This window comes from Crocodylus siamensis, chromosome 6 (assembly GCF_052110815.1).
Source record: "Crocodylus siamensis isolate JL-2025a chromosome 6, ASM5211081v1, whole genome shotgun sequence".
NCBI lineage: Eukaryota > Metazoa > Chordata > Crocodylia > Crocodylidae > Crocodylus > Crocodylus siamensis.
Window position 1 is genome coordinate 93,090,068 of NC_143400.1, and position 122,719 is coordinate 93,212,786.

Here is a 122,719-nt window from a genome sequence, read left to right on the forward strand (position 1 = left end):
TGACAGACAAGTAAACGTTTCCACCTGAACCAACTTCATCATGATCTCCTCATGGGAGTATCTGAAAACACATACCTTCAAGTAATCTGTGGTTTATTAGCCAAGCTGGATACACAAGAGTTGGTTGGACATCCACCTGTTTTCCATGCAAAGGAAATTTATGGTCAGTGCTTTGATTGCAAAAATCTGTAAGCCATAGTATGTAATGTGTCCTCCTTGCATGGTACCTGATGGTCATAGGAATTTAATAATATTAGGGATGATGTTTCTGACTTGTGAAGAAGTAAAAGACCTATGTGCGTGTGTATGTGTGTGTGTGTGTTTATACATATATCGATATATGTGTGTGTGTGTGTGTGTGTGTGTGTGTGTATAAAATATGTCTTTTTTAAGAAGACCTGTTCTACAGTTGCAACTTCCAGATACATCTGTCTTTGTCCCTTATGACAGGCGTTTTCTAGCTTGGTCTCCAAACTGGTTCTTTGGAAGGATGTACTGGATGTATGTGGGTGTCTGTATGATCAGAAGGGCTGGAGGGGAAAAAACCCTGACACTAAAGTCACAATTCGAGTCAAGAGATGTCACTCAATTTGAGGGCAGGGAGGAGGAGGAGGATGATTGGCTGGCTATCATTGTCTCTCCTTGTGCTGAGTCCATAGTGCTCAATATGTGAAATATTCAGTGCCATGGCCATCAGCTGGGATTAAACGTACAAATCATGCTCTCACTAAATCAGAATGATGTTATTTAATGGCGACTATCCAAAAGCTTTGCAACAGGAAAAGTAGAAAGCGACCAATCCTGACAGTGGGATTTAATTACGGTGCTAATAACCACAAGCTTCTTGCATAATGTTGTGTTCTCTGGTCATAAATGTGGTAGTAGAGGCACCTACTTGGGACCAGGCCTTGTTTGGATGATTAATTGAATTGGTTGGGCAGGAGCCAATCAGACAGCAATAAGACACAGTCATGTCTGTGCTGGCTCAGTCCCTTTCGTGGTACAAGACATGGGGTGGTTGGTGGCACTAAGGACCACTGGAGTTCCCAGCAGGTACAGATATCTGCCAGTCTGCTCTTTGCTGATACCTGACCTGTTATACATGCATGTCAAGAGGATGAAAACTACAGGCTTTATTCAGTTTGACTCAGGCTGCAAAAGTCACTTGGGACTTAATGGAAAGGGCCCATTTGACCCAGTTGGGACAAGCAGAAGAAAAGGCAGAGAAATCAAGGGTAGCATCTCAAATTGATATGGCTTCTTCTGCAACAGCTCACCTGTCCCCAGGCAGTTAGGGTGCTCACCTTGACACTGGCAGACTTTGGTTCAGATCCCTGCCCAGAGCCTGGCAGAGCGTAGGTTTGAACTTGGATCTCCCACCTCTTGGGTGAGTATCTTAACCAGGGTTATGGCATATTTGGGAGCAGGGTTCTCACAGTTTCTTCTGTTGGGGCTCTTTTGCTTTGTATAAAACACTGCACAGAGCCAGGAAATGAATCTAGCCCAGTGGTTTGGACACTTCCCCGGGAGATGGGATGTCTACGTATCAGTCCCTGCCTCACTGGATATTCGGGGTCTTGTGCAAAGTGGATGAAATGTCAGAAACAATGGCCTGGTGTGACTGCAAAGGTACGGTCCTTTAGTCAGGAAGAGCAATGTGCTCACATCCTAATCTGTAGATTTTCAGGTATATTGAGAAATGCTTGATTGCACTTGCCCACGCCTCCCCCCTCAACCCCAATTCTTCTGTTACACAAAGGCAAGTTTAAAGTGAAGGCTCTGATGATGGGAATGGCCTGTTGGTACCTTCTCCCCCTGTGCACTGGGCTGGACGTGTGCAAGGAGTGGGTTCCTGACACTTCCAAGCTCTCCAGTCTAGACCTCCCCATCCTTGTCCTCTTCTGAACAGCCCTGCGTTTGATTCCTCCTCCACAGCCCCATTGCCATTATCTCATGTCCATCCAGCTCCTCCCCATTGAGCCTTCTGTGATTTCACCTCCTGGCTCTCAGGTCCTCCTCTCGGTCTCCTATAGTCATCCACAGTAATTTCAGCCTCCAGGTACAGGACCTGGCCAGCATGTTTCCTTGCCTTCTCTTCATTCAATTTGCAGACCTGGTGCTCAAGTCTCCCTGTCACTACTTAGAGTCTTCCCAAGCACTTTTCTCTCTCAGGTCTCTCATACTGAGCTCCTTCTGTTTGAACAGCTAGGCTCTTTCAGTGTCATCTGTTAGCCAGGACGTTGTTGCCTTCCCATGATTTCCAGCCCATTCTCACTAATGGCTTCTCATCTGCTGCCAGCCCTCCCATCCCTTCCTTTTCTTCCCTTCCCCCCATTGATGTAGTTGTTGCTCATCTCATGCTTTGCCCACTTCCATCCTTCTCTTATTGCAGGCCCCACCCTACCAGCCCCAGCCCTGGTTTTTCTTCAGCATCTGCCTTCTCCCTTCTTTTCTAGTGCAGTCTCTAGGAGAAACCCCCTACGTCTGCAATCCCACTGTAAAATTGCAGTTACCTTATTCCAAAAAGCACTGTGCCCTGAGCCATTATTTGCACCATCCTCCATGCCAGAAGAACTTGTCTCAAGTAGTTGAAATGAGGTACCTGAGCACTCTTGTCAGGCTATTCCCTGCAAGTCTCCTAGCTGTCCAAGCTGAGCAGTGTCCTGAGCCTAAACTAATGCAGAAGAGCCTGAAAATTTACTTTTCACGGAGGGGTGCAAATCTTCCCTGGGCAAAGACTGCAGTTCACTGTGGCTGCATGTCACTGCTCTTTCCTGTGAGCATTTGTCTGGAGAAGTAGCTGAAAGGAGTGGGTTTTTGGTTGCCTTTTCCACACTGTCTATTGTCTACAGAGCCTGACAGGTGAAAACAGACAAGTGTTTTTGGAGCTGAATGGAAATGTGGCAGCTCCATCCATGTCGGATTTGTTCTGTTCAACAGCCTTGGTCATTTCCATGCAAAGCTGCCGTAAGGACTGATTACTGCAGAACTTTGTCAGCCCAGCCAGGACCAGGGTCTCTTTGGGTTAGGCTTTTTTGCATTAAAATGCTCTATGTCTGTATACACACAATTAAAAGTTGTTCCCTGCCCCAAGCAGCTTAAACTTTAGAGCTGAGAGACAAAAACAGGCGTGGCAGGGAAGGAGGTGAATAGAGCTGTCCAATGACACTGCATACCAGTGGGGCATAACCCACAGCTGGATCTGGCTTCTGCAGTTACTGGATCTGCCTTGCAGCACAGGGAATCAGTGATGAACAGCTGGGGCCAGTGTGTCCCCTTCCCTTCCCTGTAATGCACTGGGCCACCGGTACCCTCTGCTGATTTCTCCCCTCCCTCTGGCATTGGCAGCCACCTCCCTCTTTCTCTTCCTTACCCTCCCTTACCAGAGGGGAGTGATGGCCACGGCGCAGCCAGGTCGCAAGCACCCAGCCCACTGCTCTGCAAGGTGGAGCTCTGCTTCCATGTACCGTAAGCAATAGGATCCTCACTGCCCCATTTAGTGCCAGATTTACACGTCCAAACGTGTGTCTGGATTTTCCTGAAATCTCACCGACAGTCTAGTACTTTGGATTGATCTGGTACAAGTGGCGAACTGTGGGGCTGTGAGGCTCACACCAGTGAGGGAACGAGGTCATTTCTGGTATAATATGTAGTGTGTTTCTTGGCATAGAAGGTCTGTTTAATATACTTCGACATGCAAAAATAGTTTCCCCTTGGCTTAAAGGGCTAGCCAGTATTTGGGACTTTGCCAGGTTGTTTCCACTACCATGTGAAATAGGTGCTGTCAGGCATTTGTGTGGCCCCAACCTGCTTGCTTACCAAGAGTGTGCCCGGTGCTCTGTTTCCCAATGCCTGGGAGAAACAAACCAAAGGAGACATTGTCCTTTCTCACAGGGTGTTCATAGATATGCTCTGGGAGGCAGATGGAGGGTGAGTTTTAATTAGCACAGCTCCGAGAGCCGCACTAATTAAAGTGCCCTCAGCGTCATGTGTATCAGCATCCCCACACTGAAAAATGGCAGCGAAGTGCTTGGAACTAAAGATCATTGAGCGAGCTTTAGTTTAAAGCACCCCACCACCATTTTTCAGCACAGGACAGTGATACATGCTGCAGCGTGGTAATTACCACATTGCAGGGATTAATTGAGTCTGCTCCCACACACTGTAATGACGGTGTTGGTGCAGCCTCGCTCCACACGTGTACAGGAGCCCAGGTATTCCAAGCCTGCTCTTCCAGACAATTCCTGCTCCAGGTGTATCTACCTCTCTTTGATCTCTACCAAGTAAACCATTGCCACTGAGAAGCATTTAATTGCCCTCCCTGCTCCCTCCTTAATTTAGTCTAAATGATAGGTTGATACCTTTGGCTTCAAATAGGTCTGTGATTGATGACAGTGGAGACATTGCTACATTGCAGTGTATTACATTTCTCAGGAATGCGTGCACGTTCTCTTCCTGCTGGGAGTCGGACTATAAAAACATCTTTATGGGAAACAAAGAAAGAAAGATCCAGTCCATGCATTTACAGCAGAGACCCAGCTGCCTTGTAAAGCTGAATTAAAATTTTTTCAGTAAGAGAGGTCCATGTCACCCTGTTTGTATCTCTTGTGTCTGTGTAGTTTCTGAAGATGCTGTGGGTTCGCAGATGACTTTCTCTGAGACCAGTCCCATTCCCAGTCTTTGGAAACCTCTTGCAGCTCAACTTTAAATTTGATCATGAGGGCCTCAAAAAGGTATGTATTTTCAGATTACTATGAATGGACTATTAAGATGACCGAGAAAACACATGTAATTTTTGGCAGCCTTAGGTGCCTCTCCATGCCAAGGAAAATTTTATTCTAAATGTTGTAGATGTGAAAGTCAAACAGGGTCATGACATCTGTTATTTCAAATGTAGAATGCATCAAATTATTTAATATCAAATGGCTTGATAACACCCAAGAGGATTAAGAGTGAAACAATACCAAAGGGGGCATTTGTATCCCCTGATGTGGAGAAAGAAATAAGTTTTTAAAGGGCAACTTTCATATTATGGAGTTCTTCATGTATATTGGATTTCACCTTGACATACTGCCAGTGTGTAGGTTTCCCACTAAAGGAGCTCTTGGGACTGTACGTGTATGTGTTTGCAATACAGAAAGGTCGATGCATCTGATCTGTTCATCTGCCACCAATCGTTCCATAATTTAAATCAAGTTCCTGTGTAAGGTCTGCAGAGGAGGGAGCCTACCTCCATCAGCATTCTTTTGCAGACGTCACAAAGTCTGAGGATGAAGAAAGTGACTCTTGGTTAAAATGAGGACTGTGGACGATGCAGGAGAATGGAGGGGGAGCTACAAGTTGTGTCCATACTTAGCACATGGGCCATGTTTTCAAAGCTCTTTAGGCCAGATTTTTTTGGACGTGCACAGATGAGTCCAGGTTGGCAAAAGAGCAGGCAGGGTGCTGAGCTCCCTTGAAGGATCAGCCACCTATTTAGGTGCCTGAACAAGAAGTAGTCTCCTGTGAAATCTGGGTTACTGAGCACTTCTGACAATTTAGAAGTGCTTCAGCGAAAACATATTCATTTACATAATGTTTTTTGGTCTACACCAGCCTAATGCGTGTTTGACATTTACAGGCTGAAAATTCAGCTTTAAAGTCATTGGGGAAGGTGAATCGCCCAGAAATACCGGTTCTGGCTCACACGGGCACCTGCTCCCTGACACCTGCTTTCAGGCAGCATTTTCCAGCCCTTCTCTGCTTCCAGCTGGCTCTTGCAGTTTGTCACTGCTCGAGCTCTCCTGTCCTCCCCACAGGCTCCCATTCAGTCGTCTGCTCAGCAGATTTTTGCAGCTCCTAGCAGCCCCTACCACCTTTATACCAGCCCCCAACTTCAGCAACTCCCCCTGTCTCCAGCCTCAAGGGAAAAGGGCCGGCAGGGGTCATGGGTTCCTAGCTATTTGTGTCCCATTCTTACAGTGGGCTGTCAGCAAACTGGGAGGGAGGGGATATTGTTCTCCTGCATCTGCTCAAGGATATTGTCCCACTCAGAGTACATGGAGCTCCTCCAGGTCAGATGCCTTGAATGGTCAGAAGGGGAAATGGCAGACAGTTCACAGGTAAAACATTGTTTTCTTGGCCCATGATGGGCCCAATGAACTTTTAGGACTATCCTGATCTTTGGTGAGGATTCAAGGGGAGGTTTACTGTACAAAGTTGGTTTCAAATGCAGGATCAGGTGAGAATAAATTGAAGACAGAGCTTGTAGTAGGCTGCACACCTTGAGCTGCAGCTCAGGTGTAGGCAGGCAGAAAATAATTGTAAGCCTGTTTTGGAGGACTGAGTCACTGAGAAAGATAACAAGCTGGCTCTGGGGGAGTTAAGACTCCCAGAAACAGAGCAGAAGGGAGAGCAGAGTGAGTGAGCGAGCAAGTGGGTGGGTTGGCTGATAGCTGAGCTCTAAGCCCCACTCCATGACTGCCTTTGTCCTGGAGTTTTGCAAGAGACCGTGAGGGAAGCTGAAAGGTGCTGAGGTCACCTATGCACGTGCCCGACGCCTACTCCAGTGCCTTCTAATTAGAATGTACCGGAGAAGATGCAATTAGAGCATGCTAATTAGAGTGCTTCAGCAGCCTCAGTGTCAAGTATATTCGGTGTCCCCGCATTTCAGAAAGGCAGTGGGGACGCTTTGACTAAAGATTGTCAAACGAGCTCTAGTTAAAGTACCCCCACCACCATTTTGAAGCATGGGACACTGAATACATGAGATGCTACAAACATTTGATGTAGAATGGCTCCCGGGAGCTGCTCCAGTTAAAACGCCCCCGCCCTCACCCAGGAGCACATGTAAAGATGCTGAGGGACTGAGAGTTGATGGAGATTGTGAACTGCTGGAGGGAGCTGTTGGAGAAGGAAGAGGGCAGACTAGTGGTGGCCAAACCGAGCCCGAGGACTCTCTTCAGGTCTGGGAGAAGCCCCCTGCTAGTTATGTTTTATGTTCATTCCTGTGGGGAGTGGGGGTTTGCTGAGAGCCAGAGACGATAAACACAGACTGAACCAACACTGAGACTATTTGAGCAAAGCAAGTCTGCAACCCATGACACAGCCCCTGAGGCATCCTGCCCTGGGGGGAAGCAGGTCCAGCATTTAGTTGTGAGGTGCAGTGGTTTTCACCTGGACTTTTCTGGCACTGGCCTTTTCTACAAACGGCAAAAACTCATGGCTGCATCTTCATTTTGTGGCTGGTGCATGTCCTTGTGGTCAAGTTGCATGGATTTCAGGCAGTGAAGGCCAGTCTGACCACCCACACGAAGACGTCACTGCACGGCCTAAGACTGCTGCCTTTAAGCTGTTGACAAATGGAAACGGTCGTGTTTTTTTCTGCATATGAAGTATATGGAATTATTGAACTTGTTTTTGCTCTTCCTGTTTTTCAGCCATCTCAGTGGAACTAGCTGAAAATTGTAAAATTTGTAAACTCAGTAGGACCAAGAAGAAAAATTCAGAGGAAACATTCTGAAGTGTTTATGGAGCCAGATCACGAGGTGAGTTTTGATTGCTCAAGGTAATGAATGATGTCTAGTGCCCCAAAGAACTGGGGATACAAAAGGTATTTCTTTCCTCTCCCCCTATTCTTTGTATTTAAATAACCTTCTTTCTGTGCAGTGTCTCTGCTCTGCAAGTCCATTCATCGATTCTAACAAAGTAGGCTTTAGCTTCGGAAAGCTCATGCCCCTGAACAAGTTAGTCACACTGTGACTAACTGCCCTGCTTTGTGTTTGAAGAGTTTATTAGCTTGGTAACGCCCCTTGCCATGTTGCTGGTTTCCGAGGCCGCCAGACCCCTGCCAGAGCTGCAGTGTTTTTATGTAGTCAGGTCTTCCTTGCTGCATATAGTTAGTGAACACCAGCTCTGTTGGATCCCACTGTACCCAGGTGGTTCCTTCATCTTTTAGATGCTGTATAAATATCAAGACACAATAGTTTACCACCATCCCTTGTTCAGAAATCTCTCGCACCAGGCACTGCCCAGTCTAAGAGTTTCTTTCCTGTTTGCTTCAAAGTTTTATGTGTTTGGACTCTCTTCCACCAGGCTTCAAACTAATCTCCTCTTCTACCATGACCATCCCTGAATATTCAGACCAGTTGGCCCTTCTCCTTGGGCTCAGTACCTCTCTAGTGTTGCTGACACCGAGGGTTAACAAGTGATGGGACTGTTCAGTTTGTCAGAATGAAACACTCTGGGAGAAATATGGAACAGAACAGAAGTTTTTGTCATTTCAATGGAAATGAAAATGTCACTGTCCACCCAGGAAAAAAAAAAAGAAATCAGAACTAACATTTTCCTGCCGAATTAATTTTGATGTTGTGAAATTTTGTGTCTTTAATTTTTCTGAACTTTTTGTCCTTGAAAATTTTTGGTATTTCACCTTTTGGTCCATTGAACTACTGGAAAATCCCACAGGGTGAAAATTCTGTTTTCTAAAAAGTCTAATGAAGGTCGGTTAAAGGCCAGCTTTTAAAAACAGGGGTTGGAGTTTGTTTAATATTTGCCGTTGAAGACTGGGTCTTTCAGGCAGGAGAAGCTGCAGTGACTTCCAGGTTTGCTGGGGCTGTGTTCATCCTGTGGAGGTCCAAGAGGACCGTTCCGCCTGGGAGGATGCAGTTGCAATGGCCGCGCTCGTGCTCCAGAAGGATTGTGCACAGTGGGGTTTGTGAAAGCTGGTTGTTTCTCCCTGTTAAGTTGTACACAAGTCCAGTTCTGCATCTGCCCCTGGTCTGGGAAAGGAGTGCTGCCAGCACCCAGTTTTTGTACAGACTTTCACATGGAAAATTCATCCAAGAATTCATGTACAGAAATGCAGGCCTTTGCCATACCTGCTCCAAGGAGGAGCTCCCCTTACTCTCTCCTGTCCCTTGGATTGTGGGGAGCTGCCATTCTGGCTTACTTCACTTGCTTTCCCCATCATCAGTATCTTTTCTCTTTCCCCATCTCATTTTTACTTGTGTCCTACTTATTTTCTCCCTTCATGCTCCTCCACATTTTCAGTATTGCTAATAGGGGCAGGGGTGGGGCAGGCACTAAGGCACACAGCTGACAGCACAGAGGTCACAAGTTTGAGGCCATAGCAGAAGTCCTTATGGTATGGCTCTGCCACAGTCCAGTGAACCTTGAATTTTGCTAACTACCTTGCCACAAGGACACAAAAAAGGAAAGGAAGGATTGCCAACCTCAAGAAATAGGAAACCGTGAAATCATGGGCCTTTTTCTTTTTAATTATGGTTTTTTAAATTTCTGTTTTGACTTGTATTTTTTTCATACCTCTCTACCAGCATGTGTATATATGTGATATAGTTTTAGGTTGAAAAGTCAAGGTTTAACTCATGCTTCTCACTGGCTGCTCAAAAGGGAGTACAAGTAGTAATACAAGGAATACAAAAATTCCTTATCTTATGGTGGCGTGGGAATGACTTGATGAGTCAGGAGGTCCCTTCCCGTTCAGAATAAAGACTCTACTTCCTGCTGTTAGAGAAGGGAAGGGTAAATACCTTGCACATCCTGTTACTGTCTTGCCCCCCTCCCCAGTTTTTTATTTGATCCCCATATTACTTTCCTGTATCTCAGCTATAAAATACCACTGGAAAATGCAGAATAACCATCAAAGAAACACAAAATGCTCCCTTCCTCTCATGTAGCAACTTACCTATATTATTTTTCACTGAAGATTTTTTGAGCTGCATGAATTTTTACATATAAGAATGTCATGAGCAGTAGTCATCTTACTAACTGCTGGAAAACCCCTAACTGAATCGAAGCTTTCTCGACATGAATTCAGCAGAGGTGGACCCGTAGCAGGTGCAAAAGTGCAATTCCATCCCCACTTCTGCCGCTGTCTCTGGAGCCTGGTACCCCATGTAGCTTCCCCCTGCAGCCCCCAGATTTGAATAGGGCACAGAGTGGCAGTGCAGAAAGCAGGCACAGGAAGGGGAGATCCATGCACGTGGGGCTGAGGGAGCCCTAGAGCCAGCCTGCCCTGCTCCAGCCATGGGCTGCAGCTGTGCAGGGTTCTGAGCTTGACTGGGGGCAGCAGCAGTAGCTGCTGGCAGGTTTTCTCTTCCTGCACCTACTCCGGATGTCTCAACCCCCAGGAGCAGGCAGAAGAAGAGGAAACCCTCTCCCCAATACTCCTGCTGTCTTTGGGTGATGAAGGCATGCGGGGAGCCCCAGAGCTGTTCCACATGTGGACCACAGAAAGCAGCTGAGTGGTGTGCTGGGCTCAGCCAGAGGCTGTGGCAGGTTGGTGGAGGTTTCTTCTTCCAGGATCTACTCCCAGTCAGTGGGGGACACCCAGTGGGGGAAACTAGGGAAAGGAGGAACCTGCCCATTGCTGCTGCTGTCCCAGGCTGAGCCTGGCATCCTGTGCAGCTCCCCTCATAGCCTCCCCTGTGTCCATCAGGTCCAAAGAGGTGACAGAGATGTCTGAGTCACCTGGAAGAAGTGGGGGGGGGGAGGTAGGTCCCGCTTTCCGGCAGCTATTTCCTGCCCTGCCCTCCAATGTCCTCTGTTGGGCCAGGGACTCCAGCTATGTCTCACCCTTATTTCCCATCATGGTCTGAGGCCGTGTTTCCCAACCTTTTCCAATCCAAGGCACACTTACATTAATAAAAAATTTTCACAGCACACCTATTAAGGCATTCCCCATCCTCATAGCTATTGTAGCTTACTGCCACAGAAAAATTCTGCACACCTGCTCGTTTTTGACAGCACACTTCTGTGCTGCCACATACAGGTTGGGAAACACTGGTCTGAGGGACTGTGCGCTGTACCAATCTTTGCTAAATCCCAGATCTACCCCAAAGTTGGCAGAGTTAGATAATTATATTTAGACTCCTTGAATATTAATTTTAAAAAATGAGGTGTCATACACTCAGAACATTAAAAATACATTTAAACCCTACTCATTTCTTTGTATAATATCCAGGAACCACATACACTTGCAAAACATCCAATAATTACAGTAAATGGCATTTTTATAATGAACATACTTACAAATAATTGCTCCAGTAGCTCAATATAATCTATTTTATTTATTCATCTTTCCCTCCTGCTGCCCTGGGACTTGCCCGCTTGCCCAGACCCCCGGGTGCAGAGAGGTCCCGGTGCAGGAGGCAGCAAGGGGGTTGCAGCAAGGGGGTTGCTGCTGGCTCAGGGGTAGAGCTTGCCCAGCCCTGAGCCTGCCAGCCCAGCCCTGCAGCTCACAGCCATGGAGGCACCTCCGTGTGCTGAGAGCTCCTCCTGCAGGAGCCCAGCGCCGTGACTTGAGAACTCCCCATGCAAACTTCCCCCGGCTGCTCAGCGCAGCCTTCCTCACCCCTTGGATGGGAACTTGCATCCAGTCTCCCGTGTCTCCATTGCCGTCCTCTGCACACATGCTGCTCACCCCTGCTCCTCAAACCCTCTGTCTCCTGGGACCCTTCTCTCCCCTGAGGCGGGTCTGTGAAGCCCTTCGCAGTCCACATCTGAGCAGCGTCCTGTCTCATCCCTGTACTAAGGAGGGGCAATTGTTTTCTTTTCAGGCATGGCCTCAGTCTCCCCGTAGCCAGCTTTGCTAAGGGCAGCCACTTGGGCTCGTGCCCATAGACGGTAGTGGCCACCTTGCAGGCCTCATCTCAGTTTGAGGGAGGGGAAATGTGCAAGATAGAGGCTTTTCCTCCTGAAGAAAAACCCTGCCCGCCGCCCCCTGGACCATGAGAATAGCGATGGAAGAGTAGGCAGTGCTGCCTTCTTCTGCACCACTTTTCCCTCCATTCACCTATTTTTCCTGGCCTCCTCCTTTTCTGCCCATGTTCCCTGCCTTAGAATCACAGAAAATGAGGGTTGGAGGGACCTCAGGAGGTCGCATCTAGTGCAACCCCTTGCTCAGAGCAGGACCAGCCTCTAATAGACCATCCCAGCCAAGGCTTTGTCTACCTAAGTCTTGAAAACCTCCAACTATAGAGATGCCACCACCTCTCTGGGTAACTGTTCCAGTGTTTTCCCACTATCCTAGTGAGAATTTTTCCTATTATCTAACCTAAACTTCTCTTGCTGCAACTTGAGCCCATTCCTCCTTGTCCTGTCATCTGCTGCCACTAAGAACAGTCCAACTCCATCCTCCTTCGAGGCCTAGCTATTCAGGTAGTTCAAGGCTGCTATTAATACCCCTCTCAGTGCCCTCTTCTCTAGGCTTAATAAGTCCAGTTCCCTCAGTCTTTCCTCATAAGTCATGCCCCCCAACCCTTCCCTGTTGCTGGTGCATCCTGCTTTCTTGTCCTCCCACAGCCCCCCAGGGTCCTCCTGGCAGCGTGAGGCCTGTGTCCTCCCCCATTCCCTGCCCCTTCTGCAGGGCAAGGAGGAGAAGGTGTGGGGGGGGGGGGGGGCAGAACATGAGGCTCTGGGGCTCGCCAGCCTGGCTTCCCAAGGGGTTGCATGGCAGCAGCAGGCAAGCGTGAGCTCTGTGGAGGCCACGTTGTGAAAGCTGGGGGCACTTGCCTGGGCACTATTATTCTGTGGATGTACATTGTGCCCAGAGCATCCCTCTGCTCTGACAAAGCCCAGGTGCAAAATTGCTGCTGCAGGTTGGGAGGAGCTGGGGGTCCAGAGGAGAGGGGCTTCTTCATGCCAGGAGCACAGTGTAGCTGGGGCAGGGCACATGGGGCACCAGCAGCATCGGGTGGTCTTGGTTCCCCCATTCCTCAGCACTCGACAGCCTCTCTGCCCAGGGCACCAAAATTGGGAGTTGCCCCCGTGCTTTGTACTTGTGATCTGTAGCAAGTTGGGGGCTGTGCTCCCTGTGACTACCAGCTCCTGTCCTAGGAGATTCAGCAGCCCCATGATCAGACACACCAGTCTGCTGGGGCAGTGCAGGCAGAAATTCAGGTACTAGTGGTGAGTAACCCCAACTGCCCGGAGGTTTTAGACCCCTGCTTTAAAGAGATAAAACCTCCTTATGGGGGATTTCTCTGGGGTGATTTCCACCTGTGTCTTCTCTGTATCAAAGGAAGATTGCAGTTAAGTAAATTCAATGCAGCCTGTCCTTTGTGGACTAATTCCTTATGACAGAAAAATATATAGTTGGTGTGACCCTTGTGCGCATGATGTAGCCTTGCAGAGATATTAGTGTGACATGTAAATTGTTCTTCATGGCCACAGGTATTATGTTCTCAATGGTCGAGCCTGGAAGCAGCAGAGACGTTTTTGATTCATAAATCATGATCCAGCAGAAACTGGGAATGGGGAAGGAGCACCGAATACAGGAGGAGGCCTGCCACGTGGTGGAGCACTTGGACAACATGAAAGGTTTGTCTCTGCCAAGGTGCTTTTTGTCTCCTTGCATGTTCCCACCATGTGAACCAGCCCGTGGCACAGTGAGAGCGGCGCTGCCTCCTGCTCCACAATGGACCATCCCGAGTTCTTGGGTTCTTCATAGATTATGTTGAATGAAATGCAAGACAACGGGCAGAGCTGAGCATTTAATAGGCTAGAGCCAGTATTTTGATGTCTAGTTGAGGATTTTCTTGCAGAAGAGCTGCTTATAAAACCTCAGGCTTTGAAACCTAGAACTGAGGCTCTGTGGTCCCTAACCTTTTGTATTTATTTTTTAGAAATCCTATGCTGCTCTACAACAAATATAGGAGCTCCTAGCAAATATCTGACAGGATCCTTTACCCTTCAGTAGATAAATAAGAATGAATATTTCCTTTTTTCCTTTCTCTCCTAAATATGAGTTCAGCCAGGTTCAGTAGCCAGGGATTGGGAGGTGCTTGTGGGTCCACATTTTTACTTTCCATGGGCCACAGGGCGGGGGGGGGTGAGAGGGCACAATGAGGTATCACAGCTAAATAGGGAGTGAGGACCCAGCTGGTTGTTAGAAAGATAGCCTGTATTGAACAAAACATATAAGGGATCGCCTTAATAAGAAGTGCCAAGACAAGGTGGGGAAAAGGGCAATAAAGTTCTGGCTACATAACCAGCACGGGCAATGAAAGCGGTGGGCAGGAAGGGGTGTGCTGCACCCAGTTCACAGTGCACCTCTTCAAAAGAGTACTTGATTTTCCAGGGATACTTTTGAACATCTTTTCATAACAGAGCAGGAAGGTTGGCCAGATCGTGTGTGTCATGCATGGGACATGTCGATATTCATAGCCAGAACCGTGTAGTTGTTCTGGTAGAAGGCTTGTAGGCAGGGAGAAAAGACAGATGAGATGTGTTGCCTCAGTAATGATTAGGCTATTGATGGCTTCTGGAGAGGAGACCACAGCTACCTGGGCTCAGGTTTCCTTCCCTTGTTTTTGTGGGACATAGATCTATTGATGAAGACTGTATAAGAGCAGGGTGTTATTGCTCCTTTTCCTCCTACTACTCTTCGCTGAGCAAATGGCCCTTTGAGTGGCTGAAATTTGGTTATTTCTATTTTTTTTTCTTTTGTAGACTTGTAGTTTCCTTCCAATAGTCTAGGTGGCTGTGAGGGAAATTTCTGTAAGATTTAATCTCTTCTTCCCCACTATAGGGAGAAGTCGTACCAAAAAGCATTAATAGCCAGTGTTAATCACTGTTTGCAGGAAGATCTCTGGACCCTTCCCTGCCCCTGGGCCGTGCTGTCATGAATGTGATCTCTGCTGTGGCTTTTGGATGTCGCTTCTCCATAGAGGATGAAAACTTCCACCGGCTAATTGGAGCCACTGATGATATAATTGCATTTGGAAACAGTTTCTATTATTATGTGAGGAAAACAGCTTTTTATTATTTGACATGGAGAAAGAGAAAGATCACTGAAAAGTTTGGCTGTTAATGTTATAATTTGAAGGACTACTCCAATGCCCAGGATTACCAGAATATATAAGAGCCTTCTGGGCCTGAGGGTTGTGCTCATTAGTCCGATACTATTAACATTTGACAGCATAGGCAGGATGTTTGTTAGATTTATATGCTGCCCTTCATAAAGAAGGCTCAGGGCAGCTTACAATACAAGACAGATCAATCCACCAAAACAGACAAAAAATCAAAATGAAACAAGACAGACTCCCCAAACAATACCTTCTCTGCCTCCCCCAGAGGAAACTGTCCCCTTCCCCACTCACTCCAACCGTGTTTCCCAATCCCCATTTACATTTGGGTCCTGTGCAGATAGAAACCCTCTTACCACCCTCTGCCCACCCCCATGCCCACCTGTTTCCGCTACCTAAGGGGCCATTTCCATCCTTCCCCAAAGTCTGTCCCAAGCCCATGCTGCCACCTGCCGCAAAGGGGCTATGGCTGTGCCCAGAAATCCACAAAATCGTCCTCCCCCAATAAATACTCCTTTCAGTTCAAAAATACCACGACAGGAAATAACAGAACCCCCCTGTCACCTCCCAAAGGGTGTCCTTGTTGAGGTGACACCAGCCCACAGGCATCTGTCCCAAGGAGACCTGCCAGCACGGGTTGCAGGTGGGCCAGGTCCTTCTGTGCTCCAGTTCTGCTGTTATACTGAAGTCTGGTACGGTCTGTCAGTCCTGGGGTTCGATGTTCTAGTCAGAAGCATGTAGATGTAGCGATGGAGTAAATGGTCCCATGTTTTAGGATAACTGGGTTTGGGTAGGCAGATTCTGTGGCAGTCCCCCGGGACCTGGCTTCTCCTGGTGAATGAGTGGGATGGGGTAGGAACAAACAGAGTTATGCAGGGAGCCCATGGTGTGGGGAGCACAGCCCTAGCTCACCCTTCTGCTGCTGAGGGCCAGGTCCGGTGGGACCTGGGAGCTCCGAATTATGTGGCAAGTCGCATCCTTATCTGGTCCCACCCCTAAATATTATGATCCACCTGTAGCCCAGGGGGCCAGATAAAGTGGCTCCAAGGGGTCGATGCAGCCAGCAGGCCATGTATTTGAGAACCCCAATCTAGACAAACCTGATTTTTTTCCATTTGAAGAGGGATTAGACATGGAATAACTTTTCTGTTTTTATCTCCCATTCCTATATGTTGTAATGTCCCTATGTGTTGTACAGAATATTTGTAGGTTGAATATTTTACATCTGGTTCTGCAGCAATAATACTGGGACATCAAAGATCCTTAAATAGGCTTAATTTTTCCTGAATGTTATGGGATAGACCTGCTGGGACTTGCACAGTGTGCAACATGCTTGAAATGAAGGCAGAATTTGGATTTAGCTGTCATTTTTTTTAAACTCCTGAAGTGGATGATAAATGTTCGTATTTGTGTTAGACTGGGTAGCTTCTTGAACTCTCATGTTATTTTAGCCGGTGTTAAGGTGACTGTAATCCAGATTGTGCCTGATCTGGAATCGGTCTCTAATTCTGAAGTTTCAGTTCTAAACACTGGGATAGAAGCCACATGCTAGGGGGATCGCTGCTTCATAAATGATTTTTCCCAGCCTTATTCTTCCACATGTACTAACAATGGATTTGCTGAAGTGCTTAATTTGCCAAGTTGACCATCAGCCTGCCTATATTGGCAATGGTAATCACCCTAACAATTTTAGATAACTTGCAGCACCTTCATATGTCTCTCTAACAGCTACAAGAATTTGCTCCTTGGCTTATGGACTGTATCCCTGGATCTCATAGGAATACACTTCATAGCTTTGACTTTGTGAGTTCTTTCATAAGGTAGGTGGGGTGACACCTTTTCAAAAGGGGAAGGCAGTAGGGCTGTGCAAGGCTTTGGATCCAGAGAGGCTTTGGACGCTTCAGGGTCCGAAGCAGCACATCCGGGTGGAAGCGCTGGCCTCGTTCGGCTTCCCAAAGAGCTTCAGAGCTGCCTCAGAGATCCGACCATAGGGTATAATGGGGAAACAATAAAATATCTATAACTTTGTTGTTTTTGTCCACTTTGGATGACATTTTCAGGGGTGGCAGACTCTACAGAGATGATGAAGCCTGCATCAAGAAGATTGGTGCAGGGGTTTGTGGGGAACAGCACCCCAAATTTGTGAAAGCATAACTCCTGGAACATCTATGTGTTACAACATAGTGGGGTGAAAACTGCGGGGCTGGTAGCTCTTGCTGAGGCCACGTAGCTTGCCAAGTTTCAAGAAGATCGGTGCAGGGGTTTGGGGGGAACTGCCCCTCAAGCTGCGGACAAGCAGAACTGGTGCCATGGGTGCTGTGGGACCGACTGTGTCTGTCTTTGGGCGGGGAGGGGAGACACCGCTGCAGGCCTAGCTGCTGAACTGCTGTGTTCCCAGTTGCCAATCAATCAATCGTGTTTCACTCAGGGACCAGGGACACTGGGCCCAGCTCAATACACAGGACCTCATAACGACTTAACCAGCATCAGTTAGCACCTACACAACCAGGCTAAAGGGAGGAATCAATACAGACAATCAACTGCCCCAAGACAGACACAGTCTTGGCATGAGTTTTGTCTGTCAGCAGCTAGAGGTGCAGGGCCCCAGAGCCCCCCTGCACCGATCTCCTTCACAGCTGGCGGGCGTCACAGCAGGGGCTGTCACCCCGCTGCGCCTTAACACATGCAGTGTCACCCATGGCACCGGTTTTGCTTGTCCGCAGCTTGAAGTGGAGTTCCCCTCACACCCCTGCACCAATCTCCTTGAAATGTGGCAGGCTTTGTGGCCTCAGTAAGAGCTACCAGCCCTGCAGTTTTGACCCCCCTGTCTTGTAACACACAGCCGTGACTGGAGTTTAGATTTCAAGAATTTGGGGTACAGTTCCCCCCAAACCCTTACACCAATCTTCTTGAAACTTGGCAAGTTTCATGCTTTCAGCAGAGGCTACCATCCCTGCACGTTTCATCCAAATCAGACAGAAAACAACAAAGTTATAGATATTTCATTGGTGCCCCATTATACCCTATGGCCGGATCTCCAAGGCAGCTTTGGGGCTGCTTTGGCTGGGTCAAAGCAGGAACCCAGTCTGGCGCTCTGGATCGGATCACGGCCATCCGAAGCGGCCGGATCCAAAGCTAGATCAGATCACTGCTGACTCGCACAGGCCTAGAAGGCAGGACACATGCCTACCTTTCTGGCCCACCGCTGCCACCACAGCCAGAGAGCCGAGCAAAGTGGGAGCCAGATGTAGGCTGCCTGCTGCAGGATCAGGGCTCCCCACCCTGCTGCCTTTCCCTTAGGAGCCCCACACCAGCCGTGTACCCCCTGCCTGCCCAGCAGCAACAGGGGATACAACTTCATGCCCCCGCTGCCCTGCTGCTGCTGGGTGGGTAGGGGGTGCCTCGCCATGGTGGTGCGGCCAGCGTGGGGCCCCTGGGCGCACGGTAGCAGGGCAGGGAGCCCCAAGTCCACAGTGAGCAGCGTGCATCCACCCCTACCCCACATACAAATCTGGGGTGGGGCACGTGCCCCCTGGGAAGCCGCCTGCAGCTCCGTACTGCTCCCTGTCCCAGTCCTATGCACTGCCTTGGCTGGACAGTGCACCCTGCCCCACACCCTCCCTCACATTTGGGGCCTCAGTTTGCCTCCTGTCTCACCCCCTATACCCCCTCCACGCACAGACTTACTTGCAGGTAGCTCCTCTCCACACTGCCTGGCTGTTGCCAGCCATGTGCAATGTATGTGGGCACATACATGCGCATGGTGCCTCCTGCATCCTGCTCCCGGCAGCCTCTTGCAGGCTGGAACGCTGCCCACTCGCAAGGGGAAACCTGCCATTTCCTGATCCCTGTAGACTCTGCAAATCAGAAACAAATGCTGTCCCAGTCACACAGGCCAGGATTGGGACTCGAGGTTCCCATCGTGGGACTGTCCTGTCCTATTAGGGATGGGTGGTCACCCTGAAGGAAAGAAAGCATTAGTAAAGGAGATGGACAAGACTGTTCTAATTTGTTTTCTTAGTTTTATAAACAAAGATTTCTTTTCTTTATGTATTTTATTGTTAACACTAAAACAAATCAAAGGGAACTGAAAGTGGCAAGTGATAAGTATATGAAGTGCAGAATCCTGGATATAGTTCAACCTGAATATTTCTTCTCAGAGGAAGTCCAGTAGGAGTTGGATACTGTGCTGAGTCCCTTCCATGTAATCTGCTCTGAAGATTGCAAGAAACTGCCCTACACAAACGCTGTGATTCACGAGATGCTGCGTTACAGCAGAATTGTCTTAATTGAACTTCCTGAGACAAGTCAGAGGAACGCGGATCTGCTGGGATTTCCAATTCAAAAGGTACAGAGCCATGAGCTGCTTGGATATGCTCCTCTTCCCTCTAATATTAGTAACGTGTATTGTACTAGGAAGCTGCATCAACTTACTCCCAAATGTACTGTGATGTCTTTCTTAAATTCATTTTTTTTGAGTTTCTCACTGAGGCCCTGATTCAGAAGAGCATCCCTACTCGCTGAAGAACATACCATGTCTTCTTCCATACACACACTCTGAATAAAACACACGCATTGTTTTGGGAAGCAGAATTTAGAAAAAAAAATTTTTTCCCGGGTCACGGCTGACTCTGTGACCTAGTCCAGGAAATGCGGCACCAGCAAGCTTCTGGTGCCAGCTGCCTCCCCCAGACAGTTTCAGGAGGATTTAACTTTGTCACACCAGGTAAGGTCCTAACAGCCTTGCAAGGGCAGTGGCAAGCCTGCAGGTAGTTGTTTGTTGTTTATTTGACTAAGAACCTATAAGTGAAGCGGTGTTTCACAAACCTCATCAAGATACTACCAGCAGCTCACTTGCTACTTTAGACACAAAGTGCTCAGTCAATAGCTATCACTGGGGAGGATTAACACAGGACTCCACTGTCTTGACACCCATCTTAGGAGCTTCATGGCATGTCCAGGGTCTCCATTTTGGTGCTTTTCCAACAAAGAAAACAGCCTCCTTCTTAAAACATGCACCCTAATGTGGGTCTGATTTTGGATGGAAAGACGCATGAGAAAATATGGTAAAAGCATGCTTAACATAAGAATACTGGAGTTCAACTGAAATCAGTTAACTGCTGTGTTTTTTCTCTCCCCCACCCACCTACCTCCTCCTTTCTCCTTCCCCAGATCTGCTTTGGAAGAGCTGTAATCACTGCTTTCTGTTTAGAAGCTTTGCTTCCTGCAGTCACGGCATCTCATGAAGCCAGACACTACTTTCATAAGCTTATGAATCTCTGATTTAGTTAGTCTGTAGGGTGCAAATGTACCCTGACTTCTACTTAGGATATGAACACGCATATATTTTAGTGGCCGCAAAGGAGGAGGGGTAGCAGTTGATTGGTAGCATGCAACAGCTGTTAATGATCTAAGCATTACCTCTAGCAATATGAGTTAGCTTAATCACCCTAATTTTGACTCAGAATAAGGTTAGGGTCAAAGCTGGAATCTCTTTGCTATACTTGTATCAGTACAGAATCAAGCAGACACCATAGTTGCATTGTGATGCCTTGTAGCAGTATCCTTTGAGTGATGCATCTCTTTTATCCCTTATGTCTATCTAGCCTTAAACATGTACCTATGCTTAACTGTTCTCCTGCATAAGGATGCACTGAAGTGTTTTTTTTAAATGAGGGAATGAATGTTCTTATCCTGCAACCAGTGACACAACCCAACAGGAGGTTGAAGGTTGAACATTATAAGTGTTAACAGTTTTGCATTTTGGCCTGTGCCAGTGGGAAGTTTAGGAATGCTGGTAAAAAATACCCTATTAATTCCCAGTGGGCACACCTACACATTCATTAAAGTGCTTTTGCTACTGTGTATTTAGTACCTGTTATGAGGTGCCACATAAAGGTGTGTTTGGCTGCCCTAATGTGCAGTAGCAAAAGCAAATGCCTTTTTAGTGATGCCTTTTTAGTCTACTGTGTATCCACATATTAGCACTGTTTTGATGTGATGCTTTAAGGCGCAGTAGAATAGGCTGCTGTGCAGGAAAGTGCGTGTGTCTATGTGTCCAATGTGTTCTGATCTGCTCCTAGTGATGTGTCTCGTTTTTTGCTTTTCTTCAGAGACTGTGGTAAAATGAATTGTGTAGGAATTGTTTTCCCTCTCCCCCTTTTTCTTCTTCATTTATCTTTCTTTTCATTTTTCCCATCACTAGTTTGGAGCATTTCAAAACTTTTCTAACTTTGTCAAAGTTTCAGAAAGACCAAAGACAAGAAAACTCTTTAAACTCTGATCCTGCCAAAGCTCTCAAAAGTTTGGAGAATTTTTCAAATTAGAACTAAGGAAGTTACTAAGTAAAACCCAAGACCAGTGGTTGTCAACCTCTTTGGACCCCGAGCACCCCTCTGGCCTTTCAGGCCCAACCCAGCCAAGCTCTTGAACTTCCACACTTGACCTCGATCCCTGGCTAATGTGACTGCCCCATTCTCTGGCTGGATTGCCTGCTGAGAGCACTACTCAGTCCTTTGAAGCACACCTGCAGCCTCAGACTGCAGGCATGCCTTAACAATAGCCTCTGGGCCTTGTTGCAGGGTACTTTTGGGTGGTTCCTAAAGCTCTTAGCCCCTGGATTGTCCACACATTAATACCTTAAAGTGGTTAAGCACTGGCTATGCTGCTCAAAGTGATGCCACTCTAGGGCAGAATTGTCTCTGATGCACTACTCAGCTCCTGGTCCATTAAGGTGTGGCCATTCCCCACAGATGTGCCATCCATGTTGAAGTCCTCCAGTATCCCAGGATCTCTCACATCCCCACCCATAGAGAAGGGATAGAAGCCTGCCCTGGCTTACTCGGCTTCTCTGAGTCCTGCCCCTGCTCACCGGCCTCTAATGGCAAGTCACAGCTGTGCAGGTGGGGGAGACTCAGAGAAGGTTTCTAGACTAAGGGTGTGATTGCGCCAGACTCCAAACTAGCACCAACACTGATCAGTATTTGTGTGGCTCAAGCATAAGGTGTAACAAGGCCCTCAGCCTGCTCTGGGAAGCTGCTCATTCACAGCTACCTCTGGTTCTCCTTGCTTCTGACTCGGTTTTGGTTTGCCTGACCCTTCTCTTGGATCTTCCCTGGGACTCTGCCCCCACCTCTGATTCTCATGGCTTCTGACCTCGGCTGGCACCCCAGATTTTGTCTTTCAGATCTCCACTCTGCTGATTCAGACCCTGTCCTGACGCTCTGGTAACCTGCATCCCTGCCCAGCTGACCTCCTGGCTGCCCTACAGGAGCCTATCTGCAGGCCCGGCCACCACCATTGCGACTGAATCCTTGGACCTCTTTAGAGTCAGTGCATTCCTTGGAAAATGTCAGCTCTTACTCTCATCAATTTTGTGACTACAGAAAAATAATAGCATGATTCTTCTTTTGCAAAGAACTCAGATCACAAGAGGTCAACATGGTTTTGATACTGTGAATTTCTGCTTTAAATGTGAACTATGTGTAGGTGTTTGCGCACTGTCACAGGATGGGTGCCACTCTGTACTGTCTTCCTGGTCCGGAGTTCATCTTGCACGAAGTTCACCTCCTTCCAAGTGCTCGCCATGCGATATAATTCCTAGCAGATGTCTACTGAGAAGGGAACCTGCGTACTGCTCACTCTGGCTTTGTTGCCCAACTAAGCCTTGTCGAGCCCCTTTTCCTCTATACTCCCCCAACGCTGTGTTGGATTCTCTCTTTGTATCCAAGCCCCACCCTGGCTCTTGCAGGGACCTCCTCACCTATTTTCTAGTCTCTCCCTCCCCCTTCTCTGGGTAGTTGCATAAAATCAGACTGCCTCGACTTGCACAACAAAAGGAAATATGTCCCGCTTCACTGAGGTAACTATAGTGCTCTGTCTCTTTACCGGTCTCTTTGCTGCCTCCTCCCTCCAGCCTGTTAGTTCCCACAGTAACCTGGGGTGTGGGTTTGCTTTCTTGGCTAAGTTTCAGGGCTCTGTCTCACTCCCTGCCCCCTGGTACACCTGTCTAACAGTGCTAACATTTCACAGCATCCTTAGATGCATCTTGTGGCACCCTGAGTGTCACAGGACCCTAGTTGAGAATCACTGCCCTGGACCTTATTCATTTTATTGAATCCAGTGGCAGAAAAGAAGGAGAAAAGAGGGAGAGAAAGGAACAACTAAAAACATGAAGCTTCAGAAAAGTTGGGAAAAGTTGGTGATTTCAGAGCAAGCCCTTATTTAGTACAAGCAAATGTTTCAGATGAAGAATTTCCAAGAGCTCTATGTGTGAAGGCACACTGTTTATTTCAATACATTATGATTCAAAACTTGGCCTTTATTGACTCATCCAAAGGACAGAATTATGAAGTAAAACTGAGACCGCTCCTACTTCTTTGGAGGGAACAATTGTTTTACCAAATACAGGCTCTTCTTTTGGATCCTGAGCAAACGTTCAACTCAAACCATTTTCTGGACAAGAATGGAAACTTGGGTGTGTACAGACATTTGGGGAGCCTAGGGGGAGGTTAAAGCAGGTTAAAAATGGCCACCTAATCTAATTTAGTTCACCTACATGCAGACCTTACACTTTGTTCCTTAGTTGGGTCGATCTAAGTGTGAACTATACAGAAGTTCCAGGAAGGTTAGATCAGTCAAAAAATGGCTGACCTTATTGAATTTAGCTGTACCTCGGAGATGCACTAAGCTAGATTGGGTCCCAGGATAAATCCTAAAAAGGTTCACAGGACGGAGTATTAACAGTTTATCCTGTAACATCAATATGTGCATCTGAACGGTTGTCCTAGGACTGCATCATTGAATCAGTGGCAGAAAAGCAGCAGTGCATTCAGCTGCTCACTAAACCCTGATTAGGAGGATGATGTGTGTGTGGCAGAAAGCCACCTTGGTTTCTCCCCAAATTCTCTGCCCTGTGACAATGAGATTAAAATAGGCCCAGCACAGAGGATTCACACCTCAGCCTATCTCTTTAGGTAACCTGAGCTGGCTGCAGTCCTGAGGGAGGGAGGAAACCTGCTCCCTCTGCCTACGGGACTGGCATCAGCCACCTGGGTGAGGGGCATCTACCTGGGGAGCTGGAATCTACCTGGGGAGCTGGAATCTCCCTGGTAACAGATGATGTATTTCAAATTGGTTGGCTGACAGCCAACTGGGGCTGACCTCCACTGGATCAGCTGAATGAGGTCACGGGGGCTATATAAGTTAAAACGGGCTAGGAGACACTGTCTTGGGCCATGAGGTGAAGCAGCAGCCATGCAGGGGACACAGAGAAGCCTCACCATCTGAAACTAGCTCTCTCTCACCCCAAAACTCATGAGCAAGAAACTGCCTGCCTCCAAAGGGAAACTTCACCTGCCTTTGGAAGATGCTTGTGAGTAAGCTACTCAGTCTGATTAGATATTTAGCTGGCAGTAACCCAGATGCGTAATCAAAAGGCTACCTCAGCCACACTGTTTGCTCTTTAGGATTTCTAAGATATTGCTCAATCCTGTACCCTAGTTTACCCTACCCCTGTAATCAATAACGTTCTCCTTTTTGACTAGTGTGGGAGACTTATTGAGGGGTGGGTCTAAATTATGCCTAAGAGACCCCTTAGGTCTGCAGACTAAGGGAGACTTTACTTTTTGCCCCTTGGGGAAGTGCCCCAAGTGCCTGTACTGGGTCGAGTACCTGTTGGACTATTAGGCCTGTGTTTCTCCGAGGACACAGGGCCGAGACAGTCCCTTCTCGGGGTGGTGGCGGTGACATTACCCCCAGACTAGCGAGCGTGCTCCGGGAGAGGGGTCGGAAGAGCATAAGGTGCCCCTAGGGAGGCATTCGGAGCCTGGAAGATGGTCGGGCGCAGGGAGGTGGGCGGCTCAATGCAGGAGCGCCCCCTACTGGCCCGCCACTGTGTACATACTAATCCCAAGATATTTCTGTTCCAGGACTAATGCAGACAACCTGGCCAGGGACAAATGCAAAGTCTGCTCCTAACCAGACAGAAATATTACTGATAAAAAATCCGTCTTCTATATTAAAAGTCCTGTATTAAAAGTATGTTACAGTTATAAAGTCAAGCTTGAAACATTAAGAAATACGAGAGTTCAGGTAGCTGATGCAGTCTTAATTTGGCTCTTGTGTGTATACGGTATGGTACCATCTTCAGTCATGTGATCACATCCTGTGTTTTCCTGGGACCCAAGCCCCCTGGAGTGCACTGGGTGGCTGGTTCCCTGAAGCTGAGTGAGTTACTGCAGCAAGGCTTTTTCTGTGGGATCCCTGGTCATTTGTTGCAGCATTTGGAAATGTAATAATGAACAAGATGGGAATGCAGGAAGAGAAAGGATGGGCTCATAGTTAAGGCAGTTAAATATCACCCTTAAGAACAGGATTCTGTTCTTACCTTTGCCACATAGTGCATGTGTGATGTCAGGTAAATCACCTTTGCCTGATTTTTCACAGCTGGTGACAAATCCTATGTTCTTTGTTTTCTGGTGACCAAGTTCAGACGCCAGAGTTCGGATTCAAGAAGTCCTAAGTGCCCACAACTGCAGCTGCAGTCAGTTGGAGCTGTTTTGAACATGTTAAGTGACGTAAAAATTGGAGCTTTGCAAACTTCAGACTATGATTCAGATTTGGAGATGATTCAGATGATTTGGAGGCCAAATCTACGAATCTGAATCAAATTGCAGGAAGCTTTAGGCTTTCCAAATTGATTTGGAAAAGATTTGGAGATTCAGCCGTAGGGTATAATGGGGAATCAATGAAATATCTATAACTTTGTTGTCTGTTGGCTGATTCAGACAAAACTTGCAGAGATGGTAGCCTCTGCTGAGAGCAAGACACATGGCAAGATTCAAGGTGATAGGTGCAGGGGTTTCTGGGAAACTGCACCCAAACATTCTGAAAGGAAAACTCGTGTTGTGTGTGCATGTGTTAAGCCATAGTGGGGTCAAAACTACAGGGGTGATAGCCCCTGATGAGGCCACAAAGCCTGCCAAGTTTCAAGGGGATAGGTGCAGGGGCTTGGGGGAAACTGCACCCCAAATTCTTGAAAGCAAAACTCATGTTGCCTGTATGTGTTATGCCACAGTGGGGTGAAAACTGCAGAGGTGGTGGCCCCTGGTGAGGCCACGAAGCCTGCCAAGTTTCAAGCCTTGACAGCTGGCAGGCTTCATGGCCACAGCAGGGGTTGGCAGGCCTGCAGCTTGCACCCTGCTGCACCTTAACACACGCAGTGTCACCCACATCATGAGTTTTGCTTGTTCGCAGCTTGAGGTGCAGTTTCCCTCAAACCCCTGCACCTATCTCCTTGAAACCTGGCAGGCTTTGTGGCCTTGCCAGGGGCCACCACCCCTGCAGTTTTCAGCCCACTGTGGCTTAACACATACACATAACATGAGTTTTGCTTTCACAAATTTGGGCTGCAGTTTCTCCCAAAACCCTGTACCTATCTCCTTGAAACATGGCAGACTTCATGCTCTCAGCAGAGGCTACCATCCCTGCAAGTTTCATCCAACTTGGACAAAAACCAGCAAAGTTATAGATGTTTCATTGATTCCCCATTATACCCTATGGCTGAATCTCTGAATTGGCTCAAGGTTCAGAGCCAACTCGACCAAATCAAAGTGGGAAACCAATTCAGAGCTTCAAATTGAATTGCTGGCATCCGAATTGGCTGAATCTGAATCGAATAGTTCCCTATTCACACAGGCCTCGTTAAAATGCGAATTAATCTGAAAAACACAGCTCTTGATTTCTCTCTTAGGTACTCAAAATGAAAGAAAACTTGACAGATTTTGCTTTAATGAATCTTGTGATTCACTTTCCATCTTTAAAATAGGGTTGACGATATATCACTGCCTCTCACATTCATTCTATGTTTATGAAGCACTCATATCCTTTGGTGAAGGCAATTCAGAGAACCTCTGGGAAAATTATTAGAACTGCATTCAGCAAAGAGTTTGAATGGTACGTGGTGAATAAGGCCAGAGGCCACACACTGTGCAATAAAGGCAAAAATGAAATATCAAGCTGACCACTCATCAGTGAGTACTGTTTAGCAAATACACTGAATAAAGCCTGTGGCCTGTGGAAAACAGTCTAATCTTTTGTATCAGGCTGTATACAGTCAAGGGGGGCTGTGGCAGGGCACTGTTTGTGCCTGCCACTTTAAGGGCCCAGCCAAGCAACCAGCAGGTGCTTGATTGCAGTAGCCATTTTAGATCTTTGGCCGCCAATATAAACAGAGCATTTTGCTGCTGTCAGGCCAGGCAGTAACATTGCCTGGCTGCAAGGCTGCTTGGAACATCCTGCAGGTAAGGGCAGGAGCTGTAGGGGATGGTCTGGAGGCTCCTGGTCCTTGGTATGACCTGAAACTGCACCCTGGTGGGAGTGGGTGGCCTGGCAGGGCTCTCAGTGGCACGGGAGCCTCCAGGAAATGCCAGGCCAGTTACCACCCCAGTAAAAGGTGGGTCAGAGTGCCTTAATAACCCGAGCTCCCACAGCCAGGGTTACCCCCTTGTATGGTCCAGAAGGTGAACCCTGGAGAGTGAGTGGGGCTATAGACTTGGAAACCTGTCTTGAAATCCCCCAACTGGTCAATGCTGGGGCCAAGACCAGAAGGGTCGAAGGGCCAGGGGCCCACCGTGACGCATGCCCAGGGCCGAGGGCCTGAGGTTCCAACTGGCCTGGATGTGCGGCCAGGGCCAGTGTAGCCAAAGGTCCTGGGGGCACTACACCCATAAGGGGGTACAGCTCAGAATGAAGGTGGAGTAGGCTGCTTGAATGGAGGATCTAGGTGGGGTTCAAACTGGAGGGTTCTGGGGCCCAGAGTGGGGCCAGTGTTGTTGACAAAAGTGGATGCCATCTACAAGGCTTGCGCTATGGTGTAGGGGAGGAACGGAGCTGCAGATAGTGCCCCCTGGCTTCGGGGCAAGAAATGGGCAGCCTCCTGCCTAATTGATATCTTAATTAATAAACAACAAGGCATGGCAGGAAAGAAGGCGAGCAGTTGGCCCAGAACAGGTGGGCAGGGCCACTGGTAGATGGGCCTCGAGAAGGCTCCCTGTTACAGGGCCTAACTAAACTTGCATAACCAGTGTTAATTCTGGCATTTTCCAACTTTAGAGTGATGAGGTTGCAACTGTAGCATCCTTTGACTTCATCACTAGAAACATAAAATCATGATATCTAGCCTAAATCTACCCTCTGCCAGCTTGTGACGGTTATTCCTGGTCACTCCTGGTCGTGCTTGGGGGAACAGTGACTCCCCCAATGCCTGCTGATCCCCTCTGACTAGTTTGTAACAGGCCACAAGATCCCCCCTCAGCCTTCTCTTTTGGAGGCTGAGCAGGTTCAGGTCCCGTCACCTCTCCTCGTAGGGCCTGCCCTGCTGCCCCCTGACCATGCGAGTGGCCTCCTCTGGACCCTCTCCATGCTGTCCACATCCCTCCTGAAGTGCAGTGCCCAGAACTGGACGCAGTACTCCAGCTGCGGCCTGACCAGTGCCGCATAGAGGGGGAGGATCGCCTCCTTGGACCTGCTCGAGATGCATCTGTGGTTGCAGGACAAGGTGCAGTTGGCCTTCCTGACTGCATCCCCACACTGCTGGCCCATGTTCATCTTGGCATCAGTGATGACTCCAAGATCCTTTTCTGCCTTTGTACTGATGAGAAGGGAGTTCCCCAGCCTGTAGGTATGGTGCTGGTTCTTCCTCCCCAAGTGCAGCACCTTGCACTTGTCAGTGTTGAATCCCATCCTATTCTCATCCACCCACCTCTGTAACCTGTCTAGGTCTGATTGCAACCTATTGTTCCCTTCTAGCGTGCCCACATCCCCCCACATCTTAGTGTCATCAGCAAATTTGAACAGGGTGCTTTTTACCTCCTCGTCCAAGTCACTGATGAAGATGTTGAACAGTGCGGGCCCGAGGACCGAGCCCTGGGGGACCCCACTGCCCACATCCCTCCAGGTCGAACATGACCCGTCCACCCCCACTCTCTGGGTGCGGCCCTCCAGCCAGTTGGCGACACATCTGACTGTGTGGGTATCTACACCACAGCCCCTCAGTTTCTTAATAAGAACAGGGTGAGAAACAGTGTTGAAGGCCTTCCTAAAGTCCAGGAAGATGATGTCCCCTGCTACCCCTGCATCTAAGCATATGGTGACCTGGTCGAAGAAGGCCACCAGGTTGGTCTGACAGGACCTGCCCTTAATGAACCTGCGTTGGTTGCCCCTAAGCATAATCTCCCCTGCTGGCTCCTTGCGGACATACGCCAGAATAATTCTCTCAAAAAGCTTACCCAAGATTGAGGTAAGACTAACTGGCCTATAGTTCCCCGGGTCCTCCTTCCTCCCCTTTTTGAAGATGGGGACCACACTGGCCCTCTTCCAGTCCTCTGGTACCACGTCAGAGCACTGAGTTCTTGTAAAGCTGTGCCAGGGGTCCTGCAATGACCTCAGCCAATTCCCTCAGTACTCTAGGGTGGAGATTGTCCAGATCAGCTGATTTGAATACATCCAGTCCCTCCAGAAGTTTCCTAACTAGACCCTCACTAACCCTTGGCCTAGGTGTGCCTCCCCTAGGGTGTAAGGGGAGCCCAGAGCGGGGGTGGCTGATCCGGTCCCTGCTCAGGAAAATGGAGGCAAAGAAATCATTAAATAGATTAGCTTTGTCATCTAGTGTGATGACCAAATTTCCTAGAGTGTCTTGCAGGGGCCCCACATTACCCAGTACCTTCTTGGTTACCGACATGCAGGAGAAAACTGAACTGCTGAATGACTACTTTGCCTTGGTATTTCACCAAACTAAGGGGAAAATCATGCTAGATTAGGTTCAGAATGGGCATGGTGGAAATGACCGCCTGCCTACTTTTGACATTAAGTTGGTGTATGATCAGTTAAAAAAGTTAGATATTTATAAGTCAGCAGGACCGGATGAACTTCATTCAAGAGTGCTGAAGGAGCTAGATGAAGTCATCTTTAGAAGGACCTCTGGCAAAACTTTTCCAAAATGTGTGGTGCTCGGGGTGGTCGCTGAAGACTGGAAGAGGGCCAATGTTATGCCCATTTTCAAGAAGGGGAAGAAAGAGGACCTGGGTAACTATAGGCCAGTTAGCCTGACTTTTATCCCAGGGAAAATGCTAGAAAAGGTCATCAAGGAATCTATCTGCAATAAGCTTGCAGAAGATAGGATTTTGAATGACAGCCAGCAGGACTTCCTTGCAGGTAGGTCTTGTCTTACCAATCTCTCTTTCTACAACCAGGTAACTTGTCCCCTGGATAAGAGAGAGGAAGTTGACATTGTATAACTTGACTTCCAAAAGGCCTTTGATCTGTTATCCCATGATGTTCTCATGGGAAAATTTGAGGATTTCAGGCTTAACTGTGAGACAGCTAGGTAGGTAGGAAGCTGGCTGCAAGGTAGGACCCAGAGTTCTAATGAATGGATCTGTGTCATCCTGGTGAGAAGTAGCCAGTGGTGTCCCTCAGAGGTTTGTGCTTGCGCCAGTGCTTTTCAACGTCTTTATCAATGATTTGGATGTGGGGGTGAAGAGTTAATTGGCCAAGTTCATGGATGACACCAAGTTTATGGGGAAGTGTGGGCACGCTTGAAGATAGGCAACAGATACAGGCAGATCTAGACATGCTAGTAAGTTGGGTGGATTGGAACTAGATGAAGTTCAACATTGAAAAGTGTAAAGTGCTGCATCTGGGGACAAATAATCCCCAACATACTTATAGGCTCAGTGGTGCCAAACTGACTAGGACCACAACTGAAAGGGATCTAGGGGTAATAATAGATGGCAGTATGAATGATCCATCAGTGTGATGCTTTAGCTAGCAGGGCAAACAGTACTCTGGCATGTGTCAACCGGTGCATCTCAAACAATACCAAGGAAATGATTCTTCCAATGAACTCAGCACTAGTGAGGCCACAGCTAGAGTACTGCATCCATTTCTAGGTGTCGCACTTCAACAAGGATGTGGACAGGCTTGAGAGAATCCAGAGAAGAGCCACCTGTATGATCACAGACTTGCACGGCAAGGCATATGGGAAAAGGCTGAGGGACTTGGGTCTTTTCAACCTAAAAAAGAGAAAGCTATGAGGGGACTTGAAGTAGTTTAGTGCTACTCCAGAGGCGTACATCAAGGGCTCGATGAATAACTGTTCACCAGGGCACCCTTGGGGAAAACCAAGAGTAATGACCACATACTCCTGGAAGACCATTTCAGACTTAACACTAGAAGGAACTTCTACGCAATTAGGGTGTTCAGACTGTGGAATTAATTCCCTCCACAGGTGGTGTAATCGCCTACCCTGGAAATCTTTAAGAGGATACTGGATAGTCACATCACTGGGATCACCTGACACCAGTTGTCTTTCCTGCTTGGTGCAGGGGGGCTGGCCCCGATGATCTTGTGAGGTCCCTTCTGGCCTTATAATCTATGAATCTTTGGATCCACCCTCCAGGTAGTTGAGGGCTGCTGTTAAATCCCACCTCAGTCTTCTCTTCTGTAGACTTAATAAACCCAGTTCCCTCAGCCTCTCCTCACAAGTGATGTGCCCCGGACCCCCAACCATTTTTGTTTGTCTCCACTGGATTCTCTCCAGTCTGTCCACATACTTTTTGTAGTGGGGGGCCCAAAACTGGACACAGGACTCCAGGTGTGGCCTCACCAGTGCTGAACAGAGGGGAAGAATCACTTCCCTAGATCTGCTGGCAATGCTCCTACCAATGCAGCCCAAGGTGCTATTAGCCATCTTGGCAGCAAGGGCACATTGCTGGCCCATATTTAGCTTATTGCCCACTGTCACCCCCAGGTGCTTTTCTGCAGGGCTGCTGCCCAGCCAGGCTGCCTGCTGTGGGCTCAGGGCTCTTTGCCCTGCTGTCTTTGTGCTGGGAGCCACATGCTGGCCACACCATGTTCCCTGCCTGTCCGGTTGCAGTGGCAGTGGTAAGTTGTGCCTCCCAGTGCTGGACGGGCAGGGGATGCGGCACAGAAAGCATGTGTCACCCAGGAGAAAGCCCACAGAGAGCAGCCCATCTCTACCCTCCCCCTGCTCAGGTCTGTTCCAGTTAAAAGCATACCAGTGATTAAAAATGGTGGAGGTGGCACTTGAACTAAAACCCATTCAATGAGCTCCAGTTCAAGCACTCCTGTCATCGTTTTTAAGCACTGGGATGCTGATCCTCTGGATGAGATCCCTGCCCTGGCCCCAGGATCCCATTCACTGCCCTGCTTCTGCCCCATTCCCTCCCTCACTGTGGGGGCCTTGATCTGCCCCCTAACGCCTCTTCTCCTCCACAGACTTAGCTGCAGGGCACTGTTCTTCACACAGCCTGGCTGCAGTCCTGACCATCTGTATGCTGCAGCTGCGTGCATACATGTGGTGTCTGGGGGCCCTGGCCAGAAGTTATATTATATGTATTGGTACATTATCAGCTATACCAGCAAAAAAAGCCAACAGCCAATTGTGGCATGCCAGTAGGGGGTGCTCCTGTGTTGAGCCACTTACCTCACTACACCTGACCACCTTCCAGGCTCCAGGTACCTCCCTGGTGGCACCTCACGTCTGGCAGACCCCCTTCCTGAAGCATACTGTAAACCGGGGGGTAATGCTGCCACCACCCAGGGTCTGGACTGATCTTGGACTTTTGCCCTCTGGGAAACACAGGCCTAGTAGACTTTGAGAGTACTTGACCCACTACAAGAACTTGGGGTGCTTCCCTCAGTTTGAAGCACAAATAGTGGTCTTCCTTAGTCAGCCAAACCAAGAGGACCCTAAGGTATTAATCTAGACCCTCTCCCAATGAGTCTCCCATGCTAGGTACTAAGGAGAACTTTATTGGTTACAAGGAGTAGGTTTGGAATAGGGTACAGCAATATCAGAAAAATCCCTTATAGCAAACAGTGGTACGGTAGCCTTTGATTATGTACCTGTGTTGCTGCAAGCTATAGATTTAGTTTTATTTCAGGTAGCTTACTTACAAATATCATCCAGAGGCAGATGGAGATTCCCTCTAGAGGCAAGCAGTTCATTGAACACCAGTTTCAAGAGAGAGCGTTTCAGATGGTCCAGCTTCTCTGAGAGTTTTTATCATGGCTGCTGCCCCCTTCTCCTGGGCAGTCCTTAACTTGTATAGACCTTATGACCTCATTTACCTCATTAATGAAGGCCAGCTACTTTTGGCTGCCAGCCAACCAATTTGAAATGCATCACTGGTTGCCGGGTAGACTGGCAAGTCCTTTAGCCCTCTCCCAGTCATGTTGGCATTGCTTAGAACAATAGGGAGTTTAAGCCCCCACCCAGGTGTGTGATGCCAGTCATGTAGGCAGAGGGAGCAGGTTTCCCTTCTCCCTCAGGAATGCAGCCAGCTCAGGTTACACCTCAGGGTTACCTGAAGCCGATGGGGCAGGGTGTCTGCCCTCTGCAGCGACCATGGTAACCAAATTGTCAGATAGCAGAGTTTGTGCGAGACAGAGATGGTATTCTGCCACACCAATAATGTTAATTTTCCTTTTATCAGCGCTGATCCGATCCAATATGGCACCAATATATCACTGCACTTCTACTGGTCAACAGGACTTGCCCCTGGCGAACCCATGCTGGCTGTTCCTAATCACGTTTTTCTCCTTCAAGTGCTTCAAAATGGATTCCTTGAGGATCTGCTCCATGAGTTTTCTAGGGACTGAGGTGAGGCTGACTGGTCTGGAGTTTCCCAGATCCTCTTTCTTCCCATATAAATCTACAAGTGCATTCTCCTGCTACCATAAGTATAAAACTTGACTGTATCTTCTGTTTGGGAGCTCCACTTACCCTCTCTTGTCCCCAAGATCATGGGGAGCTGCCATTCTGACCCACTTCATCTGCCTCCCCCATCATCAGTATCTTTTTCTCCTTCCCTATCTCATTTTTCCCCCTTCATGATCCTCCACATTTTCAGTATTGTCTACCTGAAGAAATGGGAAAAGATGAATCAGACCTCATAAGATCATGAGATTTGCCTCTCAGATCATGGCTGATCGTTTTGCTTTAAAAGAAAAAAAATATGCGTTTTAGTCTTGCTTTTAATTACTGTTTCTCTCCTTTGTGTGTGTGTGTGTGCATGTGTGTGTCTGTGCACACATACAAGGGAGTTTCAGATTGAAAAGTCTGTCTTTTAATGCATGCTTCTCCTTGCCAGCTTAAAATGCAGCGGTGGGAACTATAATCATCTCAGGAACAGAAAGGTCTCCTTATGCCTGTGATAGCAAAGGAGTAGACTGCAGGATCCAGGAGGTCCTTCCAGTTCAAGTTGCTGACTCCACTTACCTTCCCTTTCTCAAAAAGAGGGACCTTCCACACATTTCCTGTTGCTGTCTTGCTCCCCTCTTCCCCCCAGTATTTTAGCTAACTGATACGAAAACCCTAACCCAAGCAAAGTTTTCTATAAGGGCATAGCTGCACCTTACAATCAACACATCCTAATATGAACAGGCATTAAAGTTAGCATGTGCTTTGAGCAGTCGCACGTTAAGGGTTAATACCTCCCTGTCACCTGCACTGCTCTGACCTTCCCTTAGAGGGCTGGTGAGTGGGGGCATGGTTAGGAGCCAACCTAGCTCCTTGCCTACCCGGCTCACTTGCTCTCAGAGGCTGGGTAAGTGGCCTTGATTGTGAGCAGCTGGGATCTGGCAGGATCTCATCAGGTCCCCAGTGCCCAGATTGGGCCTGCCCCCATCCTCTGGCCTCCCCGTTCAGCCCCTCTCGCCTCCCTGGGTAGTCTGCCACTGTCCCCCCACCATTCCTGGGGTCTCTCCCTGCCTCTTGGGGCTTACTCTTGCCCTCCTCCTCCCCCTGCCATGTCCTCTGCCTCACCTGTGGCTGCCAGTGCTACCCTGGGGCAACAAGCAGGGCAAGGGAACCTGCTTGCTGAGCTGCTGCTGCTACTGCACAGAGTGGTAGCATGTGGGGTCTCCTTCCCTGCTTGCTCCCCTGAAGCAGTGCTGGCAGCCACAGGTAAGCTGGAAGCTGTCGAGGTGGGGGGTAGTGAGTGGGATCTGGGGACCGTGCAGTGGGGTGGTGCTGGCCCGATCTAGGGAACAGGACTCAACCCAGGCTGGTAGGGGCAGAGGGGGCACTAGGGAGTGGGGGGGAGAGGAGGGAGGGGAGTCCTGAGGGGCAGGGAGGGAGCCGGGGCCCAAAATCAGTTAGAGATTATCCTTGGCAGAAGAGCATCATCTCCAAGCCACTCAGAGAGTCCTTAGCAAGTGTTTACTGCCCTTCTGTGTGGACACTCCTGCTTTAAGGGCCCCTAACACATATTTAAGTAAATGTGTAACAGCACCCTAAATGAGTTCAGTAATTATACTGATTTAAAGAATTTAAATAATTAAATTTAAGGATTAATTTAAAAAATCAGTTGTCATGTACTCAAAACATTTAAAATACTTTAAACACACTCTCCTTTCTTTGTGTAATATCCACAAACTACATAAATAGATAAGTCATCCAATAATTACAAAAAAGGTCATGTTTAAAATGAATGTACTTACAATTATTTGCCCCAGGAGCTTGATATAATCCATTTTGTTTTAAAGATTTATCCTCCTGCTGCCCTGGGACTTGCCCCCTTGCCCTGACCCCTGGGTGCAGAGAAGTCCCAGTGCAGGAGGCAGCAAGGGGGCTGCTGCTGGCTCTGGGGTGGAGCTTGCCCAGCTCGCGCCTGCCAGCCCAGCCCTGCCGCTCACAGCGGTGGAGGTCCCTCCGTGTGCCGAGAGCTCCTCCTGCAGGGGCCCAGCACCATGGCTTGTGATCAGCTTTGAAAACTCCCCACGCAAACTTCCCCCAGCTGCTCAGCGCAGCCCTCCTTGCCCCTTGGATGGGAATTTGCTTCCAGTAGAGCAGGGCACCAGCATCATCCGCTGGCACCTGGCACCCCCATTTTGCAATACTTGACAACAATTCTGCCCAGGGCACCAAAAGTGCTTGTTGTCCCTCTGCTTTGTACTTCTGATCTGCAGCAAGTCGGGTGCCGGGGGGCTGTGCTACCTGTGACTACCAGCTCCTGCCTTAGGAGATTCAGCAGCCCCATGATCAGACACACCAGTCTGCTGGGGCAGCACAGGCAGAAATCCAGGTACTAGCGGTGAGTAACCCCAACTGCCCGGAGATTTTTAGACCCCTGCTTTAAAGAGATAAAATCTCCTTAATGGGGGATTTCTCTGGGGTGATTTCAATCCATGCCTTTTCTGTTTCAAAGGAAGGTGGCAGTTAAATGAATTCAGTGTAGCCCTACCTTTGTGGACTAATTCCTTATGATGGAAGGATTTATTGTAGGAGTAACCCTTGTTGTGTGCATGATTTAGCTTTACAGAAATATTATCGTAACATACCTTCTCCATGACCACGGGTATTATGTTCTCTAATGGTCATGTCTGGAAGCAGCAGAGATGCTTTTGCTTCATGATCCTGTGAAACTGGGAACGGGGAAGGAGCACCGAATACAGGAGGAGGCCTGCCACTTGGTGGAGCACTTGGACAGCATGAAAGGTTTGTCCCTGCCAAGGTGCTTTTTGATGCCTCTCGGGTTCCCACCATGTGAACCAGCCCGTGGTGCTGCCTCCTGAAACACAAGACAATGGGCAGAGCTGAGCATTGCATCTTAATACGCTACAGCCAATATTTTAATGCCTAGTTGAGGATTTCCTTGCAGAAGAGCTACATAGGAAACCTTGGGGTTTGGAACGTGGAACTAAGGCTTTGAGGTCCATGGTCTTCAGTAATACTTATTTTTAGGTAATTCTTTGCCACTCCTCACTAAAGTCTAGGAGCATTTAGTACCTTTCTGACAACAGCTCGTGCACTGCTCTAGATAAGTAGGATGAGATGCTGGAAAATACTGTGACTTCTCCACCACCAGACTATCGCACAGCTTGAGAAACAGTTCCCCCCTCAGCAACCACGTTCGGTGCCGACTCGCATAGGCCCAATGATCGCTAGGACAGAATTTGAAGGGGGATTCATTAGTCAGCGGCTGTACCCGTTTTACAGTTTCAGAAGGACCAAATGTAAGACCACATGAAGAAGAGTGGTGCAACATCCCTCGTTTGCTAGAGGAGTCTCCAAGAAGCGTTGTTTCTAGATCTTTAAAGAAGGGCTTTTTCTTTCGGACTAGCATGTAGCGCACTTTCCCGCAGTGAAGTCATGTTGTCACGCGGCCCTGCCTCCTGTGCTCTAACACCAGCCTCCTGATTCTCATCCACAGGGCAAAGAGGACTCCAAGTCAACGTATGAGGAAAGAAACTTGGTCAGTCTATTTTTGATCTCTTTCTGGCAGGCATGGAAACCACAACCACCCTGCGCTGAGCACTGCTGTATATGTTGGTTTACCCTGATATCCAAGGTGAGATGGGGCCCAGGCACAAGCCATGGGTGGGTAGTATTTGTGTAGGAAGGGAGGCCCTTCTGCATCCTTTTTAAAGATGAAATTTAAATGGCTTACATGGCTGTGGCTGGTTGAATAGCAAGGTCTCACATGGCTTTGCAGTAGCTGCTGAATCAGATGAGCTGCAGCCCGAGCTGGTCTTCTGATTTAGAAATGTCACTTTCCAGGAACAAGTTTAATTTTTTTATTGAGAACTTCACAGCCCAGGCAGCTCCTAGCATACTTCTAACTTAGCTATTAGGATAAGAGGTGCTAAGGTATTCTTTGATGAAACCAGTCTTTGATGGAAAATGCTGTTTTGTCTTCACTGAATGGTTTTGCAAAAATGATTTCCATGAACTTGCCACACCACACAGGCAGGTTCTGCTGGGGTGCCTGGCATCCAGTATGGGCCCTGCCCTGAGGCGGGAGCCTTGAGGGCTCCAGGCCGCCATGCGCCATGCACTGGTTTTCGATTTTTGCGATTTCATCTGGAAATCCACATTCCTACTTTTGACCAGCCCTTATTATGATTCCAGCTTTTTTCATAGATTCACAGATTCATAGCTTGTAAGAGGCTGGAAAGGACCTTAGAAGATTGTCGGGTGCAGCCCCCTGCACCAAGCAGGAAAGATAATTGGGGTCGGGTGACCCCAGCGAGGTGACTGGAAATCTTCAAGAGGAGACTAGACAGAGTAGGTGACTGCACCACCTCTGGAGGGAGCTTATTGCACAGTCTGGAGTGGATACCCTACCTGTGAAGTAGCTTTTCCTAATGTTGAGTCTGAACCGAACGTTCTTCCAGGAGTTTGAAACCATTACCCCTGGTTTTCCCCAAGGACGCCATGGTGAACAGTTGTTCACTGAGCCCTTGATGTACACCTCTGATGTAGCGGGAAGCTGCTACCAAGTCCCCTCTCAGCCTTCTCTTTGTCATGCTGATGAGTCCCAGATCCCTCAGCCTCTCCTCGTATGCATGAATGCCACGTGCCTCTGGAGGCTGGGGGGGCACGGCGAGCTCCTGCTGGTGGTGGCAGCACTGTCAGTGCAGGAGTGTGGCAGCAGCAAGCTCCCATAGGTGGTCACTGCACTGTTGTCATCGGGGGGCGACCACCCGCAGACACCGCCAGAAGCGTTGGCAGCAGCCAGCGGTGATTGGGATCCACCTGCAGATGCCGCCGGCGGTGTCGGCAGTGAAGGGGGGAGGCGGTGAGCAGCGACCACCCACAGCAGACTGCTTGTAGCGCTTTTTGTAGGGGGTGCACTCCCGATCTCAGGGGTGCATGTGGACCTGCATGCACCCCCTACGTGTCGCCAATGCTTGTATGGCTTGCCGTTCAAGTCTGATCATACGGGTGGCTCTTCTCTGGACTCTCTCAAGATTTACCACATCCTTGTTAAAGTGCGGCACCCAGAACTGGACGCAGTGCTCCAGCTGCAGCCTCACCAATACCGAGTAGAGTGGAAGAATCGTTTCTTTGGTTTTGCTGGGGATGTAACAATTGATGCATGCCAGGGTGTTGTTAGTCCTGCTGGCTACAGTGTTGCACGGCTGGCTCATGTTCATACTGCGGTCTGTTATTACCCCCAGGTCCCTTTCATTCGTGGTGCTGGTCAGGTTGGCACTGCCAAGCCTGAAGGTGTGCAGGGAATTGTTTGTCCCCAGATGGAGCACTTTACATTTCTCGACGTTGAACTTCATCTGGTTCTCATCCGCCCAACTTGCTAGTCTGTCCAGGTCTGCCTGTGTCTGTAGCCTGTCTTTAAGCATGCCCACGCTTCCCCAAAACTTGGTGTCGTCCATGAGCTTGGCCAATGAGCTCTTCACCCCCACATCCAAATCACTGATGAAGATGTTGACTAGCACTGGACCAAGCACCAACCTCTGTGGGCCACTTCTCGCCAAGATGACACAGATCCGTTCATTAGCACTCTCTAGGTCCTGCCTCGTAGCCAGCTTCCTACCCACCTGACAGTCTTGCAGTTAAGCCCACAGCCTTCCAATTGTCTCATGAGAACCGTGTGGGATACCAGACTGAAAGCTTTTTATAAGTAGAGGTATATAATATCAACCTTCTCTCTCTTACAGGTGGCGAGTCATCTGGTCAGACGAGAATAGGATGGGTTTCAACACAGACAAGTGCAAGGTGATGCACCTCAGGAGGAACAACTGGCACCAGTACCTACAGGTTGGGGAACTCCCCTCTTGTCAGCACGGAGGCGGAAAGGGATCTGGGGGTCATCATTGACTCCAAGATGAACATGGGCCGGCAGTGTGGGGACGCAGTCAGGAGGGCCAACCGCACCTTGTCATGCATCTCGAGCAGGTCCAAGGAGGTGATCCTCCCCCTCTATGCGGCACTGGTCAGGCTGCAGCTGGAGTACAGCATCCAGTTCTGGGCGCCGCACTTCAAGAGGGATGTCGACAGCATGGAGAGGGTCCAGAGGAGGCCACTCGCATGATCAGGGGACAACAGGGCAGGCCCTATGAGGACAGGCTGCAGGACCTGAACCTGTTCAGCCTCCAAAAGAGAAGGCTGAGGGGGATCTAGTGGCCTGTTACAGACTAGTCAGGGGGGACCAGCAGGCATTGGGGGAGTCACTGTTTCCCTGAGCACCGCCAGGAGTGACCAGGAATAACGGTCACAAGCTGGCAGAGGGTAGGTTTAGGTTAGATATCAGGAGGCGCCACTTCACGGTCAGGGCAGCTAGGGTCTGGGACCAACTTCCAAGAGAAGTGGTGCAGGCTCCTACCCTGGGGGTTTTTAAGAGGAGGTTGGATGAACACCTTGCTGGGGTCATTTGACCTCAGTATTCCTTCCTGCCGTGGTAGGGGGTCGGACTAGATGATCTGCTCAGGTCCCTTCCGACCCTAGAAACTATGAAACTGTGGTCCTAAAAGGAGAGGTGGTTAGTAAGGTAAGACTTGCCCATGATGAAGCCGTACTGGCTGTCATTCAGAATCCTACCTTCTGCAAGCCTATTGCACGTAGACTCCTGAATGAATTTTTCCAGGATTTTCCCTGGGGTAGAAGTTAGGCTAATTGGCTATAGTTACCCAGGTCTTCCCTCCTCCCCTCCTTGAAGATGGGCACAACATTAGCCCTCTTCCAGTCCTTAGGGGCCTCCCCACAGCACCACGAGTTTTGGAAGAGATTCTCCAGGGTTTTGGCGATGATGTGGGCCAGCTCCTTGGCACCATTGGATGGAGTTCACCTGGTTCTGCTGACTTATATATGTCCAGTTTCTTTAATTGATCACACACCAGTTCTACAGCAGTAGTAGGAAGGAAGTCATTTGAACCCTGCTCATTCTGTACCCTAACTGGTGCAATTTGCCGCTTGGCCCAGTGAAAGACCAAAGCAAAGTTGTTATTCGAGAGTTCAGTTTTCTCTTGAGTGCTGGTAATCAGCTGTCCTGAATTGTTGAGCAATGGCCCCACACTCCCATTCGTTTTCCTCCTGTTCCCTATGTATTTAAGGAAGGACTTCATGGTGTCCTTGATTGCCATTGGTAATTTTAGTCCAGTTGCCAGCTTAGCTTTTCTAATCTGATCCCTACAAGTGCGGGCCACTGCTATATAATCCTCCCTGGGGGCTGTCCCAGCTTCCATCTCTTTCTTCTTTCTTAAGAGGACCATGATTTGTCTGTTTAGCCAAGAGGGCTTCCCAGCCCTTTTGCTGCCTTTCCCCTGCATGGGAATGGACTTCTTTTGTGCTTCAAGGGTCGGATGGATGCCAGGGGCTGGAGACCAAAGCCCTGAGGTAAGTGGTGAAGCAGGGGACTTGAAGGAAGCACAAGGAGGAAGGGACAACAAGGGAGGTCTCTTCATCCTCCCAAGAAAATAGGGAAATTTGCTAGTTACCTGAGGTGCCTGTACATGAACACATGGAGCCTGGGAAACAAGCAGGAAGAATTGGAAGTCCTTGCACAGTCACAGAGCTATGGCGTGATTGGAGTAACAGAGACTTGGTGGGCGCCCATGTGACTGAAGCACCCTCACGAATGGGTACAAACTGTTCAGGAAGGACAGGCAGAGAAGAAGAGGACAAGGAGTTGCACTTTATGTGAAAGAGCTGTACGAGTGCTCAGAGCTTCAGTATGAAACTAGAGATAGGCCTGTTGAACGTCTCCGGGTTAAGGTAATGGGGAGAGCAACAAGGATGATGTTGTGGTGGGTGGTCCGGTACAGACCACCAGACCAGGAAGATGAGGTAGATGAGGCTTTCTTCATCAATTAGCAGAAGTTCACATTCCCAGGCCCTGGTTCTTATGGGGGACTTTGATCATCCCAACATCAGCTGGGAGAGCAGCACATCAGTGTGCAGGCAATCCAGGAAGTTTTTGGAGAGCACTGGAGAAAACTTCCTTGTACAAGTGTTGGGGAGACCAACTAGGGGCCATGCTCTTCTTGCCCTGCTGCTCGCAAACAGGAAAGAATTGGTGGGGGATGCAGTAGTGAATGGGAACTTGGGCAGCAGTGACCACAAGAAGGATTGAGTTCAGGATCCCAACAAAAGGAAGAAAGGAGAGCAGCAGAGTACGGACCCTGGACTTCTCAAAAGCAGACTTCAAGTCTTTCAGGGAACTGATGTACAGGATCCCCTGGGAGGCCAGTCTGAGTGGGAGAGGAGTCCAGGAGAGCTGGCTGTACTTTAAAGAAACCTTACTGAGGGCACAGGAACAAACCATCCCCATGTGCAGGAAGAATAGCAAACATGGCAGGCAACCAGCCTAGATTAGCAGAGAACACTTCAGGAAGCTCAGAAACAAAAAAGAAGCTCACAAGAAGCGGAAGCTCAGACCAATGACTAGGAAGGAGTATAAAAATATTGCTGAGGCATGCAGGGATGAAGTCAGGAAGGAAAAAATTGGAGTTGCAGCGAGCAAGTGACATGAAGGGTAATGAGAAGGGTTTCTACAAGTATCTCAGCAACAAGAGAAAGGTCAGGGCAAGTGGAGTACCTTCCTGAATGGGGAGGCAATCTAATAACATGATGAGGAAAAGGCAGAAGTACTTGATGCCTTTTTTACTGTGGTCTTCACAGGCAAGGTCAGCTCCCAGATTACTGCACTGGCCAGCACAGTTTGTGGAGGGGTGAGCAGCCCTCAGTGGTCAAAGAACAGGTTAGGGACTATTTAGAGAACCTGGACATGTACAAGTCCGTGGGGCTGGATGCAGTTCATCGGTGGGTGCTGAGGGAGTTGGCTGATGTGATTGCAGAGCTGCTGGCCATTATCTTTGAAAACTCAAGACAACCAGAGGAGGTCCAGGATGATTGGAAAAGGACGAACATATAGTGCCCAACTTTAAGAAAAGGAAGAAAGAGTATTCAGGGAACTACAGACCAGACAGCCTCACCTCAGTCCCTGGAAAAATCATGGAGCAGATCCTCAAGGAATCCATTTCTGAGCACTTGGAAGAGAAGAAAGTGATCAGGAATAGGAAGCATGGATCCACCAGGGGTAAGTCGTGCCTGACCAACCTGATTGCCTTCTATGATGAGAAAACGATCTCTTTGGATGCAGGAAAAGCAGTGAACGTGCTATAGCTTGACTTTAGGAAGGCTTTTGCTACGGTCTCTTACACCATTCTTGCAAGCAAGCTAAGGATGTATGGGATGGATGAATGGATTGTAAGGTGGATAGAAAGCTGGCTGGATTGTTGGGGTCAGTGATCAATAGCTCAAGGTCTAATTGGTAGTGGGTATCAAGTGGAGTCCCCCAAGAGTAGGTCCTGAGCTGGTTTTATTCAATATCTTCATTAACAATCTGGAAGAACGGATGAAGTGTGCCCCCAGCAAGATTTTGGATGACATGAAGCTGGGGGGAGTAGTAGATATTAGGACTATGCAGGGCTTTGGTACCCGATTTGATTCGGAGGAGATTTGGCCCAATGTGGTGGCTGAATGTCTGAATCCCAATGGAATCAGGAGACCAATTAAAAGCTCTGAATCAAATCAGAAGCCTCCAAATTAATTTGGAAAAGATTTGGCGTCAATCTGAAGATTCGACCTAGTGTAAACAGGCAGCAGTCCTCACCCTGCTGGACACAGCCACCTCCAGCTGGTAAGTCTGTTGTGCTGGATGGAGGGGGAGGGAAGGGTTGGGGCAGATCAATGCCCTCACAGTGAGGGAGGGATTGGGAATGGGGCTGGGACAAGCTGCCCACCTGGGGAACGGGGACATGGGACTCGAAGGAGTGGGTCCCGCCACTGTGAGCCACCGGTCCAGGAGGGCATGGGAGTGGGCATGTGCCCCTGGATCTGTGCAGGGTGGGCTGGGCCAGCTGTGCTCTGGGAGACTAGCCCCACTCCATGGGGGAGGTGGATCCAAGGTTGTGCTCTGGGCAGCCAGCCCCAGCCACAACCTGGAGCACAGCCCTGGCTCCGCCTGCCCTGCAGAGTGCAGTGGAGCAGGGACTAGGGCGGGCTGCAGCCACCCTAAAATTCCCATAGCCCCTGCTGCTGGCCTCTCTCTGAGCTGGGTGCACCCACTCACCCCCATGCCCTGCCACAGCTTGCCCAGCTGGGGCTTGCTTGGGGGGTGTGGGGAGGCTGGGTAAGCAGCAGGAGGGCACAGCTCCTACTCCCATCACCTTCTGTTCCTGTCCAAAGTGCAGCCTGGCCCAGCCTGCCCCGCGCATATCTGGGGGCACATGCCTGCACCCATGCCCTCCCAGACTGGCGGCACAGAGTGGTGCATAGTGGCAAGGGCCCCCCCTCCCTGAGTCCCACACCCCGCCGCCCTGGCTGTGCATCTTGTCCCAGCCCCAGCCTCAATCCCTCCCTCGCTGTGGGGGTGTTGATTTGCACCCCCATGCCCCTTCCCTCCCCCTCTGCCCACCACAACAGACTTATCAGCTGGAGGCTGCTGTGTTCAGCATGGTGAGGACTCTTGCCTGTTTAGTATATGGCTGAATCTCTTAATCAGCGCTGAATCTTCAGATCTGAATTGGCTGAATCGAATTGGCCAAATTCAAATCCGAAGCAAATACTTGTTGCTTCACACAGGCCTTGTAGATATGCTGGAGGGTAGGGCTAGGATTCAGGGAGGCATTGAAAAATTGGAGGATTGGGCCAAAAGAAATCTCCTGAAATTCAAGGATAAGTGCAAAGTCCTGCACTTAGGACAGAAGAATCCCATGCACTGGTCCAAGCTGGGGACCAACTGGCTAAGCAGCAGCTCTGCAGAAAAGGACCTTGGGGTTACAGCAGACAATAAACTGGATAGGAGTGAACAGGATCTGGCCTGTGGAACCATATGATCTGGTCCATGGGTCGCTGGACCAACCCCATGTGCTGGGCTGCACGTGGCATAGGTAGGTGGTCCAGGCCATATATTGCATGTGGTGTCCTGCTGCTGGTGTGGATCAGTCCATGCTAGAGCCAGCACACACGGGTAGTCTAGCAGGGCACTGCATGCATATGTTGGCTCCTGGGCTCGCTGTGCAGTGGCATGCTAGGCTGGTATGGAGCGTGCGTAGCCTGGGGAGTCCCGGCTGGACCCAGGGCTTTCCTGAGTGGGGGCTGCAGACGGTACCCTGGCATGATCCCCTGTTCTGCCTTCAGCATCAGGTCCAGTTTGCATGCCATGGGAAGCGCATGCCATGGGAAGCACATGCCCTGTGCACAGCAAGCCCTGGGACTGGTATATGCTGTGTCCAATGCTTGGGCTGCACCCAGTACTGTGGGCGCTGCACAGACTGTCCCCACGGGGCTGGAGGAGTTTGATACTGTTGCTATATACCTAATGTACCATAATTATGGTCACCATAATTATGGTAACTACAGAGATTAGTTACTAAAGCCACAGTTGCTTTTTAATCATCAGTTGATTGTTGAATAAATAAAGTGTTATGGGATAATAAGTCTTTGCTATGTTGCAGTAGGTTTTAGATAATACGCTTATGCCATCACAATATGTTCAGGCAATCAAGGTTTTCCAGTGCTGAAATGCAACTCTTGCAGTCCAGGTGTTGACTGTGTCATCACACTGTATCCTGCTGGAGGGAGGAATTCTTCATGGTGTTAATCAAGTAATCTCTTAATAAAAATGTATTTCATTTCATGTACAGGCTAACTATAACCACGATACAGCTGAGAAGACATTTACTTTTTGCAAATGATTCTAAAGTCTTCTCTATGAAATGTAGTAGTAGCAATAATTTTTTAAAAAACCTCAGAGGGTCATATGTGACAACTACACTGGGGTGGAGAACATTTCTTAATTGTAATATTAAATTACTCTCTTAATAAGCAGTTACTGTTGTATTCCCAGTTCTCGCCCAAGATCCAAATATAAACCCACAAAATGACATGATCCCAACTCAGCCCTGCCTGATGGGACTGGGGAGGTAGGAAGTCTTAAACGTCCTGCTTGTGTCTGTATAAAGGCATTATCTGAACTTCTAACCTACACATTAGTAAAAGGTGAAATTATAAGTATACCTTTGCATGGGAGGTGGAATACATTCTTATCATTTTTTTTTTACTTTTTATAACAATAAGGATTTTGTTTGTGTATGTTCATATTTTATTCTCATCACTATAATAAATTAAAGGGAACTGAAAAGGATGAGTGATAAATACACAGGTGAAGATATATTTAATGTTGAACATTTCTCCTCAGAAAAAGCCCAGCAGGAGCTGGATGCTGTGCTGGGTCCCTTCCATGTAATCTGCTATGAAGATTGCAAGAAACTGCCCTACACAAATGCTGTGATTCATGAGGTCCAGCGCTGCAGTGGAATTGTCTTAATTTAAATTCCCAGGCCAAGTGTGAGGGACACAGATCTGCTGGGGTTTTCAGTCCTAAAGGTACAGAGCCATGAGCTCCTTGGATATGCTCCTCTTGTCTCTCTCCCAAGGGTACTGTGATGTATTTCTTACATTCATTTTTTGAGTTTCTCCCAGTGGCCCTGATTCAGGAAAGCGTCCATATTCAGAAGACAGCACTGAACTACCTCAAAGCATACATAACATAAAAATACTGAAGCTCAGTTGAAACCAGTGGGTCTTAGGATGTGGCCATGCACACATATTAGGTGCTTTAAAAGGGGTGGGGTAGCTGTCTCTTAGAAGTGTGCACAGCGCATGGATCAGAAGGTTACCTCTGCATGAGCCTCTAGCCATAGAAGTTGGCCGGATCACCCTAACACTAACCTGGAATTGAAGTAGTGTTGAAATTGGGAGTGGTTTTGTTGCATTTGTATTGTGACACCATCATGCAGATACATTGTTTGCATTGTAACAGCTTGTATTGATACCCCTTGATAACGATCTGACTGTTATATTCCTTGGGTACATGTTTAGGATTAAACATGCGTAAACGTGTTTTTCCTGAATAAGGATGCACTGAAGTGCTTTGTTACTTGGGGACCTGAATGTTCTTGCCCTACAAATGTTGACAGAGCCCAACAAGAGCTATTGTCCCTGTAGCACAGTGCGCCCTTACAGATGTGCAGGCCTCCACTCTTAACTCACAGCACTTGACATAAAGTGCCATAAGTTAGATCCCCCTTCATCCCCTCCCCCCACCCACAGACATTTCCTTGTTGTGTGGGGGTGGGGGAGGGGAAGGGAATCAAGTCTGCCTATAGGAGCTTAAGGAGCTGCCCCTTTCCCCCACCCCCAGCCCCACCCCCTGACTCCCACCTCCATGGCTGCCTGCAATAAGGGAGCAGGGAGGTGGAGAGAGCTGCTAGCTGGGGTGTGCCTGGCCAGAGCTGGAGGGGAGGAGGAGCCTGGGGCAGAGTGGGGATCCATGAGGCAGGGGGGGAGCTCCCAGCCCCTCCAGCCCAGGCCAAGCAAACCCCAGTCAGCACCTCATTCCCTCTCCTCCCTCCCTTCCCGCTGACAGCCCCAGGGGTACGGCTGGGCTGCATCAGCCTAGCCCCAGTTGTATGACAGATTAACCCTAGGGAACACAGGCGCTCTGAAGTGGAGCGCCTTCATCTGATACCTCATCTGATGAGGGTTAATTGGTAGTACTGCTGGCCACTTTAAAAGCGCTCTGCCTCTGTGCAATTGTGTCACGGCATGACACTAGAACGCTTTCAGAGGGCCGATCATGTGAAAAATGTAACTTCTGTCTCCAGCCAATATTATAAATGACCTCTATGTCTTAAGTCTGAAAAGTTCTGAATTCTGGTCTGTGCCAATGGGAGGTTTGGAAATGACTGTAGAAAACGCACACATTAACCCCAGTATGTTCTGATGTGCTCGTAGTGAGAGGTGTTTCTCATCCTGTCACTAGAGCTGGTCAGAAAGGGGGAAAAGATCACTGTGAGATGTGACATTTCAAAGTTATTTTCATGCCTTTTTTGTCCAAAATGACTTCTCTTCTTTTCTTTCTTAAGAAAAGAAAGAATTTCCTTTGAAAAAATTAAATTTTTGGTTTCTCATTTTCCACCTTTTTTGTTTTTCTGGTGAATTGTGGTATAATACACAATGCATGGGAATTGTTTATTTTTTGTTTTCCATCCATCCTTGTTTGTTCATGTACTTACTTTGCTAGCCTGTAACATTCAAACATTTTCTACTTGACCAACGATAGAGAAAAGCAAAAGAGGAAAAGGAAACTCTTTAACTCTGGTCTCAGAAGTTTTCAGAAGTTGGAGAATTTTTAAAAGCAGTAAAAGGAAAAAAAATAGAATTAGAAGAGTGAACAGAATAAACCCCTAGACCTTATTCATTTTGCTGTGTCCAGCAACAAAGAATCCAGCATCCACAGCAAAAAGAAATACGCAGGGGAAGAAAGTGTGGGGGTGGTAGTGGGTGGGGGGAGAGTAAAAACATGAAGCACCAGATTTTCCAATTTTGAAAAAAAAACCCAAACCCCTGAAAAAACAGAAAAGTTTTTTTAAAAATTGCAGTTTCAAAGCAAGGTCTCACTTAGTGTAAAAATGTTTTAGTAAAGAATTTCAGTGAGCGCTGCATGTGAAGGTCTCTGTGGTGCAGTAAGTTATCACTGAATGCTGTCTGTTTCTGCCTTCACTGATTAATCTGATGGACTGAACTGGTGAAATACAACTGAAGCAACAGCTATTTTTTTGCAGAACACCTTTATTTTAGCAAATATCAACTCTGTTCTTTCAGACCCTGGGCAATGGGAGACACCTGAAGAGTTCAACCCAAACCACTTCCTGGACAAGGATGGGAACTTTGTGAGCAGAGAAGCCTTCTTGCTGTTCTCCACAGGTAAAACATTCAGCTGTAACACCCTTTGAATATAGTTCTTGTGGGTAATTTCCAAGGTTTAAGATACTTAAGGGGGAAAAGTGCAGAAGTGTTATATGGGGCACATGTTAACCCCATCATGGCTCACCAGGAGGGTCAGGACCTTAAGATCCATAGTAGGTAGAGACCTCAGTGGCTGTGGTCCTCCCTGTGGACCAGCCACATGCAACTGCTAGTGGTTTCACAGCCATCTGATGAAAAGGTGAGTCGAAAACCAGGTATCCCACATTCCCATCCCATTCTAGGAGAGGACGGTTCCACACTGGTTTTGAACTCCCTGTCCTGTTCCCTCCCTCTGGCTCCTGCCCTTTTCCTTCCTGCTACCCTGCTCCTCTTGTGCTCCTCTTCTCCCTGCTCAGTGATCTCAGATTTCCCCTTGTCAGGATTTCCCCCTTTTCCCTTTAAGGCTACCTAAGGGCCAGTTGCAGGAGCACTAAGAGTGCAGGAGAGGTGGGACTCCTATACCCCATGAGTAGTAGGTCTCAGACAGGATGGAGCTGAGCATGTCTTGCCCATTTCAGTCTACTGACTCATGCCAGAGCTGGGAATTCACCGGTGAGGCTGCTCTGGATTTGTCCCCAGTGCCAGTTCTCGAACCCTTCATCTCTGCAGGGTTTGTGGTTAAGAGCAGGTGCTGGGGTGAAAACTTCCAGCTCTGGAGCATGTTGGTGGAGTGAGCCCCATCCTCCTGGAGACCGGCTTCTTACACGGTATAGAGAAGCCCAGGTGCTGAGCTCTGGGGGCAAAACATCCCCTGGCTGATGGGAAGGAGAACTGGAGGAACAGTCGCAGCCCCAGAACTGACTGCAGCCAGTGCAGATAGAAACTTGGGTGAACTGTGATTTTCAGAGATTATTAACCTGGCTGTGCTTGGAGGAATTTGTGAGAGGTTGGTAACAACACATTTCTGACCCCTGCCAAAATATCTGGCACAGGAAACTTCATCCGAGTTGTAAAGTTTGTTGTAAAGTTTTAAGCAACTGGAACGAAGTGTCATGATGAGAAATGATAAATACAGGATTTGCTTGTCGGTATTCTTCTTACATAATCAGTGGCGATGCAGGAGCAAAGTATGTAGGTAAGGAGGCCCCCATTGCTCAGTTTTCAGTTGCCTATTACTTCACAAGTTTCAGCTGTTTAGATTGAAAATGTACATCCTTCCTCTGTTTCTAATATGATGTGGGTGGGAGTGGGTGGGAGTCCTAGAGAGACATAACTTATTTTTGCCACACCCTTGAAAATAAATCCAGATTTAGATAAGGTAGTGAGAAGCACTAAGTGCATAGACACCTGCACATGATGCACAACATAAATCTCAAAATTTCAAGCAGGAATTTGTAGTGCCAAAGACATTTGGACCTGTTGTGGTTGTTCTGAGCTGCAATTTCCCAGGGTTTTCCAATCAAACTGAATAAATTTTACTTGGAGATTACTTTCACGTCCTCTTGTATGCATGCAAAATAGCTAAGTCCCTGCTGCAACAGCTGAGTGAGTTGCTTAACAAGTAGCACAGTACATATCTTTATGTTCCCTATCACATATTGAGAAAGCATTAATAAGCAGGATGCACAGGCATGTTAACCTTGGATTTCAATGTGTCATAGGAGAAGAGCCAGCCAGTACAGGGGTGAAATGGAAACAGAGGCAGAACCCAGAGATTCCTGAAGTGTCTCATGGGGAGACAGGTTAGAATAAGAGGGTATTTGATATTCATAGCATCAGCAACTCCTCGAGACTGAAAAGTGTGGCCTGAAATCATACTGAGCAGTTCCTATCACGTGCTGTCTACCTCCTGTAACCACAGACGGGTGAAGGGCGAGGAGAAGTGCAAGAGGACTTACACTTCTGTGTTGATCAGTCAGTCAGTCCTGAGAGAAAATGTCGAGTTGAGCAAAGATGCCTATGGAAAAGCCATGCAGGTTAGAAGGTGGGAGGTAGCTCCAGAAATCCTTGGGTATTTAATGCAGCACTCCTTCCCTCTCCAGGGCACCGTGTGTGTGTGGGGGGGAGCTACTGGCAAGGATGGAGCTCTTCCTCTTTTTATCCAACCTGCTGCGGGCATTCACATTCACCCTGCCGGAGGGAGTGACAGAAGTCAACACAGGTATCGTTTTTGGGAGCACAATGGAACCCCATCCATATAAGCTCTGTGCGATTCCTCGCTAGGCTGCAGCACATCCTGGATCAGGGGAAAAGCCCTTCAGCAAGATTAACTCCTACAGGGAATTTTCTCCTTCCGTGTCTTTTATCCTTTTGCACTTCAAGACCTGAAGTGAGTGTTAGTCTGTCCCACTGAGGGACGTCGTCTCAAGCTATTGCACCCTGAGCAATGCACCTGGAAGCTGCTTCTGCTTCACGATTGCCTTGTTCTCAGAAAGTCTTTATGAATTCTTCTCTAAGAGGGTCCTAATAAAAATAATGAGCAAAGAAGTTTAGAATTTGACTTTGGACCTGGTCAGGACTCTGGTACTGGGAGCTAAAATGTGAGAAGTTGGAAGCCACAATGTCTTATACACAGAAGATGCCTGGGTTGCAAATATAATAAATCTTCCTGTTTAACTATGTGATCTCCAAACACTTGATGGATGAAGCCATGAAGATGTGCACTGTTTCTTTCAATCTTTACCTGGGAATGGGTTGTGGAACCGAGGCAGACTTTAGGCAACTCTGCCCCTGGGGGCACCCTGGGTACATGAGGCAGCGCCACCGCCTGCTGTGCTGATTCCTTTGGTAATGTTGCCAGGTGAAGCAGCGAGGGTTTGGATTGATTTGCCCATTTTCTTCATTCTGTTAGCAATCACCATCAGCTGAAACAGCTCTCTGGTGTGATCTTTCCCCACTGCTGCCTCTCAGCCCAATTCTGGGGCTTGCCCTCTTTGAAGTATATAACAATGTTCAACTAGTCTTGAGTATTTGGGGCTGGCCACTCTAAACAGGCTGGAAGCCTCTTGGATGATTAAAAAGCCCTGGGTCTTTGGAGTGGGAAACAGAGACAAAGGCAGGAGCAAAAAGAAAGGCCTGAGAAACTGACTCCTTTCCCAGGGCCCAGCAGTACTCCTTTCCGGGCCTTGCCCTTTCCAGGTGCCTCCATTTCTTCCTTTCTCAACACTTCTTGGTGCTTCTGGGCAAGTTCTCAGCTGGCGTAGGCATCACACTAGTTATGTTTGTGACTGAGGACTTCCTAAATATTAGTGTAACCTCAGTGCACCCAAGTATGTGCTCCCCTCTCCGAACAGAAGGGATGGGTGGCCAGGCAGGAGTGCTGCAAGAGGGATCTGCGTTACAGGGCCCTCTGCTAAACCCCCTTCCAGGGGCTTCCTCCCCTGTGGGAACTCTTTCCCCGATAGCTCACAGCTTGAATGGGTGATGTGGGGTCCTTGTCACCCCAGCTGGGGTTTCTCTCAGCTAGCACAGTTGCAGGCCTCTGGCTGCTGCAGAGCCTCCAATTCCCTTGCAGCCCTGTGCCCTGCGCCCTGCAGACAATAGGTCTAACAAAAGCCACAAGTATCTGCCTGTCTGCAGTCTCTCCTGTCCCTGTCCAGCTTACCCAAGCAGGGGAGAGAAAACAAGGTACTCAAATATAAAAAACATGGGATTTTGCACCTCTTGATTAATTAATGAGGTCTTCTGGACATTGCCTATCATGTATAAATTGTCATTCATGCCAGGACACATGGTTCTGACAGTCCGGCTTCCCAGCTGGAAGGTTTTAAGGTTTCAAGGTTTCTTTTCTTGTTGTCTGGTACTTGATTTGCCATCTGTTTTTTGATTTTTAGTCTAGCTCCATGCGCCAGATGAGGCAGGCAGACCATGGTAGGTAGCACTTTACTGACGGGGTTGTCTAGCTTAAGGTGGGTGGTAGCTGGCCAGTGGAAAAACTTGGTTCCTCCCACCGACAAAGGTGACCTGTGGCGCTCTATGCCAAGTGAGTTGAACTTGTAACCTATGACTCCCCTCTTCCCTGTGGTGCCCAAGCAAATAGCAAAGATGAAATAACTAGATCCTGTACCAGGAAAATTATAGCAAATGAATAAATTTACCACCCATAGAATCTAATTATTGGGGGTTGTCTTATATTCAGGGTTATCTTTTATATTTGAGTAAATACAATATTTTCCATATGTTATGCACAGATTTCTATAGGTTAAGGATCATATTTTCTCGCATATAACCCACAACTTCCCCCCTCAAAGCAGTTGGTAAAAATGAGAGTGTTCATTTAGAGTTACCATATGTCTGGGTTTTCCTGGACATGTCACGTCCTCTTTTTTGGCCAGCCCCCTGTCCTCATGTCCGGGCATCTTTTTAAAGATGAAAGCAAATGTCTGGGTTTTTGCTTTTCCTCTGCTTTCCTGGGCACTAGCAGCTTGGGACTGCTTGGGGCTGGGAGCAGCAGGCAAGGTGATTGGCTGTCCGGGGTCACATGCTCTGTTGCCCGCAGGCCCTGGCAAGTCAGTGTGTGTACGGGGGGTGGGAAGGGCAGAGGGCTCTGGGTCGGCAGTCAGGGGCACTGGCTGTGCTGCGGGCAGGGGGCTGTGGCTCAGGAGTGAGAGGCACTGGCAGGGCTGGGGGGCAGGGACTTCAGAGTGAGGGGCAGAGGCAGGGCACAGGCCTATCACTGCCCCCCCAATCATATACCCCTCCCTCTCGTGCCCTTCCCCCCACCCACCCACCAGCTCCCAGCCCCCTCCACCCTCCACAGGGGTCCTCTTTTGATCCTGGAAATATGGTAACCCTAGTCATTATATGTGAGAGAGTGATTCCCAGGGATCCAGAAATTTGGTGGTAGGATGGTGATGATAGCAGTGGGAGCTGGCAATTAAGACTGCCATGTTTTGCCCCTTTCTCTTCCCCCGCCCAGTTTCTAGACCCCTGGGGCATTCCCCCTCCACCCTGTGCCAGGTGGGGTGAAACACAGTAGATCTCCCCAGACCCATCCTGCTGGATCCAGCCTGCATGTCGTGTTGGTTTGCAGGCCCCATCTGATAGCTCAGTGTAGGAGTTCTGGTTGCGCTAGTTATAGTTGTGCTAGGTTACAGTTAGCCTAAGCTATAGCTAAGTTAGCTATGGTGCTGAAAAGCAGTGTGGGAGAAAGGTGCCTCCTGACTGCTGGATGACCCCATAGGAAAGAAAGGAAAACAACTACATTAATGAGCAAAGAATACACTGAAACAAAAAGAAAAACTGCAGCTAAAAATTTAAAAATGCAGGAGCGCAAACTTGGTAAGCAAACAAAGATGAACATCTTGACAAAGAGAGGAAAGAGTGGGCAAGAGATGGGGTATGCAAGTATAAGCACAGGAGTTGGGAGACCTGTCCCTCGCAGAGACCTTGGGGAGCGTGACTACCATAGGGTGTCTCTACCAGGCAAGATAAGCTTCACCAAGTTGGACTGACCATTGGTAAGACCAGCTGACGGACTGTCCGATGCTAAGAAACCTTTCGGAGATTTCGACACGGGACATGTATCTGCGTTGTTTTTTCTGTGCCACCTTTGGAATTGGGAAGATGGTTGGTGTCGGCCTGCCAGAGCACACAGGCTGCACCAGCCTGGATATCACAAGTGACAGCAACCTGATACCACTGGAGAAAACCCCCCGCACCCCTCAGACCAGCACTCGCGAGCAGGCTTGGCTCCCTAGATGCTGCTACTCAGAAACGTACCCAAGGTAGGATCGTTTTTTTCTTCGTAGTTTCATAGATGTTAGGGGCTGGGAGGGACCATACAGATCATTGGGTCCAGCCCCCTGCACGCGGACAGTAAAGCCCTTTGGGATCAGATGACCCCAGGAAGATGGGCATCAAGACGCTTTTTGAAGATCGCCAGGGTGGGTGACTACCCCTTCTGAGGGGAGCCTGCGCCAAACTCTTGGCACTCAACTGGTAAAGAAGTTTTTCCTTATGTCCCGTCTGAAGCGATCCTCAATCAGCTTGTGCCCATTATTTCTTGTCCTCCCCTGGGGGGCCTTGGTGAATAGTTGCTTTGATGTAGGCCCTTGATATACTTATAGGCTGCCACCATGACCCCTCTGAGTCTTTTGAGAGTTGGAAGTTGGAGGCACTACTCTTCTCCTCACTGGGCTGACCAGTCCCAAGTCTTTCAGCCTCTCCTCATATGTCCTGGTCTCCAGGCCTCTAATCATGCTGCCACTTAATGATAACGGGGTGTGTGCTGTATTCAGGGCGGGTTATAGGCAGGTTACAGCTGGCTTTGTCTGTCACTTGCAGGCTGCTGAAGAGGCTAGAGGTCTGTGGGTCTGCTAGAGGAGGACAAGGTCTTCCTCTCCCCATGGCCTTATATCAGTAGCAGGTATGGCATTTCTAACATCTCTGAGCTAGAATCAGATACCTAATACTGCATTACTGTGTGTAAATGCAAGGATAGAAATCATGACCAGTGTGGCCTCCCAATTCCAAACACTTCCCTAACAGTCCATTACTCTGCTAATGTTTTTCCATTTGAAAATGAAAACATGCTCAGGCAAGTAGGTCACCAGTTTCACAGATTTCATAGACATTCAGGCTGGAAGGGACCCCGGAGGATCATCGAGTCCAGCCCCCCGCCCCAGAGGCAGGAAGGCAGCAGGTATCACAGGATCCCAGCAAGATAAGCATCCAAATGTGTTTTGACAGCGTTCAAAGTGGGTGCTTGAACTGGCTCCAGCAGCAGTGTATTCCAGACCTTGGGGGCTCGGACAGTGAGAAATACTTTCTTATGTCCAGCCTGAATCAGTCACAGTGGAGTTTGTGACCGTTTGACCTTGTCATCCCTTGGGGGGCTCTGGTGAACAGACGTTCCCCCAGATCCTGGTGGTCACCCCTGATAAGCTTATAGGTGGCCACCAGATCACCCCAAGCCTGCGCTTTTCCAGGCTAAAGGGCCCCATGGCTCTCAGCGTGTTGCCGTAAGGTCTGTTTTCCCGACCTCTGATCATGCACGTGGCTCTTCTCTGGACTCTCTCAAACTTCTCCACATCCTTTTTGAATTGCGGAGCCCAAAACTGGACGCAGTACTCCAGCTGCGGCCTCACCAAGGCTGAGTACAAGGGGAGAATGACGTCCTGGGATTTGCTTGAGAAGCATCTATGGATGCAAGCCAGCATTTTGCTCGCTTTACTAGCCACAGCATCACACTGATGGCTCATGTTCATTTTGTGGTCAATGATGACCCCCAAGTCCCTTTCAGCTGTAGTGCTAACCAGCGTAGCACTGCCAAGCCTATAAGCCTGGTGCAGGTTTTTCTTCCCAAGATGGAGAACCTTGCATTTTTCGGTGTTGAACACCCTCAGGTTCTCATCCGCCCATTTCATGAGTCTGTCCAGATCTTCCTGGATCACTGTCCTGTCCTCAGGTGTGGATGCTTTGCCCCAGAGTTTGGTGTCATCAGCAAACTTGGTCAGTCGCTTCTGACACCAGTGTCCACATCATTGATGACGATGTTAAAAAGTAAAGGCCCTAGGACAGAGCCTTGTGGGACCCCACTGGTCACAGCGCACCACGATGATTGTCTTCCGTCGACCACCACCCTCTGGGTCGTGCCGCAGGGCCAGTTCCCCAGCCAGTGGATCGTGGTGACGTCAAGGCCGCAGTTATCCAATTTAGCCAAGAGGTGATCGTGGGATACCAGATTGAAGGCTTTTTTTAAGTCGAGGTATATGACGTTGATCTCTTCCCCTTTGTCCAGGTGATAGGTCACCTGGTCTTAAAAGGAAATGAGATTGGTCAAGCAAGACCTACCCTCAACGAACCCGTGCTGGGTATCCCTCAGGATATTGCCTTCAGCTAGTCTGTTAAGGATGGCCTGCTTGATAATCGTTTCCAAGACCTTCCCCAGGACAGAGGTCAGGCTGATGGGCCTGTAGTTTGCCAGATCTACTTTCCTCCCTTTCTTGAAGATCGGCACCACATTGGCCCTCTTCCAATCTTCGGGCACTTCACCAGAGCGCCAAGAGCTCTCAATGATCCATGCCGGGGCTGGGCTATGATGATCGCCAGCTCCCTGAGTACCCTTGGGTGTAACCCCTCAGGGCCGGCTGACTTGAAGGTATCCACCCTGTCAAGGTGTTCCTTCATGAGGTCAGCTTCGGTGGAGGGCAAGGAATCTCTCTCGCCCGGGCCTCCCTGTCCCACAGCGGGCAGGACTGTCCCATGGGACTGGTGAAAACCTGACGCAAAGCACCCATTTAGCAAGTTTGCTTTTTCCTGAGCGTCAGTTGTCAGTTGTCCCATCCGGTTTAGCAGGGGTCCAGTGTTACCCTTGCTTTTCGTCCAGCTCCCCACATATCTAAAAAAGGACTTTTTATTGTCCTTGATACTTGTAGCTAGCTGGAGGTATTTCCTGGTTTGCTCTCTGCCTTGGCTTTCCTGGTTTGCTCTCTGCAAGTCCGGAATAAAGCAGAGCACTCCTCCTTGGTGGCTGTTCCAGTCCTCCCTCCTTTGTAGGTCTTCCTTTTCAGATGTAGGAGGTCCACCAGTTCCCTGGAGAGCCAAGGGGGCTGCTGTGCCCTTCTGCTGCCTTTCCTCCGAGACGGGATGGACTTTGCTTGTGCATCCAGGATCACTCCCTTGAGGAGTAACCACTCGTCCTGAACTCCCCTCCCCTCTGGGTTGTGGCCCTTTAGGGCCTCCCTGACAAGTCTATTTAAATTGTCAAAGTCAGCTTTCCTGAAGTCGAGGACTTCTGTATTACTGACTGACTTGCCAGCTTTATGGCAGATGGTGAAGGTGATCAGTTGTGCTACAACTGTCCAGATGTTATTGGGGTCCCGGAACTTGGAGCATCTGACCAACATTTCTTAAAGAGCTGCCTGGTGCTGTCCTTGCCTTGTGCGCTCTCTCCTAGGACCTCACAAGCTGCTGCTGCTTTGCACTGTGGATGTGCGCTCCTTTGCAAGAGAAGAGATCCGAAGCCACAAGAAGAGAGGTGCAGCAGAACCACCACCAGATTTCAGTGATTCCTACATGATTCGGGCTGCCAATGTGTGTCTGTGAAATTGCCATTCAGGTGCAAAATTAAAGTTGTGTGGTGTCACGTGCTGAAACATAGCAGTGAGGCCAAGAGGTAAGGCAGGTCCCCAGAGGGATTGCATATTCTATGGCTATTGAAAACATCCACAGTTACATTAGGTGGGATAAATTAAACAGCATGTTTAAGGGCTGTATAATCTCCTGATTTAGAGCAAAGTAAAACCAGTGTCCAGTGGGGATTAGCAAGACCTGCCTGTTGTGTGAATAGTGCATAAGCACACTTCTTTGGAGCTTCCATGGACAAATCTAGTTGTGGTCACTTCTGGAGACAGGTGTCAGGACCACAGTGGTTGTGACCTAATTCAGTAAAGTGGTTCATATGCTTCTGTGCTGTCCAGCACATCTAGGAGTAAAACTGTAATATTAATTTGGTTTTTGAAATGGCCAGTTTTCCACACGTCGCTGAAATGTCAACTTCCCTGAGGCTTCCCCATGCTTTCTCCCAGAACTTGGCACGGTGGGAGAGAGCCGTCCGATGTTCCCGCTCATCACAGCAGCGGATGTGACTTAAGAGAACACTGGCCACGTCTACAAGAGACACAGTTGTTACTGTGCGGTCATTTCATACTTGCATACACAAGTACGAAATGAGTGCACAGTAACCCGTGTTACTGTGCAGTAGCCTCCCCACAGCTTCTCGATGCTGCTGACTGTGCAGTGCTCGTTATTACTGTGCAGTAGCATCGTGTCATGCTTCATGCCGCGTGACACTACTGTGCAGTAGTAATGAGCTACTCTGCTGCCGGGGTCTCATGGAGATGTGGCTGCTGGCATGCATTGCCCAGAGGTTTTTTTTGGATGATACCATTGCTTGATCCATGAGAAACTTGGATCAAGTCAGACATTAAATGTTGCCTACAATTCCTTGCTTTGCTTTCCGCTCCGGACCACGCTTTTGGGGGCTGTCAAGGATCTTTTTGTACCATTCACTTTTTGTCTTCCCTGACCTTAGTCGGTCTCAGGGTTAAGTTCCTATCCCAGTTACCGAGTCCTGTCCCTCTTGTCCAAGACCTCCTAAGTGTTGTCCAAAGCTCTTTGTGCAGCTCTGTGAGACAGATTATCTATTCCCCTGCTACCACAATCTCGGTAGGTGTTTGGTAGCTTTCCACTCCTCAAGCTCCACCTTTTGGCAAACCAGTTTTGGTTTTCCTGGGCAGGAGCCCTCTTTTCCCCTCCAAGGTAACAAATTGCCTTCCAGATTGAATGACTAGCTCCTAGGCCAGGAGGTTAATGTCGGAAGCCTTGAAAGCAAGGGAGGTGGCTTGCAACAAATACAATTTACAATGCAGTGATATCAGCCAGAGGACTTTTGCTGTACATGAGTTTTCACAGGTTGTTGCACCGTGTTGTTTCTTCACTCAGGTGGCTCCTATTAATTAGTTGTAATTCTTGGTGTATGGTGATTGCTGCTTAGTGTTGAACATTACAACAGTTCGTGCCTCTGTGCCTCACCCTTCCTTATGCCCCAAGGAACTCCTCCGTGAGGGCTCACTTGTCTATCTCCATACCATGTTCTCCTGTGAAGCTGAATCCTTAAGGGCACAAGAAGTCAGGTGATACCATGTACTCTTGAAGTGTGGTTCTCATTGGGACTGTCTTGGTGGCCAGGTGTATGGGGTTCTTCGTTTTTTTTATTGTTTGCCAAAAAATTCAGCGTTGGAAGTGGAGCACCAGGAGTTCTCAGCGCTGAGTATGGGTTCGTAAGGGCAAAGATAAGTCAATGTCAAAGTTGGCCAGTTTGCAACTGGTTTGCATCTTTACTTATACTGTGCTGTTAACCTACCCTGCCCCAGGCAGGCAGGTAGGCATTCTACCGAAATCTATAGTGTTAAAACCATTCTGCCCTATTCTGGGCTTTCTGAGTTCTTTGCTAGAGAAGAATTGCTTCAATATTTTACTGTAGTCAAAATGTGAGTGCAAAATGAGCTGGTATTTTCTGAGGGGTGTCTCAAGTCTATCAAGGGGTGCCTTGAGTGTAGAAAGGTTAAGAGCCACTGCTCTACAGGGACACCTGTAGCCATTAGGGTTGTGCGAAGCTTCGGTCCTTGATTCGATTCAGCGGAGACTTGGCCTGATTCAGTGGCCGAATCCCCGAAACGAATCAAAGGACCCTTTAATCTCCCAATTGAATCAGAGCCCTCCAAATTGATTTGGAATGATTTGGAGATTCAGACATAGACACAGCTTTAAATGTTTTTTCTACATACCTCAAGGTAGCAGGCGGCTTGTGAACGCTATGATGCTGTGGAGTGTCCCGCAGGAGCACCGGGGGCTCCCCAGCATGCTCAGCAGCAGACCCAGAAGGGGTTCAGTTCTGGGTCCACCAGAGAGCACACAGGGCTCCCCCCCGCGTCCCCCTGCCTCAGTGACTGGTGCATCCTGGGTCTGGGGGGGCACCTGGGGTCCCCCTGTGGCCAGTCGCTGAGCCAGGGAGGCATGGGGAAGGGGGCAGCATGCTCCCCAGTGGGCCAGAAGCGGACCAGAAGTATTTCCAGTCCACTTTCGGGTTTGCTGCTAAGCACGTTAGGGGGAGCACACTTCTGTGGGACGCTTCATGCGCACCAGCATCACAGCGATCACGAGCCGCGCTGCTTACCTGAGTTATGTAGAAAAAACATTTAAAGCTGTGTCTGTGGCTGAATTGCTGATTCATCGAATCGGCATCGAATCTTCAGATTCGGATTTGGTCGAATCGAATCAGGGACAGTGATCCGAATCAACAAATTGAATCACTGTCCCCGATTCGGGCCATATCCAAAGCTACGTTGAATATGGCCCGTTTTGCATACCCCTAGTAGCCATGATGCTGCAGTGCAGCATGGGATACATAGCTTGGCAGGGTCTGGCTCATCAGGGAAAATCTGGACCTCAGAAACCTGAATTACATCTTCCAGGAGGCAGGAAACCACAATCAAGAAATACATTTTAGCCACCGAAATAGTTTGAGTCACCTCAACAACCTGATGCACTGTATTGTCTCACATCTACCATGCCCCTGAATGAAATATGCACCTCATTTCTGAAAGGCAAAAAGAAGAAAAAAAGTTGTTTCCTTGAGAGCCTCTGCAGAGGGATTGGAAGTGGGGGGAGGAAGTGAGAAAGTGTCCACAGCCAGCAGTAAGCAGAGCCCTGACTGCAGCATGTGCAGCTTCATGTTGCTTTCCCCTGGCGGAGGCTGAAGTGGGAGACACTGTGGTTACCGTATGTCCTTGATTATAGTGTGCGCTCCAATTTCCAGCAGCTGAATTTTGGTGGGGGGAAAGGTGCACATTGTATCGGCAAAAATACACTAGTTCAGTTCAGGTCAAACTACATTGCAACAGAATATTTTCTTTCATTTTTTCTGAAAGAAAATAAAACATTTCAATCTTTGCCAACCTTTGTTCTGAAACTAACACAGCTCTCCTTTTCAAAATCATTGCAATGCAACATTTGCAACAACTGTATTAATTTTGAATAAAAAATGGCTAAATTCAGCTCTGCTCCTTACAGTGAACAACTAATGAACTGATCCTAATATCCATAAACTTATTCTCTAACTAGTTTGAACCAATTTCACTGGGTAGCTTTACCATTAAAAGTTCACCAAGCTCCTTATACAGTATCCAGGGAAGGAGAACATCAGGTTGGAGACTCTGGGAGCTGCTCTAGCACTAAGTGATCATTAGTAGTAATAATGATGCAGGATCTGCCCTGTGAAGTTTACAGTACAGAAAATGAGACAGTGCAACAGTAAGATGAGATGGATAAGTGGGTGGTGGTGAAACCTGTGCTGTTTTTGGGTAAGCTACTCATGAGCTTAGCAACATTAGATGCGTGGTGAATGTCAGCAGGCAGTGGGCACATCTTTACCTTCATCAGTGTGCTTTAGGTAATGCGTATTAAATTGTGAGGTACTAGTAAAAGGCATTTTAATGCACGTTAGCTAAAGAGTGTGGGGTGCCTATACATGTGCAACATGGCTGCTCCGGTGCTCTCTAATTCCAGTTCACCAGAGCAGACCCAATTAATAGAGTCTGCTGGAGTCTGGAAATGAATGTGCTCCAGCAGCCTCCAGCATCACGTGCATCAGCATCCCCACGCTGAAAAATGGTGACGGGGTGCTTTCAACTAAAAGGGCACAATCACCTCCTCAATTTTGCGTGTGATACTTGTTTCATGCTCCCACAATTGCAGTTGCTTTTCTGGGAGAACATAATGTCATGCGTTGAGTGTGATCCACCCACACCCCCACATCCTTCTCAGCACTGCTACTGCCAAACCAGTTATCCTCCCTTCTGTATGCGTGCCTTTCTTTTCTTTTCTGTGCTGTAACTTGATGAATCTTGGCCATCTCTCTCTCACCCTGAATTTGGGCTCTGGGCGCACAGTACCGCCTCCCACAAGTGATATTCCAGGCTTGGGTGGCCAGTGGTTGTCTCGGCCCGCTCAGGAAGGAGTCCCCTGTTACCTGCCCCCTGCCGCCAGTTCTGCTGCTTATGGGACCCCCGTGGCTAGGGCTGTGTGGCTTCTGGTCAGTGGGGTCCCCTGATCCTTCCCGTCAGAGGAAACATCCCAGGTGTTCGCAGCAGGAAGTGCTGTGCGGAGAACCTACAAGCGATGGTTGGCCTTTCGTGTGTCTGCTCTGTGCTGATGTTCCTTCTTCAAAATGGCACTTAGAAGAGCTTCCTGCTGCTCAGTCTCTCCTGCACAATCCTCTCTGCTGCCTTGGCTTCCTGCACCTGTGCATACAGGTCACAGCTCCTATCAGGTTCTAACCCGGCTCTCACAATAGCTGCTGAATTTGGGAGACGTGGCCCCAGCAACATGATTTCAGGTGTGTGGCCTTCTGGGAGTATTCATTTACAGGGCTAAGCGCTAAGAAAAAAGGGCACATCCACTGCCTGAAGGAGCCTGTACTCCAACTCTAATGCAAGCCCGAGGGACATCAAAAGCAAATCAGGAAGTCAACCTTTGTCCTGGTTTGAGCCTGCTCTCTGAACGAGCATGTAGATAGTAGGGCTGTGCGATGCTTCGGGTGCCTGTTTGACTCTCCGAATCCAAATCAAATCAGGGGACCAGTAAGAAGGTCCAAATAGATTCAAAGCTCTCTGGATCTATTTGGAAAAGATTTGGAGAGCTTTGATGATTCGGGTAGTCCTCGTCCGCTGCAGCAGGGAGCTGGACCCGGGCTGGTAAGTAGGGGGCAGGGGAGGGGGGCTGGAGGAGGGGGCCCTGGGGGGACCCCTGCCAGGCCCCATCCCCTGCCTGCTCCCCCAGAGGAAAAGCCCAGGCTCACCAGCTCCTGCAGTGGCCTCGGGCCTTTGGGGGGCTCATGGAAGAGCCCCTCACACAGTGTGGGGCAGTGGCGGGCAGTGGGGATCACTGCCAGCCAGGCAGGAACCGGTGAATCGTGGGGTGGGGGGGTCTTAAAGGGCCAGAGCTGGGGAGGGTGAGGCAGTCATGGAGGGACTGGGACAGCGAGCCGGAGTCAGGGGGCTTGCGCACAGCCCCCCATACAGCATGGGGTAGGGTGGGGGGCAGTGGGGATCGCCCCCCCGCCCAGCAGCGCCCACTGAGTTGAGGGTTTTTTGTTCAAAGTGCTGGGAGCTAATAAGTGCTAGTGGCTGCCTGTATCATGTTCTCTTCTCCAAGGATAAAGGTAGTGACAGAGCTGTGCTTTGAATGTACGAGCTATGGGAAGGACTAAACTTGGGTCGGGCAGTGGCTGTGAGAGGCAGGGAATCGAGGGAAACTCAGTGAAGAAGGAGCCCAGATGGTGACCCTGCCCCGGAGCAGAGAGACGGGGCATTGTGGGGCCCAGCATGGCGGGAGCTGCCGGTTTGCAAACTGCAGACGAGGCCAGTGCCTGCGGTAGTTTGTGGTCGCGTTGTTCAGGGAAACGAGCCTCGGACCATTCTTTGTAAATTCAGGACTGCGTTAAGGAAAGCCACGATTCACCTAATCTGTTTATCCCCTTCAGCAGAAGCAACTTGTCCAGACCTCAGATAGGAGCTGTGTCCATGCCCCCAAGGACAAGAATATGAATACAGAAAAACTGCCTCTTCCTTTCTCTCCGGTACTTCTTGAGCAAATGGTGGCTTCTTCCAGAAATAAAAGCTCAGCACCTTCCTGGTCTTGGCCCAAGTTACACTGCTGCCACCCTCACAGTAGCAGCAGAAGCTAAACTCTGCTGGAAGAACTGTGGGACCAACAAGGGAGCTGAACATAGGACTTGAGGCAGCCCCAGCAACTAATTCTATGCACAGACAGGCTTGGCTAAGGCACCAGTAAAGTGCTGACAAAGCCTTTTTGGTCATGCAGTTTCTGAAGTTGTGACAGGTGAATAGAAACCTACTTGCTGGCTGGGAGGTGGGTCTGAAATGGGGGAAGTGCTGGGCTGCAACTGCATCCCCCATTGATTCCTTCTGCACTGAAAGCTGAAAACAAACTGCCTGGCAGAGACGGCTGCATTTCAGTTCAGGTGGATGGAGGAAGTCAGTTGACTTCCTGGCTTCTTGTTATCTCTTTGATTTCTGCTGATCTCTTCACTCTGTAGGAGTTAGCCTCCCTTGATCTTCCTCTTATCAAGCTAGCCATCTTGTCTTGCATCTACCCTAGGAAATGTTTTCCTGCTCCCCCCGCCTGTCCAGTGAAGGTGCGCTGCTACCTAGGGACCTGTACTGGTGGCCTGATTGTCACTGATGGCTTTCGCCCTAGGGGATTTGAACGCCCAAGAAATCAGGCAGGGAAGATGGAGCAGAGCTAGAAGCAGGCAGAGCTGTGCACAGACACAGCCGTGACCCCTCCCTGGGTCATTCACTGCGGCAGATGATGGAGGCTGACCCAGTGGTATAGCCAGCATGGGTAATGCCAGTGGTGGCTGGATGAGGGGCTGGTCTCCCTGGGCAGGTGCTGCCAGCAGCTGAAGCAAGTCCCTCCACTGTCCCCAGCTGTTTGCTTCTGTGTGTGCTGACTGGCTGTGCTGGCAGAAAACTATGCCCATGACTCCGAATACATGATGTGCTTTTTCCATCTGAAGATGGGCATGTCTCTCCCCAAAGAAAGTGCAGCAGGAGCTGGATGCTGTTCTGGGGTCTCCCCAATTAATCTGCTATGATGATTGGAAGAAAGTGCCCTACACAAATACTGTGATATACCAGATCCAGTGCTTCTGCAGTATAATTTCAGTTGGGATTCCCAGAATATGTAGCATTTTAGAGGGGTGTGGTGTGGTGAAGATTACTCCTTACTGGGGAATGGGGCTTGACAGAGAGAGGTTTTCACATAGGATCTGGGTTTGTTCCTATTGTGCCACATGGGAATTATCTGTCAGGCCAGCTCCCAGACTGCCTCTGCAGATGCCAGACTCCCTGTGCTTTCTGTATTTCTATGACTCTAAGGTACATCAATTTAAAAATTTGGTAACTGTGATAACAAGCTAATAAATTCATGCAAATTTAGACTGATATAACTCTTCATTTGCTTAACACAATATACTGTATGTCAAGCAATCTTTTTAGCTTTTTCAGCAGCCCTCCAGCTATGGGCATTTGTAGAGCCTCTTTGTCCATGTCCTTGTCTGTATTAGACTGTTGAGTCCCGTGATCGCTAGGTTTGTCATCCTGTAAATTGTTTCAACAGGTGCCTCTATTTCAATTTGTGTCAACCTCATTGTCAAGTGTTTCAATCTGCCTTTGATTCTTTCTTAACATTTGCCCTTGATCTGTGGTCCTGAAGCACATGCAAAGTGACTCCTCTTTGATTCCTACGGCTTTACCTGGGTGGTGTCTGTCTTACCTGACCCCTAGAATTCGTGTTTTTAAGCTGTGGAAATGGTCTTGTCGTTTCATTGTAATATTGCATCTTTCCTAGTCTTCTTCTGCACTATTGCAAACCCCTTTGTGTCTGTCCCACATCTGGTAATCAAGTATTTATCTGGTTGTTGTAAAGGAGTTTAGCAGGTGCCAAATATAGATTTTCTTGTCCATCTATTGCTTTTTTTGGCCAAGTTTGTTCAGTTGCTAACTATACATTTCCATAATGCATTGGATTGAGGATATCTGGGACTGGTTGTCTCCTGCTGAAAGCCAGAGCAGTCTAGGACTTCCCTAATTTTGAACTGTAGTCCAAGGTCAGTGAGTACAGTTTTGGGAATTCCATGGCATACAGGTATAGATCTAATGTGCTCGGCAATGACTGATGCTGCGGTATCTCCAAGAGTCACTACTTCTGGAAAATTAGTAGTCGCCAGCTATAATCAGGTGGTCAGGTCTCCCCAAGTGTAATACATTGATTCCAACTTTGTTACGTGAAATTGCAGCTTGCTCATGCAGTAACGTGTTCTTTTTGCTGGGCCAGATGCCAAAGATTTCCCCTAGCTCTTGGGGAAAACAAAATGAGAAATGAGTTTCCTGCAGAAGCACAGTTGTGTGGTGTCACGTGAAGTATTTGTAAGCATCAGCTGAAGCTCACGGTCTGCCCAGAGGTTCCCCCTCTACTCATTTAACAGAGGTCAGGTTAGGAAGAGCAGCCTTCCTGCTGAGGTTGTGCTGAAGAGCATCAAACATATCAAAACTCAGTCCCGGGTCAGGCTAAATTCCTTTTTTTCTCAACCAGACGTTACTCACGCTTCAGTTCTGTAAAATATGAGCTAGGTTCCTTATCCTTCCTCTTCAAGGCCAATCCTAATGCTGTTTAACTGAGCTGTAAGCAAAAGGGGCCTTTTCCCAGACCCAACTTTGCTGGGGAGAGGTTCATTTTAATGTGCAGTATAAATAGGATCCATCACATAGCTGCAGTTGTCTCTTTTTACAATAAGCAAGCCTGCCAGCATGTCAGCAAGAAGGAGATATGATTGTGAGTGGTACAGTACAAAGAATGTATCTTCAGCGCATGGACATGGACACAAATGACATTTGTTATGTGATTAGCGCCTTAATCGCTCTAAAGTCATGCCCAAACAGAAGAGCACAGCTGCAGAACCCTCCAATTGTGTGACAAATTAACCCTCAAGGGTTCAAATGAAGCTGCTCCAAAGTGGTTTGGAGCCCCTCACCTGGACGCATCCAATCTACTCCAGCAGGGCTGAGAAAATCCCAGAAGACCTCCCTCCCCTGCCTTCTCCCCCCTCCCATCCAGAGACAGCAAGGGAGCTGTGGGTGCAGAAATCTCAGGGGCATCTGCTCCTCCACCCCCTGACACATCACCTGGTCCCACTGTCCCCTTTCACACATCATGTGTGCCCACACCCCTTCCCCACATACCCACCCCATTCCCCACACACTAGGGGCTGGGGGCAGCAGGTTGGGAATGGGGGGCACCAGCAGGGCAGCATGGAGCTGTGGCTTGGGAGTGATGGGCACCTGCAGGACTAGCCGACTGTGGCTTGGGAGTGAGGGGCAAACGCATGGGCAGAAGGACAGCCACAGCTGGACCCGTGTCTTGGCAAGAGAAGGGGACAGGGGAGCTCTGATTTGCCATAATAAAAACAAAATCAAATGCCAAAATAGAGGTATTTAGAATTTATTTTATTTGATTACAATGATTGAGGCACTGGTAGGCTTCCAAATTGCTTTAAAATCTTAAATATATCAATAAAACGTTGTGTTGAACCGGTACCTATATACAGTGGTGTTTCATTTTAATCATGGAAAAATGTGGATTTGGGGGGGTTTAATCAGAGAATTTGGGATTTTGAAAGGGAGAAAACCAGGATCCCTGACGATTACCACATTGGGGAGGATTTAATTAGCCAGCATGAAAAAGGGACTGTTGTTTTCAGCCAGGTATATTATTGATGTCAGCCATTAATATGTTGCAGGATAAGAATACATTAAACCCTACTGAAGAATGAGCACACGCCTAGTCTTCAGGGAATGGGAGGGTGGAAAGGAGACCGGACGGGAGGGAGATGTGAAACTGATTATAACCATCTTAGAAAAAAAACTAGTAGGGCTTGATACACTGGGTTCAGGCTACCAGGGGTGGATCCACAGGGCTGAAGTGGCACAGTCTACAGATTTTGTTTTTACGTCCCTGGATCAGGTAAGAATTTTCCCCTTCCCATCCCTCCCTTCCCATTTCCACCTCCCATGCCTGCCCAATTCTGTAAATCAGGCCAGTAGCTTAGACGGGCCCCATCCTTATAATGTACTTTGGAGTCTCATGCAAGCGGGCAAAAGAGAAGTTGTTTGGTTCCCTTGAGGAGGAAGGGAACTTATAAATTTCTTTGCGTGAAGGATCTTATGCCAGATACTGGTCAGCTTTACGGGTAGCTGTCCTCAGCTGCCTTGGAGTGGGGGAACCTCTAGAGCTGGGCTCTACCAGGGACAGGGGCAGTGGTGGAAGCAGGCAGATTTCTCCTCCCTGGGCTGCAGAGTTTCTTACCTGATTTGGGGACTCCACCTGGTGTTCCCACAGCATGGTCTGCCAATCCTGGTGTGGGGGGAAGGAGAGAGGGAGGCTTGGAGCTGGTCACTGCTCCTGCACCTGTGCTTAAAAAATCCTGGATCTGCCCAGGCAGGCTATATGTCACCAGTGATATTTTTTTTCAGAGTCAGAGGAGCCGTGGAAAGCAGAAGTGACATGCTGACGATAAGTGAGGTGCTAGTCTTCCTGGTTGTGTCCCTGGTCATCGTGCAATTTCTGAAACTGCAGTGGGCACACAGGCAGCTTCCTCCCGGACCAATGCCGCTCCCCATTTTTGGAAGCCTGTGGCAGGTAAATTTTCAAGCTAATCATGAGATGCTTGAAAAGGTAGGCACTTCTTCTGTATTCCTCATTAATGCATCAATTATATACTACTAAATGTGATAGATGTGAAAGTCAATTTAGCTCATAAAAACTCTTAACCAGATGTTTGGGATATGGCTAATGTATATGAAATGTGATGTGCTCATGGGCAGATCTAGGATGTTAAAGAGTCGAGTGAGAAAGCTGCAACTGATGCTACAAGGGTTGCTGCAACCTCCTGGTTCATAGTTTCATAGATGTAGTGTTAGAAGAGACCCAAGCAGATCATCAAGTCTGACCCCCTGCCCTGGGCAGGAATGCATACTGGGCTAATCTGACCCCAGCTAGGTAATTATCAAGCCTCCTCTTGAAGACCTCCAAGGTAGGAGCCAGCACCACTTCCCTTGGAAGTTGGTTCCAGATCCTAGCCGCCCTGACCATGAAATAACACCTCCTGCTGTCCAGCCTGAACCTGTTCTCCAACTACTTACGGCCGTTATTCCTTGTTACTCCGGGAGGTGCTCGGGGGAACAGGGTCTCACCCATTCCCCTCTGGTCCCCCCTGGTAAGTTTATAGATGGCCACCAAATCCCCTCTCAGCCTTCTCTTGTGAAGGCTGAACAGGTTCAAGTCCCATAGTCTCTCCTCGTAGGGCCTGCCCTGCTGCCCCCTGATCACGTGAGTGGCCTCCTCTGGACCCTCTCCATGCTGTCCACATCCCTCCTGAAGCGCGGCGCCCAGAACTGGACGCAGGACTCCAGCTGCGGCCTGACCAGTGCCACATAGAGGGGGAGGACCACCTCCCTGGACCTGCTCGAGATGCATCTGTGGATGCAGGACAAGGTACGGTTGGCCTTACCGACTGCATCCTCACATTGGCAGCCCATGTTCGTCTTGGAATCGATAATGACTCCAAGATCCTTTTCTGTCACTGTGCTGATGAGAAGGGAGTTCCCCAGCCTGTAGGTATGTTCCCATCACCAGCCCCTTTGCTCCATGCTTTAGTTGACTCCACCTTGAGTTGCTCCACCAGGCGCTGCACCGTGCTCAGGCCAGAGCTAGGAGACATGCCAGCAGCTCCATTTCCCCACAGCTGGGACCACCCGGGTCTCTTGCACAGTCCAGGCCACAGGAACTGATCCAAGAGCAGGGAGGGAATGGGGTCAAGCCATGGCACCATCATGGCTGTCTCTGGCCAAGCCTGGCACAACACACAGCCCAATGGGACAGGAGCAGTCCTGGGACTTCCCTAGCCTGGGTCAACAGGGGACAATGGCTTGGGGGAGTGGGTTTCCCAGAGAGCTCACTACACTACACAATGGAAGGAGGGGTGTGACTACACCCCTGCCGCCTGCCCCAGATGTGCCTTTTGGAGTGTCTAAAAATGAAAACCAAGGACAATAGTTGTGGCCCTTGGAAAGGGATACAAAAGGAATACGTTTTGCAAGTGGAGGGAGCTTTCTAGATGTCTCAAATGCTCGGCACCCAGAATTGAGGCCAGGTTGGCAACAGAGCACCCAGCATGCTGAGCTGTGTTGATGGTCTGACCGCTTAGTTACATTCTTACCTTGTGAGCTGAGCTCTTCCTAAAGTCTAGCAGTCCAGGCTTGGGTGAAGAGCCCTTGGAAAACCTCAGAGCTGAAAGTCTCAGCTTGTGTGTGTCGTGTGTACATGGAGAGTTGCCTGATGCTCCTGTTGGCCTAGTGAGTGAGAGGGGATGTCATTCCCCTACGTGTGCTTACAGGCTTTGCCCCCTGAATCGCAACACACAGGGCTGTAGGCAGCATGCCTGCCTCTGGCCGACTGGGAAAGCGGCAGGTGGCTCAGTTACAGTTCCAGAGTTGGCAACGTTTTCTTACAAATCATCAGCCCCAAACTGCAACACCAAAAGTATCACGAGTGCTAGCCATACTGGGTTTGTCAAATTTAAGGAAGATCTCATTCTTGCTGAGAAAGCACAAAGGGGCCTTGAAAAGGGGACTCACAGTAGGAAGCTGACTTCAGATTTCAGAGCGGAAGGGCTGTAGCAGTTGAGTATAAATTTGACAGGAATGAAAAAATGCTGGGGGTAGCCCCATTCTTTCTTCACTGAAGACACTTCAGGGAAACTCAAAGTATGTGGTACAAGGGTGAATTTTACCTGTTTTGAATTGTGGCCTGATCCCCTAGAAGAGCTCCAACAGCATCCCCAGTGTTACTAGTTAGAATTGCCCTAATCATGGACTGGATCCCTGCTGTGAAGGGCACTGCCCCAAGCTGGGATGGAAGGTGGTTTCTCTCCCCTCTAAGCCCCCGAGGCATCCTGCTTTGTGCAGAAAGCAGCACAATCTCATTTTTCTGCTTGGCACGACGTTGTCCTCACCTCTGGTTTTCTGGCATTGATGCCACCCTACAGTTGGCAAAGCTTCACGGCAACATCTTTACCTTATGGCTGGGGCACACCCCTATGGTCGTGCTGTACAGATTTCAGGCAGTGAAGGATGGTCTGACCACCCACCCTGAAGATGTCTCTGGGCGGCTGGAAACCCCTGTCTTCAAGCAAATGGCCAATGGAAAGGGTAGGATTTGTCTGCAGTAGACAGAGTATGAATATGCTGCATGTTTTTCAACTGTGTTTGAGGTGGCTGAAAACACTTGAAATTCAAATGTTTTTGTGTGAAAGAAGGGGTGGATGTTTCAGGAAAATGCCCATGAAATCTCTGTCCCTATTTTTTGGCCTGGCTCTGTGCTATGTATGGTAAGGGAAAACTTTAGGTGTTGAAGAGCTGTTGTCAGAGGCAAGCGCAGCAAGTGGGCTAAATAGCAATCAGCTGGCCCAAGTGACCTGAGCCCACTTGGCTCCATGGCTTTCTTACCCCAGCTGGCCTCTGAGGCTTCCTGAGTGGGGCTGCTTGCTTTAAGCAGCAGCTCTTTCATTGCCCAGTTACTTTCCTATCAAGCCCTGGGCTTCTGCCACCTGCTTCAGGTCTCGTAGGTCCTTCTTGCTTGCTCCTAGTTCCCGATTCCAGCCTGGACCATCATGCTCCAGACTGCCTTGCAGGTGGCTCAACCCCCTGTGCTTCCAGGCGCAGTTCAGCTTAGGCTAACTTAGGTCCTGATCTCAGCAGGACTCATAGTTACAGCCAAGAGCTCTACATCAAAAGAGCCAGCAGGCATAGAGAGGGTCCAGGCCCACCACATGCCTCCAAAAACAGCAGGTTAGCTAGACTGCAAATGCTGTGCAGGGCCCATTCCTAGGCATGTAACAGCATGGGCACTGATAGAAGTGATATTTTCTCATGTGATCGACTTCTTGAAAGTGTGCTACAGCCACGCCCTGACAGAAGTACATGGCTACAGGGTGCTTTAAAATAGCCTGATCCCATGGCAAATGAACCCTCCTTCCTTGAGGGTTCATATGAAGGCACTCCAAAGCAGAGTGCCTTCATTAACTTTTGTCGGTGCCTGCCATCTTCAGTTTGGGACTAGGGGAACGTAGGGGAAGGAGCTTGATCTGGAGTTTGTCCAGACTGCACTGGAGTGGGGAGGTGGGTGGATTGGAGCCCTGCTGAGGGGCGGCTGAAGTGGAAAGAGATCCCCCACCCGCCCAGACCCAACGGAGAATGCCTGTTGGGTGTGTGTGGGGGGGAGTCTGTAACTCATGGCACTTCATGTAAGGTGCCCTGAGTTACAGCAGGGAGCTGCATGTCTGTCAGCGCCCCATGTGTTCTTGTTTGACATTAGGCAAAGGGGATGCAAAGCCCTGGCAAACCAGACAGTGTTGTGGGTTTTTCCATTTTGTGTTGGCCTTCATGACGAGACAAAGCAAGGGGCAGTTCGGACTAGAGATCTGTGTTGTAGTTGGCTGGAAGCCACTGCTGAATGTATATTAGACGCTCGCACAGTTCACAGTTCAAATACTTTTGGTCTAAGATTTAGCTGAAAACACAGGCAGCAGTACAGGTTGTCCAAAACTGTGTAGATTCCCAAACAAAAATGGGGGCAGTCTGAAGCCCTACCACATCTTGGTAGAATGTGCAAAAAGCTGGTTGGGCCATAAGGTACTGCGGCGCCACCATGTCCCTCAGCTGAGTTTCTTGATGGCCTCAGGTATTCTGCTATCAAATGGTCATATCTGGAAGCAGCAGAGACGCTTTGGGATCATAAGTCTGCGGAAACTGGGAATGGGGAAGAAAAGCCTGGAGCACCGGATACAAGGGGAAACCCATCACCTGGTGGACATCTTCATGACTGCAAACGGTACGTTCCCATGGAGGTGCTTTTTAAGTATGGTGGTGTTCCTACCATGTGACCCAGCCTGTGTGAATGGGGCTGAGCTGGCTGCCTCGTTTTATTGGGAAGCTGCTGTAGCTCTTGGTCACATAAAGAATTACTGTCAATGCAATAAAAGCCAATAGAGAGAGTAGAGCCTCAGCCACTTGTATGTTAGTACCAGCATGAAAGAACAAGCTATGTAATCTAGGAATGGTCAGCTAAGGCTTGAGGCTCCAGATCTTTGGTGGTATTTATTAATAGCCAGTTCTCTAACATCCCTCGCCATAGCATCAGAGTCTGTAGTCTGCAGTGAAGAACCGTGTCTGGCACTGTCCCTTACACCTAGAGATGTGGCCTCTGAGATATAGGGCGCGTAGATGTCTTGTCCGAGGCCGTCCAACTATGCAGGACAAGAAAAAGCCATGGCCCAAAGTAAAACTGCTCCAATGGAAAATAAATGCCAGTGCATCTACTGGCTGCAGGAGAGAAAGCTGGAGACAGGAGGGAAGCCTCAGTATTCATTTAGTTGTGCTAGCACTTTTTTACTTGGGGGTGTCTCCACATGCTTTGCAGTGGAGGGAATTAGACAGAGTGCGGGGCCTGTACAAGTATGTGTAGCAATGATTACACACTACATAAAAGCTCACACACAACAGGGGATACGGAGACCCTTTCAGTGATAAAAGTAATGCCAGCTGGACTGTGCCACTGCATCATGGATGAGGCTCCGTGACATTTTTATTCCTAGAAGCTCTGTGGTGCTGGTAGTGGGGAGAGGCCCAAGGGCAGGTGCGTGGTGTCCTAGGCTCGTGCTAATCCTGGCTGGTGGAATGGAGAGCACAGCTCCGTGGGTTTCTTTTGTTCCCTGACCCTGAGGTTTGTCTGACATACTGTTGGGGATTTTTTTTCATCGGACGACTTCAGGGTCCCTCCTGGAATAGTTCTGGGAGCGTGCTAGAAGGAGGGAGGGTCAGATAAGCACTCGCCCTTTTCTGAGCCAGCTGCTCTGTGGCTGTTGGAAGTTTATTTCCTCATCTTTGCCTCTTGCCAATGAACCTGGGGCCTTCACCCAACCAGCTAAGTGACTTAAAGGGCTTTGGCTAAAATATGTAATTTTTCCCTGCCTCGGTCAGTAAATCACTAACAGGGAATGTGATCTGTGTTTGCAGAAAAACCTCTGGACCCTTCTTTTCCAGTTGTCCATGCAGTCTCAAACGTGATGTCTGCTGTGGTGTTTGGACATCGCTTCTCCAGAGACGATGAACTTTTCCACCAGCTGATTGAAGGCTTTGATTGTATAGTGGCTTTTGGGAACAGTCTCACTTACTTTGTGAGTGAATCATGTCTTTTTTCTTTTCTTTTTTTTTAAAGGATAGAAATGAAAATGTAGAAGACAGTTTTGACTTTGAATGTTACAATTTAAAGCAGCAAAGAATTCCCAGATAATTCACGCACTAGACTGATTATTAGTATGTTAATATTTCACAATAGAAGCAAAAGGGTTAAGATGCTGAATTTTCATATAATAGAAACATTGCTCTTATTCAGCTACAATGATGTAAAATCTGTTTCAGTAATGGGACAATGAAGTTTTGTGTTTAGAAATCGTATGTTAATATTTATCCTTTAAACTGAGAAGGGTTGTTTGGGGATGGGGTGATGCTCTGAAAGCTTAGCATGTTTTAGGATGACAGGGGTTTTAAACGGGTCAGTCCTGATCATGATCCCCTGGACTGCTTTTTCTTCCTGGTGAATGGGCAGACAGCATAGCCATGAGCAGTTCTGCAGTAGAAAGCAGACTTCCTTGCCCCAGAGAGTCGGTGGCCAACTTCTAAGGATGCTTGTGGGAGTATGCGTGTTTGCAATGTGGCTTCCACACAACCAAGTGAGCTCAAGTGGTGACCTCACTGCACACATGATGGGATGATTCTCTTAATGAAGAAGATGCTGTTTGCTCTAGATAGAAGGCAGGATAGCTATGCAGATTTATAGACTAACTGAGTTTGATATATACCCTATATAGGGCAGAGAGCGACTGAGGGAATTAAAAATTAAGGGTGGCAATATACAGTATACCTTTTTACCAAGTCAATCAAATATAACCTGAGAGTGGCAGAAGCCATACAAGGGATACACCTTACTGTAAGAGATCTTGAAAAGAGTAGAGAAATAATGGGGAATCTGTGTTTACATCAGGAAGATGTCTGGACTTTGTGTAAGTGTGACCCAGCAGGTATCTGGGTAGAGCAGTTTATAAGCATGCTGCTCCAGGTCTTAAGTACTATGATCTCTGGTTCAAGAATTTTCCATTTTAGCTCTAACAGGGGGAAGCCAACTTTGACACTCTTCTAACTGGGGAGGAATTGGTTGAACGCTTGGGGAATAGGGAAGCTTGGTGCTTTGGAGCTCAGGTGATGTGCGTTCAAGCTAATAAGGGAGAAGGCTACCACTGAACCCTGGATACTGCCTCATGGCTTGTCCGGTGCCCCATTTGATGGATACAGAGCACATCTACACAAGACACTACACCGCAGGCACAAACCATGACACTGATGCTGCTGCACAGCAGCAATGACCCATGCACCCCTGAGACTGTACAGGAGTGCCGCGCAAACCTTCAGATGATGATTCAGATTCAGAGATGATTCAGAGGCTGAATCCACGAATCCGAATTAAATCGCTGGAAGCTTTAGGCTTTCTGAATCAATTTGACACTTCCGAATCGCTTTGGAAAATATTTGGAGCCAATTCGGCCATAGAGTATAATGGGGAATCAATGAAAAATATATAACTTTGTTGTTTTTTGTCTGATTTGGATAACCCTTGCAGGGGTGGTAGCCTGTGCTGAGAGCATGAAGTTTTCCAAGTTTCAAGAAGATCAGTGCAGGAGTTCAGGGGGAACTGCACCCCAAATTCTTGAAAGCAAAACTTATGTCACGTGTATGTGTTACACCACAGGGGGGTGAAAACTGCAGGGGTGGTGGCCCCTGGTGAGGAGATGGGTGCAGGGGTTTGGGAGGAACTACACCTCAAGCTGTGGACAAGCAAAACTCGTGACATGGGTGACACTGTGTGGTAAGGCGCAGCAGGGTGAAAGCTGCAGGGATGGTAGCCCCTGCTGCAGTCACGACACCTGCCAGCTGTCACGGAGATCGGTGCAGGGCTTCTGGGTTCTGGGGCCCCGCACCTCTAGCTACTGACAGGCAAAACTTGTGACATGGGTGCTTGTGCGACTGATTGTCTCTGTCTTGGGGCAGTTGATTGTTTGTATTGATTATTTCCTCTCCTTAGTCTGTGGTTTTGTAGGTATTAATTGTTGCTAATTAACTGGTTACATTGAGCTGGCCCCAGAGTGAATCCTGATTGATTGGTAACTGGTAACACAGTAGCTCAGCAGCCAGGCCTGCAGCAGTGTCTCCACTCCGCCTCCCCCCCGCCCCCCCCAGACAGACATAGTTGCACAAGCACCTGTGTCATGAGTTTTCTCTGTCAGCATGCAGGGCCCCAGAATCCAGAAGCTCTGAACTGATCTCCTCAACAGCTGGCAGGCTTCATGGCCTCAGCACGGACCACCATCCCTGTAGCTTTCACCCTGTGCACCACACAGTGTGACCCATGTCACAAGTTTTGCTTGTCTGCATCTTGAGGTGCAGTTTCCCCAAACCCCTGCACTTATCTCCTTGAATCTTGGCAGGCTTCGTGATCTGAGCAGGGGCCACCATCCTTGCAGTCTTTGGCCATCTGTGCCTTAACAAGAAGTCCTTTTTTAAATATATAGGGGGTAAAAAGAAGGTTCCGGGTAATGCAGGGCAACTGCAGGATACACTAGGAAACCTGGTGGTCACACCAGATGACACAGCTAACTTCTGTAGCAATTTCTTTGCCTCCATCTTTTTGAGCAGGGAGCGGGGCATCCCCCCCCGGGATCCCCGACGGACCCCGGGGAGGCGCTGCTAGGCCCAGGGTCAGTGAGGACCTAGTCAGGGAACTTCTGGTGGGTCTAGAATTGTTCAAGTCAGCAGGTCTTGATGATCTCCACTCCCGAGTGCTGAGGGAATTAGCAGAGGTCATTGCGGGACCCCTGGCACGGCTTTACGAGCACCCATGGTGCTCTGGCGAGGTGCTGGAGAACAGGAAAAGGGCCAATGTCATCCCCATTTTCAAAAAAGGGAGGAAGAAGGACCCAGGAAATTACAGGCGTGTTAGTCTTACTTTAGTCCTGGGGAAGCTCTTTGAGAAAATTATCCAGGAGCACATCTGCGAGGGACCATCAAGGGAAGATCATGCTTAGGGGCAACCAACATGGGTTCATTCAAGGCAGGTCCTGTCAGGCCAGCCTGGTGGCCTTCTACAACCAGGTCACAAAATCCTTGGACACAGGTGTCGCAGTGGATGTAGTCTTTCTTAGGACCTTAGGAAGGCCTTTGACACTGTCTCTCACCCCATTCTCATTAAGACATTAGGTGACTGCGGTATTGATGCCTGCACAGTCAGATGGGTCGACAACTTGCTGGAGGGCTGCACCCAGAGAGTGGGGGTGGACGGGTCATGTTCGACCTGGAGGGACGTGGGCAGTGGGGTCTCCCAGGGCTCAGTCCTCGGGCCTGCACTGTTCAACATCTTCATCAGCGATTTGGACGAGGGGGTAAAAAGCACCTGTTCAAATTCGCTGATGACACTAAAATGTGGGGAGAAGTGGGCACCCTGGAGGAGGTGGACAGGCTGCAAGTGGACCTGGACAGGTTACAGGGGTGGGCAGATGAGAACAGGATGGGATTCAACACCGACAAGTGCAAGGTGCTGCACCTGGGGAGGAACAACCGGCACCATACCTACAGGCTGGGGAACTCCCTTCTCATCAGTGCAGAGGCAGAAAAGGATCTTGGAGTCATCACTGATGCCAAGATGAACATGGGCCGGCAGTGTGGGGACACGGTCAGGAAGGCCAACCGCACCTTGTCCTGCATCCACAGATGCATCTTGAGCAGGTCCAGGGAGGTGATCCTCCCCCTCTATGCGGCACTGGTCAGGCTGCAGCTGGAGTACAGCATCCAGTTCTGGGCGCCGCACTTCAAGAGGGATGTGGACAGCATGGAGAGGGTCCAGAGGAGGCCACTCGCATGATCGGGGGCAGCAGGGCAGGCCCTACGAGGAGAGGCGACAGGACCTGAACCTGTTCAGCCTCCACAAGAGAAGGCCGAGGGGGATCTCATGGCCTGTTACAAACTAGTCAGGGGGGATCAGCAGGCACTGGGGGAGTCCCTGTTCCCCCGAGCACTGCCAGGGGTGACCAGGAATAGCGGTCACAAGCTGGCAGAGGATAGATTTAGACTAGACATCAGGAGGTGCGACTTCACGGTGAGGGCGGCTAGGGTCTGGAACCTACTTCCAAGAGAAGTGGTGCAGGCTCCTACCCTGGGGGTCTTCAGAAGGAGGCTGGATAATCACCTAGCCTGGGTTGTTTCACCCCAGTACTCTTTCCTGCCATGGCAGGGGGTCAGACTCGATGATCTGCTCAGGCCCCTTCTGCCCCGACCAATTATGAAACTATTAACACACACAGTGTGACCCATGTCACGAGTTTTGCCTGTCAGCAGCTTGAGGTGAAGTTCCCCCCAAACCCCTGCACTGATCTCTTGAAACTTGGCAGGCTTTGTGGCCTCAGCAGAGACTACCACTCCTGCAAATCTCATCCAAATCAGACGAAAAACAACAAAGTTATATATATTTCATTGATTCCCCATTATACCCTATGACCGGATCTCTGAGGTGGCTCGCCGCTTTGGCCGGATCAAAGTGGGAACCCAGTCTGGAGCTCTGGATGAGATCCCTGGCATCTGAAGTGGCCGGATCCGAAGCCGGAGCGAATAGCTGCCTACTCGCACAGGCCTACTGTTCCGTAATGGGAGTTACTACGCAGTTCTTTAGTACTTGCTACTAATGACCGTGCAGAAACTGAGCCTCTGGGACTGCTCAGGAACAACCGAGCAACTACTGTGCAGTCGGGCACACATATGTGGGTGTGCCCACAGAGCACATATATTTCTCACATATACGTTCAGTATACTCATACAGGGGCATTACAGCATATTTGAAGTCTGGCCAGATTTTTGCCAGTGTTAAGCCTATGTGTCTTGTCTGAAAACTGGGGAGAATTTGACCCCGTGTATCACTTTTATCCACTGCTGGAGTGGACCAAAATGGAGTGGACCTCTGTCAGGGAGGGCTGTGTCTTGCTTTACCCATGTTCTAATGTCAGTATTTTCACAGCTGGCCTGAAAATAGGTATTTTCAAACTGGAATCATTCGATAATTCTGAGCTATCGCTTGTAAGTGCAAGGACAGAAATTACATTTTATAGAGCTTCATACGCCCACAGCAAATGCCTCCTTTCTTGAATGTTGTTTTTCTATGTGATGCTGAAGTATACTCCCTGGTGTGTTGAATTTGCTGAACCCACTCCCAGAGGGTCCATCCTAGGGGCTTGGGGTGAAGTGGCTTACATGCAGCAACTTCCAGCAACCCCCGTTTGTCTTCTCCACAGTTGTGCGAAATTTTCCCAAGGGTGATGCTGTATCTCCCAGGACCTCAAAAAAAGGCATTGGCTTGCTGTGAGTTTATCCATTCTTTCATAAGGAAGGAGATTGAAAGCCACCGAGAGAGTGGCATAGCAGATGAACCTCAGGATTTCATTGACCTCTACCTGGAGCAGATGGCTAAAGTGAGTATGCACATTGTCTTTGGCATTAGATCCCCAGAGATATCAGAATCCCTCTTCCCACAAGGTATCCATAAACACAGATCCGTGTGAAAAATACTGCAAATTCATGTGGAAAATATTTCTTGCCATTTTTTTGGTTTCCAAGATGGACTTTAAAAATTACTTGAAAAGTTGGTTGTTGGGGTATAAAATAATTAAAGCAATATGGCATGTCATGCTGGAATTCTTAGTGCAAGATTGGGGCAAATACTTGAGCAGCATTAACAGAAGGTGCAGGCTTTGGTACGATCGTATGACAGTAGCAAAAGAAGAATCATGGATGGGTAAATGGGAAACATGCCCTGGGTACTTCCTGGGGGTGGGGGGTTGTGCTGGACTACCCTCCCCCCTCCCCCCTCCCTGCATTTCACATCCTGGTTCCAGCAATAGGGAGGGCAGAAAAGCAGTGATGGGGTTGGTGGTACCTGGATGGTGGCGATGCACAGTGCCAGGGCAGTGGCTATCAGGAAGAAGGTGCTGCTGGTTGTCCCTCTCAATTCCCTTTTATTTCCACTAAAAATCAGTGTTGAGATGGTGGTTTGCCAGCATGTCTGCAGAAAAAAGGGGTCAACTTCTCCCCAGCTCCTGCAGCAGCGACCCACCAGCTGTTGCCCCTGCACTGTGCACTGTCACTGTCAAGGCTGCAGAACTGGCCACTTACACCTCTGCTGTCCAGAGTGGGGAGACTGCAGCACGTCCAGCTGGAGTGCTTGAGCATCCATCCCCACTGCTCTTCTAATGCAGCCTTAATAGCAGTCGACAATAACAATAAAGCACGGTGCAGTCTCAGCCCCTGCAATAACATTTTTCCAGTCTGGGTGAATAACGAGATGAAAAAACTGGTGGGAGGTGAAAGAGTGAGGGTAAGATACAAACACAAGTCTTCTTTCCTCTCCCTCCCTTTCTTCTCCTTTCTTAGATTAGTGCAGCAGGTTTAATAGGTGAGCTAGTGAGTGACTTCACGTTTTATAGTATCAGACGAACAAATAAATATAATCACGTAATGCACACAGGCAAAGTGATCTTATTTACTTGAGACAATACTTTCAAATCTCTTTGTTTCATTCCAGCCGCTCTGTCTTCTAATTCTTTATCAATGTTTTCTGTTCTGGAGTAGCATGCAGGACGGATATGCCTGTCCTGACTCCTGCTGATGGTTGCACAGTCCAAGCTTCAGTGCTCTGCTCTCACCTTTTGGTTGTTATCCACAGACTAAAGATAAGCTCAACTCAACATACGATGAAGACAACATGATTCAGTCTATTTTTGACCTATTCATGGCAGGTACAGAGACCACAACTACCACGATGCGCTGGGCACTCATGTTTATGGTGCTTTATCCTGACATCCAAGGTGAGCTGGGGAGAGGTTTCAAGGAGAAAGCCTAACAGTTTACATATGATTTGTAGAAACAGTACAGGTTCCAACACTAATTTTTAAGCAGCTGCTGAATTAGGAGGTCTGCAGGCTGAAATGCCACATACATGATTTCCAGATGGTCCCCTTTGGGATCATAGTTCACTTTTATTGACTGGAGCCAGAGTGTTCAGTCTGGTGAAGATGGAGAGGGAACTGCAGCCACAGCTTGAAAGAGCTCCCTGCCTAACTGCTGCAGCTCTGCACTGCAGCCTCCAGGAAATGTTAACGAAGATCTTTTATGCTGGGTAACAGAAATATGTACTCATTTAACAGTAGAAGGAAAAACAAGAAGCCCTGCCATAGGCAGGGGTTGGACTAGGTGACGTCTTGAGGTCCCTTCCAGTCCTACTTCTTTACAACTCTATGAACAATCTTCATAGTGACGTGTGAGATGATTGAGAGGGAGAAAAAGGCATTGAAGAGACGAGGGGCAAGCACAGGGATGTGGCAGAGTTGCAAAGCATGTGTGTAGAGGATTAGATGTGGGGCTCTCGCAGATGAAGCACGGAAAGACCAAATGGTGGCATTGCAGAACAGCTAAGTACCACATGCTGTAATTAAGGTTGCAACACAGCTGCTTACCAAAAAGTCTTTAATTCTTCAACTGCAACACCTCTGCGTGCTCTGATCTTCCTATGCTGCGGAGACTCCTAGGGTGTGCCTGGCTTGAGAGAAACAGCTGGGGAGTTGGCAGGCCAGAGGTTGTTGTACCTTTTATTCTGGAAATGCTAGAGCAGAGGGCCTTGCATACTTGTGCCACGTTTTACTTGAAATTAAAAATACAAGCCTAGATTGTTTTAATTTAGCTCCTTTGATAACCTTAAACTTCCTGTGAGCTTTCACTTAAAATTAGAAAGGTACATAAAAAATTGTAAGTTGGTGGCAAAGACAAAGGTTCTGTTAACTCCCGGTGGTTGCTGTGTACTATTATCCGGCCCTTTCTCTGTGTTTAATGGGCAAAGTTTTCTGGTGACGTAGTTCTCTTGCTGCGCGTTTGTTGAAACAGCTGTCAGTCTACATGCCTCTGGGATGGGGAAGATTTCTTAATTATAGGAATGAAATAATATCTTAATAAGTAGTTATGCTGTTTTTACAGTATCTACAGTTTGCCTCCAGCCTCTAATGAAAAGCTCAAGAAAACGCATTTCAGAAATGTTCCCAAAATAAGCCCTTGCTAAAGAGTGCTGGTCTGGGGAAAAGCCTTTGTTCCTTTCTATGCTTTTAAATGGACTGGGGGAGCTTGGCCCTGATACAAGAGGCAATGGTCAAACTTTGGTTGTCCTGATTTAGTGATTTTCTTGCAATTTGAGAATGCCTTTGCTTTTATGTTCAAAACCAGTATTCCTTTTGTTTCTGTGTCCTTTTATTTATTATCATACAATGATCTGAAGGCAAAGGAATCAGTATGGTGATGATAATGCCACACGTATGAAGTGCAGTGTTTTCCTGTGTGTAAAACTGAACGTTTCCCCTCAGAGAAAGTCCAGCAGGAGCTGGATGCCGTGCTGGGTTCCTCCCACACAATCTGCTATGAAGATCGCAAGAAACTGCCCTACACAAATGCTGTGGTTCATGAGATCCAGCGCTACGGGAGCATTATTTTAATTACAATCCCCAGGGAAAGCGTGAAGGACACAGTGCTGCTGGGGTATCCAATTCCAAAGGTACAGATATCCGCGGTGATATGCTCCTGCCATGAGCTATCCAAGGAAGTGCAGTCTCTCTCCTCGTGTATACGCTTCTCCCGCCCATGGCATTTGTGCCTTAGTAAGCAGCATCAGCGCAGGGTGCCAGCTGTGTTACTGGGCCTCTTGTGCTCGTTTCTAAAGTTTCAAACTGATGGCCTGATTCAGGAAAGCTCCCATTTTCAGTAGAGCATTGAAACATAAGCTAAAGAGCCACCCAAATCAATGTTGTGGGTATCAGTAATAGTCGTGCTGCAGCAGTGCGGCCTTCGCCAGAAACGGGCACGGGAGTGAAACGATCGTGTTTGATTTCCAGTATATCCCGATCTAGTCCTCTCGACATGGGTTCGTCACAAACTTGTGGAGCCTGGCCAGTGTCACTGCAGAATTTGAAAGTTCAAAGTTGTTTCCTAACAGTAGGATGGAAGTGGTGGACAAAACAGTAAAAATGCCTCAAGCAAAAACTTTCTTCCAGCTCTGCATGCAGCCACCTGACCAGGGCAGCAAATGAATAGTGAAGTCTGTCCCTGTCTCCCCCACTATTGACTTGTCTGATGGAGAGAGACTAAGGATCTGTCAGCAAAGAGCAAGGCAGTGCCAGGCATGTACCTGAGCTTTCCTCTGCATGTGCTAGCTCCTAAAGCAGAGGCAGAATAGCCACATTCACACTGTGCTGCTCCTGGACTAATTTGCTCTGCTGTAAGAGCTTGTGCAGATAATGTGTGTGTAAGAGAGAGCTGAGCCAACTGCTTCTTCCTTGCAGGGCACCCTTGTTCTCCCCGTTTTAGACTCTGCCCTGAATGACCCTGAGCAATGGGAGACTCCTAAGCAGTTCAACCCCAATCACTTCCTGGATAAGGATGGAAACTTTGTGAGCAGAGAAGCCTTCTTACCGTTTTCAGCAGGTACCTGAACTGGCAGCCAAGTGCTTCTTGAGTGAGTTAGCCTGAGGGTAGGAGTAAGGCGGGTATTACTTTTCTCTGTGAACTAGACACATGGAGCTTGTTGGAGCACAGAACTGGGGCAAAAGTGGTTTCCCTGTCCCACAAAACAATTCCTTGGTGGCCTTTCTCCTTCTTACAACCAGAATAACATGAGGCTTTCCAGCCGTTAACAGTTCAGTCAATCTCTGAGGAAAAATTAGCAGTTAAGCAGTTAAACTACCTTTGCGCTCGGGAGTGCATGGAGAGCATTGGCTCTGACGGGAGCATGTGGATTAGAAAGTGGCCAGTGAAGGTAGAAATTCTCGGCCACTTACTGTCCATTGTCTCTGCAGGCCACCGGGTATGTCTGGGAGAGCAGCTGGCAAGGATGGAGCTCTTCATCTTCTTCTCCAGCCTGCTGCGGGCGTTCAAATTCACCCTGCCCGCGGGAGTGACGGAAATCAACACAAAGGTTATTTTTGCGAGCACGATGCAGCCCCATCCCTATAAACTCTGTGCAATTCCTCGCTAGAGGGCGACACCTCAACCAACCGGGGGCAGGACTATTCCTCAGGACCATTTCCCAAGATGAAATTCCCCCTCTGTCTCTTATTCTTTTGCCCTTTTTGGCCGTACGCGAGCGTCGGTCTCTCCCACTGACGGGTGCTCTCTTGAGCTACCGCACCCTGAGGAAAGCACCAGGAAAGTGCGTCTGCTTCGCTGTTTTCTTGTACTCGGAAACGTTTTGTACCTTTCTTCCAGTTGTGCCACAAATTAAACATATAGCAGAGAGCGACAGTGTCGCCTTTACTTCTGGCTCTTGGGATGAGGAATGGAAAGAGGTGGTGGACATTGTAATTGATTGTAAAACAAAGGTGATGATGTTTTTAAGCAATAAATCCTCCAGTGCATAGAATAGTTCAGCAGGTTTGAAGATGGCATGTCTTCACAGGCTCACTGTTTCTTTAAGTGTGTAGCCGGAAATCACTTTACAGTGGGACTGAGCAGGGCTCAAAGGAGATGGCTCTGGAGTGAAGCAGAGAGGAAGTGGTTTTGGTGATAACATCCCTGCCCTCCAGCTGATAATGATTGCTGGCAGCCGGAAGCAGCTCTCTGTGCGAGTTTTCGCCACGAACACCTGAAAGCACAATCCGGGGACACGCTCCCAGCTCTTAATGGTGAAGATGGGGCTGGGTTGGGGAATGAGCCATGTTACAATCATGAACAGGGGACTGGAGAGGGGAGCAAATGCAGGCAGTGTAGCAGACAGAGCATGAAGGGAAGGGGCAAGAAGGAGGAGGAGGAGGGGGGAAAAGTGACTCATTATTTGTCCCCAACATCAGGCAGTGACATGAGGGTAGAAGTCATCTGGCTCGTAGTGCAGACTCAGTCCTTCCTTAGTTCATCATTCCAGTTGTCTCTCTCGGTTAGATTTTCTTATCACTCCCTGAGGGCTTTCTGCATTGCACCAGCCTTTAGAGCGGCTGCAGACATTGTTAGGCTTGCATGTGTACAGGTAATCATTCTCCGTAATAGTTTCTACGTTTCTAGGGTCGGAAGGGACCTGAGCAGATCATCTAGTCCGACCCCCTGCCATGGCAGGAAAGAGTACTGGGGTGAAACGAGCCCAGCAAGGTGTTCATCTAACCTCCTCTTAAACACCCCCAGGGTAGGAGCCTGCACCCCTTCTCTTGGAAGCTGGTTCCAGATACTAGCTGCCCTGACCGTGAAGTCGCACCTCCTGATGTCTAGTCTGAGTCTCCCCTCTGCCAGCTTGTGACCGTTATTCCTGGTCACTCCTGGCGCTGCTTGGGGAAGCAGGGGCTCCCCCAGTGCCTGCTGATCCCCCCTGACTAGTCTGTAACAGGCCACTAGATCCCCCTCGGCCTTCTCTTGCGGAGGCTGAACAGGTTCAGGTCCCATCGCCTCTCCTCGTAGGGCCTGCCCTGCTGCCCCCTGATCATACGAGTGGCCTCCTCCGGACCCTCTCCATGCTGTCCACATCCCTCCTGAAGTGCGGTGCCCAGAACTGGATGCAGTACTCCCGCTGCGGCCTGACCAGTGCCGCACAGAGGGGGAGGATCACCTCCTTGGACCTGCTCAAGATGCATCTGTGGATGCACGACAAGGTGCGGTTGGCCTTCCTGACCGCGTCCCCACACCCGGCCCATGTTCATCTTGGCATCAGTGATGACTCCAAGATCCTTTTCTGCCTCTGTGCTGACGAGAAGGGAGTTCCCAGCCTGTAGGTATGGTGCCGGTTGTTCCTCCCCAGGTGCAGCAGCTTGCACTTGTCGGTGTTGAATCCCATCCTGTTCTCATCCGCCCACCCCTGTAACCTGTCTAGGTCTGATTGTAGCCTGTTCCTCCCTTCTAGCGTGCTCACATCGCCCCACATCTTAGCGTCATCGCAAATTTGAACAGATGCTTTTTACCCCCTTGTCCAAGTCACCGATGAAGGTGTTGAACAGTGCGGGCCCGAGGACCGAGCCCTGGGGGACCCCACTGCCCACGTCCCTCCAGGTCGAACATGACCCATCCACCACCGCTCTCTGGGTGCGGCCCACCAGCCAGTTGGCGACACGTCTGACTGTGTGGGGGTCGACACCACAGCCCCCAGTTTCTTAATGAGAACGGGGTGAGAGACGGTGTCGAGGCCTTCCGAAAGTCCAGGAAGACGATGTCCACTGCTACCCCTGCATCTAAGGATTTGGTGACCTGGTCATAGAAGGCCACCAGGTTGGTCTGACGGGACCTGCCGCTAATAAGCCCGTGTTGGTTGCCCCTAAGCATAACCTCCCCTGCTGGCCCCTCGTGGACATGCGCCAGGATAAATTTCTCAAAAAGCCTACCCGGGATCGAGGTTAGACTAACTGGCCTATAGTTTCCCGGGTCCTCCTTTCTTCCTTTTTTGAAGATGGGAACCACGTTGGCCCTTTTCCAGTGCTCTGGCCCCACACCAGAGCCCCACGAGTGCTCGTACAGCCGTGCCGGGGGTCCCGCAATGACTGCAGCCAATTCCCTCAGCACTCGGGGGTGGAGATCGTCCGGACCCGCTGACTTGAATACGTCCAGTCCCTCCAGACGTTCCCTGAGTAGTTCCTCGCTAACCCTTGGCCTGGGTGCGCCTCCCCTGGGGCCTGAGGGGGGGCGGTGACTGTTCCGGTCCCTGCTTAGGAAAGCGGAGGCAAAGAAATCGTTAAATATGTTGGCTTTGTCATCTGGTGTGAGGACCAAATTTCCTAATGTGTCCTGCAGGGGCCCCACGTTACCCGGTACCTTCTTTTTGCCCCCTATGTATTTAAAAAAGGACTTCTTGTTGTGCTTGATCCAGGTCGCTCATCCCAGTCCCACCTCCGCGTTGGCCTTCCTGACCCCTCCTGCATCCCCGAGGAACCACAGTGTAGTCCTCCCTGGTGATGTCCCCTCCTTTCCATCGGGTGTGCGCCTCCCTTTTTGCCAGGAGACATTCCCGGATGCTTTTGGTGAGCCATGGGGGCTTTTGTGCCCTCCTGCCCCCTTTGATCCGTGCTGGGATGACCTCCCTTTGGGCGTGGAGGATCGTCTCCTTAAGGAGCAACCACTCTCCTTGGACACCCGGCTCCCCTCCCCACCGGGACCTCAGCGCTTCCCCGACTACTCTCCTTAGCTCATTGAAGTCTGCCCTCCTGAAATCTAGGGCTGCTGCCTGGCTGTAGGCCTTTGCCTCCTTGGGCTGGATGGTGAATCCCAGCAGACGATGATCGCTGTCGCCCGGGTGGTCGAGCCCCCGCAGCCCCCGCACCAGGTCGTCACCCGTGGCCAGCACCAGGTCCAACAAGGCATCTCCCCGGTGGGGCTGTGCCCCCCCCGGGTTCGATGGAGGTCCTGCACTCTGGCCAAGAACCGACGTGAGCGGTCAGACCTGCCTGACTGCTCTTCCCAGCAGATGTCCGGGAAGTTCAGGTCCCCCGTGATGACCACGTCCTTTGACTTCACTACCTTCGTGAGCAGACTTAAGAATTCCTGGTCGAGCTCTTCCCCGTGGTTGGGGGGTCTGTAGTAGACTCCCACCGTTAAGTCCCTTTCCCCTCGACTGCCTTGTACTCTAACCCAAAGCACTTCAGAGCGCCCCTCCTCTGATTCTTTGTTAATTGGTGAGGATGTGTATTCCTCGTTAATGTAGAGTGCCACGCCCCCACCTTTCCTCCCTGTCCTGTCCCTCCTGTACAGCCTGTAGCCCTTGACATTCACCGCCCAGTCGTGCGTTGGGTCCCACCACATTTCAGTGAGCCCCACTGTGTCCGGGTTGGTGGCGGCTAGCAGGAGGGTGAGTTGCTCCTGCTTGTTCCCCATACTACGAGCACTTGTGGTGAGGCATTTGAGGCCTCCTGTGGATGTGTGCACTGGCCCCCTAATCACAGCATTGCCCGGGCCCCTGTCGCTTACCTGAGTATATGTTCTGCTCGTCGGTCTAGGCTGGGCTGTACTTGTAATCTTGTAACCTTGCCACTGAGGGGAGTACTGCTCGCGCATCACTTGTGTGTGGGATCTATTAGTACTCAAGGACTCCCAGAAGAAGGAACTGTTGTAATAACCCCGCTGTAACCTGTTCTTCCAAATATGATGTGTGATAGAGCTCAAGGAGGTGCTTGGGGGGGGGGGGGCGGGTCTTAAATGAGTGCCGCGTGTAGACAAAATGGGCGGCATGTGCGCATGACACTTTAAAGTGGGGTAAATGCTTTTGCACCGTTTTAATGGTGTCAGTGTTTGCATGCCTCAGTGGCATATTGTGCATTAATTCCAGCCTCTGTAGGAAATTCAGTGGCGTAATGCTCCTTAAATGACTTGGGTTGCAGCAAACTAAAACTAAAGGAGTTTTAGTTTGCTGCCCCTACAGCTGTGGAGTGAAGCACCGGGCTCCGTGCAGCTCCAGGAAGCCTGGTAGCAGCCCAGGAAAGCAGCTCCACCCAAGAAAAGCGGTGAGCCTCTGATCTTTTTTTTTCTTTTCCCCCTGGAGCCTGCCTGCCTGCCTGAGCTGTGTGGTGGCCCGGTGCTTCCCTCCGTAGCTGCGGTGCCCCCTGGGACCGCCCGAGCTGGGTGCCTGCAGATGGGTGCCACTGGGGCAGGGTGCCACTGCTGCAGAGGGAAGCACCAGCCCTCCCCCACAGCCTAGGGACCACATTACCCGCTGGGCAGCTTGCCCTCCCCTTCCCACCAGAGGCAGGTAAGTCAGTGTGGTGTGTGCATGACACGGGGGTTTAACCAGCCCTGAATTGAAGTGGTGTTTTTTAAAACCCACCACTTCAATTTAGGGCCCCCATTTTGTCTACATACGCCCCTACTGCTCCCATACATGTGCAGCGAGCTGGCTCTGATGCACTGGAAATCCATGGAAATAAATGCGCTCCAGCACACTCTGGCGTCACATAAATCAGCATTCCCACCATGGCCGTGGGGTGCTTTGAACTAAAGCTCGTTCACTGACCTTTAGTTCAAAGCACCTCACCACCTTTTCTCGGTGCAGTGGATGCTGATACATGTGATACTCAGACACTTTTAATTAGTGCAGCTTACTAATTAACTCCCTGCCCACACCCTTCCCAGAGCACTGTAAAAATTCCCTCTGTTGTCTCTACTTTGTACAAAGTTAGCAGAGTCTGAAAAGTTGGAGAATTTAAAAGCAGCCCTAGATCTCACGAATTGTGGTGCTTACGTAGGGCAGTTCCTACTAATTGGGAAGGATCCTCTGCAGCATCTATGTCCTGTATTGTTTCTCCTCCAAGGAAGTCAACCGGAGAGGTAGAAGAGCTCGGTGTATTCTGGATGCTTTCTATCTATAAGAAGGCAATTCATTTTCCTTTTGTATTACTGTAGTGTTAAGAATAAAATAGATGCACTTTAAAAGACTGTCACTTTATTTATAAATACAAGCTACAGAAAGAAGTAGAATCAATTCCCAGAGGAATGACTTAATTGTAATTTGAGATTTTAGTTGTTAACAGGTTGTGTTTTCAGATAGTCCCTATAGACCTAATAGGCACAGAAGACATCCCACCTCTCTGCTTTCCAGCAGGAAGTACCTATGAAAGATGTGTTTATTATTTTCTGTTTCCAAAACAATCTTTGGGATCATTAAGAAACACACGTCAGCTCCATTTTGGTTTCTTTGCTGTAGGAGCATGAGAGAAAGAGTTTGCTTTTTACAAGATTATTTCAACAACACAATCAAGTAATCTCCTGTCCTGTTGGATTTAGAGTAAGAATACCCATGGCTTGCGAACTGCAAGAGATGTGTTGTGTTCTCAGAGAACTTGGATTGCCAGGACACATACCCTGAGGACAAGGTAATATCCCCTACCATGTCCTGATAGTCAGGGAGCCCTTTTATAATCACGTACTCCACAATATTTTGTAAATATTGTCATGGATTTTAAACGTGCACTTACGGCAGTGCTTCCCAACCAGTGTGCTGCAGCACAAAAGCGTGCCGTCACAAAGGAACAGGTGTGTTGCAGAATTTTGCCACGGCCATGAGCTACAATGGGTATGAGGATGGAGAATGCCTTAACAGGTGTGCCACGGAGAATTGTTATTAATGTAAGTATGCCTGGGGCTGGAAAAGGCTGGGAAACACCAACTTAGGGAACTGAGGATCAACGTTGGGTTTTGCACCATAGTAAGTAATCAAAACTCTATGGCTAGGGACAGACATTACACATAAACTGGCTTAAGTGATCAGAAACTTGTTTAAACCTGTAACAGAACAGACATTCAGTGCACAAAAACCAGTTTCAAAATGGCTGAAACTGGTTTGAGATAAACCTGGTTGACTGTAGCATCAGGCTTAACTTATGAAATGTCTGTGCCAGTCCCTGTCTAAAAGGAGTGTTTCTCCTTTTTAATCTGAACAGAGCTGGGGTGAGTGTGCGTGCCACTCTGCTCAGACTTGTAACATCTTCCACTCTAATCAAGTGTTCATCAGCCCAAGCACACCCTTGAAATCTGTGAGGCAAGGAGAAAAGGAGGGACAGTGTGAATTCATTGAGGTGTTGCTTTTAGAGAAATTAAATCCCTTTAGTAAGTATCTCTTTTGCAATCTTAATTACAGTGGTTGCTACTTGGATGCAGTATAATGCCAATAATCAGCTTCCTGATTCTTCATATACAAGAGCCCCATCTCTAACCACCTCTTCTGTGCCCTCTTTTTCTTTTTTATAGGCATGCTACATGTCAGACTGACTGTTGGTATTAAAGACAGTACAGTTTCTGCTACCCAGCAGAAGTTATAACTATATTCAAGGTTTTAGCTTGCTAGGTAATACCCACTGACTGAAATTAATTCACTCCTGTTCATTCAGTGTACGTAAAAATAACTTGCAGAAAACCATGTCCCCAAATTCGTCACTGTATTGACAGTATTTCTGGTGCAAGCAGCTCATAAGCCTATCACAAAATGATTAAGGATATTCCCACCCAGCAAAAACAAAGGTGCGAGTGTAGCATGTGCTGGTTTAATCCAGCTAGCAGAAGAAACCTTGGCAATGAGCAGTATCCTGGGCTTTTGCATGTGCTGGCAAGTGGAGGACAAAATCATGGTCCATGTGTATGCAAATGGGTTAGGGCAGGGGCTGAGGGAACCTCATCTGAGGTCCAGACACTCACTCTGGCAGTCCGAGTTGTAGTCAGGGAAATCCTCGGAGTTGCCTGCTCTCCTTCCTGCCTTGTCTCCTCCACTGATAAAGGATGTACAAAATCACCACCATAAATAGTCATCCTGGCAGATGGGCTAGGAACCAGAGGGACATTTCTTACAGCTGTGGGAGAGGCACAGGGGAAGCGCAGGGACTCACGTGACATTAGGAGAGGCAGGGAAGATTTCAGGTACAGGCACCTTGACAATGGGATCAGTGAATGTAATGAGCACAATCCCAGCTTCCCACTGAAAACTAGCACTGGGGGAATGACGCACATGTTCTGGGGCAGAGGCACATCAGTGGGTCATTCCTAAAACATTTGTTCTGGTTCATGGCCAAAGTGTGTTTTTTATCCCATATGCTTAATCCTCTCTCTGCCCTGAATTCTGCTTTGGTGTCTACCCGGCAGTGCTGGCCTCTGCCACAGTGCACTGGAGATGTGGAGAACTTCAGGCTGCGGCTGAAAGTTTTCCTTGGCCTTGTCTTTCCCTGTGTTCACCAGAATGTGGCTGTGCTAACAGAGCTGGCCAGCAACGTGATAGGAAGCCATGCTTGCTGTGGCCATTGCTAAGTGCTTTTATGAATGCATCTGAATGAATTTTGAAGAAAAAAAGAGGATAAATGGAGAACAGAAGGTTAAATAGTGCAACCAAGGTTTTGGGCAGCACTGGAGGGTGTGCAAAGAAGGGTTGGAGAGGACTTGTGGGTGTGAGCAGTGCAGGTCCACTCTGAACACACTGTAAATAGGGAAGGTCTGGGAGGCAAGGAGGATCCCAAAAAGAAAATGAAGAAAAACAAAGAACCTAGGAGTGGAAGAGAACTTGCCCCATGAGATGCCGTAGGCAGTGGGTATACGGGCTGGCTGTCCCATTACATGCAGATGGACACGTGTGCCTGAAAGGTCTGGTAATCTGATGGATAGTGCAGACAATCCACCCTGGCAGATATCAGAGATATGGGTCCCTTCGCCTGCCTCCAGCTGCCCCAACTTATGGAGGCTTCAGACCCTGGGGGGCATGCTGGGCCTCTCTTCTCACATTCCTGATGCTTCTAAGCTCTCCAGCCTAGACCTTCCCACTCTGTCCTATTTTGAACAGCCCTGTGTCTGATTCATTCCCCACACCCCCATTGCCATTATCTGTCCATCTAGCTCAGGGGCGGGTAATTATTTTGGGCAGAGGGCCACTTACTGAGTTTTGGCAAGCCATCTAGGGCCACATGACAGGCAGCCCAGGGCAGATAAATATTAATTTTCTAAATTTTTAGGGGCCCCGCGGGCTGGATAGAATGGCCTGGTGGGCTGCATTTTGCCCACTCCTGATCTTGCTCCTCCCCATGAACCTTCTGCGATTTCACCTCCTGGCTCTCAGATCTTCCTCTGTCTCCCAGAGTCATCCTCAATAACTTCGTCTTCCAGGTACACGACCTGGCCAGCCTTGTCTCTGCATGTTTCCTTGCCTTCCCCTCTTTATTCAACTCGCAGACAAGGTGCTCATGTCCCGGAGGTTTTTAGTAGGGGTGTGCGAAGTGGGCCCTATTCAATACGGATTCGGATTCAGCACAAATCAGGGACAGTGATTCGATTAGTTGATTTGTTCACTGTCCCTGATTCGATTCAGCCGAATCCAAGTCTGAAGATCCGATGCTGATTTGGAGAACCAGTGATTTGGACATAGACACAGCTTTAAATGTTTTTTCTACATACCTCAAGGTACCAGGTGCAACTCATGAATGCTGCAATGCTGGGGCTCATGGAGTGTCCCACGGGAGTGCGGGGGGCCCTCCTGCACGCTCCCTGGTGGACCTGGAAGTGGACCGGAAGTGCTTCTAGTCCACTTTTGGGTCTGCTGCCGAGCATGCTGGGGAACCCCCAAGCTTCTGTGGGACGCTCCATTCACCCCAGCATTGCAGCATTCACGAGCTGCCTGCTACCTAGAGGTATGTAGAAAAAAACATTTAAACCTGTGCCTATGTCTGAATCGCTGAATCTTTCCGAATCTCTTCAAATTGATTCGGAGGGTTCTGCTTCGATTCGGAGAGATTAAAGGGTCCTCTGATTCAATTCAGATTTGGAGATTCGGTCACCGAATTGGGCTGAATTTCCACTGAATCAAATCAGGGATTGAAGCTTTGCACAACCGTAGTTTTTAGGACCTGGCTAGAAAAAGCCTTGGCTGGGATGATGTAGTTGAGGATGGTCCTGCTTTCAGATTCACAGAAGTCAGGTCGGAAGGGACCTTGTAGATCTTCTAGTCCGACCCCCTGCCCTAGGCAGGAGAGAAAACCGGGCTCAGATGACCCCAGCCAGGTAGACGTCTAGCCTCCTCTTAAAGACCCCCAGGGTAGGAGCCAGCACCACTTCCCTTGGAAGTTGGTTCCAGATCCTAGCCGCCCTGACTGTGAAGTAGTACCTTTGGATGTCTAGTCTAAACCTACTCTCTAACAAGTTGTGCTGGTTGCCCTTGAGCATCATCCCTACTGCTGGCCCATCACAGATGTGTTCCTTGATAATCTTCTCAAAGAGTTTCCCCAGGATTGGAGTTAGACTAATGGTTTTATAGTTGCCCGGGTCCTCCCTCTTCCCTTTTTTAAAGACGGGGACCACGTTGGCTTTCTTCCAGTCATCCGGCACCTGGCCAGAGCACCACGAGCGCTCCTAAAGCCGTGCCAGGGACCCCACAATAACCCCTGCCAATTGCCCCAACACCTGGGGTGGAGAGCATCTGGACCTGCTGATTTGAACATATCCAGCCCCTCCAGAAGCTCTCTAACCTGGTCCTCCCTGACCTTAGGCCTGGTGGCATTTCTCCCTTGCTGCAGGCCTTTGACACCCTGCACTGGATGGTCAGTTCCAGCTCTGAGCAGAGGGTTGGATTAGATGCGACCTCCTGAGGTCCCTTCCAACTTTCATTTTCTATGACTCTGTGACTTCTCTTTCCTATAAACCTCCTACCTGTCCAAGCTGAGCAGTGTCCTGAGCCAAAGCTATTGTAACAGAAACCTGGAAATTTTCTTTTCAGAGAGACACGAATCTTCCTTGGGCGAAAACTTGGCAATACACTGTGCTTGAATGTCACTGTTTTTTTCTTATGTGCATGTGTCTGGGGATGGAGCTGGGAAGCAGTGGCTTCTTCATTGCCTTCTCCACTCTGTCTAGGTGACTGCTTGTTGTCTACAGAGCCTGGTTGGTGAAAACAGACAAGTGTTTTTGGAGCAGAATGGACATGTTGCAGTTGCATCCAGGTCGGATTTGTTCTATTCAGCAAACCAATCGTGGTCATTTCCATGCAAAGCTGTTCTTACAGTGGTTGATCACTGCAGTACTTTGTCACCCCAGCCAGGACCAGGGTGTCTTAGTGTTAGACTGAGCACACAAGTTAAAAATTGGTCCCTGCCCAAACAGCTTATGCCTTAAAGCTGGGATAGAAAACCAAGTGGGAACGTGGAGGTGAACAGAGCAGTCCAGTGATACTACATACCAGTGGGGCTCAACCCACAGCTCATGGGCTGGATCTGCCCTCTGAAGATACTGGATCCACCGTGTGGCACAGAGGATCAGCAGTGAACAGCTGGGCCCAGTAAGTCCCCTTCCCTGTGCTGCACTGGGTCACCGATTCCCTTCACAGCCTCTCTCCCTCCCGTCCCACGGACATGGGCAGGCTCACTCTCCCTCCCTGCTCCTTTACTGGAGGGGAGGGCTGGCTTCAGTGCAGCCAGGTGGCAAGCACCCAGATCACTGCTCTACAACTAGTTGTATTATATGCTATAAGCAGCAGTCAGATCCTCACTGCCTCCTTCTGTTCCAGATTTATACATCCAAATGCATGCCTGAAATTTCACAGCCTCTGATGTTTACAGTCTGTTTTAGATCTATCTGACAGAAACAGCTGAGTAGCTGAGGCTCACCGACCAGGGAAGGAGGAGACTCATCTATAATGTAACCAGGAGTGCATTTCTTTGCACAAAAGCTGTGTTTAATATACTTCACTATGAAAATGTTCTTTCCCCTCAGCCAAAGGGGCTGGCCAGTCATCATCAGCAGTCCCTCGGAGTCGAGGATAACGTCCACAAGGCTTGATGGGTCCTCAGGTGACTGAGGAGCCTGATTCTGGAAACACAAATTCTTCAGCAATGGGGGCACATTGTTGCGCAGGGGAGTGGGATTTGCAGCTCCAGGTTGGTCTCCTTCTCTTTTCTCCTCCGCTGCCATTCCCCCTCCCACCTCAGTATTGAGTCGTTGGGCCTCCAAGTGGTATGTGCCTTGGTTGACCAGGCCGCGCCACACCAAACGGTCAGCAGCTTGTTCATCCCAGCCATTGGTGTCAATGCCTCTGTGCTTGAGGGCAACTTTGGGTGTGTTTTTGTACTGTTTCCTTTGGCCGCCCTTTGAGCATTGGCCAACGGAGAGCTGGGAAAAGAGAATGTGGTGAGGGAGGCAGTTCTTGGCCGAAGGGGCTAGCCAGTATTTGGGACCTTGCCAGCTTGTTTCCACTGGGATGTGAAATTGGTGATGTTGGGCCTATTTGTGTGGCCCTGACCTGCTTATTTCCCAAGAAGGTGCCTGGAGCTCTGTGTCCCAATGCCCAGGAGAAACAAACCAAAGGAGCTGTTTCCCTTGCCCATGGGTTCCAGGCCTACTCTTCCAGCCAGCTCAAGCTGCAAGTTTTGTCTTTAATTTCCGTTTTCTCTCTGCCAAATCAACCATTACTATGCTAAGAAGCATTTAATGCAGTTTAAATGCTAAGTATAGCTTTGGCTTCAAACAGATCTGTCGCTGATGACAATGGAGACATTGTTACATCACAGTTCATGTGACGTATAGGTTCCTCCCACTGGGAGCAGTAATGGTGTGAGGCCGTGGGAGGAGAGGGAGGTGGGAGAGTGTTTATCAAATCTACTTTCTGGGAAGACCTTAACACAGCAAGATCCAGTCCATGCATTTGCAGCAGACAGCCACCTTGTAAAGCTGAAGTAAAATGTTGTTAGTAAGTGAGGTCCTTGTCACCTTCATTGTAGCTCTTGTGTCTGTGCAGTTTCTGAAGGTGCTATGGGCTCGCAGGCGGCTTCCTCCAGGACCAGTCCCGCTCCCACTCTTAGGAAACCTTTTTCAGATGAACTTCCGAATTCATCACGAGAACCTCAAAAAGGTATGTATCTGCAGACTATTAACGAATGAACTAAGAAGCTCACCAAGAAAACTGTTGTGATTTTTGGTAGCCTTAGATACTTCTGCATTTCCAGGAAAGTTTATTCCAAAATCTGTGGATGTGAAAGTCAAGCAGGATGATGAAATCTCTTGTTTTTAAATGCGGATTGCATCAAACTAGTTAATATTAAACAGTGTGGTGACATCTGAGATGACTAAGAATGAAACTATACAGAAGGCAGCATTTTATTCTCCTGAAGAGGAAAAACAGGAATAAATTTTTAAAGAGCAACTTTCATACTGTGGAGTTTTTCAAGTATATTGGATTTGACCTTGACGTACTGCTGCTTTGTAGTATTTCCCACTAAAAGAATGCTCAGGACTATATGTGCATGTGTTTGCAACGTGGGAAGGGTGAAACACCTAATCTGTTCACCTGTCACCTGTTGTTCTATAATTTAAACTGGTTGCTTGTGTACGGTGTACAGCAGAGGGAGCCCGGCTCCAAGAGCATCCTTCTGTGAGCTGCACAAAGTCTTGGGGAGAAGAAAGTGAAACTAGGTTAAAATAAGTGTGGTGGACAGTGCAGGAGAACGGAGGGGACCCACAGACAGGTCCAGATTATTAAAAGAGCAGACAGTGCACTGAGCTCCTGTAACCATTCAGCCATGTGTTCAGGTGCCTGAATGAGCGCCGAACTCCTGAGAAATCAAGGTAGCCAGCACTTGTGATAATTTTGACCTTTAGGGTTTATGACTATAAAACAGTGGTTCTCAGCCTTTTTAGACTCAAGGCACCCTTCATCCGAATTGAGGCCCCCTCTGTAACTTCTCTGAGTTGAACAGCACCCCCTTTTGAAAACTAATTTCTTAGGGGAAGAGAGTGGTGGGCATGGAGCACCTGAGCCTGCCCTTATCTGCCTATCCTCATACCTTGCTTATCTCCTTTGATTTCCTGTGGTGCCCCTCAGAGGATCTTGTGGCACTCTGGTTAAGAATCACTGCTATGATCTTTGTCAGGCCTGACTCTCTGTGTCTTTGCCTTGTCCCCTCCTGTCCTGTATACCCTGTTCCTCCGCTTCCCATCCCCTGCCCCTTGTCCCACCATGTTCCTCCTGGACTCCTGTGATGTGTCTACCCCCACCCCACCCTTTCAAATGCTTCTGGTCATGCCAAGAGTTCAAAAATCCTGAAACAGAGCCCCAAAACCCAAGAGGGCAGCAACAAGGAAATAAACATGTTTTTAAATAATGCTTTTCAGTCTGCCTTTCATTGCTGAAGTCTCCCCAGCCTTCCATAATGTGTGCGACAATCACGGGTTGAAAATTCAGTCTCCAAGGCATTGGGGAACGTGAACTCACACAGAAATGCAGGTACTGACTCACATGCTTACCTGCTCCCTGACATCCAGCTCAAGGGAAAAGGGCTGTCCTGGGTTCTAGCTCTATTAATTTCCCTTTCATACTGTGTTTCTCTGTGGGGGAGCCTACTGTCAGTGATCTAGGAGGGAGGGGGTAAAAAAATCATAGAAATCTTAGCGAAGTAGGCTTGGACCTCCAGAGGTCGTTTAGTACAACCCCTGGATTCTCTCTCTCCAAACCATGCTATACAATCCGTAATCTCAACTCTTCATAAAACTGCCGTCAATCCTGACAAAATGCAAGAAATAACACCTGAACCTACCACAGCCAACATCCTTCTTCTGTATGAGGTTGGTAAAGGGTACCGCTCCTCTCCATCTGTTCAGTTGTCCCACTCAGAGTACACAGGGCTGCTCCAGTTCAGATGCCTTGAGCAATCAAAGAGGGAAACAGCAGGTGGCTCAGGTAAAACCCCATTTTCATGGCCCATAATGGGTCCAATGGAGTTTCAGGATGATGCTGATCTTTGGTGTGGGTACACATGGAGGCTTATTGTTGGAAGTTGGTTTCAAATAAGCTGACACGATGCAAGAACCCAGGTGAGGATAAACTGAGGACTCAACCCCTGAGGCATCCTGCCCTGGGGAGGAAGCAGGTCCAGCATTTGGTTGTGCGGTGCAGTGGTTTTTACCTGGGCTTTTCTGGCACTGGCCTTTTCTACAGATGGCAAAAACTCATGGCCGCATCTTCACTTTGTGGCTGGCGGATATCCCTGTGGTCGTGCTGCATGGATTCCAGGCAGTGAAGGATGGTTTGACCACACACGCAGAGGATGTTTCTGCACGGCCTAAGACTGCTGCCTTTGATGTGCTGACGAATGGAAACGGTAATGTTTTTGTTCCATAGGAAGCGTGTGGAACGGTTAAAATTGCCTTTGCTGTTTTCCAGCCCTACAGGCTGAACTAGTTGAAAATCTTAAAAGCAGTGTGTCCCAATCTTTTTAGGTACAAGGGCTCCTTCATTAGGCTTAAGGCCCCTCTATAACTTCTGTGGATTAAGCAGCACCCCCATTTCAAAATGAAATGTCTTTATTACAGTGCTTCCTTTTTGCAGAGGGGCCAGGCAGTAGGTGCAGGGAGCGGCTTGGCAGGGAGAACCTGAGCCTGCCCTTATCTGCTTATCTCCTCACTCTACCTGCAGTACCCTTCAAAGGAGCTCATGGTACCTCAGGATGCCCTGGCTCTCTGGTTGAGAATCATTGTCTTAAAATTTGTACAATTTCAGTGAAAAATGGGACAAATAGTGAAGGAAATGATGCAGGGAACAGTAATCATCTTAGGAACAGAAAGTGCTTATGCCTGTAATAGCACAGGAATGGACTGTAGGATCCAAGAGGTCCTTTCAGTTCATGATGTTGACTTTATTTGCCCTCTGCTTCCCTAAAAGAGGGACCTGTCAAATATTTCCTGTTACTGTCTTGCTTCCCACTGCCCTCCCAATTGTTTTATTTGATGCCTGTACTAGTTTCCTGTATTACAGCTGTAAAATGCTACTGGAAAACCAAACAATAATATTCAAAGAAGCACAAAGTGAGGGTTATTCTATATCCTCTCAAGCGAGCTAAGGAAGTATGGGTTGGATGAATAGACCGTAAGGTGGACAGAAAAGTAATTGGATCATCAGGCTCAAAGGGTGGTAATCAATGGCTTGATGTCTAGTTGGCTGCCTGTATTAACTGGAGTGCCCCCAGGGGTGGGTTCTGGGGCTAATTTAATTCAATAGCTCCATCAACGACCTGGAAGATGGGCTGGAGTGCATCCCCAAGCTGTGGGGAGTAGTAAATATGCTGGAGGGTAGGGCTAGGATTCAGAGTGACGGAGACAAATTGGAGGATTGGTTCAAAAGGTTCAACAAGGACAAATGCAAAGTCCTGCACTTAGAAGGGAGCAATCCCCTGCACCGGTGCAGGCTGGGGGTGACGGGCTGGGCAGCAGCTCTGCAGAAAAGGACCTGGGGGGACAGGGGACAAGAAGTTGGACAGGAGCCAGCAGTGTGCCCTTGTTGCCGAGAAGGCCGACGGCATCCTGGGCCGCATTGGTAGGAGCGGTGCCCGTGGGTCAAGGGCAGTGATTCTTCCCTCTATTCAGCACTGGGGAGGCCACATCTGGAGTCCTGTGTTCAGTTTGGGGCCCCTGCTACAGAAAGGACGTGAACAAATTGGAGATAGTCCAGCAGAGGGCAATGAAAACGGTTTGGGGGCTGGGGGACATGACTTATGAGGAGAGGTTGAGGAAACTGGCATTATTTAGTCTGGAGAAGAAGAGACCGAGGTGGGATTTAATAGCAGCTTCAACTCCCTGCAGGGGGGCTCCAAAGAGGATGGAGCTGGACTGTTCTCAGTGGGGGCAGATGACAGAACAAGGAGCAATGGGCTCCAGTTCCAGCAAGGGAAGTTGAGGTTAGATACTAGGAAACATTTCCTCATTAGAAGGGTAGTACAACACTGGAACAGGTTACCCAGAGAGGGGGTGCAGTCTTCATCCTTGGAGGTTTTGAAGACCTGACTCGACAAAGCCTGGTCCTGCTTTGAGCAGGGGTTGCACTAGACGATCTCCTGAGGTCCCTTCCAACCCTCATTTTCCATGATTCTAACTGCTGGGAAAATCCTAAACCAAGCTGTTTTCTAAATGAGTTCTGTAATTATATTTTGATTCCTAGAATATTTTTAAAAAAATCAGTTGTACTACAAATTTTCAAATATTTTAAAACCACTCGTTCCATTTTATAATATCCATGAATCGCATAAATATGCAAACTCATCTAATGCTTACAATAAAGCCCATGTTTAAAATGAATATAGTAACAAACAATTTGCCCAGTAGCTCAATATAATCCATTTCATTTAACCACCTTTCCTTCCTTTTGTCCTGGGACTTGCCTCTTTGCTCAGACCCCGGGTGCAGAGAGGTCCCAGCGCAGGAGGCAGCAAGGGGGCTGCTGCTGGCTCTGGGGTGGAGCTCGCCCAGCCTGTGCCTGCCAGCCCAGCCCTGCCGCTCACAGCGGTGGAGGTCCCTCCGTGTGCCGAGAGCTCCTCCTGCAGGGGCCCAGCACCATGGCTTGTGATCAGCTTTGAGAACCCCCCCCACACAAACTTCCCCCGGCTGGTCAGTGCAGCCCTCCTCGCCCCTTGGATGGGAACTTGCTTCCAGTAGAGCAGGGCACCAGCACCATCCGCTGGCACCTGGCACCCCCATTCTGCAATACTTGACAACAATTCTGCCCAGGGCACCAAAAGTGCTTGCTGCCCCTCTGCTTTGTACTTCTGATCTGCAGCAAGTCGGGTGCCGGGGGGCTGTGCTCCCTGTGACTACCAGCTCCTGCCCGAGGCCATTCCACAGCCCCACAGACTGTGGAGGCGTGCAGTTAGAAAACCAGGCTACTATATAATGAGTAGCCCCAAGTGCACTGAGATTTTAGACCCCTGCTTTAAAGAGATGGAACTTTCTTAAAGGGGGGATTTCTCTGGGGTGATTTTAATTTATGCCTTTTCAGTTTCAAAGAAAGATGGCAGTTGAAAGAAATCATTGTAGCCCCACCTTTGCAGAGTTCTTTTTCATGACAGATAAAATATTTTAGGTGTAACCCTCGTTTGTGTGCATGCTTTAGTTTTTCCAAAAGTATCAGCATGGCACGTATGTTATTCTCCGTGACCACAGGTATTATGTTCTCTAATGGTCATGTCTGGAAGCAGCAGAGACGCTTTTGCTTCACGATCCTGCGGAAACTGGGAACGGGGAAGGAGCACCGAATACAGGAGGAGGCCTGCCACTTGGTGGAGCACTTCAACAGCACGAAAGGTTTGTCCCTGCCAAGGTGCTTTTTGATGCCTCTCGTGTTCCCACCATGTGAACCAGCCCGTGGCACAGTGAGAGCGGCACTGCCTCCTGAAACACCATGGACCATCCCAAGTTCTTGGGTTCTTCATAGACTACATGGAATGAAATGCAAGACGATGGGCAGAGCTGAGCATTGCATCTTAATACTCTAGAGCCAGTATTTTAATGCCTAGTTGAGGATTTTCTTGCAGGAGAGCTACATAGAAAACCTCAGGGTTTGGAGGTACTAGAAAATGTAGTGAATTCTCTACCACCAGACTACTGCACAGCTTGAATAACAGTTCCCCCCGCTTTGCAACCAAGTTCAGATATATGCTAGAATCTCCTTTAGGGAGAGAAGGAAGGTTGTTTGGACTGGATGACTGTGCATGGCAGGGCTGGCCAAGGGGCAGCTTGCAGACAGCTAACGTGTTGTCTGCAGGCCCCGGCAGCTGCCTCTCCCACTGCTGTGTGGTGGGGAGGGCCTGAGGGGGCCATGTGTCACCCGCGCTGCCTCCACTGTGGTGTGGGAGGGGGAATCTCAGGCACCCGTCCCCACAGCCTGTGGCCCTCCCGGTGCAGGGCCTGGGGGGGGTGCATGCCAGCACCCCGGCCCTGGTGTACTGTACTGAACGACCGTTTAGTTGTTGTGGTAGATGAGTTGCAGCCAGAGGGAAAAAAGAGAGGGGTTGCCTTAATGGTTAGGCTAGTCACAGCTGCTGAAGACAAGACCACAGCTACCTCCCTAGGGTTAGGGTTTTCTTCTCTAAACTCTCAAACATAAGATCTACTAATGCAGAGACTGGAAGAGCAGGGTGTTACTATTGCTGCTGCTTCTCTTCACTGAGCAAGCTGGCTGAAATTTGGGGGTTTGGGGGTTTTTTTGTCAGTGATCTGTATTTTCCCTCCAAGAACCCAGTGGCATAGAGGGGCATCGCCACAGTGTTTAATCTCTCCTGCCCCACTAGAGGGAGAGGTAGTAAGAAGAAGCATTAATAGTAAATGCTAATCACTGTATTTGCAGGAAGATCTCTGGACCCTTCTGTGGTCCTTGGCTATACTGTCGCAAACGTGATCTGTGCTGTGGCTTTCGGACATCGCTTCTCCCTAGAGGATGAACACTTCCACAGGCTAATTGAAATTATTGCTGACATTATTGCATATGGGAACAGTTCCTTTTATTTCGTAAGGAAAACATCTGTTTACTTTCTTAGAATGGATAGTGAACGTCACTGAGAGTTGGGCTGTGAGTGTTATAATTTAAGGGACCACTACAGTAGCCAGAAGTACTAACATACGTAATGGAGCCTTCTGGGCCTGCGGGTGTGAGCATCAGTCTGACAATGGTAACATTTCACAGCAGAAACAGAACGTTTGTCTGTTTGGTTATTAGATTTTTTTATCCCCAAAGAAGGTTCAGGGCTGCTTAGACAGAGCAAGTCACAAAACCAGACAAAAAACAAAAATAATAGGATAAAACAAAACAGATGCCCCAAACCGCCCCCGCCCCAGAACCTTAAAGACCCCCCCAGCCCCACTTCCCTGCCTCTCACAAACCAGTGTCCCCCTCTCCGCCCCATGCAACAGTGCTTCCCAGTCCTCATTTACATCTGGGTCCTGTACAGGCCACCCTGCCCCCTTTGCCCACCCACTCCCACTCCCTGCCTTTCAAGTAGGAAAGCCCCCTCCCACCTCCACATGATGTCCCTCCCAAGTCCACGCTGCCATCTCCCACAATGGGGCTGTGACTGTCCCCATAAATGCACAAAATCTTCCCGCTCCTCGCAACAAACACACCCTTAAGTCGAAAGAACCACAACGGGAAGTAACAGTAGCACCGGCCCAGAGGTGCCCGCCCCAGGGAGGCCTGCTGGCTCTGCAGGGCTGCAGATGGGTCTCTTCTCACCGCCGGCCGTGGTCGTAGTCAACCATGAACTGTCTGTGTCTGAATCCTGCCTTGGGCAGGGGCTTGGACTAGACCTCTGGAGGTCCCTTCCAGCCCTCTGTGATTCTCTGGATCCTGTGCTTTGATGGTCTATTCAATTTCCAATTAGCTTGTGGGGTGTTTGTGACAATTCCAGTGTTCAGTAAGTTTTAGGATGACAGGGCTTTAGGTATGTAGATCCTGAAATGATCTCCCCGTTACTGGCTGTTCCTTCTGGTGGGTGTCGGAAGGTGGTGGGAGTAAACAGTTATGCCGTGGAATCGGGAGAGGATCTATACAGTGGCTGAAGGCATGTCTATATCGGGGTGGGCAAAATACAGCCCACAGGCCGAATCCAGCTTGCCAGCTAATTGGGTCCAGCCCGCAGGCAGCACCCGCCAATTAACTGTATCCGGTCCCACCTGCAGCTGCCCTGAGTCCCGCCCGAGGCAAAGCGTGCTGCACTCCCAGCCTCCCTCAAAGCAGGCACAGCTCCTGAGCAAGGCTCCTGCTGCTGCCCCTGCCCAGGGAAGTGCTAGGTTCCCCCAGCGTCCAGCAACTCCTCCTGACCCCCACCATACCCCAACCCCATACACACGCACACAGACACCCTCACCCCCCAACACGTACCATACCCGCACATATACCCACACACAAACCTACACCTCCCCACACATGCATCCACACCCCCACATCATACCCACATACACATCCAGCAGTTCCCTCCATACACCTCCATGTGATATCCCAAGCACACCCCACACACACGGAAGTCCCACACACCCCACACCTCAACCATACCCACACATATCCCACATCCACACATACCCCACCTCCCACACACACTCCTTTCCTATGCCTCCACACACTCCCCCAACCACACCCCGCACCCCTCCACACACAATAGACAAGCAAACTGCTCCCTGCCCCAAAAGGAGTACTTCCTGGGCAAGGGGAGAAACTCCAGCAGCAAAGGTCAGGGGTTAGGGGGCAGGACTTCTGTTTACAAGATGGTGAACAGGGGGTGGGGCACCTGCCAGGGGGCAGGGCTACACTTGTGGCCCTTGAAGACTTGCCAAAACTTGTTATCAGCGGACAGAGCTATAATAGAGTAATGTTGAAAATGAAATACTTTGAATAAGTTTATTCAAAATAAAGAAGCAGTAGGGAAGCTATGTAAGTGGATTACATATTTGTAGATCACCAAGTATGTGCTGTTTGTTATGTAGATGTGACATGTTTGGTTTCCTAACAAGGAAAGTCTGTGCATAAATCCACACAGCTCAGGGCTGTGCTTTTTAGAGATACTTCAGCTAGTTTTGTACAGGATCAGATGCAGTATTTTCTGATTGTAGTGTTTGTGTTTAAGAATGTAAAAAGTGGCTCTGAAAACTTGTATCAGTAATTCAGCAGATGGGTCTGGGAGCACCTAGCCCACGTCTACTTCTTACTGATAAGGAAAATGTAGCACCTGTTACCTTGAGTCAGTGGAATTCAGCCTAGGAAGGACCAGGCCTACAGATGAACACAGGGGAACAATAACACCACACGTGTCACATCTACCTTACGACAGAATTCACCAAGTGTTGCTTCCCATTCTATTTTCCCTGCATCGCATTTGAGAAGTCAACAGCATGAACAGTGGCCACAAAAAGGTCATAATATTGCCACACAGAGGAAGGGGAATAAGAAAGGCTTTAGATCTATGGGTAATTAATACTAACGTCATATTCTACAATTCTCTGCTTTTTCAGTTTTACACTTAGGGATCAAAACCATATGCCCCTGGATTGCTGTTCCATAAATGACTTCTTTCCAACATTATTCTTCCATAAGGTACTGAAAATGCACTTGCTGGAGTATTTAATCATTGAGTACTCCAGCAACCTGCCTGTTTTGACATTGGTAATCCCCTTAACAATGTCAAATACCTTGTGGCACCACCGTAAAAATCAGAGAATCATAGAGAAGTTGGGCTGGAAGTGACCTCCAGAGGTCATCTAGTCCAAAGCTGTGGCTGAGGCAAGATTAACCCTTTCCAAACCATCTTGTACAAATCCATTGTCTGATCTCTTAGCAAAACTACACAGTCAACCCCAAACAAAACCACAGGCCGTAACAAACTGACCCGCCACAGGGAGAGCAGGGGAACCACAGCAGCCTACATCCTGCTGCTGCAAAGGCTGGTATTTGTGCTTGAGACTTCAGGTCATGCCCCTACCACAGAGGAGGACAAAACCCCCCAGTCCATACCAATCTAAGCATGGAGTAAAATTCTTTCCTGACCCCAAATGTGATCAGTCTAACTCTGAATGGAGGTAGTAAGATCCTCTAGCCAGGAACTCTGGATTTAAGTCCCAGCAGGAATGTTACCACGCCCCAGTCATGCCCCATGCAGCAACCAGCAAGCAGATGCATAGGAAATACCCATAGTAGAATATAGGGATAGCTATGCCTAGACCATCCCTGATCAATGCCTGCCCAACCTTTTACTGAACACCTCCTAAGGTGGAGAGTCCACAACTTTCCTAGGCAGTCTGTTTAACTGCCTCATTGTTCTAACAGTGAAAAAGTTTTTTTCATATACCCAGTCTAAACATGTTCTGCTGCAAGTTCAAACCACTGGTCTGCAGTCTGCAGCAGGAGAGAAAAGGTGCTTTCTCTCTTCTTTATGGCAGCCCTTTAGATATTTGAAGATTGCTATCGTATCCCTCCTTATGCACCTTTTCTGCAGGCTGAACACGTCTAGCTCCTTCAGCCTCTCCTCATATGACTTATCTTCCAAACTGTTTATCATTTTATCATGCGTCTCTTCTACAGCTGCATGAGTATTTTCCCTGGCTTATGGACTACATCCCTGGACCCCACAAGAAGGTAGCCCATGGCATTGATGTTGTGCGTTCTATAATAAGAGAGGAGATCAGAAGCTGTGAGAAGTGTGACAGAACAGATGAACCTGAGAATTTCATTGACTTCTACCTGGCTCAGATGGCCAAAGTAAGTGTGTGCGCAGTATGTGGCTATGGCTACATACACACATTCAAATAATCTGGGAGAATTCTCCCAGGTTTGTTCTCTGGATAAAGAAACTTACCCAAAGCATTTGAATGCTGAGTCCCTGGAGAGGGGAGAGCTTGCACTGCTGACGCTGTGCAGCAGCCCAAGCCCTGCGCACACATCTGCAGGCTCCATTGGTCTGCCAGGCAACACACTGCAGAACTGCATAGGGCAGTACTGGTTGGCTGAATCAGAATCAGACTGCCCATGGTCAGCCTGTGTTTCCCTGCAGCACAATATGAGGATTGTGATGAGGGCATGTTCTATACCCTGCTGGAGCAGCAGAATCCAGCAAACGACACACTGTCAACTGGAAGGGGAAAGGAGGGTTCTGGGATGCACATGGAGGGCTATATTCTCTTCTGAGAGAAGCCATAGCATGTACAGACATTTTCTCTCTAGGAGAAACTTTCCCAGAAGTGATTTAACCCTGGTTGTTCTCAAGTTATGTTTCTAGTGGAGCAGCCATTTTTACTCGGGAAGAAAAAGCCTGAACATCTGTACACTTCTTGTTTCTCCTGGGAAATAAGCAACTCTCCCAGGAGAAACTGAATGCCTATACAAGGAACGTACCTCCTACGAGGTCCTCTTACATCACTGGGATCTCTGAGCTGGAATGACTCGACTGATGAAATATAAAAACAAACAAATGGACATTGCTGGGCCACTGCTGGGTCAGGAGAACAAGATAATAACACAAAGAGGTGTAGAAAGAGATTGGCTATGTGCATGATGATAGGCACATGGTGATCTATGACATGGGGTGAGTGCTAATGTAGAGGTTTAAGGCAGGGTTAGATAGGAAATAGTTTTACTGATTTTTACAGTTTCAGAAGTACAAAATATAAGACCACATCAAGAAGAGTAATGCAAGCATTCCATATTTGCTAGAGAAAATGTTCAAGAAGCTTTGTGTCCTGATTTTTGTAGAGGGGATTTTTGTTTTGGAATGGGCATGTAGTGCACATTCCAGCAATGAAGTCATGTTGTTACGCAGCCCTGCCTCTTGTGCTCTAACACCATCTTTCTGATTATCATCCACAGGCTAAAGAAGACCCCAAGTCGACATATGAGGAAGACAACTTGGTTCAGTCTATTTTTGATCTCTTTGTGGCAGGCATAGAAACCACAACCACCACGCTGCGCTGGGCACTGCTGTATATGCTGATTTACCCTGATATCCAAGGTGAGATGGGGCCCATGCACAAGCCATGGGTAGTATTTGTGTAGGAAGAGAAGTCCTTCTGCATCCTTTTAAAACATTAAACGCGGTCTCAGATGGCTTGCAGTAGCTGCTGAACCAGATGAGCTGCAGCCCGAGGTGGTCTTCTAATTCAGAAATGTCACTTCCTAGGAACAAGTTTAATTTTTTTATTGGGAGCTCCACCGTGTACAGCACTACAGAAGGATGGGATCCCAGGGAGCTTACACCATATATCTGACATAGCTATTAGGATAAGAGGTAGTAGGGAATTCTTTGCTGGAAACAATCGTTGCTGGAAAATGCTGTTTTGTCTCAAATGAAATGTTTTCATAGTTTCGTAGTAGGTAGGGTCGGAAGGGACCTGAGCAGATCATCAAGTCCGACCCCCTGCCATGGCAGGAAAGAGTACTGGGGTCAAACGACCCCAGCAAGGTGTACATCCAGCCTCCTCTTAAAGCCCCCCTGGGTAGGAGCCAGCACCACTTCTCTTGGAAGTTAGTTCCAGATCCTAGCCATCCTGACCGTGAAGTTGCGCCTCCTGATGTCTAGTCTGAATCTCCCCGTTATTCCTGGTCACTCCTGGGAGTTTTGCAAAAACGGTTTCTGGGAACTCACCACAGAACACAGGCAGGGTTCTGCTGGGGCACCTGGCATCCAATCTGGGCCCTGCCATGTATGTTTATATTTCATTCTTATCACTACAATCAATCAAAGGGAACTAAAGAGGATAAGTGATAAATATACAGGGTGCAGAATACATGATATATCTAATGTGAATGTTTTTCCTCAGAAAAAGTCCAGCAGGAACTGGATGCTGTGCTGGGTTCGTCCCACACAATCTGCTATGAAGATCGCAAGAAACTGCCCTACACAAATGCTGTAATTCATGAGATCCTGCGTTACAGCAGAGTTGTCTTAATTGCACTTCCCAGGGCAAGTGTGAGGGACACAGATCTGCTGGGGTTTTCAGTCCCAAAGGTATGGAGACATGGCCTATTTTAATATGCTTCTCTTCCATCTAATATTAGAAAGCAAACTGCATCAACTCATTCCCAAATGTACTGTGATGTTTTTCCTAAATTCATTTTTTGAGTTGCTTCCTATGACCCTGATTGAGGTAAGCATCCATATTCAGAAGAGGGCACTGAGGAACCTCAAAGCTGCTTTAGAAGGGGTGGGGTAGCTGTCTCTTAGAAGTGCACAGCATATGGATCAGAAGGTTAGCTCTGCATGAGCCTCTAGCCATAGCAGTAGCAGTTAGTCAGATCACCCTAACATTGACCTGGATTGAAGTAGGGTTGAAATGGGGGTGTTTTTGCTACACTTGTATTGTGAAACCATCATGCAGACATAATGTTGCATTATATCAGTTTCCCTTGAAAGGAATATGATTATTATATCCCTTAGGTACATGTTTAAGGTTAAATATATGTGTAAAAGTTCCTGAATAAGGATGCACTGAAGTGCTTTCTTATTTGGGGACCTGAATGTTCATATCCTGCAAGTGTTGGCAGAGCCCAACAAGAGCCATTGTCGTCATAGCACAATATTATAAACTAGCTGAAAGCCACAAAACATTGAGATTAATTTTTTATTGCAAAAGTATTTCTTGAAATACAGAATTTTTAGTTATCCTTTCACCAAATACTGTAACAGAATCAAAACTTCTTACCCTTGAAAGGCACTGTCCCTGCCGCTGTTCTGCTGCCTTTCTGAGCCCATTCCCAGGAGGTCCCAGGTGGTTGGAAGGCAGCGGGGAAGGTGCGCAGGGTGCTGGAAGGCCGCCAAGCCCGAGCTTCCCCAAGCACATCTGGGCTTCCAGCACCTCGTGCACCACTGGATCTGGTGGGTGCTGTCTGCGAGCTGGGGCTGCACCTGCACAGCTAGCACTGGGCTCCCTCACAGTTCAGGGGCTCCATGACCGCCAGCAGCTCACACGGGCAGGGTTCATGGAGGAGGAAAAAAAAAGTGGTGAAGGGCCTGATCTTTTTTTTTTTTTTCCTCCCGGGCTAGGGACAGGCATTACACACAAACTGGTTTAAGTGATCAGAAACTGGTTTCAACTTGTAACTGACCAGATGTTCAGTGCACATAAACCAGTTTGAAAATGGCTGAAACTGGTTTGAGAGAAACCTGGTTGAAGGTGGTATCAGATTTAATTGATTTTGGTCAAACCAGTTTATGCAATTTCTGTCCCAGACCCCTTCCTGGTTTAAGTTAAATCAGAGTCCTCCAGCATCCCAGATGCTTTGCAGTCTTGGGCTGGGCTCTGCTCTCTGCTCCAGCCCAGCAGAGCTGACCCCTTCCCTCTGCTCCCTGGCTGCAGCTCCAGCAAAGACTGCAGACATAGCAGGGTCTGCCTGGCTTCCTCCTGCTCCCCTTCTCCCTCTCACCACTCCCTGCTTAAGCAGCAATCCCCACTACCCTCTGCCTTACACAGACACCACTCAGCATTAGCTGGCCTACCACATGCTGGCTACAGTCCATGATGTGGGAGATGAGACAAAGGCAGGCAGGACAGTGTCAGCTCAGGGTCTTTTGAAGCTAATCAACAGGTAGCTTGTAACGTCCCTCTGCTCCTTCCTTGGAAAAAGTTGTTTAAGAGCTTGAAGGCTGTTGTTTGCTTGATGAGCCGATAAATGCTAACAACTCCCTGTGTAACTCTCTGCTGTGTAACTCAGTGCTCTGTTATCAACAGCGAGGCGGGAGAGGACTCCTCCCTAATCAGAGCATCCTGCTCGGGTCTGGCCACTCCATGCCCCCAGCACTATAGAAGGGAAGGGAGGGCTGCTCTAGCACCCCCCGGCTTCTAGCCTGAGCCACTGCAGGCATCTGCCGGCATTTCCTCAGTCCAGAGGGGATGTCAGTATGATTACAAACCAGTTTAGCCTAGCCATGTTAAATTAATCTGCAACGATTGAATCAATTCAGGCTTGGGCTTTTTGAATGTCTGTCCCTAGCCCAGAGCCTGCCTGTATCTCCTGTGGCTGGGAGTGAGTTACCCACGGGCCCTGAGCTGTGGGAGACCCCAGTGGTTCCCTCTGCATTGGCGGCACCCCCACGGCAGCATCCACCCACTGGCACCCTGCCTAGGTGGTCCTGGTGGGCGCTGCCACTGTGGTGGGAAGCACTGGAGCCCTCCACAGCTCAGGGCCCACTAGCAGCTGGCTCCCCAGCTGTGGCAGAGGCAAGCAGGCTCCGAGAAAAAGAAAAAGGATCAGGCTCTTCACCAATTTTTTTTTCCCTTTGGTGGAGACCGCCATCTGTCTGTCCAGAGCGCTCTGATTGGTTGTTTCAGTAAGCATTGCGATTGGCTGCCAAGACAACCAATCAGAGTGCGCTGGACAGACAGAATGAGCCTATTATTATTATAGATGAGCGCTGTGTCATACGTGTTAAAAGTTCTGTATGTTGGCCTGTGGCAATAGGAGGTCTGAGAACAGCTGTAGATAATACCCCATGTATTCCCAGCATGTTCTGATCTGTTCCTAGTGGGCCGTGTTTCTCATCCTGTCACTAGAGCTGATCAGAACAGGGAAAAATCACTGTGAAATGTGACATTTCAAAGTTGTTTTCATGCCACTGCTTTCTAACCAGAATGACCTTTTTTTGTTTGTTTTCCTAAGAAAAAATTATAATCTTTATTTTCCCCTTTTCTACCTTGTTTGCTTCTCTCATGGATTGTGGTACAATAAATGATGCATGGAAATTCTTTCTTTCTTGTTTTCCATATTCTTCTTTTTTGCTTGTCTGTAACATTCAAAGTTTTTCAATTTGACCAAAATTATAGAAAAGCAAAAAGGACAAGGAGTTTCTTTATCTCTGGTCACACAAAAAACACACACGAAAAACGAGAGGAAAAGACAAAACAAAAACCATGACGCTTCAGCTTTTTCAATTTTGCTAAAGAAATCTGAAAAGTCGAAAAAGTGAAAACTTTTTGCAAAAGTGTATAGTTTCAGAGCAAGGTCTTATTTAGTGTAAAAAAAAGTTTTAGATGAAGAATTTCAGTGAGATCTACCTATGAATGTCTCTACGATACAGTAAATTATAATTGAATGCTCTCTGTTTCTGTCTTCGCTGACTGATCTAATGAATAGAAATCATGAACAGAACTGATGTGATGGCTGTTTCTTTGCAGAACACCTTCATTTTATCAAATATTGACTCTGTCCTTTCGGACCCTGGGCACTGGGAGACGCCTGAAGAGTTCAACCCAAACCACTTCCTGGACAAGGATGGAAACTTTGTGAGCAGAGACGCCTTCTTGCCGTTCTCCACAGGTAAAAGCAGTGACAACTAAATGACACTGAATGAGGCCTGGTACTATGACAAACATAGTATATGATCACAAAAGACTGTATCAGACCGCATACACCCCAGAGGGCCCAAATACAACTGCACACTTCCTAACTGTTGAGTGCTTGAGCTTACTCCCATCATGGGTAAGCCCATCATGTTTCACCACCAGGGTCAGGACCTTAAGACAATAGTAGAGACTTCGGTGGCTGTGGTCCTCCCTGTGGAGCAGCGATGTGCAACTGCTAGTGGTTTCACAGCCATCTGAAGAAAAGGTAAATTGAAAACCAGGTATCCCAGATTCCTGTCCCATTTTAGGAGAGGACGGTTCTGCCGTAAAGCTGGCAAGTCAGTCAGTAATACAGAAGTCCTCAACTTCAGGAAAGCTGACTTTGACAGGCTCAGGAGGCTTGTCAGGGAGGCCCTAAAGGGCCACAACCCAGAGGGGAGGGGAGTTCAGGACGAGTGGTTGTTCCTCAAGGGAGTGATCCTGGATGCGCAAGCAAAGTCCATCCCGCCTTGGAGGAAAGGCAGCAAAAGGGCACAGCAGCCCCCTTGGCTCTCCAGGGAACTGGCGGACCTCCTACATCTTAAAAGGAAGACCTAAAAAGGATGGAGGACAGGAACCACCACCAAGGAGGAATACTCTGCTTTGGTCTGGACCTGCAGAGAGCAAACCAGGAAAGCCAAGGCTGCAATGGACCTCCAGCTAGCTACAAGTATCAAGGACAATAAAAAGTCCTTTTTTAGATATATGGGGAGCTGGAGGAAAAGCAAGGGCAACATTGGACCCCGCTAAACCAGATGGGACAACTGACAACCAATGCCCAGGAAAAAGCAAACTTGTTAAATGGGTACTTTGCATCAGTTTTTCACCAGCCTCGTGGGACAACCCTGCCTGCTGCGGGACAGGGAGGCCCAGGTAAGGGAGATTCCTTACCATTTATCAAAGCTGACCTTGTGAAGGAACACCTTGACAGGCTGGATACCTTCAAGTCAGCTGGCCCTGATGGGTTATACCCAAGGATACTCAAAGAGCTGGCAGCATCATAGCTCAGCCCCTGGCACAGATCTTTGAGAACTCCTGGCTCTCTGGTGAAGTGCCCGACGATTGGAAGAAGGCCAATGTGGTGCCTAAAAGAGAGAAAAGTGGATCTGGCAAACTACAGGCCCATCAGCCTGACCTCTATCCTAGGGAAGGTCTTGGAAAAGATTATCAAGGAGGCCATCCTATACAGGCTAGCTGATGGCAATATCCTGAGGGATAGCCAGCATGGGTTTGTTGCGGGTAGGTCTTGCTTGACCAATCTCATTTCCTTTTATGACCAGGTGACCTATCACCTGGACAAGGGGGAAGAGATTGATGTTGTATCTCTTGACTTTAAAAAAGCCTTCAATCTGGTATCCCATGATCACCTCTTGGCAAAACTGGCTAACTGCAGCCTCAACCTCACCACAATCCACTAACTGGGGAATTGGCTCGGCGGCAGGACCCAGAGGGTGGTGGTTGACGGAAGTCAATCATCGTGGTGCGCTGTGACCAGCGGGGTCCCTCAGGGCTCTGTCCTAGGGCCTATACTGTTTAACATCTTCATCAATGATGTGGACCTTGGTGTCTGAAGTGGACTGGCCAAGTTTGTCGACGACACCAAACTCTGGGGCAAAGCATCCACACCAGAAGACAGAAGGGTGATCCAGGCAGATCTTGACAGGCTCAGGAAATGGGCGGATGAGAACCTGAGGGTGTTCAACACCGAAAAATGCAAGGTTCTCCATCTTGGGAAGAAAAACCTGCACCAGGCTTATAGGCTTGGCAGTGCTACGCTGGTTAGCACTACAGACGAATTGGACTTGGGGGTCATGGTTGACCACAAGATGAACATGAGCCTTCAGTGTGATGCTGCAGTTAGTAAAGCGAGCAAAACGTTGGCTTGCGTCTAGATGCTTCTCAGGCAGATCCTGGGACGTCATTCTCCTGTTGTCCTCAGCCTTGATGAGGCCGCAGCTGGAGTAGTGTGTCCAGTTTTGGGATCCACAATTCAAAAAGGATGTGAAGAAGCTTGAGAAAGTCCAGAGGAGAGCCACGCGCATGATCAGAGGTCAGGAAAACAGACCTTACGACGACATGGGACTCATCAGCCTGGAAAAGCGCAGGCTCAGGGGTGATCTGGTGGCCACCTGTAAGTTTACTGGGGTGCTCGTCAGGATCTGGGGGAACGTTTGTCCACCAGAGCGCCCCAAGGGATGACGAGGTCGAATGGCCACAAACTCCGCTGCAACCGTTTCAGACTGGACATAAGGAAGAACTTCTTCACTATCCGAGCCCCCAAGGTTTGGAACAGACTGCTGCCAGAGGTGGTTCAAGCACCCACTTTGAACGCCTTCAAAACACATTTGGATGCTTATCTTGCTGGGATCCTATGATCCCTGCTGACTTCCTGCCTCTGGGTTGGGGGGCTGGACTCGATCCTCCAGGGTCCCTTCCAGCCCAAATGTCTATGAAATCTATGAAAGTCTATAAAATCTAACCTGGTTCTGAACCTCCTGTTCTGTTCCCTCCCTCTGGCTCCTGCCCTTTTCCTTCCTGCTACCCTGTTCCTCTTGTGCTCCTGTTCTCTTGTTCAGTGATCTCAGATTTCCCCTTGTCAGGGTTCCCCCCTTTCCCTTTAAGGTACCTAAGGGCCAGTTCCAGGAGCACTAAGAGTGCAGGAGAGGTGGGACTCCTCTACATTGCATCAGCAGTAGGACTCAGGCAGGATGGAGCTGAGCATGCCCTGCTCATTTCAATCTACTGACTCATGCCAGAGCTGGAAATCCACCATCTCCAGTGCCAGTTCTTCATCTCTGCAGGGTCTGTGGTTAAGAGCAGGTGCTGGGGTGCTTCCAGAATGGCCTCAAGACAGACTTCCAGCTCTGGAGCACTTGAGTTAACTGATGTGAGCAAGATGTGCTCAGTCCCATTCTCCCTGACACTTGCTTCTTACAAGTATAGAAAAGCCCAGATTCTGAGTTAGCCATAGAACAGAGAAAATGAGGGCAGGAAGGGACCTCAGGAGGTCATCAAGTCCAACCCCCTGCTCAAAGCAGGACCCACCCCAAACAGATCATCTCAGCAAGGCTCTGTCTAGCCTACTCTTAAAAATCCTCCAATATAGAGACTCCACCGCCTCTCTGGGTAACCTGTTCCAGTGCTTCACCACCCTCCTCATGAGAGTTTTTTGTAATATCCAACCTAAACTTCCCTTGGTGCAACTTGAGCCCACTGCTCCTTGTTCAGCCCCACTGAGAACAGTCCAGCTCCATCCTCTTTGGAGCCCCCTTCAGGTAGTTGAAGGCTGCTATTAAGTCCTCCCTCCCTCCATCTCCTCTTCTCTAAACTAAAGCCCAATTCCCTAAGCCTCTCCTCACAAGTCATGTGCCCCAGCCACCTCACCAGTTTTGTTGCCCTCTGCTGGACTCTCCAATTTTTCCTCATTGTTTCTGTAGTGGGGGGGCCCACAGCTGGACCCAGGACTCCAGATGTGGCATCACCAGTGCTGAATAGAGGGGAAGAATCACTGTCCTTGCCCTACTGGCAACACACCTACCAATGCAGCCCAGGATCACTATGAGTTTTCAAAGATGATGGCCAATGGCTCTGCAGTCACATCAGCCAGCTCCCTCAGCACCCTCGGGTGCAGCCCGTCCGGCCCCATGGACTTGTACATGTCCAGCTTTTCTAAGTAGTCTCTAACCTGTTCTTTCACCACTGAAGGTTGCTCACCTCCTCCCCAGATTGTACTGCCTGGTGCAGTAGTCTGCGAGCTGACCTTGTCGGTGAAGTTAGAGGAGAAAAAGGCATTGAGCACTTCAGCCTTTTCTGCATCCTGTGTCGTAGGGTTGCCTCCACCATTTGGGAAGGAACCCACACTTGCCCATATCCTCCTCTTGCTACCGACATACTTGTACAAACCCTTCTTGTCTCCCTTCATGCCCCTTGCTCTCTGTAACTCCAGTTGCACTACGGCCTTCCTGACTTCATCCCTGCATCCCTGAGCAATGCTCTTATACTCTTCCCTAGTTATTTGTCCAAATTTCCACTTTTTATACGCTTCCTTTTTGTGACGTAGTTTACTGAAGAGTTCCCTGCTAAGCCAAGCTGGGCTTCTGCCACTTACTCGTCTCCCTGCCCTTTGGGATGGTTTGGTCCTGCACTCTCAGTAAGGCTTCTTGCCAGTGCCACCAGCTCTCCTGGACTCCTCTCCCCGCTGACCAGCTTCCCAGGAGATCCTGCCCATGAGTTCCCTAAGTGCGTCAAAGTCTGCTTTTCTCAAGTCCAGGGTCCTTATTCTGCTGCTCTCCAGCCTTCCTGTCCTCAGGATCCTGAACTCAATCCTCTCGTGGTCACTGCTGCTCAAGCTGCCATCCACCACTACATCCCCCACCAGTCCTTCCCTGTTTGCGAGCAGCAGGGCAAGAAGAGCAGGGCCCCTAGCTGGTCGCCCCAACACTTGTACCAGGAAGTTGTCTCCAGCACTTTCCAAAAAACTTCCTAGATTGCCTCTGCATTGTTATGTTGCCCTCTCAGCAGTTGTCAGGATGATTGAAGTCCCCCATAAGAATAATTTCAGGAACAGTCCCAGAACTGATCACACCCAGTGCAGATAGAAATGTGGGTGAATTGTGATTTTTCAGAGACTATTAACTTGGCTGTGTTTAGAGGAATTTGGGGCGGGGGTGTTGGGGACAGCACATTTCTAACACCTGCCAAAAACGTTTGGCACAGGAAACTTTGTCTGAGTGGTAAAGTTTCCTTTAAAGTTTAAACAACTTGAACAAAGTGTCATGATGAGAAATGTTAAATATACGAATTGCTTGTAGGTTCTCTTTTAACAGACTCAATAGCAATGCAGGAGCAAGGTATGTAAGTAAGGATGCCTTGCACCTTCTATTATACTGCTCAGTTTTGAGTTTCTTAGTATTTCACAGGTTCCAGTATTTTGGATTGAAAATATGCATCTTTGTTTCTAATTTGATGTGGGTGGTAGTCCTGAAGACACAGGGGTTCTTTTTGCCACACCCTTGAAAATAAATACAGATTCAGATAAGGCAGTGATAAGCACCGTCAGGTACGTAGACACCTGCACATGATGGACAAGATGAGTCTACAAATTTCAAGCAGGTATTCACAGTGTCAAAAACATTCAGACCTGCTGTGGCCTTTCTGAATTGCAATAGAATAACTGCAATAATTATATAGCAATTATGCAGTTCGTTGCAACAGGCATACTAGTCTATTATTTTTCTACAAGCACCTTTTGAGGAATCCCATGATTTTCTAACCTTCCAACTCTAAGGGGAATCTCAGGTGTTTGACCAGCTCCCTTATACTGTTTATTTCATCATCTACTGGCTCTTTGGTAAGGCTGAGTTAACAATGCTGCAGAGTTTCTGGGTTGCTTCAGTCGTCCTGTAGAAATTCTGCTTAGAGGTTGCTATCAAGTCTTCTTTGTTACATGAAATATAGTCAAGTCCCTGCTGCAACAGCTGAGTGAGTTGCTTAACAAATAGCACAGTACATATCTTCATGTTCCCTATCACATATTGAGAAAGCATTAATAAGCAGGATGCACAGGCATGTTAACCTTGGATTTCAGTGTGTCATAGGAGAAGAGCCAGCCAGCACAGGGGTGAAATGGAAACAGAGGCAGAACCCAGAGATTCCTGAAGTGTCTCATGGGGAGACAGGTTAGAATAAGAGGGTATTTGATATTCATAGCATCAGCAACTCCTCGAGACTGAAAAGTGTGGCCTGAAATCATACTGAGCAGTTCCTATCACGTGCTGTCTACCTCCTGTAACCACAGACGGGAGAAGGGCGAGGAGAAGTGCAAGAGGACTTACACTTCTGTGTTGATCAGTCAGTCAGTCCTGAGAGAAAATGTCGAGTTGAGCAAAGATGCCTATGGAAAAGCCATGCAGGTTAGAAGGTGGGAGGTAGCTCCAGAAATCCTTAGGTATTTAATGCAGCACTCCTTCCCTCTCCAGGGCACCGTGTGTGTGTGGGGGAGCTACTGGCAAGGATGGAGCTCTTCCTCTTTTTATCCAACCTGCTGCGGGCATTCACATTCACCCTGCCGGAGGGAGTGACAGAAGTCAACACAGGTATCGTTTTTGGGAGCACAATGAAACCCCATCCATATAAGCTCTGTGCGATTCCTCGCTAGGCTGCAGCACATCCTGGATCAGGGGAAAAGCCCTTCAGCAAGATTAACTCCTACAGGGAATTTTCTCCTTCCATGTCTTATCCTTTTGCACTTCAAGTCCTGAAGTGAGTGTTAGTCTGTCCCACTGAGGGACGTCGTCTCAAGCTATTGCACCCTGAGCAATGCACCTGGAAGCTGCTTCTGCTTCACGATTGCCTTGTTCTCAGAAAGTCTTTATGAATTCTTCTCTAAGAGGGTCCTAATAAAAATAATGAGCAAAGAAGTTTAGAATCTGACATTGGTCCTAACCTGGACTCTGCTACTGGGAGGAAACTATAAATAAATGGATGCTGTAATGTAGCTGTTTCTGTTGGTCCAACTGTGCAGCAAGTTGCCCCTATGAACGGGAAGAACACTCAACTGTAGTCTTGAAGATTTGAGGCTGGGAGCCTCTCCTGTGATAAAAAGGGATTGGGTTGTGGAGTACGAGACAGAATGAAGGGCAGGGGGAAAAAGTCAAGACTAAGAAAGTGACTCCTTTCCCAGGTTCCAGCAGCCCTTATCCCACTGAGGTTTCAAGCCCTTATCCTTGCCAGGTGTCTACCTCATGCATCCTTTTTCATCACTTGCTGGTTGCTTCTGAATGAGTCGCTGGCATAAATTTGTGCAGCTTTGTTGATGTTATTGGTGCGATGTTAATTTACACCAACAGAAATCTGGAGAGCCTGCAGCTGGTTTCCCCTAGCAAGAGCCCCCCACTCCTTGCCAGACCTCGCTGCTTGCAGAATGGGAGTGGGGAAAGGGAGCAGAGGGAGCTAATTCTGGAGGTTCCCCAGCCAGTGCTAGAGGGTAGGGTGAATGAATTGGACCCCACACATCAGTGGGGGCTCCAGTACACCCACCCCACCCCACCCCACCCTCCAGCAGGAACTGAAAAAAACTCCAGATTGAACTCTCTCCACTCCCTTTCCCACCTCCCATTCTGAGAACAGCTCGGAGGCTGCCAGGCAGGCAGACACAAGTTACAGAAGAGGCTGTTTTGAAATGTCTTCATCTAACTCTCGTGCAAAGAGGGTTCAGATTTTCACCTGACTGGCCTTTTTTAAGTAGTCTGCAGTGGTGCACTTGTGTTTGGTCACGGCTATAAACCACTTTTTGTGGCCAGATTGAGTGAAAATGTCACTTCTGTCTGTGACCAGTGAATGTGTTTGGGAGAACAGGCAACTTCCTGGTTGAAGGGAGGGGGCACAGGCTGCCCAGAAGTCTCTTGGGAGCTCCTGGGAAAGTAGGGCTCCATCCAACAGAATGAAGATGTTCCAGTGAAATTTTGCTAACTGTAAATGGGATCATAGCCAGGAAAGCTCATCATAGAGTGACCTGCTGTTGTCATAGACTCTTGTTACAGTGAGATGACCATCTCCTGTGATTTAACAGGATTCTCCAAGTCAGCCCCAAAAGCAGAAATGTGTCTGCTCGTTCTTTCACTGTTGGGAACGTTTCTGTGGTTTCTCTTGCAACTCTCCATAGCCTCACAGCTGCTGTTACAGCTCTGTTAGCTCCTAATACCACAGGCAGCTTTACCTGCACACAGCTACTGGAGCTCTGTGCTCTAGCCCCACCTTATCCTGGCCCTGGAATGCTCCTTAACAAAATGCTACCTGTATAACACCAGGAATCCCCTCTACAAGGCAAATCCCTAGGTGGTTCATGTGGTGGGCCAGTAGGGGGCGCTCCTGTGCTGAGCCACCCACCTCACTGTGCCCAACCAAAAACCAATGCTTTGCATATCTGTCCTGGGGCGCCTACGACTGGCCAATCCCCTTCCTGGAGCACACCCGCAAGCCTGGGGTAACCGCTGCCGCCACCCTGGGTCTTTGTTAGGGCTCTGTGCTGTCTAGGGTACTTTGTGGTGTCTAGGGTACCCTGTGGACCTTGGCAGTGCTTGAGTCATCGTGGGACTTTGGCGTGCTTCCTTTTAGCCTGAAGCATTCACAAGTAGCCTCCTGTATGGGAGGAAAGTAAAAAACCACACCCACCTTAGCCAGCCAAGCAAAAGGGAGCTAAAAAGGCTTGCCTCACCCCTCAAGCACACACACAGCGAGGCATGCTATAACAGATAGCTTTACTGAACAGACAGCGAGAGAGTGAAAAAGTAATACAAAACAATGGAAAGGTGATAAAACCCACTTGAGCAAGTCCGAATGGGCTTGTTGGCTCTTCTGATATGCATGTAGTTCACTGAATCTTAAGTTACTGGCTAAATTTCAGGCAAGTTACTCTCATGTTCATCCAGAGGCTGATTGCTTGTTTTAGCTTCCTCAAATGTCTGACCCCTCTAAAATGGAGTGACCCCCTTTTAAAACTTTTGTGACCTCATCACTAAGTTCCAGCCATAAACCAGTATCCTCAGACTCCAGCTGATGCAGGATGGTCAGTCTGAAAAACGTCAGCGACATCAGGTAGAATGACCAGCGCCTCCCAGGTATTTGGGCAGGAGGTGGGAACAAAGGGGGAGTGAGTTCACCCCCCTTCCAATCGAATCACCTACGAGACCAGGTGGATCCAGCAGCCAGAGTTTGGAACAGAGTGGGCTGGGCAGACTCAGAGCAGGGAGGCAGACAAAGAGGGCAATTTGTCCCACAGGGATCTGTGTTGGGGCCAGTGCTGTTTACCTAATTCATAAATGATCCGAAAAGGTGGGGGGTGAGTAGTGGGGTGGCCAAATTTCTGGATGATGCAAAATTATTCAAAGTGGTAAAGACCAGAGCAGACTGCAAGCAACTACAGAAGGAACTGTCATGATTGAGCGAATAAGCAACTAAATGGCAGATGAAATTCAAAGTAGATAAGTGTAAAGCAATGCACCTGGGAAAAAATGACCCAAACTATAACTGCACTTTGGGCTCTACATAAGCTGTTATCACACAGGAAAGGGATCTGGGAGTCACTGTGGACAGTTTCCTAAAAACATCAGCTCAGTAGCCATCAAAAAGGCAAACAAAATGTTAGGGATTATTAAGAAGGGAATTGTAAACACAACTGAAATCATCATTATGCCCATTTTACATCCATGGTGCATCCACACCTTGACTACTATGCCCAGTTCTGGTCCTCAAACCTCAAAAAGTATATAGAAGAACTAAAGAAAGTCCAAAGAAAGGGCAACAAGTGTGATTAGCAGTATGGAAGAGCTTCCATATGAGTTTAGGCCTATTCAGTTTAGAAAAGAGAAGCTTGATTGAGGGGCATAGTAAAGGTCTACAAAATACTAATGGCAAAGAGAAAGTCAATAGGGATTTATTATTTACTGTCTCACAATACAACAATGTGGGGTCACAAAATGAAACTAGATAGTAAGTTTAAAACTAAAAGAGTCTGTTCTTTTTCACACAACTTGTCATTGAAGTGTTGAACTCACTGTTACCAGATGTTGTGGAAGCTGACAGTTTAGTCAGATTCAAAAAGTGCTTGGACAAATTGTTGGCGGAAAGGTGCAGCAGTAGCTATTGAATATGGGAGTCAGAGATACATCCTCTGAATCTGAACTTCCTAGGCATTAAATGCTGGAGGCTGCAAATGAGAGAGGAACAGTGGAAAAAAGCCCTAGTTTTATCCAGTTCACTCTCCCTTTCAGCATCTGCTCTCTGCCACAGGTCTATTTGATGTACCACAGCAGGGTTACCATACATCCAGGTTTTCTCAGACACGTCCTCTTTTTTGGCCCTCTGTCCTCATGTCCGGGTGGGTTTTGAAAATGATAGCAAATGTCTGGGTTTTTTGCTTTTCCTCTGCTCTCCTGGGCTGGCTACTTAGGGCTGGGAGCAGCGGGTAAGATGATTGGCTGTTGGGGGTCACATGCTCCCTGCATGGCCCCGTCAAGCCACTCCCTGGTAAAGAGAGAGAGAGAGAGAGACAGTGTGCCCTTGGGCAGCAAGGCTCGGGGGCAGGAGTCTGTGGGTCAGGAGTGAGGGACACTGGCAGGGGTGGGGGGGCAGGGGTCATAGAATCATAGAAGTCGGGTCAGAAGGGACCTTGTAGATCTTCAAGTCCGACCCCCCGCCTGGGCGGGAGAAAAACTGGGCTCAAATGACTCCAGCAAGGTAGGCATCAAGCCTCCTCTTAAAGCCCCCCAGGGTAGGAGCCAGCACCACCTCCCTTGGAAGTTGGTTCCAGCTCCTAGCCGCCCTGACCGGGAAGTAGTTCTTACAGATGTCTAATCTAAACCTCCTCTCCAACAACTTGTGGCCATTATGCCTTGTTATGCGGGGGGCGCTCAAGGAAACAAGGTCTCTCCCAAACCCTTCTGGTCGCCCTAGTGAGTTTATAGACGGTCACCAGGTCCCCCTCAGCCTTCTCTTGTGAAGGCTGGACAGGTTCAGGTTCCACAGTCTCTCACTGTAGGGTCATAGTTTCTAGGTTTCTAGGGTCGGAAGAGACCTGAGTAGATCATCTAGTCTGACCCTCTGCCATGGCAGGAAAGATTACTGGGGTCAAACAACCCCAGCAAGGTGTTCATCTAACATCCTCTTAAAGACCCCCAGGGTAGGAGCCAGCACCACTTCTCTTGGAAATAGGTCCCAGATCCTAGCCACCCTGACCGTAAGGTCGCGCCTCCGGATATCTAGCCTAAATCTACCCTCTACCAGCTTGTGACTCTTATTCCTGGTCACTCCTGGCAGTGCTCGGGGGAACAGGGACTCCCCCAGTGCCTGCTGGTCCCCCCTGACTAGTTTGTAACAAGCCACTAGATCCCCCCTCAGCCTTCTCT

General features: G+C 48.8%; 2 protein-coding genes, 1 long non-coding RNA gene and 1 pseudogene across 7 annotated transcripts; 3 read left to right on the forward strand and 1 right to left on the reverse strand.

The window, feature by feature from the left end:
* The first annotated feature begins 1,607 nt into the window (after positions 1 to 1,607).
* LOC149863197 (cytochrome P450 2J4-like) lies at positions 1,608 to 51,119 on the forward strand (annotated as a pseudogene). The gene is made up of 8 exons (XR_016443195.1): positions 1,608 to 1,629; positions 7,120 to 7,349; positions 13,174 to 13,431; positions 14,583 to 14,743; positions 37,046 to 37,183; positions 45,836 to 46,023; positions 48,264 to 48,405; positions 50,430 to 51,119. The product of XR_016443195.1 is annotated as a cytochrome P450 2J4-like (transcript).
* Positions 14,822 to 35,470, reverse strand: LOC149863198 (uncharacterized). Of its 2 annotated transcripts, none has more exons than XR_016443172.1 (3): positions 35,334 to 35,470; positions 18,495 to 18,664; positions 14,822 to 15,638 (listed from the first exon to the last, which is right to left on the reverse strand). It is a non-coding gene; the product is annotated as an uncharacterized LOC149863198 (long non-coding RNA). The 2 variants fall into 2 exon arrangements; XR_016443173.1 differs by having other exon boundaries at positions 18,495 to 18,767; positions 35,334 to 35,463.
* A 16,802-nt stretch (positions 51,120 to 67,921) lies between the features above and the next one.
* On the forward strand, positions 67,922 to 83,999 carry LOC149863199 (cytochrome P450 2J6-like). 2 transcript variants are annotated; one of them, XM_090051657.1, is made up of 9 exons: positions 67,922 to 68,208; positions 70,580 to 70,742; positions 72,274 to 72,423; positions 73,608 to 73,768; positions 78,983 to 79,159; positions 80,410 to 80,551; positions 82,094 to 82,281; positions 83,066 to 83,207; positions 83,579 to 83,999. In XM_090051657.1, exons 1-9 carry the CDS (start codon positions 67,981 to 67,983, stop codon positions 83,755 to 83,757), a joined length of 1,530 nt encoding a protein of 509 aa, XP_089907783.1. In that variant the 5' UTR covers positions 67,922 to 67,980; the 3' UTR covers positions 83,758 to 83,999. The 2 variants fall into 2 exon arrangements, with proteins under 2 accessions (XP_089907783.1, XP_089907784.1); XM_090051658.1 differs by having other exon boundaries at positions 67,922 to 68,172.
* A 7,523-nt stretch (positions 84,000 to 91,522) lies between these two features.
* Positions 91,523 to 117,972, forward strand: LOC149863200 (cytochrome P450 2J6-like). Of its 2 annotated transcripts, XM_090052008.1 has the most exons (10): positions 91,523 to 91,536; positions 95,874 to 96,048; positions 98,131 to 98,293; positions 101,124 to 101,264; positions 102,307 to 102,467; positions 106,027 to 106,203; positions 107,308 to 107,449; positions 108,258 to 108,445; positions 111,609 to 111,750; positions 117,794 to 117,972. In XM_090052008.1, the coding sequence occupies exons 1-10, from the start codon at positions 91,523 to 91,525 to the stop codon at positions 117,970 to 117,972; spliced, it is 1,482 nt and encodes a 493-aa protein (XP_089908134.1). The 2 variants fall into 2 exon arrangements, with proteins under 2 accessions (XP_089908134.1, XP_089908133.1); XM_090052007.1 differs by lacking the exon at positions 91,523 to 91,536 and having other exon boundaries at positions 95,690 to 96,048.
* The last annotated feature ends 4,747 nt before the right edge of the window (positions 117,973 to 122,719 follow it).

What these genes read in the sequence shown, in the direction of transcription:
- LOC149863199 (XM_090051657.1), top strand. Translation starts at nt 67,981, where the DNA reads ATGTCACCAGTGATATTTTTTTTCAGAGTCAGAGGAGCCGTGGAAAGC. An exon ending in GCAAATGGCCAATGGAAAGG is followed by an intron (nt 70,743 to 72,273) that starts GTAGGATTTGTC and finishes TGATGGCCTCAG; the next exon opens with GTATTCTGCTATCAAATGGT. An exon ending in GGAACAGTCTCACTTACTTT is followed by an intron (nt 73,769 to 78,982) that starts GTGAGTGAATCA and finishes TCTTCTCCACAG; the next exon opens with TTGTGCGAAATTTTCCCAAG.
- LOC149863200 (XM_090052008.1), top strand. An exon ending in GGAACAGTTCCTTTTATTTC is followed by an intron (nt 102,468 to 106,026) that starts GTAAGGAAAACA and finishes TCTCTTCTACAG; the next exon opens with CTGCATGAGTATTTTCCCTG. An exon ending in GATTTACCCTGATATCCAAG is followed by an intron (nt 107,450 to 108,257) that starts GTGAGATGGGGC and finishes GTTTTTCCTCAG; the next exon opens with AAAAAGTCCAGCAGGAACTG.